Source organism: Symsagittifera roscoffensis, chromosome 2 (assembly GCF_963678635.1).
Source record: "Symsagittifera roscoffensis chromosome 2, txSymRosc1.1, whole genome shotgun sequence".
Lineage (NCBI taxonomy): Eukaryota > Metazoa > Xenacoelomorpha > Acoela > Convolutidae > Symsagittifera > Symsagittifera roscoffensis.
In genome coordinates, this window is record NC_087063.1 from 82,715,237 (window position 1) to 82,859,415 (window position 144,179).

General features: G+C 40.7%; 6 protein-coding genes across 7 annotated transcripts; all 6 read right to left on the reverse strand.

Moving 5' to 3' along the window:
- Positions 1 to 1,169: 1,169 nt before the first annotated feature.
- Positions 1,170 to 4,630, reverse strand: LOC134840641 (zinc finger protein 385B-like). The gene is made up of 2 exons (XM_063856595.1): positions 2,810 to 4,630; positions 1,170 to 2,132 (listed from the first exon to the last, which is right to left on the reverse strand). The coding sequence occupies exons 1-2, from the start codon at positions 4,536 to 4,538 to the stop codon at positions 2,008 to 2,010; spliced, it is 1,854 nt and encodes a 617-aa protein (XP_063712665.1). The 5' UTR covers positions 4,539 to 4,630; the 3' UTR covers positions 1,170 to 2,007.
- Positions 4,631 to 10,272: 5,642 nt separating this feature from the next.
- LOC134840022 (phospholipid-transporting ATPase ABCA1-like) lies at positions 10,273 to 38,435 on the reverse strand. The gene is made up of 7 exons (XM_063855649.1): positions 38,333 to 38,435; positions 33,897 to 33,916; positions 33,181 to 33,451; positions 24,006 to 24,491; positions 15,473 to 20,877; positions 14,185 to 14,381; positions 10,273 to 10,998 (listed from the first exon to the last, which is right to left on the reverse strand). The coding sequence occupies exons 1-7, from the start codon at positions 38,433 to 38,435 to the stop codon at positions 10,494 to 10,496; spliced, it is 6,987 nt and encodes a 2,328-aa protein (XP_063711719.1). The 3' UTR covers positions 10,273 to 10,493.
- Positions 38,343 to 50,042, reverse strand: LOC134840643 (uncharacterized). 2 transcript variants are annotated; one of them, XM_063856597.1, is made up of 4 exons: positions 49,263 to 50,042; positions 48,404 to 48,433; positions 46,704 to 46,917; positions 38,343 to 38,603 (listed from the first exon to the last, which is right to left on the reverse strand). In XM_063856597.1, exons 1-4 carry the CDS (start codon positions 49,947 to 49,949, stop codon positions 38,533 to 38,535), a joined length of 1,002 nt encoding a protein of 333 aa, XP_063712667.1. In that variant the 5' UTR covers positions 49,950 to 50,042; the 3' UTR covers positions 38,343 to 38,532. The 2 variants fall into 2 exon arrangements, with proteins under 2 accessions (XP_063712667.1, XP_063712668.1); XM_063856598.1 differs by lacking the exon at positions 48,404 to 48,433.
- A 6,161-nt stretch (positions 50,043 to 56,203) lies between these two features.
- LOC134840644 (retinoblastoma-binding protein 5-like) lies at positions 56,204 to 66,280 on the reverse strand. Its single transcript, XM_063856599.1, has 7 exons — positions 65,903 to 66,280; positions 65,386 to 65,492; positions 64,214 to 64,509; positions 62,431 to 62,633; positions 59,590 to 59,793; positions 58,951 to 59,100; positions 56,204 to 56,684 (listed from the first exon to the last, which is right to left on the reverse strand). The coding sequence occupies exons 1-7, from the start codon at positions 66,101 to 66,103 to the stop codon at positions 56,310 to 56,312; spliced, it is 1,536 nt and encodes a 511-aa protein (XP_063712669.1). The 5' UTR covers positions 66,104 to 66,280; the 3' UTR covers positions 56,204 to 56,309.
- Positions 66,281 to 66,360: 80 nt separating this feature from the next.
- On the reverse strand, positions 66,361 to 67,724 carry LOC134840645 (uncharacterized). Its single transcript, XM_063856600.1, has 3 exons — positions 67,616 to 67,724; positions 66,954 to 67,217; positions 66,361 to 66,476 (listed from the first exon to the last, which is right to left on the reverse strand). The coding sequence occupies exons 1-3, from the start codon at positions 67,667 to 67,669 to the stop codon at positions 66,462 to 66,464; spliced, it is 333 nt and encodes a 110-aa protein (XP_063712670.1). The 5' UTR covers positions 67,670 to 67,724; the 3' UTR covers positions 66,361 to 66,461.
- Positions 67,725 to 69,005: 1,281 nt separating this feature from the next.
- Positions 69,006 to 70,901, reverse strand: LOC134840647 (uncharacterized). The gene is made up of 4 exons (XM_063856601.1): positions 70,670 to 70,901; positions 70,137 to 70,367; positions 69,823 to 70,059; positions 69,006 to 69,652 (listed from the first exon to the last, which is right to left on the reverse strand). The coding sequence occupies exons 1-4, from the start codon at positions 70,892 to 70,894 to the stop codon at positions 69,398 to 69,400; spliced, it is 948 nt and encodes a 315-aa protein (XP_063712671.1). The 5' UTR covers positions 70,895 to 70,901; the 3' UTR covers positions 69,006 to 69,397.
- Positions 70,902 to 144,179: the final 73,278 nt, after the last annotated feature.

Here is a 144,179-nt window from a genome sequence, read left to right on the forward strand (position 1 = left end):
AGCGGTTAGAAAGCCGAAAAGAGCTCAGCAGAAACCCTTTAGACCGGAAAAAAATCAATAAAATTTAAGACTTATAAAGAGTCCCTTTACTCCTCAAATTTATTAAGCTCCCTGCTCCTAAAAAAACTTTATGTGTAAGCTCCCTGCACACACAAAAAACTTTATTTAATTGCCAAATGAAAAATGAAGCCACTAAGCCGATATAACTGAGGCGAAAATAAGACTAATAAAAAATATTAAGTCCACCTCACCCTCAAAACAAAGATACGCATACAAAGACTTTTTGTCACTCGTCGAAAGAGGCAATATGAGGCCATTAAGCCGATATAACAAACCAAAACTTAACAAGCCGAAAAAAGGAAAAATCTGAAAAAACCTTGCCAAAGGAAAAATTTGATCTATAAGTCGTATTAAGATTTTTTAGCATTAGGTGCAATCCAGAGAGGAGCTCAAAAATTATGTTTTAGTCCTTATAACTACTAAACAAGATATCACTATGCCGATAAAATATCAGCTGAAATCATTTGAGGCAGAAAAGTTTTTCAACAAAAAAAAACAAAAAGAAAACACACGAAGTTCGCGTTAGTAAAAATACTAACAGCAGAAATAAATCAGAACACTTAAAGCAACTACAATGTTAATTATGAACAGCAAAAAATTCTTCGATGAGGCAGGCAAAACATAAGCAGACAAATAATCAGCCGACAATTTTTGTGAAATGGACAATTTCCTGTTTAAAAAACAGGCCCTGATATATTCGAACTCAGGACCTTTGTTTCCAGGCTAAGTGTGCCGGGAACGCTAAGAAATCTGATCAACATTATGAACTGAAATTAAAGTTACCATTTCTACTTTCGACCATTCTGTGAACAACGTTATTTACGGAAAAAATTAAGTCTAGTACCCGATTGCAATACCCTTGCTTATCGCAAAGGTAATCAAAATGAATACTCCTAACGGGCAAATATGGTTTTGGTTAACTTAAAAGTAACCTGATAACAGAAACGCAATTCTCCAAAAAAACTTATCTCCAAATCCGTGGTCTTTTCAGGTAAAACAACATATAATTATTTACATTTCATTAGAAAATTCGATTTTCACTAATTATCATAACTTACTGACCAAAAATGGGATTTATACATAAATTGTAACGAGAAACAATGATTCTAAATCTGTATAACTCACCTTTTTTCAAATAAAGTCTTTGTATATATATCTATCAAATCACTTTTCCAGAAATGAAAATAATTCATGTGCATGGAAAACAGAAGAAAAGTAATAATTTGGATTTTACTTTAAAAAGAATCAATTGAGCAATTTTTCAATATTATCAGTTAAATCAGTTTTTGCGCTCTAACTACGGTTCTAATTACACAAAATGGGTTCCTTGTTTCACCCTTATAATATAAATAACTTGAAAAACAGCTCGTTTTGATAATTTCGGCCACTTTCGTCGGCCACGAAATGATATTCAATATTAATAATTACACCTAATTGAGGCTAATCTACTAAAAACAAGTCTTTTAAAAATTATAACATTTGCAGAACAAATGCACAATTGCGAGATGAAAAGGAATAGAAACGAAATCGTGAAACATGGTAATATTAATATTAAAGCATTGTAACTATTTGTTAAACTATTTTAAGGCACTATTTTTTAAGCTCTGGAAAAAATAGACAGCATCACAATTCGTCAAGTATCAAAATTTGATTTTCTTTAAACTAGTTCGCTCATAGTATTTCTCAGGAAAGAAAGAAAAAAATGTATTTATCCAACAATGCTAGCATCAAAAAAAATGCAGAGAACGTACAAAAAAGCACCTGAAAATTAGACATTTAGCTAAATATGAAAGCCGCAAAAGGCACAAGAGACGTCTAAATTACAGTTAATAGCACACTTTTTAGTTCACTCTGAGAGACTAAAAAGACTTAATTACTTATAATCAGGTTATGTTTTAGTGATACGCCGGCCTTAAAGCCCTAGTGGATTGGACAGCAGTAATTCTATTAGCTCGCAACTAATTCTTGCAGTACGTGATCAGTATATTGGGCCGGCTTAATTTCCCGTGAGCACAAATTACACTGAACCAGATCCACATCCTTGTCTCCACTGGTGTCCATGGCAATGACACCTGGAACATCCAATAATGACCATTAAAAAATAGCAAATTGAAACGTCAAATGGCAAAATTAAGCAAAAAACAAATCAAGGAAAAGTTATAATTTAATTTGCACAGCTAGCATATAAATAGGTGATAAGTTCAAGTTCCCAGTTGGAAAGCGAACTTGTTAAGAATAATTGTGTCGGACAGTAGCGGATTAAGCGGGGGGAGCCGACGCCCCCCCCCCCCCCCCCCCCCTCAGGGATTCGACCCCCTGCCGACCCAAAGGGTCCCCCTTCGTACTATTTTGAGATATCCATTTGTGGCTGACTGACCTTAAATTTTTCTAAAGGCGCCAATCTATACTAATTTTGAGGGGAGAGCGCGCGCCGCAAAAATGCGATTTTTTGGTCAAAATTTTCCAAAAAAAGCCTAAAAACGCCTTTTTTTTCAAAAATTAGCCTGCGGCGCAGAAATTTTTCTCAAATTTGATCTTTATAGTGTTTTGGGAGAGCTGAGATAATCAATTTGGTCGAACTCAAAAAAAAAGGTTTTCTGAAAATCCGCCCCTCCCCCTAGAGAAATTCCTAGATCCGCGCCTGGTGTCGGGGGTTATTTTCATGAAGATAGCAGAAAAAATTAAATTGAATTTTTTTCTTCCTTATTTTAAATTCTATTATTTATTCATTCAAATAGTCATCACTGACCTGGGGCCAATTTCACGTCTACTTTGCTCAACCTGTCCATTCTCTGGTGAACGATCCCTTCTAAATGAAGTCTGAAATTCTGCTGTCCACAAATCATAACTCCCTTACACAACTGACAATCAAACTGCTTCTTCTGATACTGTTTCGATACCGGTTTCACCAACTCTGAAATCTTTTCGACCACATTCTTATGCTGAATTGAGAAAAGATGAGCTTGGTATTCGCTTTCGCTCACAAATACCAGCTGACAGCAGACACATGCAACTTTTTCTTTCTCTGCCTTGGCAACAGATGCCTCGCTTCCACCGACATTCGCAGATCCGTCACTAATTCCGGTGGCTCCCCGCAATTGATTTTCTTTTGATTTTTTAACCTTGGGTTTTGGGTTCCATTTAGCCTTGACACGCTTTACGTGATCTTTTCCTTTCAAATGTCGCTCAAACATTCTGGCCCCGTTGAAACTCTTCGGCCGACAGACGGGGCAAACTATAACTTTCTCGCCACCGTCGCCTTTGAAATCATTTATTTTGCCTTCAATCCGTATATTGTGCTCAACGTCTCCCAGATGCGTTTCGATTTCTGCGCTAGTTTTGAACTCTACGTTACATTTATCACACATGCCAATTGGCTCGCTCGGTTCTTTTCCGAATCTAGACTCGATTCCGTTTGAATTGGCCGCGCCGCTTTGAGCACAAGTTGAACTTTTCTCCGCGCTCGCGGGTCGCATACAGATTTGGCCGGTGGGCAATTTTGGCCCCTTGTAAACTTCAACTTCGTCGTAATTACGCTTCGCTTGTTCCAGATTTCTCAAACTCTTTTTGTGCTTTTTACCATTATCGTGCTGAGAAATATTTTCCGACCCTGTTATATTAACTTTGCACAATTCACAGAATTTAACTACAGGTGCTGTTTTTCCAACCTTTTTCAGGTGGCCTTTGCTTTGCAAATGTAACGACTTGTCACTTTCATCTGGAACTTTAGTCCCGCAGACTTTGCACATAAACATCCATTTGTTGTTTTCATTGTCCGAGTACTGAAGGAAATCGTCAACAGTTTCTGCAATGGTCGAATTTGAAACCGAAATCATTTCTGTATCATTTCCAGTAGTCGCTGACGATTCATAAAGAGTATTCGTTCCTTTTCGCTCCGCTTCCGGTTTTCGCGAATCTTCCATGTTTTGATCAAAATTGCTATCCACAACACTCACCGAAACATTCGTCGATAACTTTTCAGATTCCAAAACTGAGCTACTGGAGTTTCCATCTGTTATTGTTGGGTATTCAGTTTTGCGTGGACTAAACTCGTTCATGAATCTCCAAGATAAGGAGTAAAAATGATCCTTTTCGGCTTCAATGTGATTTCTACTTCGAATATGAGCAAACATACTCTCATTTTGTAGCATCGAATCACACGTCGGACATTTCTGATCCTTTTTTACTTCTTTGGAAGCAGAAAGTTTAGTCCGGATAAACTCCAATGTCAACCTCTCCGTAACATCTTTCTTCAGCTTATCAGGGATCATGAAAGTGACTCCCAAATCGAGTGCTGAACTCAACTTCCAAAGCTGAAAATTGTCGAAAATTTCCAGTAGATTGATATTTGAGTTCGTATCCCACGAAACGCATAACATATGCAGTTCTCCGCATAAGTGCTTCAAAGAGAGTAAATGTTTCGCCATATTCGACGAGGTATGAAATGTTTCTTCGCAAGTTTCGCACTTGTAACTCATCGTTGATCAATCTCAGTCAGTAGATTTTCTTACATCAAATCTAACAAGTCAGAACTCCTTAATCATGTCCGTAGTAATGTCATATTTGTGAAACACAATAACGAAAATATTAACGAGATCAATAATACATAGAAGCGAATCAAAGACGAAGAAAATTTAAAATGAGAAATTCAAAATTGTATGCTTATCAGCAAAAATTATCAGCAAAAAAGTAGGCAAAGCAACAATTTCGTTTCGCTTAAATTTCAATTTCAATTAAAACTTAAATTTGGCTGCTCTGCATTAAATTCCAAAGACTACGAGTACGAGCGATGACACCATTTGTAAATCGCACATAATGACGAAAGTTTCAAAACACCTATTTTGAGATTTATTTTTCAAAATAAGTCGAACATTTACAAATATCGAACGTTTTAACTTTTTTTTTCATTTTCATCAAGAGGGTCTGTGAGTTTGATTAAGTCTTTTCGATGTTTTTTCAGAGTTCAATAATTCTCACATGATATCAAAAAAAAAACGGATTAAAAATCGGCGACCTCCAGCGCTGATAACCTTGCGCCAATCTTCGGCACCAAAAATTACTTTGCAAGTCTTGACGTGCGCCAAAGGTAGATATGCAACCAATACATTAGACATACTATGGACTCAGCAGTTGATATCATTTTATATACCGATTAAATTTTCGTTCATTCTGAGAACAAAATTGTTAACGGGAAAAAGTCTGCCACCCGATAGCAACTAACTTGATTATCGCAAAGGTTCAGATTTCGTCTTTTTTAAGAGAAGACGTGAGGAGAAGATGTTAAGCAATGCCTAAAATGAAAAATGCTTACGCGACGAAAGAAGTCTGCTGGTCGAACTGCACCACATAAAGACTATCGATACAAATAAGGACTCAACTAATCCAATTTTGACTTTAAATTAGCCCCAAAACTCATTTTTTTTCTTCGAAAACCGCTTTAAACTTTTTTATCACACCTCGAATGACACTTTAGAGACTTGAAAAAGATGCAGAGGAATCGCCTAACAGTTCAAGTCAAAGTTCGATAAGCGAGAAAAATCTTAATGAATGTTTGATATTTTATCCCCGAAAGATACTTGTGAACAATTTGTACAACAAATTGAGCAAAAATGAGATTCGCAAATATTTAATTGCAGGAGCGAGATAATTTTGCAAGACTAAAAACTATTGCAATGAAAAACGATGGAAACGTTGGCAAATATTTCATATCACACAAACCCCATGGCATTTAAGAATAAATCTTCAGGGAGCAGCAACAGATTCTAAGCAGCTATATTAAATCGTTATCAATCAATTGAATATAACTCAATCAATAATTAACATGTCAATCAATAATTATTTGCCTATTATACCTGTTGACAATGTCTTGATGAGTACAACAATCACAGCCAAACCAATGAAAAAACAACCAAAAATCTGCTCAACCAAGATGTAAGCCAGAAAAAAGCAAATCACCGTCCGATTTCTCAAAACCAGTGGATTCAAACTGTCACCTCTAAATCTGAGCGCAATCATATAGCACTGACCGCATTTTGAGAACAATTATATTGGTGTCATGTTTTAATTCTGATGACACATTTTAACCCTCGTCAACAAAACAAAGCAAAAATATGATAATTTTTGGCAACCTTTTTTCCAAGTCTTTTCATCAGTCTCAAAAAACTTGAAGATGATTAAAAGTTTTAACGTGAAGTTAAAATTTTTCTCAATATGCGGCGGTTTCAAATCCGAAAAATTGCTCCAAAGCTTCAGAGTCTCAAGCAGAGCGTTAACGCAAATATTCAACACTGCCTAAGCTGAACTTCACACACGCCAGCGATCAAAACCGTAAAAAAGGAATAAAATGCAAGATAGGGCGAAAAAAACTACAAAGAAAACAAGCCTTATACAGAAGAAAAGCTACACTTCTCAAACACAAGCGACAAATGGCTAAGATGCAGCTTGAAAATTAAAAAGAAATAGGTAAAAAAATAAACATAATAATCGAGCATGCAACATAACTGCCCTGCGCAACTATGATACTGCTGCATAAAGGAGTGAAGCATTAGCTAATGATAAAACGGAGCACCCATTGTATTAAACTGTGAAGCAATATCATACTGCTTTTTAAAAACACCAGGCAGAACTTAGTGGTCTTCAATTAGCCGGATACAACTCAAGATGTGGAGTTACAGTAAACCGATTTTTCAGTAAATTACCAGACCAGTAAACCAATTTACGTAATAATTACATCAATTGCCGAATTAAAAATTTATAGAATAAATGTTTCCTCAGCTGAAAAAACTTATTTTAAAACTATGGTGAGCACGAGAAGAGTTATTTCACGCCATTTTTTAAAATTAAATTTTCGTTCTGAGGAAAAAATTTAGCCAAAATCTCAGTTTTTAGCTAATGTGAATACCTAATTGAATCATTAATTTTCGATTTACTGATCTGGTCCGCCCGTTTTCGGTTTACTGTTATATCAATTTACTGACCTACCAACCAAGTTGTTTAAATAATGCAAAAATTGAACAAAACTGTGCCGTGAATTGTGTAATTTTGATTGGAAAAAACTGGTTTCACAACACAAACTTTGCGGTTTCTTTTGTTCATATTGCAAGCGAAAATGACAATTATTAACTAAGTAATTCACAGAAATTTCTTCACTACAAAGTAATAACCTCAACACAGCGACGAAGATCCACTTCGCATACAAAACCAAAAACATAGTAGAAAACACTCATCTTGTGTCACTTTAACTCAGTTTTTTTCTGACTACTTTCGCAAACTTTCCCTCAACACACTTATTTATAGTCAATAAAAACAGTTCTTGTCTGTCATATTGATAGCATTAAATTGCCTGACTCAATTGAATTTGAATTGAATTCCGAGTCGGATATATATCATGCGTCAACTATCTTTGATTAAACAAGCTCAAACCGCAAAAATTTACGACAATCGACGCTGGTGGAACACTTTTGTAATTTCCAGCTCCAGTGCTTGATATCTTTCAGATGGTAAAAGAAAATTTTTGTAACATAGGCGCTACGCGCAATACACCGAAGGCATAGAAACTGAAGCAAAAACCAAACAACTTGAACAACTAATAATTGAAGAATAACAGTTCTAGAACAAAAAATCGTACTAATACATGTATACACCAAAATTTTGCTATATCGAGAAAGAGCCTGAAATAACAGTTCTAGAACTAAAAATCGTACTAACACATGTATAGGTTAAATTTTTGATATATCAACGAAGATCATAAAATAACATTTCTAGAACTAAAAATCGTACTAACACATGTATACACCAAAATTTTACTATATTGACAAAGAGCCTGAAATAACAGTTCGTGAGCTAAAAATCGTACGAACACATGTATACACCAAAACTTTGCTATATTGGCAAAGATCATGAAATAACAGTTCGAGAGCTAAAAATCGTACTAACACATAAATACGTCAAATTTTTGCTATATTGACAAAGATCATGGAATAACAGTTCTAGAGCTAAAAATCGTACTAACACATGTATACACCAAAATTTTGCTATATTGACAAAGATCATGGAATAACAGTTCGAGAACTAAAAATGGTACTAACACATGTATACAATAAAATTTTGATATATTGACAAAGATCATGAAATAACAGTTCGAGAACTAAAAATCGTAATAACACATGTATACACTAAAATTTTGATATATTGACATAGATCATAAAATAACAGTTCGAGAACTAAAAATGGTACTAACACATGTATACGCTAAAATATTGCTATATTGACGAAGAGCCTGAAATAACAATTCTAGAGCTAAAATCGTACTAACACATGTATACACCAAAATTTTCCTATATTGACAAAGAGCCTGAAATATTGACAAAGGACCTGAAATAACAATCGTAGAACTAAATGTCGTACTTACGCATTGTAGATCAATTTCTATAGCTATAATAAAATACAAAAGATTGTGTTTGTATGTGTAGCAAAACGCCTCCTGTTTTACACCTAATACAAGTATACACAGACCAGTTAATTGAAACTACAGTGTACCTATTACAAGTATACACAGATCAGTTAAACTAAAGAAACTGTGTACCTAATACAAGTATACACGATCAGTTGATTGAAACTACAGTGTACCTAATACAAGTATACACAGCAGTTGAAATAGAAAAACTGTGTACCTAATACAAGTATACACAGACCAGTTGATTGAAACTACAGTGTACCTAATACAAGTATACACAGCAGTTGAAAAAAAACTGTGTACCTAATACAAGTATACACAGACCAGTAATACAAATAAATAAATACATACATAAATAAATAAATAAATAAATAAATAAACGCAAAACTGAAATGTACAAATAATTAAATTAACATGAAAAAATATATATCTCATGAACAAATAACCAAACAAACAGACCCATAATATAAATAAATGAAAGTAAATGAATTAAATAAATACACATACATAAATAATAAAAGCAAAACTAAATGAAAGAAAGAATAATTAAATAAATATAGAAATAAATATCAACAAATAAACAAAACACACCTGATAAATAAATAAGCAATAAAAAAATAAATCAATACATAAATAAATAAATAAATAAATACATAAATGAATACATAAATAAATAAATATATAAATAAATAAAAGTAAAAGTGAAATGTACAAATAATTAAATAGACATGAAAAAAAATATATGAACAAATAACCAAACAAACAGACCCATAATATGAATAAATGAAAATAAATAAATGAAATAAATACACATACATAAATAATAAAAGCAAAACTAAATGAAAGAAAGAATAATTAAATAAATATAGAAATAAATATCAACAAATAAACAAAACACACCTGATAAATAAATAAGCAATAAAAAAATAAATCAATACATAAATAAATAAATAAATACATAAATAAATACATAAATAAATAAATAAATAAATAAAAGCAAAAGTGAAATGTACAAATAATTAAATAGACATGAAAAAATATATATGAACAAATAACCAAACAAACAGACCCATAATATAAATAAATGAAAATAAATAAATTAAATAAATACACACGCAGAAATAATAAAAGCAAAACTAAATGAAAGAAAGAATAATTAAATAAATAAACAAAACACGTGATAAAAATAAACAAAAATAAATATGTACATACATAAATTATAAATAAATATAAGCAAACTAAACATAATTAAATAAATAGAAGAACAGATAATTAAATAAATAAAGATGAACAAATAAAGAAACAAACATACGCAATCACGTGACATAGCGCGATATAGTCCAGCCCACATGATAATTGATAACTGTGGACGTTATTTGTCGACACTTGACAACAGACAACATTAATAAAAAAAACCCGTTACACGATACCATAACACCTTGACCAAAGTCTTCGGTGTAATAAAAAACATGACAAAAAAAAACAACACTCCCAACTAAAAGGAAATTCATTCCTGAAAAAAAAAATACTCCCTATAAAAAAAGGAAGTTCATTCCATTCATTAATACAAAAAACGTAAATTTATTCAGCCAAACTGAAGATAAAAGCTACCATGGAAACAAAAAAAGCATTCAAATAGTATGTCCGCAATTAGTAAAAACCGTTTATTCTTTGCTTCTTGATTCAGTAACACTTCAAAATTTGATTGCACCTTCAGCTTGTGTTCAAATGAATGAGTACTAGCAGAGCCTCGGGAAAACATATTTCGATATTGCTGGAATGTAAAATTTTTCAACAATTTGTTATCAATATTTATTTTGAAATATAAGAAAACACTGATTTAGTTCGAAACATGAATTATAAATATGAAAACCCTGAACAAGTACAATCTTTACAATCTTCTGTAAGCACCATGTTTGCAGAATATGAAACAAATCAATTAAGATTGCTATAACTCATACTATAATCAATAACTCTGTTATCTTGAGTCGACCCTTGACCTGGTTTTCCGTTTCGTTGTCTTCTCCTGCACTGGTTCCAGTCCGACAGATGAACTTCTCCGATTCTGGTTCGAGTTTCCGGCTGGAGTTGCGGACTTGTTGTTCTCGACCGAGGCACTTACCGCAAAACTCGACTTGCGATTTCCGACTGTGCTAATACTTCGCTTCTCGGGTTTGACCGAAGTAGGCGCTTCTGACTTAACATTATCAGCCGACATATGGCTAGCTGTATCGGCTCTGCTGCTTCTCGTGTCGTTATGTTTATTCACGTCTAAGCTATCTTTCTTCTGTGTGTTTTTCTTCTCAGTGGTTCTCCTAATTCTAACTCGCCCACTTCTGTTGGATAAATTACTCGACACTCTACTTTTCGTGTCTTCATTTCTGTCTAGCTCTAGCCTCTCTTTCGCTCCTCCTTTTCGGTCTCGTGATTTCGCCGCTTCAACACTTCGCTCTCTTTCTCTGCTGCTTCTTCGTTGCAACGACCTGCTCGCAAACATGTGTTGAAAATTCCTGATTTTACTTTCTTGGTATCAAAGCTCTTGCTCTTGAAATTTGAGATAACATCCACTAGTTTCTCATGTAGATCAAACGCATTTCTTTTTGTATTGCTAAATTTAGGCAAAAACAATGAGCTTAGAAAAGTGTCAATGAACTCAAGAAAACCAAAAAAAACTGATAATTTTTGAAGCATTTAAAAAATGTATATATGGCCTCGAAGCTCTTAGAACTTTATAAATAAAAGGCAATTTCTATTATTAAAGGCAATTTTTTTTTATAAACAAACCCACTTAAAAAATTTGGGCCAATTGATAATGTTTTTTGTATTCTACTGTGAAATCTTATAGCTAAATGCGGCTTTCGAAACTTCCCGTTTTTTCGAGCAAGTTTTTTCGCCGTCGAGCAACACAACGGCGAGCTTCGCACCACTTGCGATGCAACACAAAACAGCACGCAAGCTAGCCAGAAAAAAGACAAAACTAAAAAAAATATCCGAAAACATTGAATGAGTTCTTTTATATTTGTCTCGAATGCGGTTCCGTTTGAGGAAATATACTGAGAAACACAATGGCCAAAGTTGAATGAGTATTGAAGGAAAAACAAATTTTAACAAATGGCAAATAAGCAGAAAAACTTGGGTAGACGGCCGTTGAACCAAAAAGCAAAGTTTTTGATCTAGAAAAAACTCTTAAACTTGAAAAAGGAGAAACAAACGATGAGCTCAAACTCGAAAACAGAGGTGAAGCAGAGCTTCGCACCACTTGCGATAAAAATAAATGAATGACTCTCATTGAAGCCGACAGATCTCGGTATTCCACACTTGATATATTATAAAGCAATTAATAGTGATTTTGAGCGAAAAATTAACCGAAAAAAATAAATCCGATTTGTTAAAGCTTGTTAGTGGCAAGCGTAATAAGTACAGCAGGCTGCGCAACCAAAATAACTAAGGTTTTGAACGAAGTTAATAAACAAACTAGAAAGCCAAAAATTGATATTAAAAAAAAAAGGGTTTTTCCCTTTACTTGCGAGTTAGCTTGGAAAAAAGAAGGTTCGTACTATTACACTATACTCGCAAGTTCGCTAGTGTGGTAACATAAGCCGAAACCATTTAGGCCGAAGAAACAGTAACCCAAAAAAATAAGCCGAAAAGTTTTTTTTTTACAATTTGAAGCGAACAATAGAAAAACTTCAAATAGAACGGCGGTTTAAAACGCAGACAAGCACAAAAACTAACTTTCGGCCAAATATTCTATTAGAATACATCTGCCAACAGCTTCCAAGATGGTTCAACAAACTTTGTTTGATGGCCTGAAAATAACCTATATTCCGATTCGATAATGCTTGTTAATTGCAAGCGTACAGAAATCAAAAATGAATCGCGCTTAATCAAATTTGAGAGATAAAAATCATTACCCTTTCTTAACACAGCCAACAGACAGTTGGAAAAGTGTCAATAAATGGTACAAAATGAAAAAAAAATGGAACGATTCGTGGAACGTTAAATTGGAACGTTAATAGCCCGAAATATACCGCGCGCTAGAAGTCCCAAATTGGCCAAACTGGTCCAATTGGCAGTCTTTAAACTCCCATAACTTGACAAAAAAAGATCACAAAAGAAATATATATTTTTTCAAAATTGAGCTCAAGACAACAATATCTTTCGAGCGCAATAAAAACCCGTCAAAATTGCTAGTTAAAAACTCGAAATTTGTTTGGAGAAAAAACCATCCCGAGCACAAATATTTTGTCACTTTCTTCGAAAGTCGGATTAATAACTTTCCATCAAACACTAGCAGTCAATCAATCAAACACATGAGACATCAAACAGATTTCATACACTCAAGGTCATCCATGAAAACGAATTAATAAAACTTCTATTTAAATAAATGTAAGATGAATGCTCATTAGATTTCAGACAAATAACAGGACTGCTCGTATCAAGATGAAGCCTTGAATGTTCTGACTGCCCTTTAAAGTCTCTGGAGTAGAGTTCACTTTTTAAACCAAATTGGATACTTTTTCAAAAAAAAACATTTTTTTTTCAGATTTATTTTCGTGAAAAACATCCTCTTACATGCAATGTAAAGTATAAAGGAATATAATTAGCATAGAACAAAATTTAAATAGATCAAATAGCATTCCTCATTTCAAATTGGAACGATTCATGATACGGATTAAATCTCCGCTACCGCGGTAATGCCACAAAAAAATTAGCGCGTTAATTATCCCAAATTGACCAGACTGTCAATCTTAAAACCCCATAACTTCCCCATGTGAAATGTCGTTTTAAATTTGGGCACAAGACAGAAATACCTTTCGGCTGATATAAAAAAATTTCGTCAAAAATTGCTAGTTAAAAAGTCAAAATTTGTCTGAAGAAAAAAACCACCGAGCACAAATATTCCGTTACTTTCTTCGAAAATCAGACTGCTCCTTCATTGACTCAGTTAGAAAAAATCAATGAACGCAATTAAACAGAAAAATAACTGACTTGTTCGAAAGTTTCGAATTTCAAAGAAAATAATAGATGTCCTTACAGCTCTTTCAAATTCAAGAAAAATTTATGACTGACACCTTTTTTGATAACATAAACTAAGTTTGAGAAAACTAAATCAATAAAAAAACTTTTGTTAAATCTGAAATTAAAATCCAATTTCGAAATTAGAAATAGAACACGTTTTCTGTGACCTGCGCACTTTTACAAGGAAATCAACTGAACTTAAAAAATGACCAAAGTCAAACCGCGAAAAACCAAATTTGAGCGCGAAAAAGTTTTAAGACTTTTCTTGAAAACAAAATTATCACGAGCTATATAAGAGTCTTCACTACGTTCATTGACTCTTAAAAACACTTTTTAGTTTAAGCTCAACTGACCTGAAAAGTTTGCAGGTTAGTTCAATTAAATTGGGTCTATTGCTTAAACACAAAAGTAAAACGTTAAAATGAGTCACTCTGGTGGATGATAGACAAAACAGGAAGTATTTATGGCCATTTTTATCGAAAATAGAACTTGAGGAAATTGAAGTATAAAACAAGACAATTCTATCGCATGATACCAGAACACATCCTTAAATATATTTCTGGGGACCTAAACTCGACCGTAAAAACCGAAGCAAGGTCACATTTTTCCATTATTTGGCAACCAATCCGGGCAACAACATGACTGACCTGTCGGCTCTTGAATCTGAATTAGTTTTTCTGCTCTGGTTTGATCTGTGATTACTTCTTTTTACTCTGCGTTTCGCAGAGGATCGTTTACTCGAGGCCTTATCTGCTGGTCCAGGCACTTCCAATTCGCTTTTCTTCTTAGGAATAACTTCCTCCCTTTCTTCTGGATAAATTGGATTCCCAGTAACCACAGGTACCTATTAACATAGCCAACAGTGTTGGAAAAGAGTCACTGAAGGCAAGTGCACAGAAAAAAAATACTGACTAGTTTTTTGAAAAGTCTCAGCAGTCGATTTTCTAAAATAGATGCCCTTAAAGCTCTTTTTATTTCTAGAACAAATTATGATTGCCATTTTTTCGATAAAATTAACCCAATTTGAGAAAACTGGATCCATAAGTAAAACTTTCATTTCGCTGGGAAATTCGATAATTAAATTCCACTTTCGAAACTAAAAGTCAATCACGTTTCTCGTGATACTTTCACTTTTTCTGTTCGATAGTGGAGTTTGCCTTCCTTCTAACAAAGGAAAAGAGGTGAACTTCAAAAGAAATCAAAAATCAAGCTGCGAAAAATAGATTTGAGCCTGAACAATTTTTTAATGACTTTTCCTGAAAAAAAATCATCGCGACCTATATAAAATTCTGAATTGCGATCATCGACTCTTAATAAAAGTTCGAAGTCTTTTTATAATGACGCATGCCAGTAGCGGTTTTGTGGGGGGGGGGGGGGGTGGGGGAGGGGGGACGACTCCCCCCCCCCCTCCCAGCAGGGATTCGACCCCCTGCCGTCCCAAAGGGTCCCCCCTTTGTACTGTTTTGAGATATCCATTTTTGGCTGACTGACCTTAAAATGTTTCTAAAGGCGCCAACCTATAATTTAGAGCGGGGAGCGCGCGCCGAAAAAACGCAAGTTTTTGGTCGAAATTTTCCAAAAATTGCCTTAAAACGCTATTTTTGGCCTGTTTTTCAAAATTTTGCCTGCGACTATATATATAGTCTTTGGTGGTTTGGGAGAGCTCAGAAAATCAATTTGGTCGATATAAAAAAAAGGTCGACCAATTTTTTTTTGAAAATCCGCCCCCCCCCTCGAGAAATTCCTAGATCCGCGCCAGACGCGTGCCCTTTTTGATACTTCATAAAGAGTTCTCTCATCGTTTTATTATCTTGTTTCAAATCCTAATCAATAATCATTGATCATTTAAATTCTTTTTGCAAACATGCCATAATAGTTATTAAGAGTTATTCAGTCATGCAAAATTAATGGTGAGGTCAAATTGAAAAAAACTACCTCGTCATCGCCGATATCGATGGAAGTTTCATCTGGCACTGTTTTGGACTTCTCGGTCAGCAAATTGTTCTGATTCTCTTGTGAGCCATTCGAATCCACCACAATTTCAGTCAATCTGAGCTTATCTTTCTCAGGTTCGTCACTTTTTCCCATATCCTTTTCCTTTTCCACATCCTCTTCATTGTTTTTATGGGTGTCCTTCTTTTCATAATCGCCTTTTTCTTTTTTCGAGTTTTCTTTAGTCTCCTTTGGCATAGTTTCGTTCGTTTTTGGTCCAATGTTTCCTTTTTTAGAACCAGAAAAATTCAAATCATTGCTTGTATTCGCATTAACCTCACCCGTCTGATCAAAACTTTCATCATTTTTGGGAATCTCTGCTTCAAATTCTTCGTCGTGTCGATACGGAGCAACTAAAGCATACTTTGCCAGATCTGCGACCGTCGGATCCGAAATATAGAAATCTTTTACCGCCGAGAACACTTCATTTTTGTTTCTCTTCCGTCTCTTCGCCAAATCCAGATTTTCGAATATTTTGATGAATTCAAATTCATCAGTCTTCTCAAGTTTAAACACTAAATACTTCGGATAAAGTTCTAACAGTTTCGAATCGGGAAACAACTTTTCAAACGCTTCGAGAACTTTCACAGTGGCATTTGGTTCATTTTCGAGAAAAAGCGTAACGAGAAAGAAGCTTCCTTCCAACTGTAGCATATGCTGTCGGTTCCCTCTGAACCTAACGCCTTTGTTCGCCAAAACCATAAAAGAATCAATTAAAGGTTTGGACTCACTATTCCCGATATTTTCCATGACTCGAGATGTTATCATTAAAGCTTTTGCTGATTTAATTTGATCCTGCAGCGCATTTTTGATCAATTTTGCGGCCTTGGGCGAGATGTCTGAAAAGGGTTCGTCAATGATGAGAATCTTAGAGTTTCCTATGAGTGCGATCGCAACTGAAACTTTTCTCTGTTCATCTCTCCCCAATCGCCAAATAGTTTGCTTTTCAACCACTTTGAGGTCCAGCGCAATTAGAATCCAGTTCAACATTTTCTTGATGTGTTTCGAAGTGATGCCTCTAATCCTTCCATAGAACACTAATTCCTGTCTAACTGTCAAATCAGGGTGCAAACCTTCGTTGTCCTCAGCGCAGAAACCGACCATCTTTCGGTTTGCATTTTGTCTGTAGAACTTTATAAAATCCTTGCCTGTAATCAAAACTTTCCCACTTGTTACATTAGTTTTTCCGCTTAAAATATGCGCAATTGTACTTTTCCCGGAATCGGAGTCTCCGTAGAGACCTAAACATGTCCACGGAGGAATCGAGAATGTGATGTCACGAATCGTAAAATTGGTCTGTTCCTGCTTTATGCACTTTCCCTTAATACACTTCCTTTTTGGTTCAGTGTACGCTTTGCTCATTTTTTTAACATCCACTACGTTTATGTTGAAAGTTTTCTCTTCTTGAATCGAATCATCAAAAATATCTCTGACTCCAAATTTCATGGCACTCGCTACACTTCGATTTTCACGTTGTCTTTTCAGCTTCGGCACGTACTCAATTATCACCACTATAGCCGAATAGACTACTGCATCAATTAGCAGAAACAGAACAAAGAGTCCAATGCCTCCCATGGCCAACATTGAAACATCTTCATCGTAACGAACTTGTTTGAACTGCACGTAATAAATTTCAAGCAAACCTCCACAGAGACAATACATAGGAGTCATCATAAAGATTGGTTTTATGTACTGAGCCCAATCAGGGGCGTTGGCGTCTAGAAACATTGACAACCCCGTTAGACAAACCCCTTCGACGTAGAAGATAGCACACGTAATTGTCATTGCGATTCCAGGTCGAACAAACAAAGGAGTAAATATATAAACGGCAGGAAAAATAGCGAATCCAAACATAAATAGAAGTAGCAACGCAGCGGGTAAAAAGGTGACCTTCGAGACAATAGCTAAACCGACTATGCAAATGATTGCAGGGATCAAAAAGGCAACATAATGAAATAAATAAGTACTGAACCAGTATACGAACATGTTTAACCCACTTATAAACTGTAAATGTTTGGATCCCGTTACGTTTTCGCAAACCAGCAGGTAGAGAAAATAACTCGGCACTAGACTGAACACAAAAGCTATGAATGATATTAACACTAGAATCGAAAAGTATTCGTATACGAATCGTTCATCTTCGTAATAATAAGGAATCCATGAATGCAAACTAGCTATGATTCCATATTGGTTCGCAGCTTTATCAGATGAGACTTCCTTAATAGCTCGCAAAATGACATTATTGATACTATTTACAGCAATTGGAAGAATTTGAAAGGCTTTGTTTTCCCACCAAATGGTAACTGTATCTTCAGTGAAGTACTGATAATGGTTCGAGTGGTTCATAAAATCACTTGACCAGCCTGAAGCTGTCTTGTTCAAATAGGGCGAAGTTAATAAAAACTTTTGCACAGCTTCGTGAGCTTTTCTCGAACTTTTAATATCGTAATCTTTGTATGGATTCGAGAAAGAATCGTCCAATACAAAACCGAACATCATTTCGAATCGCAAATCCATTCGAGACCTCAACACAAAGTCTGCGATATCGTATTTACCCATATTCAACAACGTATCACCTGTGCTTAGCTCTTTTTCGGTCGGTTTATTTTTCGGCTCTTTGCACTTGGGCGGTGGCCCATCAGCTATTGAACAAATCAAGTCAACGCCTCGTTTTTGACGCGATGCAAATTTACTCATTGGATGCTCATTTTCATCACGCCCAATTGATAGTTTAATTTTTGAAAGGAACGTTGAAAACTTTTCACACATTACAAATTCACGCCTGCGTCTTGAAAACTTTGAGTCTTCATCCGTTTCGTCACAAAAATTAGACGCATCTGATTTTATACCACTTACACATGCAGTTGAAAAATACGGCTTGTCTGTGATTCCTTTCGCTACCTTCCCCATAAAACCCTGTAAATCTTGGATATTTTTTGCGAACAGAACTAAATTGTCGTCTCTATACTGCCAGGGGTATAATTCCAATTCATGATCTTCTGCCCATTCGCCTTCTGTCGTAAATCGAAACAAAAGAACTCCTGTGATCATTAAGCATATCGGTACAATTAGCAGAACTACTAACGCACCAATAGACAAAGTCGAGTAAAGATTCTTCAAGAAAACTGCTGCAAATTGCACTAAATGAAGTTTTGCCGTTTTCATATCAGGAGTATTTGCCTTGTCTACATCCGCCATGTCGAAAGTTCTGTTCATTTCTCTATTATCCGGTTTCGCGTTTAGATCCACCAAGTTTGGCGAACAAGAATTGAGTAACACAAATTCAGTTAGGAGCAAAGTTTCTCTGTTTTTCGTCAAACGGTCTAGCAAATAAGCGAGATCTCTTCCGTGCGCTGAAGCTTTCGACAACCTGTATACAATTTCCATATCTTCGTCTCGCACCATTTTCGAATCTTTGAAGTTTTCGGCCATGAAACGATCGATTCCTCTGAGATAATGCTCATTTGCTATTCTGACATTTGGTGGGTACTTTCGATACAAAATTATTACAGGATCCGAGTTCAAAATCTTCCTGATAAAAGGCGGACTCCCTATACAATTCATTCCACTCGCCGAAACGACCACGATTTTGTAGCTCAGTAAAGCTGCCTCGTTGCAATTACTCGTGGCTATCAACATTGATTTTTTCTCGAGCGAAAACAGAAACGACAAAATTTCTCGTTCACTTTTCAGTGTAACATTTCTTGAAGGCTCATCTATAACTATGATTTCAGGATCACTCAAAACGGACAAAATCAGCGCAACTTTTCGTTTGTCATCATACGTTAAATTTGACAGCCAGGATTCAAGGTGTTTTGATATTTTCAGGCGTTTTAAATGATCTTCACTAGCTTGACGTACTACAACTGGGTCCATATCTTGAAGCGCTCCATAAAACCATAAATTTCGTCTTACTGTCAAATTGTCAAACAGCGGTAAAAACTGAGGGGTGAAACCGACTTTTCGTGATATTATTTTTGGCTCCATTATCTCACCCTTAAAATACACAGATCCCGTTTTGGGCTCAATTAGGCCACAAACTGCCAACAAAGCACTCGATTTCCAAGTTCTCGGGGTGCCCAAGACGCTTGTTACTTGACGACTGTAGCAATGAAAATTGAACAGGTAAGATAGATTCGGTTCCTTTTTCGTATTACTCGGGTACTCAATCCGAACATCAAAGAGTTCTATCGGACGACTCGGATCCGGCTGGTGATCTTGGATTCTAGTTCCTGCTACACTTTTTGCCGCTCCTCGAATCTTGTCGTCTTTTTTCTTTTTACATTTTCTGTGCAATTTACGACAGGAGAAAAAGAATCCAGGTTCCACAAAGTGCGGTCCTGGAAATGCCTGGTTCAGATACATTCCAACTAATATATACAGTATTGCATTTATGTAGAGAAGAAGGATTCCATGTCCAATTGAGAACATGTCTGGAAAAAGTGGGCTCCTGAAAAGATTCACCCATTGGCCCCCGACTCCATAATACTCCCAGAGTACAAAATAGAACACAATGAGTCCCATCGTTATATTGTGGAACAATAAAGAGGCCACAATTTTCATGGCTCCCCCCCAAGATCCCATAGCTAGAGGTACACAAGGTAAATAAGAAAAGAGGAAAAAGAAACAAACTGCTACTAGCGCTAGTTTTGAATCGTAGAAACAAGTCGAGACTGAAAGTGTAAAAGCGAGAGTGGTCAATAAATAAGATGCGAAGACAAAAATAAGTAAGGCGATATCGGTTTTCGATAAGAGAACGCATGTCAGAATCAGAGGTACAAATATAATAATACCCAAAATAAGGAACCCTGAAATCGCCCAAGAAAGCCAACGGACTGCTGTTTTGGCATTGTAAAAACACAAATAAAATTTAATTCCTGATTCTTTTTCGTAGACAATGAAGTAGACAAATAAGGAAACTGTTATAAATAATGACACTACTATTGCTGTGATCAGACTAAAGAATAAATAGTTAACCGAATCTGCAGTTCTTGAACACACTAAATAAATTGGCGTCGGAAACTGTTGCACCAATAAGCCGACTTCTCTGTAATCCGAACCTGATTGCACTTTTATTATCGCTTTTTCCACTAAGTCCATCAAGTAAATTTGACCCGAAGACAACTGCTTTAAATTGCGCTCAGGGTCTGCTGAAGGCGTGTAATTCCAAGGCCACTCGTAAAACAGATAAGTTGGAAAAACGAGATCCAAGCTGAACCTTAACTTATACGAGACGACTTTCGGTAACTTTTTATTCTCCACATTTTTAAAGACGACACCGCCCAAAACTCTCCCTTCTCTCAGATCTTTCTTTCCCTTCTCAACCATCTCTGATTCACTTTTGAATCCTTCAACCAGTTATGTCCATTTGAACAAACAATATAAATTAAATTTTAGTTATTTCAAATATTTTTTAAATGAGGAACACGAGCTAAGAAAACTTAAAATAAGAAAACATATCGATTACACACTTGCGATGAAACACAAACATGAAAAAAACATTAGTCGAAAAAAAATTAGACGTTGAAAAAAACTAAGTGAACCTAAGTTCTCTTTTGTCTCGATAAAAACAACTACGGGTCCAGCTAAAGCTGGAGGTACGTAATTGGTATTGAATGAATTTCGCGCTATACTGATGCGGAACGAAAAATGTGCTATCAAAAATTGGACTTTGCCTGAAACCTTAGTTGTTTCTCTACTGAAATAAGTGAGAAGAGTAAGAAATTTTGAGAATCAATTTTCCCAAGGACATAAATTTCTCATACAAGAAATTAAAGAATCGCCGCTTCTGCAGAAACAATTATCCCAACCCGTTCTTTCAATAGAACTTTTCATCTCAGATTTGATTGTGTAAAATTTCACGCAAAAAAATAGGTTACCAAAAAACGGTCGAAAGTTCTAAAAACCGTTCACCGCTTACCAAAATCCATAACGTTTTTCTGCAAAAAGCAAGTTATGGTCACTTAAGCAGAGAAGATTTCAAAAGCCGGGTTTCTCGATTGAACACAACCTGAGAAGTGGGAAGATAGTTTTCGCGTAAAGTCAATAAGTTAGCAAAAAACTGTCAAAGTTTCAAAACTTTGACTTGTTTGAAGGCCTAAAATTTTTTCTTAAGCAATCTGGACATGGAACATCATAAAGGTAGGCTTTCAACAACCTATTCATTCGATTTATTCTATAATATCAGATTTGTAAATTATGCAGAAACGTTATGCAGAAGAGATTCACGGAATCTGTAATTTCGAGTTAACCCAAAATCTTAGATTTGGGAGGATAGGTTTCAAGAAAAGTCAAAAGCTTTTTAAAAAAAACGTCACAAAAACAAAATTTTACTTTTGCGAGGGCCTAAACTTGTAGAGTCAAAAAATTTCGCCGTAGTCGCATATGCAAATGAGCTTTCCGAAACCCGTTCTAAGAATTGAACCCAAAAATCTCAGGTATGGCAGGGTAGTTTTCGAGAAACTTGAAAACGGTCGGAAAATGTGACTTTTCATAGGGCGATAATTTCTTGTAAACAACTTTTTGTTAGTTTCAGCTAATGCAGAGGAGCTTCCAACTATCTACAATCTAGTTTCTCGCTGAACCCACAAGATCAGATTTGAGAAGTTAGTTTTCGAGAAAAGGTCGAAAGATTGAAAAAAAAATAGTTCATAGCCACTTAAGCAGGGGAGCTTTTCAAAACAGTTCAATTCTTTGAAACCAAAAACTCATATTTGAGAGCGGTAGTTTTTGAGAAAATAAAAAGAAATCAAAAAATTTGACTTAAATATTCTTTCACACTTAATCGAAGGATGTAGACAGATGTCAAGTAAAAAAAGACTGTTAGGGAGTACGCAGGCAGAAAGAGGAGTTGAACAATCAGGAAAAGTTTCTGAGAAGAACTAAAATGTTTGCAATAAGTGAAAAAATTTCCAAAACGAAAAAAAAAATTCAAAAAACCGATTGGAGAAACATACAACCAACTTAAAGAGTGCGGAGAGGAGTGCTAAGATTGAAACGCTTATCTTGTGATTATCTTGAAACGGGCCAAAATTAAGTCATTAAAAATAGGAAAAATATAATGCAAAAATAGGCCGAAATAATCTTGTTAGCGATACGAAAAAACATAGGAAATACGAAGTCAAGATAAATAAAACACAGAGGCCAAGTTGCACCTCGCATACACACGCAAAAATATGACCGATAACGCTACTGTGAAAAACTGAATGAGTAAAACTTTGAGTTCTCAAAATTTCTTAAGTGACGCAGGCCAATTATGACACATTAGCAGTACTAGTCAGTTTGAAAAAAAAGTACCAACTAACATGCCTCAATTTATAGAGCGGTAATAACATGAAAAATTTAATTGTAATGAAACTAAAATGAAAAATTATTTGAATTTGAAACTTTTTTTGTGAAAACCATCCCCCCACATACCGTATTAAGTACAAAGTGATAAATTTCGCTTCTAGTAACAAATAAGTTATGGTTAATAAACTTTCTTCAACCAATTTGGATCGATTTCTATGACAGATTAAATCTCCGCTTATGCGGTAATAGCGCGAAATATATCGCGCGTTATTGTCCAAATTGGCCAAAACTTTTAAGCCCCCATAACTTTACGCAAAATGATCACAGGTAAAATATCTTTCCAACTTTAAGCTCAAGACAACAATACTTTTGAATGATATAAAAAAACCCCATCAAAAATGGCTAATTAAAAAGAAATTAACTGAAAAAAAAACAACCCGAGCACAAATATTCCGTTACTTTCGTTACGAAAGACGGAACAAAAAATATCCTGTGATAAAATCCTTAGCATTGGCTGTACTTATTAGCTGGTTATTGATCAAAATGAAAACTTTCAAAATGGTCACATTTCATCGCAACAATATTTGCGTCGCAAAAAAAAAATTTGCGACTTAGGTTGGAAAAAATATAGTCCAGACTATAACAAAAGCAAAGCGTAGGCGTAAAACAAACACTAAAAACAACATTAAAGAAAACTGCGCGCATAAAACAAAATAATTCCAAGATGTGACATCTAAGCCGACAACATATAAGCATGCAAATAATTGGGCGACAATTTTATTTGAAACAGAATATTGCCCGTTTGAAAAAAAAAACAGGTCATGATCAGATTCGAACGCAGGAGCTTTGCTGTCCCAGGAATATTCGTTAACTCCACGCTAAGTTGGCCGGAAACGCTAAGAAAATTGAACGCATTAAGAAACAAGGTAGCGATGAGTCCAGACGAGTCCTGTGTACAAAGTTGTTTACGGGAAAAAAGCCTAGTACCCGATTGCAATACCCTTGCTTATCGCAAGTGTTAAAACTCAAAATGAAAAAAAAAATTAAATTGCAAAAGTCTGGATAGGCCAATTTACCGTTTCGAAGCACTCATATGTTTTCAAAAAAGAGATGGTGAAACGTAACCATTTTACAGAAAATTTCAATTTGAACATCAATTTTTAATTATTCAAATGGAAATCACTACCTTCAACTCTCGAAGTCACGAAACAAGCAGCTATGCTTTTCAACTTCTCCAAGAGAACTTTCGTACTTATAGCTATAACTCTCCAATTCGAGATAGGTTGATTGCTTAGCATGTTGTATCGATTCGCATTTTTGACTAGAAAACCGGAAAAGGGTTCGGCGACACTTACAAAATGTTCGGCAGTAGCTATCACTTGGTCGTAATTGTCCAGAAATGTCGTAATATCATCAGAAATGTCTTTTATTTTGTCAAAGAACAGTTGGACTTCTTCCATGATTGCATCCGTTCCTTTGTTTTTAGGCGCGTAATATATTTTACCAAACAGAACAGGCTTGTTGTATTTGATCCAACTTTCACCTTCAGCTAGACGCCAAGTATTCAACATTTCTCGACACTTTTCGTCCAGTGTTGTGTCTGTTTTGTAGTAGGAGTAAGATGTATATTGCGAAGGAACTGCTGTGAAGTCTTTGCCACAGAAAAGAGACTCTAAACAAAATCAAATGCTTATAAAATTTCATTGTTTTAAAAAATTCGGACAAAAACCAATACTTTCAACACGTTCAATTCAAAAAGGATTAAGTTTAGACGGTAATATTCAAATTTTGATTGCATCCGGACTTCTGCATTTGGCATCCGGAACTTTTACAGGAAGGCAAAGCTGCAAGCACAAGCAAAATGGAGCTTTAACGTAGCAAGAAACCAAAAGAAAAAATGAGCATTGAAAAATCAGAAACATTGCCCGACTACGGGATTCGAACTGTAAACCGCAGGATTGCGAAGCGAACATCTTCAATAATTAGCTAGCTGCATTATAGAGTTTAGCTGCTCAGGAAAGACAAGTCGCTCTAACAAAAACTTCAGAAGTCCCGGATAATCACATGCTAAACATTAGCACCGAAGTTGAGCATTTATTAATTCAGAAAAAGAGCTCGTACTAATTTATAAACACTTGGCTTTGAAGCATCCAGTTACTTTTCAGTTTTCGAAATTAAGGCGACCGGTTTTCAAAAATCATTCAATGCAAACGCTTGGTGCTAACTCAAGCAATCTGAACTAATGAAACATAGCCAGCAAACTTTTCATTTTATTTTTCAAATTCCGAAGAGAAAACACATCAGATTAACGCTCTTTGAACTTCAAGGATCTTTCAAGATTGAAACTTGTTTCGCTATAACTGACCCAATCAAAGAATATCGGATTTAAAGGAAGCATTTTTATTCCGCTGGGAAATTTAATAATTAAACTCCACTTTCGACACGTTTTTTGACCTCAATTTATTTTCTTAAGTGGAGAGTGTTATTTGCTTTCCTTTTAGCAAATGCGTTGAATTGAAATCAGAAAGATGAGAAACCAAACTCAACTCAATGCATGAAATAAGACAATAATCAGAAATAGTTATCAACAATTGTAAAGATTTCTTTCCGGAAAAAAGTAAGAAAAAACTGCAAAACCTCAATGAGTAACTGAGCCCTATTTTTATTACCCTCCGGTCGAGCTACCACCCAATTAATCTTGAAATTTTTTGCGTGGGGAAAGCAGTGATTCATTTTGCCATCCAATTCTGATGCCATCAATTTTACCGCAGCCGGTCCATTCTTGAGGAGGCGAATGACATTGGGACCCCACCAACCGTCACCGAAGCCAAATTCAAACCCACGACCTTTGTGTTGAAGACCGCGCGTCTTACCCACTCAGCCACGGCTGCTCTGAGCCCTTATTAGCGACACTTACAAAATCAAGAAAGTTTGAATATAATTTTCTCAAATTGGGCTGAATTTAGCCAAAAGAATGGTATGAAGGCAAAAATTAAATTCGTTTATATTATTTAGAACCTATTAACTCACAAAAAAACAGAGCACTAACAGTTTTAATAAGGATAAGCTAGCATCTGAGGATTTGATGCGTAATATGATGGAAATGTTTGCTAAAGAAATGGAATGTCAAAACAAACTCATAGAGCAATTCAGACAAGAGTCTGAAAAAAAACTAGTATCAGCGGAAAGAGATAAATGAACAAAATCCGCCAGAAAAAACAACAACTACGCGCCTAATTAGCAACACGGATTCGTAGAAAATCAGTGCAAATGCCAGTCCAAATGATTTTTCTCGGTGGTATCAGCGTTGGCTTGATTTCTATGTGTGCCAATATTTAGACAAACAAAGTGAAGAAGCAAAAGATGAAACAAGCTTCTGGCTGATCAGAAATTACCCCAGAGGCACTAGTAAGAAGTGCTCGAGCAGAATAAGGTGCAAAACTCACAAAAGAAGATCTCGGAAAATCAGAGACATTTTTCATAATTATAGTGGTTACAAACAGAAACAGAAGAAAGAGATAGCTACCTCACTGAACAATGAACAGGTGCACGTGTTGTGGCAAGAGTTATAAGAGACAATCTACGTTAAACGGTTACAAACATAAACTGAAGAAAAGATAGCTACCTCGGTCAACAAATCATTGAACACATGTCCCACCAAAGACAAGGAATGTATGAAAAGTGAAAAAAAACAATGCACATGTGCACGCGTAGTGGCAAGAGCCATAAGATACAATCTTCGTTAAGTTGGTTAGAAACAGAAACTGAAAAGATAGCTACCTCGATCAACAAATCAATGAACACATATCCCACAAAAGACAAGGAATGTATGAAATGTGAAAAAAGCTCATTTCTAGTCAGAAACTCATTTCCATCTCACAAAAGCAGATCGCGGAAAATCAGAGACATTTTTCATAATTATCGTGGTTACAAACAGAAACAGAAGAAAGACATAACTATCCGAAAGAACAATGAACAGGTGCACGCGCTGTGGCAAGAGCCATAAGAGACAATCTCCGTTAGTGGTTACAAACAGAAACTGAAGAAAAGATAGCTACCTCGGTCAACAAATCAATGATCTCATATCCCACAAAAGACAAGGAATGTATGAATTGTGGGAAAAAGCTCATTTCTAGTCAGAAACTCATTTCAAACTCACAAAAGCAGATCTCGGAAAATCAGAGACATTTTTCATAATTATAGTGGTTACAAACAGAAACAGAAGAAAGACATAACTATCCGAAAGAACAATGAACAGGTGCACGCGCTGTGGCAAGAGCCATAAGAGACAATCTCCGTTAGTGGTTACAAACAGAAACTGAAGAAAAGATAGCTACCTCGGTCAACAAATCAATGAACTCATATCCCACAAAAGACAAGGAATGTATGAATTGTGGGAAAAAGCTCATTTCTAGTCAGAAACTCATTTCAAACTCACAAAAGCAGATCCCGGAAAATCAGAGACATTTTTCATAATTATAGTGGTTACAAACAGAAACAGAAGAAAGAGATAGCTATCCGAAAGAACAATGAAAAGGTGCACGCGCTGTGGCAAGAGCCATAAGAGACAATCTCCGTTAGTGGCTACAAACAGAAACTGAAGAAAAGATAGCTACCTCGGTCAACAAATCATTGAACACATGTCCTATAAAAGACAAGGAATATATGAGTGGGAAAAAGCTCATTTCTAGTCAGTCTGCAAACCGAAAGCAGTAAAGCAGGACAAGTGCACTCTGCCGCCACCAAGTTTAAAGAAACAAAGCTTCTGAAAAGTTCCCATACCTGTTTGCAGATTGTTAACGGGTCCCAAATCCATATTGCTTAGCGTGATGATACCGGAAGCGATGTAGACGTGATTGGCGAGCAAGTGCTCGAGAACAAAAAAATGTTGAAAAGTCAACTTAGAAAGATTTCACTGCGTGTCGAAGCTACCGATAACAGGAGGCTTCATAGTATTGGAAATGCGAATATGACACATAAATTAGGTGGCTTAGAGGTAGCGACCCGATTGATTGTTATTCGGGGGGTTAAAGACGCCTCCTCTCGAAGAAGACTCTTAAAGCACTCAAGCTGCTGCCTGAAAACTGACCTCTCCATGAGCAGAGTCCAGCCTCAATAAATATTCGCAAAACAACTGTTAGCCAGCCTTATTCGGTCTCTCATGTAAAAGAGGACAAGAAGAAACTATTATCGGACTTTGCCGCTCTTTTTGATGACAAAATTTGAATCTGATGGCAACAAAACCGGTTCACATCAATTTCAGGATTATGCAAGGCCCTTTCAAATGAGTGGCTAGAACAATTCATTTTTTCTACCGCGAGCAAATTGAATAAAACCTTGAAAGAATGGTTGAAGAGAAAAGTTATTGAGCCACTGGATGGACCATCCGAATGATATCATCCAATAGTAGTTGTCAGCACAAAAGGACGACAGAACAGCGCATGACAATTAATATGACTTAACAAAACAACCAAATTGAACAAAAGCTGCATCCAACGGAGACGCTGAAAGCGGCCAGCACAAATGTGAATGGTGCTGGATGCTTTTCTACATTCTACGCTACAAAAGGTTAATTGCAAGTTCCCGTGGACGATGAACACAAGCAGTGACCACTTTCATCACATCTTTGGGTCAATATCGGTTTCTAAGCAAAACAATGGGCTATCAATCAGCTGGCGATGAACTCAATTTACGTCTGAAAAATGAATGCGTGGGAGTGAATTCTGCGGTTTGAAGAAGTCGCAGATGATTGCGATGCGTTTATATCGGCAAGGAAGTTTGACTTAGGAAAGCCGGAAGTAAATTTCTTTGGGTTTGGTTTAAATAAAACCGGCGGGACAATTGATTCGGCGAAAACAGGAGCACTCCGGGATACTACGACTTCTTGCAATCGAGAACAGACTTGAGAAGCTTTTTCGACTTCCTGCAAGTTTTCGAACTTTTCAGGAAAAATAGCGAACTTTACCAAAACTTCCTCTGTTAAAGAAAGAAAGAAAGAATTTATTTCTCACTGTTAATAATCAATTTGCATATAAAAAGAATTTAAACATGAAGCACCAGAAACAGTGAGGGGACAGTTAACGAACCCAATTTGGTTACTCAGCACTGCCCGTTTTATCAAATGAAGGACAAATTTGTGATCTTCAAGGACAAGGAAAAATATATAAATCTGAAAACATTAAAGAAGATATTGGAAAAGAAAAATACTCAAATTTGAATAAACATAAAGCAGCAGATTTAAGGCATTGTCTAGACAGATTAATGACATAAGGTCCAAGCTCTGTATCAATATTTAAAGTTAAGAGATACACTAACTTGTACCGTTTTGTCCATATTTAGAGATAATTTATTCAAAAATAACCATTTATTTATAGCTTCTAAGTCTTGATTGAAGCTCTCAACCGAGCAGTTTAGTCCAGTGACGTTTGTGTCGTCGGCAAATAGAAAAACTTCGCTAAATTTACAGACTGTTGAAAGGTCGTTTATATTTATAAGAAACAGCAGAGGCCCCAAAATGGATCCCTGTGGGACACCACATTCAAGATTTCGCCACGTTGATCGCGTTTCCCCAATTTGGACAAGTTGTTTGCGGTGCTTCAAGTAACTTTTAAACCAAAGTAGACTTTTCCCACTGACACCATACATTTCTAACTTATGAAAAAGAATCTCGTGATCCAGTGTGTCAAAAGCTTTTTTCAAATCAAGAAAAACTGTTCTCTTTGGTGATTTAATTTTATCTAAGCGACATTTCTCTGTTACTTCGGCAATAGCATCAATAGTACTGTGTTTTTTTCGGAAACCAAACTGTTTGATGTAAATTAGAGAGTTTGCTTCAAGATAGCTATACACTCGGTTGTACATTGCACGTTCAAATACCTTACTCCAGGTTACAAAAAGTGATATTGGCCGATAGTTACTGACATCCAATTTCGATCCTCCTTTGTATAAAGGATATACTACCGCTTGAGCCAGAGCGGTAGGAAAACACCCTGATTTAAAGGACTCTTATCGTTTTAGAAGGGAATCTGTCCATCGAAAAGCATTCACAATAGTACGCAAAGAGCAGTCAAAGCCTTAAGTCATGGCTTTTTTTTTGATACGAGAAGAAGATTTAAACCGGAAACAGATGCAGCTCGTGTTGGTGGCCTAGAATATGCTACGGCTAAAAACCGTCGGCAACAAACTGTCGACAAGCTTCTTCTTCCAGGTATCTATCAGATCTAGAAACCCGTTATACAATTTTAAAACCGGAGCTTTTAGCGGTCCTTTATGCTACTGCGAAACGTGATTTCTATTTAGCAGGTCGGGATTTCAACCTAGTCGTTGACCATCGGCCGCTCGCCCATTATTTGACAAGTATTGGTTTTCTTAAATGGAAAATCCCCAAACTTTACACTTTCTTTTGGAACTTACTAGCTACATTTTCTCAACTACCAGAAAACTCAACTACCATGCCATCTCTAAAGCTCCACTAGGAAGTTCCGGAAGATGAACACGGCAAACAGGAACATATAATGATTAACCGGCAATGAACCGGTTAATGAACGAAGCTTCTCAGTCGTTGCCCCATTGTCTGCAAGAAAGGGGGACTTCGCGAGGCACTAGTGCGCGATCTCACATACAAACAGCTGCAAAAACAAATCATTGAGGGGTCCCTTTACAAAAAGATGCTGCTTCAACTGAAATCATTCTGGGCAGTCGTCACAATTCCACATCCGTGTACAGGTTGAGTCTCGTTTGTTAATTCTTAATTTTCTGAGAGCCCATGTACTTCAATGTGATGAAAAAACAAAACGGCTAGCACGGAAAAGTGTCTATTGGCCTAATATGTCTAATGATATCGCGAACAAAATTTCTGGATGGGTTCAACGTACCTAAGGAACCCATCATAAAAGTTGCAGTCCCAAGTTACCCTTCCAATCTGTATGTGCAGATTTGTTCAAATGCAATAGAATGAAATATCTGATTATGACAGATAAAATTACATTGGACTTGTATCTCAAAAAACAGGACGCACTATTAGCACCGATGATTTTATCATGGCATTTCTATCTTAGTTTTCTGATGTTGGAGTTCGAATCGTTCTTTGAGATGGATGTCCACAGTTTTCCTCTAGAACACTAAAGTCTCTGCGGCCAATGGCTTATCTAGCAAGAAATTCATCGCTGCACTACCTCAAATTGAACGATTGTGTAGATTTAGCAAAAACGCAATGAAACATCTTAGTAGCACCCGAATGAAACAACGAGTAAGTCCAGCAAAAGTTCTGTTGAGACGAACTCTTAAAAGTTTTGTCTTCACTAATCATCGCTCGTCTCGCGAAGATGTAAAAAGCAGAGCAGAGGAGATAGGTGCGAAAGCCAACTAGTTGCGCGAACGTGCTGAGGCTCATTATAACAAATGTGCGAAAACTTGCCTGTTTTCAAATTTGGAACGCATGTAAACATACAAGATCCTCACAGAAGATTATGAGTTATTGTTGCAATTGGTCGTGCCAAAGATTATTTTGTAAAAACCGAATGTGGGCGATTTTACTAGCGTAACTGATGCAACAAGAACCTTCAACGGGTTTTATAGACAACTCCGATATAAGTCATCCGGTTGCTTCAGAAAAAAAGTTTCCAACCAAATTCAGCTAATAATGAAAATTTGGCTCCAAACAAAAGCAGCTCATTTGAGGGAAATTTGCATTCAGCACGAGCCATGAAAAGCCAGTCTGGTTCAAAGCTCTAAATTCAGGCCAATATCACATAGCGGCCTGACTGTAAGGACGTGGTGAATGAAACCAGGAGTAAGTCAAGCACAAGTTCTGTTTAAGAAGTTCTATTTTAGAAGATTTTTAAAAAGTTTTGTCTTCAATACTCATCGCTCGTTTTGCAAAGATGTAAAAAGCAGAGCATAGATCGATATTAAAGCCAACTTGTTGCGCGAATGAGCAGCGGCTTACTATAACAAATGTGCGAAAATTTGTCTGTGTTCAGAGTTGTATAGCATGTATAAATACAAGATCCTCACAGAAGATAATGAGTTATTGTTGCAATTGGTCGTACCAAAGATTATTTTGTAAAAACCGAATGTGGGCGATTTTACTAGCGTAACTGATGCAACAAGAACCTTCAATGGGTTTTATAGACAACTCCGATATAAGTCATCCGGTTGCTTCAGAAAAAAAGTTTCGAACCAAATTCAGCTAATAATGAAAATTTGGCTCCAAACAAAAGCAGCTCATTTGAGGGAAATTTGCATTCAGCACGAGCCATGAAAAGCCAGTCTGGTTCAAAGCTCTAAATTCAGGCCAATATCACATAGCGGCCTGACTGTAAGGACGTGGTGAATGAAACCAGGAGTAAGTCAAGCACAAGTTCTGTTTAAGAAGTTCTATTTTAGAAGATTTTTAAAAAGTTTTGTCTTCAATACTCATCGCTCGTTTTGCAAAGATGTAAAAAGCAGAGCATAGATCGATATTAAAGCCAACTTGTTGCGCGAATGAGCAGCGGCTTACTATAACAAATGTGCGAAAATTTGTCTATGTTCAGAGTTGTATCGCATGTATAAATACAAGATCCTCACAGAAGATAATGAGTCATTGTTGCAATTGGTCGTGACACAAATTGTTTTCATTCAGATCGTGCTACAGATTGTGATTATACCAAAAGTGCCACCAAACAAGTGAACACTTTTAATGAACACTAATTGCGAGTTAAACTTAAAAAAAAGACTTGCTAACACGCTACGATTCGCAAGTTGGCAAGTGTTATTAAGATTTTAGCAAATTGTGCAGTCCAGTGAGCATAAGAAATAAGTTTCCCTTAAACGACGGAAAACAAGACCGCAAGCTGATAAAGTATGAGCCCAAATCATCTGGGCAGAATAAAACTTTTAAGCAAAAAAACATAAAATATACGGAATTAACAAATTACAAACAGCAGAAGTAAATTAAAATTCTACAAGCAGCTACATTAAATTGCGTTCAACAAAAAAAGCAAAAAACGATGTGGCAACTAAGCCGATAAAAACAAGCAGTCAAATAATAAGACAACAGTTTTGAAACGGAATATTTCGTTGGAAAAAAAAACAGGTCCTGTCAGATTCGAACTTAGGACCTTTACTGTTCCAGGCGTATTCATTGCCTCAAGCTTAAGTAAGAAATAGAGGCAGGGAAACTAAAAATCATTGTGAACTGAACTTAAATTTAACTATTCTAGCTTTAACCATTCTATGAACAAAGTTATTTAGTAAAAAAACCCAGTACCCGATTGCAATACCCTTGCTGATCGCAAAGGTAAATTTCTGTGGACCGTCATATACAAACTTCTGAAACAAAGGGTCAGCATAACTATTGCGTGCACTTACACACTAACCCAGACTGTTCATTGCGGATTCTAGCAGCAGAGAAATCTGGTACAGAGCGCCAAAGAAGTTCGCAGAAGCGTCCAGGTAGTCCAGGGACGTGAACATATTCATCATATCTGTGATCTTGTTCAAACCAGTTGGGTCTGACAGTAAGTCTTTGGCAACTGTTGAGGCTGGTGCTTGAAGAGAGCTCCAAACTCTCTCCTTGCTAGCTCGGCTTTTGTCGTATGTATAGCCCACTAGAAGTCCAACGTCGCAGTAAGACTCCCACAACGAAGCCTAAATAACACGGCGGTTCACTTGCATTTCCTTTTCTGATTAAAAAAAGGATCTTTCTATATCGAGCCATGATAAATATCAGTACTTTATAGTTCAGTATTAGACGTTTCGTCGTACAATAGAATTTAAAATGAATCACATTTAAAAAACAAAATTAATTTATCCAGGAGTATAAATGACACAACAAAATACTGAAGTTAAGAAACCTTGAAAAGGGTAGAAAACGCGACCACTGATTTGCTCTAAGTCTACCCTTAAAACTTCAAAAGAGTTATGGTTTTATCGAACACCAACCATCGACGCGGGATTCCGCGTGTCATCGTGAGAACATCAAGCCTTCACGAATTAAGAAAATCATTTTATACATAGATCCAATTAAAAATGAAAACTAATTTTTTCCATATCCTAGTACACCTTTTCTGCCCGACCCTTTATTTTCTTGTACTCTTGGACCGAGCGCATCCCCTAGAATTCATTATATAACTTTAATACAAAACTTTTTTCAATATATTATTAGTAGCTCATCTAGCATCGAACTTGGAACTTCCAAAAACTAATTTAGATAAGTCTCTAAATGAAATCATTCCAATGACCCTAAAAAATTGAGCTGTTCGTAGATATGAAATTCAAAAACTGTCAAAATTTTGTTCAATTTGAAGATGTCTTCAGAGCTGCTAATCGTTTGAAGAAAAAAAAATCTGAAAAAAGTTTGAGTGAAGTGTAACAACAACATCAACACAAACAGAACCCATTGGAAAATGGGTTTAGCAGTCAACTTTTAGAATAGTAAATCAGTTGACCTCTAGGTACAAAATGACGAACTTTCTAAATTATTTTACAATAACGAGAAATTTAGTAAGCATGATGAATTTGAGTTGGAAAACATCATTGGAATTTACTAGAAAGACCTCACATTTGCAGAACGGTTCAAAATAAAGCGTGCAAACTTCCTTTTCAAACTGATTTTAAGCATTGTTTCTTATATTTATTTGTACAAAGAAGCTTATTTGCATGCATTTAACCAACTTCTTCAAATCTATTAGATCTGACTTTTTATGTATATTTTTTGATTAAAAACAATTGAGCTTCTATTATAATCTAATACAATTTCTTCCGATCGACTTTCATTTGACGGATTTTTTTCTCATGGATGTTGAACAACAAGATGTTTTGGTAGGAACGGCTGTCAGCTCCACTACTGCTCGAGGTTCAAGAGTTGGAAAAAAAAATCAACGGGACGACCGGAACGACCGCGTGCTCAGGAAAGATACTCAAGAAAAGATAGTACTATAAGATTGAATCCTCCTTACGATGCGCGCAATGTGAGAGACGTAACAATGAACACTCTCGTAATTTTCAAGAATTCATTGGGTATAACAATCAAGTATGAAGGTGAAAGCATGCCATGTCCTGCCTGGTGATACAGGTTTTTTTTCCTCCAGCGGCAATATGTAAATTAATCTACTTCGAGGACAAAACGCAAGTCTGGAAAAACAGAAGGGACAAAAAAAGTCAACCCAATAAACCACAAGTTTATTATTTTGAATGAAACATTACCAAAACCATATACAAATATGCTTAGAAAAAACTTCAAACAAGCCAGCACTCCACATCTGTCAACCTCCAGCATTATCCTTGCATCCACAGAAAAATTGTCAACAAAAAACAAATTTGATTAGCTCTTCATTGCTTAATATAAACAAATCCCGAAATTCGTGGGCAATGAGTTGAATATCTGAATTTGAAACTTGATCAAAAAATTTTGGAATTAGGGAATTCTGTCTAAGTATATTAAAAAGCTTAGCTCCTCTGTAACTAATTGAAGCTCTTTGAATTTTGCTTTTGAAATTAAGAATTTTCATTAGATTAAGATTTGACCTTCTGGTCATTTACGACGGTTTATCAAATACAAAAAACTCGTTTAAAAAAGTTTCAGAGTGTAGTCCTGCTATTGATCGCAAAACAAATTTGAGGAGTTCATATACATGCAGCTCGTGAACTGTTAAAAAATTTTCATCATTAAAAACTTTTCGAATGCTTTCATATTTTCTTTTGAAAAAATAAATCGAATAATTTTTTTTGGATCAAAAAAAGGGTTAAAAGGTTTGTGTAGGAAGTGCAACCATACACTTATATTCCATATTGCAAAATGGGCTTAATATTAGAGCCATAATAATCAATCATAACAGTTTTGGGAACATAATGACGCATTTTCAAAACAATGCCACATTGTTTTCTACGCTTGGATCGTATGAAATTATTGTGAGAATTAAATAAAAATTTAGCATCTACATAAACACCAAGATATTTGCATGACCCTTCAATTTTCAAAGGAATGCTATTAATAAACAATTGCTGGTTGGAAGCACTGTTAAGAGATACACTAACTTGTACCGTTTTGTCCATATTTAGAGATAATTTATTCAAAAATAACCATATATTTTTTAGCTTCTAAGTCTTGATTGAAGCTCTCAACCGGGCAGTTAAGTCCAGTGACGTTTGTGTCGTCGGCAAATAGAAAAACTTCGCTAAATTTACAGACTGTTGGAAGGTCGTTTATATATAAAAGAAACAGCAGAGGCCCCAAAATGGATCCCTGTGGGACACCACATTCAAGATTTCGCCACGTTGATCGCGTTTCTCCAACTTGGACAAGTTGTTTGCGGTGCTTCAAGTAACTTTTAAACCAAAGTAGACTTTTCCCACTGACACCATACATTTCTAACTTATGAAAAAGAATCTCGTGATCCAGTGTGTCAAAAGCTTTTTTCAAATCAAGAAAAACTGTTCTCTTTGGTGATTTAATTTTATCTAAGCGACATTTCTCTGTTACTTCGGCAATAGCATCAATAGTACTGTGTTTTTTTCGGAAACCAAACTGTTTGATGTAAATTAGAGAGTTTGCTTCAAGATAGCTATACACTCGGTTGTACATTGCACGTTCAAATACCTTACTCCAGGTTACAAAAAGTGATATTGGCCGATAGTTACTGACATCCAATTTCGATCCTCCTTTGTATAAAGGATATACTACCGCTTGAGCCAGAGCGGTAGGAAAACACCCTGATTTAAAGGACTCTTATCGTTTTAGAAGGGAATCTGTCCATCGAAAAGCATTCACAATAGTACGCAAAGAGCAGTCAAAGCCTTAAGTCATGGCTTTTTTGATACGAGAAGAAGATTTAAACAGGAAACAGATGCAGCTCGTGTTGGTGGCCTAGAATATGCTACAGCTAAAAACCGTCGGCAACAAACTGTCGACAAGCTTCTTCTTCCAGGTATCTATCAGATCCAGAAACCCGTTATGCAATTTTAAAACCGGAGCTTTTAGCGGTCGTTTACGCTACTGCGAAACGTGATTTCTATTTAGCAGGTCGGGATTTCAACCTAGTCGTTGAGCATCGGCCGCTCGCCCATTACTTGACAAGTATTGGCTTTCTTAAATGGAAAATCCCCAAATTTTACGCTTTCTTTTGGAAGTTACTAGCTACATTTTCTCAACTACCAGAAAACAAGGCAAGGAGAACAAAGTTGCTGATGCCATCTCTAAAGCTCCACTAGGAAGTTCCGGAAGATGAACACGGCGAACAGGAACACATGATGATTAACTGGCAATGAACCGGGTAATGAACGAAGCTTCTCAGTCGTTGCCCAATTGTCTGCAAGAAAGGGGGACTTCGCGAGGCACTAGTGCGCGATCTCACATACAAACAGCTGCAAAAACAAATCAAGGAGGGGTTCCCTTTACAAAAAGATGCTGCTTCAACTGAAATCATTCTGAGCCATGAAAAGCCAGTCTGGTTCGAAGCTCTAATTTCAGGCAAATATCACATAGCGGCCCGACTGTAAGGACGTGGTGAATGAAACCAGGAGTAAGTCAAGCACAGTTCTGTTTTAGAAGATTTTTTTAGAAGTTTTGTCTTCACTAATCATCGCTCGTTTTGCAAAGATGTAAAAAGCAGAGCATAGATAGATACTAAAGCCAACTTGTTGCGCGAATGAGCTGCGGCTTACTATAACAAATGTGCGAAAATTTGTGCGTTCAGAGTTGTATCGCATGTATAAATACAAGATCCTCACAGAAGATAATGAGTCATTGTTGCAATTGGTCGTGACAGAAATTGTTTTCATTCAAATCGTGCTACAGATTGTGATTATTCCAAAAGTTCCACCAAACAAGTGAACACTTTTAATGAACACTAATTGCGAGTTAGGCTAAAAACAGACTCGTACTAACACGCTATGATTCGCAAGCTGGCAAGTGTAATTAAGAATTTAGCAAATTGTGCAGTCCAGTAAGCATAAGAAAAATGTTTCCTTTTAAACGGCGGAAAATTAGGCCACCAAGCTGATAAAATATGAGCCCAAATCATCTGGGCAGAAAAAAAATTTTAAGCGAAAAAAAAACATAAAATATACGGAATTAATAAATTACAAACAGCAGAAGTAAATCAAAATTCTACAAGCAACTACACTAAATTACGTTCAGCAAAGAATAAACAATAAAACGATGTGGCAACTAAGCCGATAAAAACAAGCAGTCAAATAGTAGGACAACATTTTTGAAACGGAATATTTCGTTTGAAAAAAAAACAGGTCTTGTCAGATTCGAACTTAGGACCTTTACTGTTCCAGGCGTATTCATTGCCTCAAGCTTAAGTAAAAAATAGAGGCAGGGAAACTAAAAATCATTGTGAACTGAACTTAAATTTAATAAATCTAGTTTTAACCACTCTATGAACAAAGTTATTTAGTAAAAAAAAGTCCAGTACCCGATTGCAACACCCTTGCTGATCGCAGAGGTAAATTTCTGTGGAACATCAGATGCAAACTTCTGGGGCAAAGGGTCAGCATAACTATTGCGTGCACTTACACACTAACCCAGACTGTTCATTGCGGATTCTAGCAGCAGAGAAATCTGGTACAGAGCGCCAAAGAAGTTCGCAGAAGCGTCCAGGTAGTCCAGGGACGTGAACATATTCATCATATCTGTGATCTTGTTCAAACCAGTTGGGTCTGACAGTAAGTCTTTGGCAACTGCTGAGGCTGGTGCTTGAAGAGAGCTCCAAACTCTCTCCTTGCTAGCTCGGCTTTTGTCGTATGTATAGCCCACTAGAAGTCCAACGTCGCAGTAAGACTCCCACAACGAAGCCTAAATAACACGGCGGTTCACTTGCATTTCCTTTTCCGATTAAAAAAACAGGATCTTTCTATATCGAGCCATGATAAGTATCAGTATTTTAAAAATCAGTATAAGACATTTCGACAGTATAATGCAATTTAAAATGATTCACATTTAAAGAACAAATTAATTTATCCAAGAGTATAAATGACACAACAAAATACTGAAGTTAAGGAACCTTGGAAAGGGTAGAAAACGCGACCACTGACCTGCTAAGTCTACCCTTAAAACTTCAAAAGAGTTATGGTTTTATCGAACCCCAGCTATCGACGCGAGAGTCCGCGTGTTATCGTGCGAACATCAAGCCTTCACGAATTAAGAAAACCTTTTTATACATAGATCCAATTAATTGTAATACAAAACTTTTTTCAATATATTATTAGTAGCTCATCTAGCATCGAACTTGGAACTTCCAAAAACTTAGAGCTAATTTAGATAAGCCTCTAAATGAAATCTTTCGAATGACCCTAAAAAATTGAGCTGTTCGTAGATATGAAATTCAAAAACTGTTAAAATTTTGTTCAATTTGAAGTTGTCTTCAGAATTGCTTATAGTTCGAAGAAAAAAAAATTTTTTTTTTTTAAGAATTTTCATCTGGAAAAAGTTTGAGTGAAGTGTAAAACAACATCAACACAAACAGACCCCATTGGAAAATGGGTTTAGCAATCAACTTTTAGAATAGTAAATCAGTTGACCTCTAAGTACAAAATGACGAACTTTCTAATTTATTCTACAATGACGAGAAATTTAGTAAACATGATGAATTTGAGTTTGAAAACATCATTGGAATCTACTAGAAAGACCAAACATTTGCAGAACGGTTCAAAATAAAGCGTGCAAACTTCCTTTTCAAGCTGATTTTAAGCATTGTTTCTTATATTTATTTGTACAAAGAAGCTTATTTGCATGCATTTAACCAACTTCTTCAAATCTATTAGATCTGACTTTTTATGCATATTTTTTGATAAAAAACAATTGAGCTTCTTATATAATCTATTACAATTTCTCCGATCGACTATCATTTGACGGATTTTTTCTCATGTATGTTGAACAACAAGATGTTTTGGTGGGAACGGCTGTCAGCTCCACTCCTGCTCGAGGTTCAAGAGTTGGAAAAAAATCAACGGGACGACCGGAACGACTGCGTGCTCAGGAAAGATACTCAAGAAAAGATAGTATTATAATATTGAATCCGCCTTACGATGCGCGCAATGTGAGAGACGTAACAATGAACACCCTAAAATGTTTCAAGAATTTTTTGGGTATAACAATCAAGTATGAAGGTGAAAGCATGCCATGTCCTGCCTGGTGATACAGGTTTTTTCCTTCCCGGGACAATATGTAAATTATTCTACTTCGAGGACAAAACGCAAGTCTGGAAAAATAGAAGTGACAAAAAAGGTCAACCCAAAAAACCAAACGTATTAAATTGAATGAAACATTGCCAAAAGCTGAAGCGGCGATCAAAGCAACTGCTGTTCGTATGGGGTTGCAGAGGGTGACCAACAATTGCTTTGTGTCAGTTGCAGTTAGTGGTGAAAATGGATCGAAAAAGTATATAAAATTCATTAGCTTGGATGATCTCAAAAAATTAGAACCAAGTGCGATCAAACGAAAAATTGTTGAGGTTACCAACAGCAGCAGAGGTACAAATGATAGAGTCTTACCAGAAGGAAAAAACCGAATGTGAGCAAAAAAATAGACTCATAAACTCTAACCAGTTACACGAACTGAAACTTTTTGTTGAATATTTCATACTTTGTGATAAAACGAAAGATATATTGAGTTGATACTAAAGCGCCGTGCAACTCTGCACTAACTTTACTTGGTTTCATTAATTTTACTGTTGCTTTTGATTTTTTCATTGATCTCTGGAAGAGATTTTTCGGATTTTTTCCCCCCACTTTTTACAATTTGATTTGAAATATTCAAATAAATCAAGTTATGTCAGAAACAACTTACACAAAATTTTGTTTTTTATTGTTTCGTATTGGTAGTCAAAATAAATTTCAGATTGAGATCAGACTGTCAGTTCCGTTTTCCCTGCTTGTGATAACGCAAGCGCTTCAGGTTGGTTGTGATAACGCGAACTCTAAGCCTGGAAAAATGCTAATGGACTGGTTATGCAAGTTAACTTTTGTGTGCTCTGTGACGTCAATTTTTTATCTTGAAATAAATTGAAATTTACCTAATGTTCAATTTTAATTATTTTTTTTTGTAAAACTTGGATATGAATGAGAAACTTTCGAGTCTCTACAGCGAAAAAGTGCAATCGAAAACACGGCAAATCAAGAGATTTCTTTTTTTTCTGAAACAGCAAAATAAGGGATATTGTTTACATACAAGAACAGCGTATGAAACAAAGGGACGAAGTAGGGAAAAACTTTCAGGCAAACTGAGGAACTTGTTTTTTCCTATCTCAGATCAAAAAAGGCACACCAAGCAGTATATCAAGAACACCACTGAGCTGGTTTTTTGCAAAATATTAGATCGTTACCAAAAAACAGACGAATTTCAAGTTAGCCTTACTCAACTAAATTATTTGCCTAGGGTTATATGTAGCACCGAAACCTGGCTTTCACCAAAGCAGATTTCAATATTTAAAAAATTAGGGAGTATCAACCTCTCAATGAAAATTCTCGTAAGCGTAGGGGAGGTGGCGTATGCTTATTATATATAGAATGTGGAAATAATGAAATAATAAAAAGAACAAGCTTTAACAACATTCAATTATTAAGCGTCAAAATTACAAACGAAAAACAAACTAAAAAATACAATCATTACGTGTGTTTTTACTCCTCGAAGCGCGGTAAAAACTCATTCACCCTTTATACTACAAAAAGTTTCGGATTATATTATAGTAGCACCATCTACACATCATTTACTTTGTGAAAACTTTAACATTAACATTTTAAGAAAAAGCAAACGATTCTCTGAACTGATAAGCAAACTAAATGGAAACGATCTTCTCCTACAAAATGGAAAACAAGCAACCAGAGAATCTTAGACCAGTAAAATGTGTATAGAACTGTTTTTTTTTCAGAACACCGGTAACTGATCATTATAGAGTAATTTTAAACGCAACGCCACAAACATGCAAAAACGAATCTTTTATTACCAAAATCCAACCATGGTACAAACTTGAATCGGAATCTTTTCTTTAAGAACTAATTGAGTCTTTACATGAAAATTTATTCGATGTTGAAACAAAAATTAACCAAATTAATTGCGATGAGTTTTTTCATTGTTGAACGAAAAGCTCAGAATTAACACTGAATCATTTTTACTATGAAAAACATCAATCAGAAAAACTTCGAAGCACTGGGTAAGATAATAATTTGCAAAATGCAGTATCGAATAAAAACACCGGTTTAGGAAAACTTTTTTGAAAACTGGAACCACAGAGACCAGAAGTAAATTTGAATCCCAAAGAAAATTGGTTCGTAAAATGCTGAGTCAGAAAAAAAGAGCACTTTATGGAAACAAATTACGATTAGAATCCAATAACAACAGCAGAGAACTTTTCCGTCTTTATGACGCTCTAACATGTGCTACCAAAAACAACGAACAGAAAGAAAAGAACATAAATGTTGAGGAATTTAACGACTTCTTTCCAAAACTTGGAGAAAAAATGGCGAGAAACCTGATAACTTTAAAAGAATCAGGAGTCAGAAAGCAAATTAACTCAATGTTTTTTAGCAGACATCAAGCAAAGTGAAATTTCAAATACAATCGAATTGCTAAAAACGAAGTTTTGTTTGGATATGAAAACTGGAACCACAGAGACCAGAAGTAAATTTGAATCACAAAGTAAATTGGTTCGTAAAATGCTGAGTCAGAAAAAAAGAGATTTTATCAAAACAAATTACGAAGGACTGCTTGAAAAAGATTTGTCTAAATTTGCTCCCAGTTTCGACAGAACTTTTACAAAACTGTTTGGATAGACAAGTTTTTCCAGACAGTTTCAAAATTGCCAAATTTAAACCTCTCCTCAAAGAAGGCAATGATCTAGATCCATCAAACTACAGGCCAATTCTCTTTCAGGAAGTTTCAGGTAAAATTTTTGAGCGGGCCATTTATAACAGAATCAACCAATATCTCACAAAGTATCAATTTTTACATAATTGCCATTTTGGGTTCAGATCAAAAAGGAGTACAATTGATGCTTTGATAACCCTAATAGAAGAAGTGCGTCAAGATTTGAACTCTTAAACCACGAAGACACAGTGTACATTCATTGACCTTAAAAACCTTTGATACAGTTGATCAAATGCTTTTACTTGAGAAATGTGACGCATATGGTTTTCGGGGACCTGTTTTGGATCTTTTGAAATCTTATTTAAAAAACCGACAACAATACGTTGCCACTAAAACCAAACGCTCTCAAAACAAAAATGTGAATTATGGAGTACCACAGGGATCCATTCTAGGCCCGCTTCTTTTCATCATTTATAGAAATGATATTGAGCTAAGTTAAAATTGTGAAAGTAATCTGATTTTATACGCAGACGACACTGTCATAAAAACAACAGCTAGAAACTGTGAGTTATCCGGTAAACACCATGAAGCGTTGGACAAACCAGCAAGTTGGCTTGAAAAAAAAACAAGCTGACCTTAAATGAAGATAAAAACAAAAACAATGATACTATCTAAGGAGAGCAGCGGCAAATCAGATGTAAAAATGAATTGAAAAAATAATGATGCAAAACAATCATTCCGACACTCAGGTGTTCAAATTGACTCGAAGCTTTCCTTTATTGATCATATTACAAAAACTGGAATAAAAATTGTCGAGGTTTTGTGGTATGTAATACAGGTTGAAGAAAAATTTAGTTTAAGATCAACTACTGAAAGCATATAACGCTTATGTAAAACCGATTTTACAGTACGGGGTTTTGGCTTATGCGTTAACAGACAAAACAAAATTAGAAATAATTAAACTTAAAATCGAACGGCTAATAAAATTTTTTTTTTTCAAGAGAAGAAATCAAAGCATCCAAGAAATGAGCCAAAAACGAAAAATATACTTCGTAAAAGAAAGACATATCTATGAATTATTCAAGTTACTATGTAAGTTTTGAGAGAAGAGTGCATATTGGCCATTGTCCAGGAAGCTGTAGCTGAGAAATATTTGAATACAATTTCGAATAAGAGAATTTCAGCTAGGCAGATACCTGTGTATTCAAAGAGTAACCAAAAAACTTCGATAAATGTTAGAATTAGAAAACTTTTCAATTTTGTTCTGAAATATTGTCCAGATTTTGTTACCAGGATTCAGAGCTACACAAATATCAATTACAAATTTTCAATCATGAGTTTTTGAACATTTTTCTTCTAGGAAATTATCAACTGGTTTCTCATTTTTGAGTAGAAATAGTATTTTAAAAAAGAAAATGAACTGTCGAGGGTAGGTGCTGAAATTTCCCCTGCTGAAATTTACCCCTTTTTTGCTTCAAATTTTTATTTCTCACTAAATCATTTTTCTTGATTAACTAACGATGTTAAAAAGCAAAAAAAAATCAGAGCAGGATCAGAGGTGCCTGAAAACGGGCTGCAAAGTTCCACGGCGTTCTCGCAATGAGATTTCACTTGGTTGTAAATGTAGTAAATTTTACAGTGAATGGAATCTACATTGCAAAGAATTTATTATGATTTTTATTATGATTATGATTATTATTATTATTATGATTATTATTATTATTATTATGATTATTATTATTATGATTATTATTATTATGATTATTATTATTATTATTATTATTATGATTCTTATTATTATTATTATTATTATGATTCATAAATCCCATCAGGTCCCATCAGCCGGAGCATCAATAGTACTAAGCTTTGTGAGGAAACCGAAATGTTTACAAAGAAAAAACCTTCCAAAAACAAATAGCTACTTCTGATAAAAAATAATCCACTAAATGAACTTAAATTAAGCAGTCCAGTAGTGCAATAGGACAATTGTTATTTCTGTCAAATTTCAATCCTTCTTCAGAACAAGAATTCATTTTTGATGTTACCAATTTATCAAGGAAAATGTCAATGGTGAACGTATCAATTTTATGAGCATAGCTGCTATTAACAATGCTGAAAGTTTTGAAATTACAACACATATGGAGTCATCCATAGACGATAAATTATCTTCCACGTGTTCAAATGGTGCATAGACATTTGTGTCCTTAACAAAACAGTCCGAAATTATAAAATTGTACCAGAAACTTATGTCCCAGACAAAATTGTCCGAAACTGTTTTGCGAACTTTCTTTGATTTGACCTTGTGATCTTTAATGCTTTGTTCTTTTGAGGTTGTTTGATCGTTCTTTAATTAGATTCTATGCGTACCAATTAGCCATAGAACAGTCAAAGTGAGACAAAACTTTCAGAAAAATAAGTGCCTTCAATTAGAAGAAAAGAAATTACTTTCAGTCGTATAATCGGCCAAGTCAGTACCTATAGTTGTAAAGAATTCAATGAACGGCTTTACTATTTCTGCGTTTGATGGTTCATCGCTGCTTTGACAAGATCTTAACCTTGGAAACATTTTTTTTTACACTATTCTACAACTGAGGTCTCTTACAAATTTGTTTGTCTGCCTCGAGTATCCAATAAAATTTTACAAACTTTTTGAATTATTTTTTGGCAGTTTTATTTTTTTCTACTCTCCTCCATATATTTCTTAACTCGACCAATTTTTTCTTAACTCGTCCTATCATTAAATCATTCTTTTTTGAAGTTAGTCGTTTTGTAAAATATCATTCAAAAATGGTAAGTCACGATATTTTTCTGGAAACTGAGTTAAAGGAATCAGTGAATAAAACGAGCTAACTAGAATGATTGTATCTGATCAACACAACTTTGATCTGCTTTGGACTGCTACGACATGGCGATGGGCTTTCGACTAAAATGAGCTTTTGACTGAAACGAAATGAAAATCGGATCACTATTGATATGTCGTGCTTTTCGACAATAGCATTCATTTGATAGGCTGTATCAATCACTTTATCAACAAGTTGTCTCTTTTGTTGCAGGACTAATTATTCAGCTTCTGATAAACTCTTAAGGTTATATCGCACTTCATGGTTGGTTTAGCTCTTGTTTAATTTCCGACAAAACTTGGGAATTCATTCGGGCAAGAGCTTGTTCAACTGTTTTCTTTTAATCACTATTTCCAGTTCCTTTGATCGACTGTACTATGCTTAGAATCAAGTAGCTAAGTGACTTAGCAATCGATATTCAATGGTTTTTTATATCGAAAGAATAAGAGTCAAGTTCGGTGCAGAGTCGGTAATTGTTTTTCAGGTCGGTAATTGGCGTTTGATCCTCAACTTCAATAGATGGTGTATCAACAGTCTGCTCAGTTATGGTTCTGTTGGCACCATCATTTTCCATTTCCATTCTCTGAAACTGTTTAATAAGTTTATCACAGCAGCAATTAGGCCAAATGTCGAGATTGGAAAATGCTTAACCTTACGTTAAGACAGGATTTAAAAAGAGACAAAAGGACAGAAAACACGACTCAGATTGGTTTACTTGGGACCCGTAGTATCCAACAGACGCTAATTGAGGCAATTGAATGTAGGTTGGGTTTCCATTGCCAGCAATGCACCAGTCCAAGAAGCCTAACCAATTCAGTATCATAGTGAACACGTAGATACTTCAAGCCAGACATTGAATCAGCAAAAAGTGATATTTGGATCAAAAGGAGTAGGCTTTTCTCAAACATTAAAAACATATTCCCCAACAAGTCATCGCGTTCCATGATTTCAATCTTTTCCCTCACCAAACTTAAATCGCTCATGTTTTTTTTTTGCGCTTTCTATTAAAATTTAACTTTCAGCGCATTTAATAAAATAATATGCAGTTCCAAACTGTGTTCAAAAATGGTTTCATAGTCACCTGTGAAAAAGAAAGCTACCAAAATTTCAATTAAAAAAACACTTCGACAACTACAGACCCCATCGCCTGCCTAGCTCCGAAAAGAAACTCCTATACCATCTACTTTAACACAATTTTTAGCAATTCTACTATTTCAGGCAAGATATATGGAGAATAATTACATAGACTCACCATTAGTTGCCAAGTACTGTATTAATTGAGTGACGTTTTTTGCGTCTTTGGATTCAATGAGGAATTTGGACCCACTGAAGTTGGAATCACTGAGTGCCTCAAGCACTCCACGTGGAAGGGACTGCTCCGTCTTCGACATTTCAGAGGTGTTGAAGAAGGCCCCCCGACTGAACAAATCATAGACGCCTGAACCCTTCAGCCATTCGATGTTATCCTGCAGACAAATCATTTTCCCTTTACTTCCAAAGTAGTGTAAACAAAAACAAGCACACCATTTTATTCACAGCAATAGTTTCTCCCCTCAAAACTCCAGTAAATTACACCCAAAAGACCCCTGAAAAGGATTGAAAGTCAAGATTGCAAAATTTTCTTGAAAATACCAAAAGTCAAAGACTCCTCAAAAATGTAAAATTATCTTAAAATCATTAAAATAGACCCAATATATAAAAAAACCACCTACCGCGACAACTCACAACAAAAAAAAATATCAAAATTTAAGGAAGCTACAACTCGCACATTAAAAAAAAGAATTTATGAAAAATCAACGAGACTTAAGACTTATAAAAAGTTAACAAATCCCCCTCGCCCTCAGCACACACAAACAAAAAACATAAATTGCTCGTCAAATGAATCAATATGAGGCCACTAAGCTGATATAATAAAAGCCAAAACCTACTATGACGAAAAAAATAAAATAAAATAACATAGCGAAAAATAGTCAGTTCCCCTCAACCTCAAAACACAGAGGCACGCACAAACTTTTTTCGCTGGTCGACAGACGCAATATGAGGCCATTACGCCGATATAATAGGCCGAAACCAATCTAGTAGAAAAAAAAACAAAAATGCCGAAAAAAGAACTGTCGTCATAAAAAATTGAACTATAGTTTCTAATAAGAATTTAGCAACTTGTGCGATCTAGAGGTGCTCATAAAAACTACGTTTCACTTCAAACAACTCAAAATTAGGTCACCAAGTCAAAAAATTGTGAGCCGAAATCATTTGGACAGAAAAAAAACAAGCAACAAAAAACAATATACAAGTCAAGAAATTACAAACGGCAAAAGTAAATATAAACACTAAGAGCTACTACAATGTAAAATGCACATAGCGAGAAAAAACAATTCACCATATTTTCTGAAACGGAATATTTCCCATTAGAAAAAAAAACAGATCCCGGTCAGATTCAAACCCGGGACCTTTGGCGTACCAGGCAAATTTGTTAGCTCCAGGCTAAGTGGGCCGGAAACGCTCAGAAGGTACCACTAGAGATGAATCCAAAGTACATTATTGATGAGTCCTGTGGAAATAGTTGTTTACGGGAAAAAGTCTAGTAATTGCAATATCATTGCTTATCGCAAGGGTAGCTATAGAATTTCCGTTGAAGGTCGCCGGGCGAAGCTTCGCTGCGATAACCGGCTCTAAATTTCGTATAGAGTCCTACACTCTGTTGAAAAGCTCGCAACACGTTGGCGCGACTGCGGCGGTGAGTATCTTGCGAGTTGTCTTTCAATGCGAGTTGTCACATTACGAAAACATTTTCACTTTTAATTACAAAGTAGTGTGAACATAAATAAACAAGCACACCATTTGGAATCAGTTTTGGTCCTCTTTAGGTGTTAAAATTCAACTATTTTGTATTGGAATATTGAGATTAAAAATGTGAACAGCCAATTGAATAGACCAATAATAGATGAGTACCTGTTGGGGTTCGAGTAATGCCCTCAGTGTCTAAAACAAGATTTCAAATCATTGTTATTTTGACCCTGACTGATAGACTATTATCTAATTCGTACCATAAGTATAACAAGCAGCGGCGGATTTAGGGGGGGGGGGGGGGGCGGACGCCCCCCTTCTCAGGGATTTGACCCCCTACCGACCCAAAGGGTCCCCCCTTTGATACTTTTTCAGAAATCCATTTTTGGCGGACCGACCCTAAAATTTTTCTAAAGGCGTCTTTGGCGCCAATACATACTGTCTTTGAGGGGGAGCGCGCGCCAAAAAAAACGCAATTATTTTGTCAAAATTTTTCAAAAAGTGCCCAAAAACGGCTTTTTTGACTGTTTTTTTCTAAAATTTGCCTGCGGCGGAGAAAAGTTTGCCAAAATAGGGGCAAAACAGTGCTTTGGGAGAGCTCGAAAAATCAATTTGGTCGACCTAAAAAAAAAAAGGTCGTCAAAATTTTGGAAAATTTTTCGAAAATCCGCCCCCCCTCGAGAAAATCCTAGATCCGCCCCTGATAACAAGTATAGCCTTATTTGAGATATTTCCTATACACGACCCCTAATTCATTAATGACGTTTTTGAGCTAGTACGAAAAAAAACACAACGGCGAAATTTAAAAAAGGACTTAAGAACTTCTCAAAAACATTTCTAATTAATTGCGATGCTTCAGCTCCCGAAAGACCACGTTCTAGCTAAGGTAGGAGTAGGACCACCATACTTTTTTTGAAAAAATATTCCGATTTGTTTTTAATCAACGTATGACATTGACTACTCGATTTTGTAAGTGAATAAAAACAATCAGCGAAAAAATTGCAGCAGGACTCGTTACACCAACCTGGCCTTCCTTGACTACTACTTGAGTGAACAACTTCCAAATCTCAGCAAATGGCGCGTCAGTCCCGAAAGGCTCCTTCGGTTGCATATCACACAGATTCTGCCTGGCACACATGAATGAAAAGAGAAACGGCATCAGACCAGCTGAAGGCAACGCTTTCGGCCTAACGAAACAATTCGGCCTAATGATATTGTCGACGTCATCCATTGCTAGATGTATAGCAATTAACAAGACTGCAAATACTATAATCGGCCAAACGATTTGAAACACAAACAGACGTACGTTACTTGTCATTAAGAGAAAGTTCTTCGTAATCAGTACTTTTAATCTGACTTTGAACGGAACTGGAGTCAGTTCTGCCTCGGAGTTCGAAGATCCTGAAGATGTTTTGTGGTCCGGTCGATTTGTAGTTTTTTCGAAATTATTGGCTGGATCATTTAAATTATCTTTCTTATCACTTCGCTTTTTCCCGCCTTTCCTCCTTGGCTTTGGAGACCTGAGGGTGTTTTCTGCCTTTTCAGGTTCATCGTCAATGTTAACTCCGGGCTGCGCTTCGTTTTTTACTTCAGGTTTATCGCCAATTTTAACCACTTTTTCTTCTTTTTTCGCAGGCTCTTCGAAGGAATTGTTTTTGTTTTCTTCATTTTCTAGTTCCTTCGCTGGCTCTTCATTCGCTTCATCAGACATTCATGGATGCGTGTACTCTCACATGAACACATGTACAATTTACAACCGCAGAGAAGCAACTTCCACCTCGAAATACTTCAACTTCGCAAATATTTATCTGAAACGAAAATACTATCTTAACTTATTACCTAATAAGTTTATCTATAGAGAACAGTCACGTTATTGTTCCGACCACCTCCTCTACGGATGACGAGGAACATTGGGTTTCAGCTGTATTTTTTTAACGCAAAATCAGGTACCTCAAAGAACGCTCGTCATCCATAATACAATAAACACTGTCTCAGTGTCGAGACAAACTGGGCAGTATATTTACAATTCTCAGGATGAACACGAAACCATGTTTCAGATCACTTCCCATCTGTTTGAAAAAAAACTTTTTATGATGAATCGACTAGCTTTATTTCCCCCAGATTAAATGAAATCCATTGCTACCCAAAAAACAGGCAGATACTTTGAGATTTACAAAGCTGCACTTGAGTCAAAGCTGCACTTCGCAAGTAGCAGCGAGAAAACAGCGCAGCTCTAAAAATGAAAGTTGAACAAAAAAGGATTGAAACAAGCCTTGAAAAACAAAACTTTTTGCTTTGTGCTTGAATCGAATACGGCCGACCTGTACATTAGGAGTCTCAGTCTCATATCCTAGCTACAGATGCTGGCCAATAGGGAAACACTGGCTACCGAAAAAGCTATTGGTCTCTGTTCTCTACAAATTAGAAATGCTAAACAGAAAAAGTGCCACTAAAAAGAGCACTTTTATTTGCGGGTTGTAATGGAAGAAAGAAGTGAATAGTTAGCTCACTGAGTAAATAGTTAGCTCACTGAGTAAAAAATTTCAAAATTTTTTTGATGAATGTACTTTTTGTTTTGTTTTAGTATTGCCATGGTCGGAATATTCTGCGCTAGCTGCACAGCAACCGGCTTTTACTTTTTTCGGACACACTCAAATATAATCACACAGAGGCGAAAAGGAGCTTCGAACCATTTAAAGATGAATCGCAAAAATAGCATAGTAAGCTAGCCAACAAGAAAACTCGATGAAGGCATTTTTTGAGGAGAAATTTGTTGAAGAAGACAGTTGTCAGCAGTAAATTGGCATTGAAACAATATTTATGAAACATTAACTACGCCAACTAAGATTGGGTTGACGCTTTTTGACCCAAAAATACGATCGATTTGAACAAACAGCTTCAAAACTTCATTCAAAACGGTTTTCAAGTTTCACATAGTGAAATGGTATTATGATGTCTATGAAACTGTGGGAAACAGGGTATATTCGTCAACGTAAGATCGGTGGTTGTTGTTAGTGGTTCTACGTTTGTGTTACCACTAACAACAACCACCGATCTTACGTTGACGAATATACCCTGTTTCCCACACTTTCATGGACATCATAATACCATTTCACTAACCCTCCAGCACAAACATGAATGAAAAATACCCTGTTTCACACACTTTCATGGACATCATAATACCATTTCACTAACCCTCCAGCACAAACATGAATGAAAAATATTATCACAAACAAAGCGATATGAGGTAACTAAGCCGATGTAATATTAGCTGAGCAATTTAAAACGAAAAAAACACGAACAAGGGAAAGGAAATGATAAAAACAAAGTTAGTTTAAAACAAAAAAAAACAAATTTCAATTAAAACGGACTTTAAAAGCAGAGAAAGTCACCAAAAGTGCCGATTGAAGATAAGGCACTATCATATGTAATCCGTCTTTTTTTTGTTCGCACAGAAATTTGACATTAACCAAATCAGTAATAATAACTCAGTTTTTATAGCAATGTTTGGAAAATTTGACTTGAAAAAAAAATTTGATTGAAATTCATTTGCTAAAAGGAAGCCAAATGGAGCACTCGAATAACAAAAATTCGATTGGCGCAAAAAAACCTATTTTACTACTAGTTTCGAAAATGGAAATAAAATTTCCAAATTCCGAGCGGAATCTCGAAAATATCACTTGAGTCAGTTTCCATCATAAAATTAAAGCCTGTTTGCCGTTGAAACTGTTTTTTTTTTCTTCAAAATAAGACATGTATACCAGATCAAGGCCAATCCTTGAATGCTCCGATTGTCCAAAGAATGATCTCAAAAAATTTCGGTGAGTAAAATTTCAACAAATAGGCTGAAATGAGCTTCAAAACTCTTGTTATAATACACGAACTGCATTGCAAGCTAGCAGATAAAAAATAAAACGAAAGCCACTAAATCGGGAATAAATTGAAAAAGTGACAAAATCACAATTACAAAAAATTCAGATTTTTGTCATTAAAAATGTTCTTTTTGAGGAAAACTTGTCAAACAAAACAATTGCCGGCGTGAAACAAGCGCTCAACACCTTTAGCGACAATTAAGCTTTTTAGTAAACTCGCTTTGAGCAGAAAACAAAACTATGGTCATAAAAGAACTTGTGAAGTTTTATCTTTTTCGTGTTTCTGGAGGGGGCGTAACTATATGTTTCTCTTCAAACGACGCAATTTTAGGACACGAAGTGCCAAAAAAACAATATATATCTAAATGAAGATAGTTTGTCTCGATTGGCGATGAACAAAATATACTTCGCACAAAAACATCAAGACAATTAAATATGATACTAGCATCGTATAAAAAGTAACCAAACGTTAAGAAAACCGAAAAACCTAAGCAGAAACTCTGCGTCGAAACAAAATTTCATTAGAACAATCTTACGAACTCAAAAAATCCCACACACACAAAACACAAACGTAGACAAAAAACAATTTTTGCTCATCAAAAGAGGCAACAGGAGGCCACTAAGTCGATATAATATAGGCCGAAATCTATAAAGCCGAAAAACAGAAAAAAAAAAAAAAGCAAAGAAGAATGAAAATCTAACAAATCGCGTCGAGATGAGTCTTGTAGACAAAATTATTTACGCGAAAACAGAAAAGTAATTAGTTACAAAACCCTTGCTAATGACAAAAAAAATCCAACTGATTGATAACGCTTCATTGCAGGCGTAATAAACAATAAAATTTGAAATGCTTGTGTTTCGTACCCCAACAGCCAAAATGAAATGTTCAAATTTGACTCATGTAAGGAATTATTATTTTGAAAGCAGGATAATTCGCCATTCATAAAAAATTCTCGTTACGCTTTGTGGATCATAGCTAAAATCTTGAAAAGAACTTACCAAAAAGATTGCAGGTGAAATATCTTCTCAAATTCGAAATCAGGGAGCCGATATTTTCAATGAAGTGTATTTTTCTTTGTTTTATTTGGATCGCTGAAATTGGACTGAATAAAAACCACCTCACACATATACTAAATCTTTGGATACATGAAATATTTGAAAATTGCAGCAATCCAAAAAAAAAACAGTTTCAACGGCAAACAGGCTACAATTTTCAAAAAGTAATGCAAATATCCGATTTCTACTGTTCGCATAGAAGGTGCCATTGAGGGCAATTATATCATGCCAAAAGGATATAAACCTCTTTAAATTGGGGCCTAGTAAATTAGACGAAAAGCAAATTAGACGTGACCAACAAAAACGAATTTAGACGTCGATGCAAAATTACAAATATGGGAAATTGGACGTAATTGTATTGTTTGTCTGAAATTTTTTTACCGACTAAAATTAACTTTCGTTCAGCTTTCTTAATTGCAAATCAACTTTTTACATGCCGCAATTTTCACATTCCGCATTTTTCACATGCCGCAATTGTATAACTTATGCATTTCAAAAATGTTTTATAATCTTGAAATTAACATTTTATAAACCAATTGAGATAAATTTTTTGATATGCAATGGGATCATATATAATTTTTGTAATTATGGAAACTTGTTTTAAGCAATAAGTTTTGTAAGGCCTTTGCTTTCCGTCTAAAATGCTAGTTTTGCAAAAACAATTTAACGTCTAAATTCGTTTTTGTTGATCACGTCTAATTTCCTAACCCCGCCTTTAAATTAGTTAGAGCCAATTATGGCCGCACAGAGGCGACGCGCCAAAAGCACTCACCGGCAACTTTATACCGAGAATCGGCTATTGGAAACGGCGAATTGACCCATATCTTGTCTTGGAAATTCTTTCATATTATTACGTATCTTATACAGATTCGGATGTCTGACAAATCAGATGCTTGCCCTAGACCCATGTTCCTTCCTTTTTCGAAAGTCGGAAAAAAACAACTGATGCAAACTCTTTTCAAATTTAATACGGCAACAAACCATTCAGTTTCCAAACTTGCAAAGATAAATATATGCAATCAAACATCTAAAATTGACAATTCGGATTCTTTTGAAAGAAATGATAATTAACATGGCAGAAAAGAGGTTTTCATTGCACAAAAACGAATCTGCACTTTGCAAACACATGCGAAAAACAACAAAAACAAAGCTCTAGAGGCAAGAAGGGAAACATGCACGAAAACTTAATTTGGCCTAAAAATCAATCAAATTAAACACAAGAGGCAAAGCGGAGCTTCGCAACACTTGAGATGCAAACAAAACAGAGTGCGCTATAAGATAGTGAACGATAAAAATAGACAAACAAAAAAAATCTGAAAGATTAAGTTGAAAAAACAACTTGAGAAAAAAAAGTTGAACAAATTACAGCTACAAAAACTTCATGTTTCTATCGGATGAAGTTCAAAAACAGCCTTTAAAAAATTGGAAATCAATTACCAAGCGGCAAAAAGCGACAAACCTTCGGTCGAAATATGTTCAACCGTAAACAAAATTGTTGTCATAAAAAACTTTTTAAGTTTTTACGACCAATCCAAACTGAAACACATAAACGCATACTGATATATTTTGCCCTCAAATTATGCAATATTGTTTGACTAAACCAATTTCAAAAACTGTTTCAATATTTTTTAAAAATCAGACTATGGTAAAAACTGTTTTAATTGGAACAAAGCCCAGGTTTTAAAAAAAAAACCAGAAGAACCTTACCAGATAAAAAATGGCGATTCAAAAAAAAACGGAAAATGAACCGACAGAAATTAGGACGAAAACCATGAACCCGAAATTGAAAAATTAATTACAACCCGAAACGTGCTTTAATTAATTACTATTTAAATCATAGTAGTTTTATATTCATTTTCAAGAAAATGAGCACGTCAGAAGGTGATTGAGTCCAGGAGATGAAGGAGTCCTATGAACAGAATTATTGAGAAGAAAAAAGTCTAGTGCCTGATTGCAATACCCTTGCGTATCGCAAGGGTAAAGACAAATACTTAAAATTGTAAGCTGCGCTTCGCGAATACAAGCAACAAAAACAGCTCCTAAAAAGATTCTAAAAAATTTGAATAGAAAAATCAAAAACAAGCTTCTCAAGCAAGGCTCACTTTGCAAACACAAGCGATACAACGGCCAAAGTAGCTCTTAAAAACAAAAAAAACTGAAGTAAAATTAAAATATGAAAAGAAAATTTTCGCTCTTCTTAAGCCGGAATCTCGTACTAATATACTTTGCTTCGCAAGTGTTAACAGTGAACAAAGGTGACCGACCTTTTACCAGTAAATTTAAACAAATTTAATTGACAGCTTTGATGGCGCCGTTTAGTATGGTTAAAGAGGAAGATTCTACGGTTTCTCAGCGAAGTTTTGTTTGTTCTAACTGCATCCTTTTCGAATCTTCCACTAGTTATAGCTTATCTTGACTGAATTATTGCGTTGTGGCCTGGTAAAAAAAACCTAGCCCTGTGAACCAATAAAGTCTTTTTGAAGACGAAATAGCCCATGTAAAACAAGGCCATTCTCAACGTGATTAGCAACAAAAATTACAAAAAGCTAAAAAGTCTAATCATAATTTTAAAAAAAATGAGCACGCCAGCAGAAAGAGATGAGGCACATGGGAAGAGAAAAAGACTGATACCGGATTATGAAACTCTTGCTTTCGTAGTAAATATGGTACACAGAGGTTGTTTCCTTTCGCATCTATATGCAAAAAACAAATCACGTAAAAATCATCTGCTTAAAAATTGTTTTCGAATGTATCAAGCATGAAACATCCGTAACTGATCTCATGACTTTTATACATTGAACACTAATTGAGAATGCAGAGTCATTGCTAATTGCATTTGCTTGCATACAAAAGACAGGCCTCAGAATATACAGGCTGGTATAGCTTATGCGGTTTATAACCTGGCAAAAGATACTTAACAATGAAACCGGAAACTGTTTTCCAAACGAGAATTAGATTTTTAACGATTGACTCAAAAAGTTTTTAGTTTATCTAATCCACTCAGTTTGGCCTCAAAAGTAATTTCCAAAAATTGTCATTTAATATTTCGATTCTAACGAGACAAAAATAAATACCGGTTTACAGATATCAAAACAAAGCAGCACTTTCAATCAATCATTACAGAAACGAGAAAATGCCCAAATTTAGAGCTTTCTTTTCCCTTTTTTCCGGCTGCCCGAGCCAGATTCCCTGCTGCTAGAACTGGCAGTTGTGACTCCGTTGTTAGCGGGGATCGAACCACTGTTCTCTATCGCCTCCAATTCAATATCATAAAATTTAGTCTTTTTTGATTTGGCGTCTAATGCACTTGTATCTTTTGCCTTCTCTTCACTTTGAAGGTGTTTTCTTTTTCGTTGCGTATCGTCTGGGGGAGCATTTTGATCGGAGTTGAATGAAGTTTCTTCTGGGTCTTCGATTTCAGGAGCATTGGGCAGGAATAGGACTCCGTCTAAATCCAGCTCATCTTCGTCGCTGTCCAGAAAAGCCCGGCTGTTTGGAGCAGTTCCAACAATGTCGATCTAAATTAAAAGGCGAATTTCGTTCAAGTTTCCGTCAAGAAATGAACTTCGCTTCACCATGAATAAAAACAACCAAGATATTATACAACGTTTTGAAAAATTCACAACGCAACCGTAAAAATGGCAACTGATACCAATTGATCTTCATCTGATTTAACAGTAGCTTAATGCTAAATTTCATTTCATATCCTAATTTTTTGGTTAAGACAGAGGCGAAGCTGCGCTTCGCAAACACAAGCGAGGAAAATGCAAAAAACAAGAGCTCTGAACAGGCAATCAGGAAAAAATTAAAAATACACCATGAGAAACAAATTTTAGCACTTCAGGTGTATCACGTTCTCACATCTGCTCCACAACCGCTTGTAATTTCACTAATACTAGCCACTAATAAAGCAGCTACAGTTTCTATCAAATTTCAAATGCTACGCAGCAAAAATTTGCCTAAAAAATTGCCTGTTGATTAGGAGTCTCATGAGCTCGGATCTGCACCATGTTCGCATGGAAGTAAACTAGTGGCCCAGCTAATGCTGGATCCACCTGTTTCAATTTTTTTCAATGAGATTCGCACCGCGACCCAGAGATAGGAGTCTCGCATACTAACCACTCAGTCACGGACACTTAATTGGAATCAAAAACAAGCCACAAACGAGCAGAGAACACATACTATGCAATTACCAATTATACAGTGAAAATTCAAAACAAGTGAACTTTTATCGGCTAGTTAGGTTAGAACAAGTATAAGGTTCGTAATAACATCGCAAGTGTAATCAAATAATATTGATACGAAAATGCGTTGTTTTCCAAAAAATGCGCAAAACTAAGATTTACGCAAAACTAAGATTTAATTTTTCGGCATAATTAGGGGATTAGCCACCTTTATCTCAGATTTGGCTAAGCAGTTTTCGAAACAAGTGAAAAAATTCCAAAAAGTTGACCTTACCTAAATGCATAAACTTTTCTCTATTAAAGCATGGGAATAGCGTGGAAGACGTCCAAGACCTTAATTTTAAGATTGAACCCCTGATATCAGATTTAGCTTAAAGTTTTCGAGAACAGTGAGCTTTAAGCACGCGAAATCTAAGCACCATTTTAGTTTGAACACAGACGAACTTGCACTTCGCATACAGAAGCAAAAATATTACCGATAACGCTACTGGGAAAAACTGAATGAATAAAACTTAGAGACCTCATAATTTCTTAAGGGACGCACACCAATTATGACTCATTAGCAGTACCAATCAATTTAAAAAAAATTTACCAACTAACATTCCTCAATTTATAGAGCAGTCTATGGTGCAGTAAGCTATGGTACAGTAAGCTCAATTATGGCAAGTAAGCTTCCTTCAACCAATTTGGAACGATTTCTATGACGGATTAAATCTCCGCTTACGCGTTAATAGCGCGAAACATATCGCGCGTTGATTGTCCCAAAATAGCCATTTTAAAACTCCTATAACTTCACGAAAAATGATCACAGGTGAAATATTTTTCCAAATCTAAGCTCAGGACAACAATGCCTTTTGAATGATATAAAAAAAAATTCCGTCAAAAATGGCTAGTCAAAAAATCGAAATTTGTCTGAAGAACCACACACACTTTACCACACACACTTTACGAACCCCCCCCCCCCGAGCACAAATATTCCATTAATTTCGTTACGAAAGTCGGAAAAATAATATTCTGTGTTAAAATACTTAGCATTGATTGTACCTAATAGCTGGTTATTGATCAAAATTAACACTTTCAAAATGAACACATTTTATCGCAACAATATTTGCGACTTAGGTTGGAAAAAAAGATAGCTCATTCTATAACACAAGCATTGCTGTGTAATTAACTAGTAACCTCAGAATCAATAGGTTAGTTTTTTAAAGCAAAAAGAATAAGTTTACAAAAAACGGGAAAAATTCAAAAATTGGCCATACTTTTTTCAAAACGCAGGGCATAGCCGCTTGCGCAGGGAAAATTGGCATAACTGACTGTATCTATTTCGGTTAAAAGGCAATCACCTTTATTTCTTCAATTTATGCTAAAATTTTATTTCCTAAATGCAATTTAAAAAGACTTATGCTTTCATTAGTTTTTTAATGTCAATTTGAACACGTGAACATATTTGAACACGTGAACAACAACTTTTCGTTCATACAAATTAAGGAACAAACTACTTTCAGACATCTTTCATTCGTAGAATAGAAGAAAATCCAATTTTAGCTGATATCTTAAATCATAAATAATGAGTATTGATGAACTTTGAATGCATCCTCACTTCTTCGTCCTCGTGTGCATGATGGGCGTCTTCGGGGAGAGATCTGTCCTCGTCCTCCAGATCGAACTCGCTCTCCCTTTCCTCATATTCTACATTCTCCTCTAACTCCCTGAAGTCAGGAGCAAATGCACTCCAGTTCTCCACTTGGGCCTAAACAAACACTCATACACATATCTCATTCATAATTATACACTCGGAAAGTTATTAATCGGTTATTTTTTGATAATTTGCACTCGGAAAGTTATTAATCGGTTATTTTTTCATAATTTGCACTCGGAAAGTTATTAATCGGTTATTTTTTCATAATTTGCACTCGGAAAGTTATTAATCGGTTATTTTTTTGATAATATGCACTCGGAAAGTTATTAATCGGTTATTTTTTTGATAATTTGCACTCGGAAAGTTATTAATCGGTTATTTTTTGATAATTTGCACTCGGAAAGTTATTAATCGGTTATTTTTTTGATAATTTGCACTCGGAAAGTTATTAATCGGTTATTTTTTGATAATTTGCACTCGGAAAGTTATTAATCGGTTATTTTTTGATAATTTGCACTCGGAAAGTTATTAATCAGTTTATTTTTTGATAATTTGCAGATTGCACTGTGCCCAATAGTTTCAACCCAATAGCGTGCTTACTTGAGCCCATATGGATACAATGCCAGCGGATATTGAGGCTATTATTGGTCGGATAGGGTGCCAGGCAACATCCAAAACTAGTTCCCCTCTGGCCCCGTACAGCACCTTCACCAGGGACCCCGAACCCGCCTTCTCCCAGATGTAGAGAGCGTGTTGTCTCATAGAAGCCGCCACTATGAACTGCGCGTCGCCACTGAACGCCACCTGCAAATTAACATCACGGGGGCTATTATCATGCGCGAAGGACTGAACGCGCGAAAATTCTCAACCAATCAATGCCATTTAAACTGTAGAAACGCTAATAAATTTTATCGCTTATTTTAATCGAGTTAATGAATAATGAACTCTGTGCTGATTGGCTGACAAGTTTTTCGCGCATTCGATCCTTTGCTTATGAAGTATTGCCGCCAAAACTGCCTTTTTTTAGATTTAGAGATCAAAATCATAAACGAAAACAAATGGATTGAAGAATACGCTGGAAGTTATTGAATGTTTTTATCATGAGATCTAGCAATTTTTTAGAGGTGTTCTACAGTGCCGAAAATTTAAACAAATTTCAACATATTAAGTGAGGCAATCAAAAACTTCACGGCGAACGTTTACAATCTTAAGTGACTTTTGAGCAAGAAATTTTGCAATTTAGACGTTTTGGCGCCAAAGCAATTGTTTCATTTGCAGTTGCAGACATTTTGGCGCCAAAATTGGAGTGATTTTCTTTCTTAATTAGCGTCAATAATTTTGCGCTCTTTCGATAATGCGTTTAAATTATTCTGAAAATTTCCGGTCTTTTTCGGCACTGTTGTACTTCGGCACTGTTGAACGACGCCTTAGAGAAGTAACAGAAGTAATTCGTATTACTTTCGGTGAATGACGAGGAGACGGGTCTGATCCAGACGGGTGCCGAACATCAAGCCGACGGGACTTCAAGCCGAATCGTAAAATTAGGGAATTCAAGCCAAAAATTTTCTCATCAAGTCATGAAATATGATTAATTTGAAAATGTTTTAGAAGAATTATTCAATTTCATGATTTTTCTTCAGTAGTTTTCATGAAATTTCAGCCTCCAAATGATGTTTAGGAAAGTTGAAAAAGAAAATACGGTTAAAAGCAATTTTCTGGTTTATAATTTATGCATTTCAAAAACCGGCTCATATTATTAACGGATGCCAATCTTAAGTGATTTATTGTCATGAATAACGCTTATTCTGGCCTACACTTGCCTAAAAATTTTTACAAGCAACGTTTTACAGATAACAGACACGCTGCGCTTCGCAAACACAAGCGAGGAAAAAGCAAAAAAAATCTCTAAACAAAGTGAAATAAGGAAAAGGTTAAGAAGACACCTTGAGAAAATTTTTTGCAAGTCTTAGGAGCAACACATTCTCACATCTGCTTCATGACCTCTTGTAATTTTACTAACACTAGCCACCAATAATGCAGCTGCAGTTTCTATCAAATTGCCAATGCGATGCAGGAAAAACTCGACCAAAAAAACTAACTATTTCAATGTTCCGGATTTGGATCTCCTACCGGTTGATTAGGATTTCCACTTCCTCGCAATCGCGCCAGTGACGCTTGGAAGAAAAACTAGTTGCCCAGCTTATGCTATATTCACGTATTTCTATATTTTGATCATATTTTGTACTGATACCGAAATGCGTAATTTTGAAATTTTCAAAAATGGACTTAACGCAAAACCCTAGTGATTTTTCTGCTTAATTAGTGGATAAGCTGAATATTTAAAGAAAAAACTACTAATTGATATTTCATCTGAATTCTTACTTTCAGATTTGGCTGGGTAGTTTTCGAAAAAAAAATTGAAAAAGATTCCAAAAAAATTGAAAAGTTGGCTTTTCCTTAATTCACATTTTTTTTCTTTTAAAGCATCTGGGAACAGACTCGTATGCAGGGAAGATTTCCACAGCCTAATTTTTAGATTAAATCCTTAATATCGGCTTTAGCTAGTAGCTTTCGAGATCAGTGGTGAAATATCTTTTTTTTTAAAAAACCGGAAAGAACTTCAAAAAATGGATTTTTCCGATGTCCATTTTGGCTTTTCTACAAAACAATTAAGGCGAAACAGATTACCACAGAAAAATCTAAGCACGGTGTTACTTTGAATGAATTATCAACCTCAGAATCAGCAAGTTAGTTTTTGAAGAAACAAAAGAAGTTTCCAAAAAACGTGCAAAGCTTCAAAAATTGCACAATTTCTAAGGCTATATTATTTCAAAACGCAGGGCATAGCTGCTTGCGCAGGAAAGATTTGCATACGACGTTTTTTCTTCCGGTTGAACTTTTATTCTCCGATTTGGCAGGGTAGTTTTTTTTTAGAAAAGTAAAAAAAATAAAAATTAACCAAAATGTCAAAAAATGGGCTTCTTTGAGGCCATTACATTTTTAATTTTTCTCACAAATTTAGGGAATAGCCGCTTGAGAAGGACAGATCCCAATGATTAGTTCTTTTGTTTAAACGTTCATCTCAGATTTATGCATTTATTATTTGAGAAAATGAACAAAATGAAAATCAAATAAGTGAAAAATCCCCCTATTGAAACTTTCGAAAGACGTAGAACGTGGTGTAAACTGAAAAGAGACTAGCAAAAAAGCAGGCAGATAGAAGAGCAGCCAGTTTTTCTAATGACACCGAATGTTCAATTAATATTTATTACAGCAATTAGTCCTCTTTTCGTTCGATTTGAGGGCAAGCACGTTGTCGAACAATTAATCGTTTCCCGCCAAAAAGTCTTCAATTTGTTTGTTTAGCTCGTTATTAAGTTCATTGTCTAAATCAGACCCGTCTCCTTGTCATTCACCTTGGGGTATTCACCTTCACCTTACTTTCTTCCATGCAGTTCTGTTGACCATGTCCTGTAGCTTCTGTATTGGTTCTGGTTCAGCCCCTCCTGTTGATGATGACGCGGAGGATGAACTGGAGATTCCACATGCGAGCACTTCTTCCAGATTGTAGACTCTGATCACTCTGTCTCCACTGGACACTATGAAGTCACTGCCACTGCGAGCGAACACTATCTGCTTGATTCCTACAACGCACAACTTCATCATCATCATCATCATCATGATTACTATCAGCATGATTATCAATATTACTAGCATTAACCGCACCTTCGGTGCTTAGAATTTTTAACAATCGATAAAAAACCGTTAACATTGGAAATGAATTCTGCATCCTTGAGTGTACTCTGACAGCACCGGGTTACAGGGTTGGTAATAAGTTTTTAAAAAAAAATTTTATTCAGTTTTTTAATTCAAATTTTTAGAAACCATTTCAAAATTAATAAAGAAACATCACATCTCGTAATCTAAAATCAATTGGGCAGAGGTAATTGGACGCAAGATTTGCAACTCCTGAGAGAGCTCTTACAGTACCCAACTACAGCGTTCGGAATTTCAGATTTTGAGAAACTTCAAAATTAAGTTTAAAAAACTTTTTTGAAAAACCAGAAAAAAAACGTCATATCTCGAAAAATAACCGAAGGAATTGAGCAATCACAATTGAATGCATTATTCACAATCACTGACAGTACTCTGACAGCCCCCAACTACAGAGGGTCAGGAACTTTAAAACTTTTTTAAAAAGTTGAATTTGAGTTTTCTGAAATTTTTTTGAAAAAAAAAAAAAAAAAAAAAACGTGATATCTGGAAAACTACAAAGACTTGAGCAGTCATTTTCAGAGGCAAGATTTGCAACCCCTGAGAGTATCCTCACCGTTTCCAACAAAAGGATTTAGATCTTCAAAATTTTTGAATATTTTTTATTATTTAACAAAAAACTTTATATATCTGTTTTTTGAAAAGTTTTGAAAAAATCATAAAAAAATGTCCTATCTCGAAAACTACAAGGATTTGAGACGTGAAATTTGCAGGCAAGATTCGCAACCCCTGAGAGTACACTGACAGCCCTCAATTACAGGGTTGAAAATTTCAAATTTTCAGAAAATCAAAATTAAGTTTTTTATAAATTTTCGAAAAATCTCGAAAATTTATCTCGTAACTAATAGGAATTGATTATACATATATGGAGGCCAGAATCTCAAAAGCTGGGAAAACTCTGACAGCATCCCACTATTGGGTTGCTTATTTCAAAGTTGATGAAATAAACTGGAAATCGAAAAAAAAAATTCTTAACCATTGCAATATACGATATAGATTAAGCGTGCAAAAACGCTTCTCTTAAACATGCAAAAATAATACGTTGAAAAAGCTGAAACATGGCGAGATAATGGAGCCCGCATTTAAATATACAATAGATTATCATTATTATTATCAGGTAAGAACCAACAGAATATTTCTGTCACTCGAATTATGATTCATGAGAAAGATATTCGTTTTCAGTTCACATCATTCAACTATTATTCTGTGATCTGAAGTGACTAAATTCTGCTGCTAAGACAAAAATCATAATTCTGCTGCTGACCAAGATGACGAAAAACAAATTTTATTTCTATGATTATTTCTACAAAGTTTCTTTCGGAAAAAACGGGCCAAAAATCATAATATGCCGCCAACACTTTGATGTCTGACATAATCTGGTAAAATTACTCGTTACAGCAAATAATGACGCTTATGTGAGGTGATGGCGGGGAGAAAAAAGCCAGCGTACCTTGTGACGAACTGGCAGATATTCTGAATGATGCCACCACTTTCAAATCCTCAGTTCTTATAACCAAAACTTTCCCCTTCGAGTTCCCAGTTATAATATGCGCCCCTCTCCTATCGAATATGGCACATACATTAGGTTCTGCTCCTGCTGAAACTGAGTCTGTGTCTAAGGGCAGGGTGGAGTGTTTTCCTGAGACAGACACGAGAACAGCCGAGTGTTTCATTGGACATACCAGGAACTGGTCTGAGTTTCTCGGGTGGAATTGGGTTGTGAGAACTATGGACGGAAATCTGTACCTAAAATGTGCATAATTTTCATCATAAAAGGTAAGAATGTACTTGGTTAATTCCACCCCCCCCCCCCCCCCTATATGCAAGTCTACATTAATATTCAACACAAATTTTATACAAAATGATGCTTTTCAACTTATCTTATGCATATGATAACTACCAAACTGCATAAATTATATTTTCCCTTTTAACTGAAATTTCAGTTTTCAATGATTTTCAATCAATTTGATTTTAGTATTTAGTGTCACTAATTGCGATTAAGACGATTATCTAAGTAGTCTGGGTGGGTTGGTGATTCCGGTAATTAAGCACCTAAGAGTATAGGTATATGAAGTTTCTATATCTACTAGGCTAATAAAAAAACTGCAAATAACATTACATTTTCCCAGTTAAGCCCAACTATTTATCTATTCTCTGCGTTGGTATAAAATAGAATCGAGCTATAAACTAGGTCACACATGAACCAGCGAAAACCGAGCAGTTAAACACATAATACTGATGAAATAATTCTGAAATTTCTATACAAAAATCAACCTAGCTTGGTGAATTTACATATTCTGCTCATTTTCGGCTGGTTTATATATGGGTTATAGTCTTTACACTCATTGAATTGCACAGAACGTATGGAGTCGTAATGCGAAATGTAACAACTCGCAAAAAAAAGACAACGCGCATTAAAAGATAACTCGCAAAAAGGCGGTGAGTATACTGCGAGTTAAAAGATAACTAGCAGTAAACTCACCGCCGCAGTCGCGTCAACGTGTTGCGAGCTTGCCAAAAGAGTATAGGACGTTACACACACAAAAATTAAATCCGATTATGGCTAGTTGTGTTTTGTTGTGAGGTGTCGCGGTACCGTATGGAAATGTGTGGTGTACTTGCTTGTGTTCACACTCAGCAGACAGAACATCATGTATGGCCACATTCATGTCACTTGCAGCAGTCAAGATCTTCTTGCCATCTCTGGACCAGCTGATACTGCTCATAGGCTACACAACAACAACAACAATAACAAACAACTCTGGCTGATTCAGTACAGTTTCATCTAACATACAGATGTAAATGTAACTGAAACAGCTAGAGTTATAGTTCATCCAAAGTAGTTTCGACTCTTAAGAATTACCATCTGTTTCTGCTAAGGTGAATTTTGCAACCGTTCGAAAACTCCCGGGTTTTCTATCAATTTTGTACTCTGGTATTACAATACATTAGGAGAGAAGCTATTTTGCCAAAAAAAATGCACCGCAGCTGAAAATTTCAGAACAAAGCTTAAAATCTCAAGGTTTTTGGCAATTTAATCATGCTTTCATAGCGCAAGTACAGAACCATGATTCTTCGTTTACGTAGACTTTTCGAGGTTATAAATTGAACACAAGCATTCGGTTCAATTTTCACTTACCTGTACATGACTCTGAATGATCTTCGATATTCCCCTGGTTAGGAAGTCCCATATGATGAGTCTCCCGTCATTACAGCCCACAGCGAACAGAGTACCCCACCTATTGAATGCACAGCAGTTTACAAACGCCACACAGTCCAGAGAACCGTCCAGCTCTTCCGGGTAAGTGTGGCCAAACGATTCCAGAAGCTCGATGTTCATTTTTGTTTGCAAATTCTAGCTGTAAATTCTTTTTATTATTTCTTGTGTGCTATTTCAGGCCAGATAAGTCAGCGTCTGTTCAGCGCACGCTCCACTTCAAGAAAATAGGATCTCTTAACGAATATGGAACTTCATTGATTTTTCACCTCACATTTTTACATATTTCAGATCTAAAATTCAATAATCGACGGATTTTTGATCTAACGAAGAAAAGTATTTAACCCAATTTTATTGATTAACAGATGGAAATTAAAAAGTTTAGTTTGTACAAATTAATTTGAAATTAGTTTTTGGTACAATTAGTAAGCTATTCTGTACTACAACAGATGAAATTATCTTTTCTTGGGTCTAACACAGCTCATTCTCCGCCAACCTAAACAACAAAAATAATTCAGTCGAGAAGCGCTGAAAAGAGATCTTAGATGAGCCGATATGATCAGTGATGAAAGAAAGGGTAACTAGCCAGGTCACTTAAAACATGATGAAAACCACTTAGTTAAAAACCACTGTGGCAACAGTCAGTTAACAATAAATTTAAAAAATCATGATGGGTTTTTGAACATTTCATAAGCACAATCCAGATTCAAGGATTTTCTTATCGTGAACCTGCTGCACTATATGAACACTTCTCCTAAATTCACCTTTTAATCGATCACCCCCCCCCCCCCCCTAAAATTGGATAATCGCAAGCGTAAACAGTAAGCGTCAACATGCAAAATGCTGAGCTTTGATAAGCCGATAAAATGTTTTTCACCAAATGAACGATCTCCGCCTTTATTTGTTTTCGGGAGAGATCGTTCAATTTGGTTCAAAAAGTATTTCTAGCTTTGTTTTCAAATAACCAACTCACATTAATGGCTTCCATTTCCCATTCCAACGCCTGTTTCCTTCTAAATCTCTGTGGCAGCCTCGCAAAGTCCATCTTCTCCTGATCTGTACTCGCAAACTGGCTAGCCAACACTTTTCTGTCCAGGGGATTCACACTGGTTGAACTGCTGGGACTAACTAGCTTTGCACTTGTTTTGGCTAAGTTGGACGTTGGACTAGAGGCTACTTTCGCTCGGAGTCTGTCGGGAAAACTAATCAGTGGAGTGCGGAAGCGAGCAAATATAACCTAGGCACATTTGAGCGAAAACTAAGGCAAAATTTAGCAAACTTGTAGTTCCAGATTTGTCTTTGGCGAGCGGTGGTGATGTGGTTACGTCTCCAACTCTCAATCGAAAGGTCGGATGCTCGAGACCCCCCATGATCCGTGCTCGTTGCTTGAGGGTGAGGCAACATTACCCAGCCCAGAAAAAAAGCCGAAACAATTTCATGTAGGTCTTAACCAGGATCACAACAACGGCTCTCCGTCAAGAGCTGAACAGCTCGTATGTTGGATCTTTCCGTTGAGGATAAATCGTCTTAATCTTTTATATACGAATGTGAATCGTATGGTTGTTTTTGAGCTTAACACATCGTGATAAAATACAGATCTTAATATGTTAAATGATTGTAGGTCTGCGGACTCACCTGATATTTCGTGATGAAATTCAGAACATTAGAGGACACGATAACATGTGCCATGCTCACTCACTACTATCTGAAAAAACCACTAACTAACTAATATAGGCGTGCGCAATCAAACTCTTTAAATTAGAACAATCTCAGTTTTGTTCCTGGTGACAAAAACTGAATTTTTCTAGACAGAGGCGAAGCGGCGCTTCACAACACTTGCGATGCAAAAAAAAATCTGATAAACGAAGTTGAAAAAATTACTTGAAAAAACTTCTGCAACCTTAAGTTGAAAAGAATTTTCGACAACAATAACTAGAAAATTGAAAATTAATTACCGAGCAGCAGCACCAAATTTTTGACTGAGCCGATACAACAAACTGACAGCTGTTGAAACATTTAAAAAAGAAAAGAAAAACATGAAAATTAACCCAAAATCAGACTTGGTAAACTTACAAATTACTGCACTTTCAGTAATAGTAAAAAAAAAACTGTTTAAATTGGAACAAAACAAATGCTCTAGAAAAGAACCCAATCAAAAACCTATCAGATAAAAAATGGCGTTCAAAAAAAAACGGAAAAGGAACCGACATAAACTAGGGCGAAAACCGATCCCGAATAAAAAATGGATATATATTTTTTAAATTACAACCTGAAACGGATTTTATATAATTACTACTCAAATTATGGTAGGTTTTTTTGAATGTTCAAGAGATTGAGCATGCAAGAAGATGAAGGAGTCCACGATATGAAATGATAAGTCCTGTTCCTAAAGTTATTTAAGGAAAAAAGTCTAGTACCCGATTGCAATACCCTTGCTTATCGCAAGGGTAATCAGTTGATTCAACTTGAACAAAGAAGTGAAGCCAAGCTTCGCAAAAAAATTGAAAAAAAAGCAAAACAAAATTTAAAATTTGTGTCTGGAATGATAACCAATTTGACGAAAACACAATAGCTAGTGTTAAATTAAAATTCATCGAGCGAATATCAATTACAATGAATATCAATGAAAAATTTTTGATATGATTACAAAGCCGACAAACATAAGCAGAAAAACAAAAGGTTGAACTCTTTTTTTGAAACGCAAGATTTTGTGAGAAAAAAAACATGACCTGGTCAGATTCTAGCCAGACAGAAATTATTCAATTGATTTTGTTTCACAACTTGTTAGCCACGAAAGAAGTGTTTTATTCTAGCCCAATTGAGAATAAAACGGGCGCGAGAGATGTTGAGGTTCCTTGATAAAGCAAAATCTATTTCCTATAGATTTCCAAAAGAAATTGTTTACGGGAGCAAAGTCTAGTTTCCGATTAAAATACACTTACTCTCGCAACAAGTGAAACAAAATTGAGATACTTAATTATTCAGATCGGCAATTTAGTTGTTATAAGCAATCAATGCGGTTCAATTGAAGGCTTGTAATATGGACGGAAAACGAAAACATTCAGACCTGTTTTTCTCAAAAATTTTTCAAAGTATGTTTTTGGCACCAATCCACGACTCGAAAATTCATACGATAACCCACTCAATCAAAAACTAGATTGTTTCAATATATTTGCCATGACGTGAAAAATCCAGCGCTGGGCTATAACTCTTCCAACTCCGGAACAATAACTGTACATTTGGGGAGCACTCAAATCTAACAAACACTTAGCAAAGAATTAAATTCGGGTTCGAACTCTCATACATCAATTTATTGTATTTGCATTTTACATTGCGTTTTCAAGCGTTTTAAATTGAAACCACGATCAAATAGCACACTATTCTCCACAATCTTTAAGTAACAATTATTCGTTCAATCTACATTTTAAAGCGCCCTTTCAATTCATTGCTTGGTATTTTACTGTTCTGTGCTCTTTTGACAGAGTGGAAAACCGATCTAGGCGATCGAAATTCTGCGTCATTGACTACTTCTTGACTATTGGGCACTATGCTTGGTCGTGATTCGAAGCCTTTTCTAAAGGAGTTCTCGCCCGGCCGTTGGCTTCGGAAATTAGTTGGCGCACGAAATTGGTCGACGAAGCTAGAGTTGCTTGCAGGCTTTCTAACAGGAGGCTGTTTAATTAAAAAATACCAAAAATCAACTCTTTTTTGTTAGAATTGTTACCATTTAGGTCAATAACAGTAATGATTACTTAAAACGAATCAACTTTCGTTTTTATTAGGAGCAAATTGAATTTCGAAATAAAAAATGCTTTGTTAACAAGGAAGAAACAGACGGATACCTCTCGGTGATTGGACCCGATTGATGAACCGGTGTTATTTTGGAAATCCAGAAAAACCTTGATCTCTTCTTTCACTTTTTCCTCGTGCCTAGCTTTGAGTATTCTGCCATATTCTTGATTTTCAGTTGGATTTCGGTCGTGCCGGTCTTTTCGGTGGCTTCTATATGCCGCGTCAGAAGCATTTTGATTATATGATTCGAGCTTTTGTCTGTACCGGTTTAATTCAACCTTGCATTCCTAAATATTCTTATTTAAATTTCATTTTTTTGAACTATCTTCTAAAACGGTCAAAACTTCAACTTAAATAATCATACTTGCAATTCTTTCTTCATCTTTGTGATTTCTTTGTCTTTATGTTCAACCTTGCTTTTGAACGAAACTTCTATTTCTGTAATTTTAGCAGACAATTTTTTGTTCAGAATCTTTTCCCTGTGCTCCATTACTTCATTCATATTTTTGATTGTTAATTGGAAGAACTCCAATAAATTTCTGTTCCTTTCATCAGTGGCAGCAAATGACTCGTTTGCAATTTTCTCCCGCCTCTCCTAATTACATCTATTTATCTCAATTCTATAAATTATATCCTATAATAATACTGTTTTCATTTAATACTGTGCCTGTTTAATTGATCTCTTTACAAATTAAGGTTTGTATAGTACTGGGAGGATCATAATAGTTTTTAACAGCCAAATAGTGTATAACACTTAATTTAAATAGGTATGCAACTCAAAAGAGCACCTAAACATCTACGACAGTGGTTCCACGCGTGCACCGGTTGTTCAATAGGTTATACCCACGCTTTAAGACTACCTATGTTTCATATGAATAAGCTAACAATGCTGCTAACTTTTGTGGAAAACATCAATCTGTAATCTGGATTCAGCTTGGCTAACGATTGCACCCGGACACTGCCCTTGTTCTTACAAGATATGCATCCATATTTCATTAGTTTTTCAGAGCACGGCTTGCAGTAAATGTGCAAGCAATTCGTTAAGTTTAACTCTGCCACACTTCTGAAGTCCAACTTAAAGCAGCCTAAACAAATAGCACGCAAAAAATCTATAGCGTCCATATTAGACCTGAAATTGTTCTGTGATTTGAGGAATCAAATACACATCAGGCTTTGCTGTTTCACTTTACAAAAAAAAATAATTTCATAAAACTTTAACTACGATCTCTGCGACAGCTGAGAAACACCAATATAAGAACATACAGAGTTTGGATTGATTATCTCATCATCGGTCATTTTATACAACGCTTTTACTGCCTTTGGGTCAACAAGCATCCGTATTTCTTCAAACGGTACCACGCTTCCTTCCACACTTTGGCGAACACTTTTCATTTTGGATCCATCTTCATCGTCAAGAGTAACAGCTAGTACACTCTTACTTTGATCAGTAATCGATATTGATTTCAGAGCTTCAGATATTTGGTGCTCCGGATGAAGATTAAAAATAATTTCAGTGTTGATATTTTTGGTTTTCATTGTCTGATTTAACTCCTTTAGAAAGGCACTTTCAGCTGCGCAAAATAATTGGGATTGTCCAGTTACAAGAGACGGCCGTATCAGGGCACAATCAAGAGAGCCCATAAAGATAAGCTCGCGAAGTTTTTTCGAATTAGTTACATTGTTGAACAAGGAAACTCTATATATCTTTGAGCAGCATAGGGCGGTATGCGTTTTCTCTAACTCCACCATCGTCTTTCTACAATTCAATGAGTAAATCAAATTTAAACAAAAAAAACGCCGTCACAATTGCCAAATACGAATATTTGAAAAAAAAAACTGTACTGTTAAAGCTGGAAACTATAAGAACATAATGCCTAATCAACCAGAAACTACCTAACTTCACCTAAGAGCTTCTGCAAATGGCTTAAAAGAACTCTTCAATCGTAAAATGATAGTTGATAATTTTAAACAGGCGTGAAACAAACTTATTTATGGTAAACTATTTATTCACAAAGTATATAAACATATGAAAGGGGTTCTGATATTAATGCAAACACATGTGAGATTACAACCCGCCCCAGAATGAAGCAAACCCAACAATCATCAAATTTAGATCCAAAAACGGCAGAAATATTACAATTTTTCCAAAACGGTGCAAAATTTTTTAGGAAATACTAGTTTCGCATTTTTTCTTGGTGCAAACTTTGGCGATTATTTAATTTATTTAACCTATTATGCTGAATATTAAATTCTGGTTGTTTTGTGCAATTTTTCTAATTTCCAAGGCTCAGATGGAAACTAAAGAAAAAACTATTGTTTACTGGGGCTATCTAAGCTGCCAGCAAAAGATATTATCAACGAAATGTGGGATAAATGAGCGGAGAGCTACCACACTGACTCATCTTTTCCTTTTCGCGTTGTTACTGACCCAAAGTGGGGATGTTGAAAAAAACCCTGGTCCTATCGAAACCATTGAAACAGTCTACGGTATCTGCTCAAAAAATTGTGCAAATCTTAAATTTGTTCATTTGAATTTTCAAAGTATTATTAGAAAACGGATGCAATTGAAAAAATTTCTTGATGATATGGGCGAAAACACAATTATAGGAATTTCCGAAACGTGGCTTAAAAAAGAAGATAGTGACAATTTATGGAATTTCCAACCTAGAACGCATGCGATGTTCAGATATGATAGGCAATCAGCGGTAAAAAAGAAAGGCGGTGGCGTTTTGTTATATATACCAGTCAAATTGGCTCCGAAATTGAGGCCTGATCTAAATTTATTTGATAAAGAAAAATATGAGTCAGTGTGGGTTGAGTGCAAATCTACATTTAACATTTCGAGTAAAGAAAAAATGTTAGTTAATTTGTGTTATAACCCAAGCAGATCAAACTTTATTGATTTTTTGGAACAATTAACGCTTAACATAGATAATGCTTTTTCAGTTTCTAATAAAATTACGCTTTTGGGTGATTATAACATAAATTATCTGGATAGCAAAGAAAAAGAAAATTTAGATTCTATAATTATCCCATATGGATTGAAGGTTTTTTGTCCAAACGATGAGACCAGAATTAGTTCCTCAACAAAAACTCATATCGACTACATAATCAGTGACTATGAAACAAACGGCATTGAGTTTTGTTTTGATACACCTTATAAAACCGACCATTTTGCTTCATTTATTTTGACGGATATAAAATGCGGCAAAATTTTACCGAGGATAATTACGACTTTCAATAAGAAAAATTATCAGAAAAATGAATTTTGCAATTCACTCTCCGCTCTTCCTTGGTATCTCTTATATCAATGTACAGACGCACAAAACATGTTCTCGACGATGACTTATTTAATTTCTTGTGCTCTACAGCAACATGCTCCTATCGAAAAAAAGTTTGTTCGTAATTTTAAACCAAAAAACGTGTTGAAAACGGAATGGTTCGATTCAGAATGTCAGCAATTGTTGACTAAGAAACAGAATTCACTCAGATCATATCGCAGTCAAAGCACAAGCGATAATTGGTCAAAGTACCAGTTTTTACGTAATCAAATGAGCAAATTGATTAGAAGTAAACAATTCGATCATTCAAAAAATTGTTTTTCACTTCTCAGCACTATCCAACAAAAATGGAAATATATTAACCAAGTTAGAGGTACATGTTCTGGCAACCATCGAATTACAGTTCTACGAAATTCCTTCAGTGAAATGATAACCCAAGACAAAAAAATTGCCAATCATTTAAATTATATTTTTTTCAAACTTAGGCGAATTTTTCGGCGCTAAAAAGCCTCCGAATTACAACAAATCTGCCTCTGAATCTGCATCTTTTCATTTTCAACACATTACAGTGAAGCAATGCTTTGATATAGTTCGAAAAATCAATGTTGGAAAACCTCTCGGACCTTGTACCGTACCTGCTTGGGCAATCATTGACGGTCAATCAGTTATAGTTCCACATTTAACTTTTGTCAAAAATACTTGCTTAGATGAGAACATTTTCCCGATCGAACTGAAAAAAGCAAACGTAACCCCTTTGTTCAAAAAAGATGACCCAATGGATGCAAAAAATTATCGGCCAATATCAATAACTTGTGCTTTTTCTAAAATTTTTGAAAAAATTTTACATGCCCAAATAACAGAACATCTTGACAAATTTCAAATAATGACACCATTTCAATTCGGATTTCGCAAAAACATTTCAACACAAGATGCTCTTGTTTATGTGACAGAAAGTATTCGAAATCAAATAGATTCAAAAAAAATCGTACATGCAGCTTTATTAGATCTGTCCAAGGCTTTTGATTCTATTTCGCATGAAGTTTTAATTGAAAAAATGCTTTCTCTCGGTTTTTCAAATGGAGCAAATGCTTTAATTGCTAGCTTCCTAAACAAACGTATTCAAAGAGTAAACGTCAATGGAATTTTTTCAGACTGGATTGAAATAAAACGAGGTGTCCCACAAGGAACGGTACTTGGTCCGTTGTTGTTCAATATTTATGTTAATGACATACAAGAGCGATTATATGAGGGTTGTACTTTAGTTCAATATGCTGACGACTGTATGGTTTTTTCCTCTTCTATAATTTCTGAGGATGCTTTGAATCGATTGCAAAAATCACTCAATAATCTAACGGAATTTTTTGCAGAGAACCAATTGAATCTGAATGCATCTAAATCGGAATTTATAACATTTTGTCAAAAAAATGATAGCAAAAATCTGGATACTGATAAACTAGTAATTAGTGGGCATTATGTAGCCAAAAAATCAGAATGCAAATATTTAGGCATAATTCTTGATTCAAGTTTATCTTTTCATGCTCAAATCAAAACAATTCTCCAAAAAATGGCCCAAGGGATTAAAACTATTGATACAATTGGACAACAACTGCCGACATTATCATTAGTTGCCTTGCTTCATTGTCTTGTTTTATCACATTTAGATTATTCAGCAATTTTTTTACAACAAATTAATGCTACTTTGATGCTATCTCTGGAGAAACAGTTGAACTGGGCGCTAAAAAGAACATATTTCAGATCGAATTTTAAATCTTCTTCCCTTCTTCGCATTAGCAAATCGTTCATTGGAATCGAGAAAAGAATTGAGTTAAAGTGTATAACATACTTATACCAATATCTTACAAACAAAAAGAAGGCTTTTGAAAATACACTGAGACTACCGACTGCCAATTATAGGCTCAACGAAAGAACGAAACAAATTATTTTTGACAAACATTGTTCGACTGCTTCTCTACAAAAATCATTTTTTCATTTGACTTCTAAAAAGTGGAATTCACTGCCCATAATTTTGCGCAATTTAGAAAAATCGAAAACAGAATTCAAGAAAAAATTGAAAGAATTTTACGTGAGTGAATTGAGAAACAATCCTATATGTACTAATACAAATACGTGGCGTGATTACCGTTTTTGCTAGTTCTATATTTTTTAATTCAGTTTAATTTTTCACACATTGCTTGAAAGAGAAACTGTATATACTCTGTATATACGTTGTATAATTGGACTATCTGTAAAATTGTTTGTAAAGTTTTATTACCAGCTTGTTCCTAATTCTTAAATCTTTAATTTTCTATAGTATCCGAAACTTCATATACTTTAATCAACCAATTTCCGAACTGTAACCGATTTTGTTTTTTTTTTGTTTTGTTTATTGCTTGTTTTCTGATGTTTTGTTTTTGTTTGATGTAACCAATGAATTTATAACCAATTTTATTATTTACACTTTGCTACACTGATGCCTCGGCTTTTTATTGTATAGTAATTCAAGTGTTCTTTCTTCTTCTTCTTCTATGAGAATTTAAAATTGTCAATTCAAACGCTTTCGCCAATTTTGTGCATCGTCAGGACTATCTTAAAAAGCTTATAGAAAAGGATGAAACAATGTCAGACGTAATGAAAATATCAAATTAACAAAATTCACTATCAAAGTCGAATAACTGTTATTACGTAATAAATTACACCATTAATTTTCAGTTTCTTTAAACTTCTGATTAGTTTTCCTGGAACATGTCAATTTCGTTTTATTTAATTTTATTTAACTTTTTATTTAGCTATGTTCATACATTTCAATGGTAATCAGAAGGTCAAAAGTATCATAGTAACCGAGGTTACAGTCATGAGTCCCTTCATCATGTATTCCAGTCAAAATCCTTGGAAATTTTAGATATGGAAGTGATAATGATAAAAGAAGATGACAAGTGTTTAAGTCCTTTTCAATTAAAACCGATACGGGTTACGTTTCTTCAATAACACGCAACTCGACACGAGATAATATAATATATGTAACATTCGCCCGGAAGATACATATCGACGGAAAACAAAACTAAGTCTTAAGACGACTGGCTAACGTCTAAACAGAGCTTTGCATGCTTTTCACCGTCTCTACCAAGCCAGTACTTTTCGGTGGTCTTTTCCAACATCGGGTCGACAAAAACGTTACTGCTTTCGGCTTCGGTCAAAACACCCAAATTAACTAAATTACATGCAGAAATAGTGAGCTCATGGCTGGGTCTCAGTATCCCCAGACCACGAGGTCACTCCTAAAAACAGGGCTAATACTATTTATTATATTACTATTGTTTTTGTTCAGTAGATAAAAATCATCATCTCCATCGAAGATGGATCAACCTTTTCCCCCAACTCCTAGCTTCTCATCCTTATCAAAATGAATCTAGATGTTAATTAAATTCAAATCAGGACATGACAAGAAGTCAAAAGTCTATATAACAGGCTAAAAGTTTCAGTCCCGAAACCCTTCCGGATTCTTGAATCCACTGAATCAAGCTCGCTAATCTTGACTTCTTCTTAATCCGGAAGGCTGTCCTCCACCCTTCACCGTTGTCTGCAACGGCCTTGCAACTATTGTAGCGACACAATAGTTGCAACTCGCAGTGTTCACTGCTATTCCTGTGTGCCAGTCGGTCATGTCTGGAGGTTTGACCTTGAGAAACACGCAATTTTGGAGTGAAGTTTTAATTTTAAAAATTTCGAAAGGAGCCTGTCATGCTCAGTTTTCTCGAACCAACTGAAAACAAAAAGTGAAAAATCAGAACGTCCGAATTAACAATTGCGGGAAACTATTCAAGAAAAAGGCAGGAAATTGCTATTCGCAATTCCTCGATACGAAATAATAAGAGAGTAGAGCTGTCTTATCCCGAAAACAGGAGAATAGAACACAGACTTGAGAAAGGACGATTATTCGAACGGAACAGAGTGAACGTTCAATGGAAGAGAGGACAACTCGAGTGTCCCGGTGGTTCATACATGTGCCAGTCGGTCATATTTGGAAGTTTGACCTTGAGAGAAGAAAAAAACACTTGATTTTGGAGTGAAATTTAATTTTTCAAAATTTCGAATGGAACCTGTCATGCACGATTTTCTCGCGAGAACTGAAAATCAGAAAAAGAGATCAGAACAATTTCAGAACAATTGAGTAACAATCGCGGGAAAGTTGCTAGAAAAATCGGTGGGAAATTGCTATTCGCAATTTCGAAAGCAATAATAACCTAGAGTAGAGCTGTCCCATCTGAAACAGAGACGAGAGCATTCCCACGAGTTGGATTATTACGATTGGAATACTATTATTGACTGGACCAGAGTGAACCTTCGGTGGAAAGGTGGACAGCTAGAGTGTCCCAATGGTTCACGAGAACTTGCAGTCTAGAGTAAAAACTTGTTCTTGTTGTTAAAACTGACTGACATTAAACTCATTTTAGTTACTTTGTTGACTCTTGAGTTGTTTACCGACTTATTTACTTCCTGGTTCTTGAGCGTGCTACAATGTGAGTACTTAATTTAAATTCCTAGAGTGTGTTTTATAATTGTGATGTTGAGGTAAGGCGAGTTTTAGGTTGATCCATCTGAAATGGATCAAAGTTCCACTGTCTAATAAAAAGTAACTTAACGGATTGTTCCAACCCGGTTTTTAACGGCGTTCATGTATTTTGGGTATCTAGAGACCTAAGTATGGGGACGTTTCTAATTCTAGAGTGGGGGGATATTTTAGTAGTAGCCTTTAAGCTGTAACGGGTCGTAGTCTCATGTCACAAGCGAACCGAACTGGCTCCGACCGTTCTTGAGGTAGAAAAACACAAGAGATAGTGTCCCTGACCCTTGAGCCAGTGGTTATAGGGCCTATTTTTCTTAAGCCTCATGTGTGACTGCAGTAGACGAATGTTACATAGTGTTTTTATGGCGCTCCTGGGTGTTTACGACATCAAGACTACGGAGTCGAACCCACTTGAGACAGCTTCGGGCTGAATGCCCATTCTAGAGTACCGGCGGTACGGTTCGACAGGAACGTGCAAACCTTCCGGTTGTACCGTGATAGCTTTTTAAGAAAACTCGAGAAAATTTCCTGGTACGCTCTCCGAACGAGGCTTAGCTAACCGAGTAAAGGGGGGCAACTAGGGAGACAAAAACACGAGCAAAAAGACAAAAAGCAAAACAAAAACCAAAAAAGAATAGAAAAAGGAACAAAAACCATAAAACGAAAAAAGACAGTGACTTTGACACCAGATTAGTTGGATCAAACCTTTATATTAATTAAATAGTATACCCATACTGTTTTACAAGTTCGATCGTTTCGATCAACCTAGCAATTTAAACCAGTAAACTGAATAAAGTGCCCGAAGTGGGGCGTTGTCAAGGGTTTTCAGATAGCTTGGAACTTAGCTGGACCAATAGGAGACTTGACTGGAAGAGGTGACCAGCCGAGTGGGAAAGTGGTTCAGGAACACTTGAGCTGAACCAATAGGAGACTTGACTGGAAGTGGTGACCAGCCGAGTGGGAAAGTGGTTCAGGGACACTTGAGCTGAACCAATAGGAGACTGGACTGGAACAGGTGACCAGTCGAGTGGGAAAGCAGCCAAGAAGGATTTGGCAATTCTCGAGTTCTCAAGTTGGGCAGAACGGGTATCGTTAGAATCCACATTACATTATAGGAGATAAGTGTAAAATTGGATAAGCGAAATCCCCCAGTTTTGAGGAACGTTTTTACTTGAGCAGGCCTGGAAACAGGTCTACGGTTTTCTCTTGAGAGGTTTAGCACCCGGCGCTTAAAGTAATTTTTAGGCTTAAGAAGGGGGGCTAGAAAGGGGGGAGGTTAGAAGGGGGACTGGTTAAGTTAGAGGTTGGCGGTTGTAAATTGTAAAAAGGGGGAAATTAGAGTAACTAATTAGTCGACATCGTTGACTTAGTTACATTAGAAATCAACACGCGTTGGTAATATTAGGTGGAGATCCAAAATTCAACTCGAGTTAAGACTGGTACGCTGGTTGGTTTGGTAGGGGGGACCGGATATAGACAGCTTTTGTGATACCCCATAAGATCACTAGTGGGGGGAGGAAAACGCGTGGCAATTAGGTACCAGACATTTTTTTTTTTAGACGAAAGGTAGACATTGGTCACCTTTGAATTTCAGGTGGGCTCATTTTTCTGTTTTTATTATTTTTCGTACTTAGATTTTTGTTGCATTTTAGTGAGGATTTGTGTTTGGTTTTATACGAACAGGTGATCACAAGATACCTGCGCACCTACATTGAAATAGAAACAACCAAAAAGAAGAGGGGGGTCAGCATTTGGCTTTTAAGAGAGGGTTTTTGGGAAAATTTTACTAGAGCTTGAGTGGTGGTACAAGGTACGGTGATTCAAGAAGACCCTACAACGAGGAAGACACTCCGTGACGAGTATTGGGACAAGACCGAAGAAGTCTTGGGACAGAGCAGTCTTGGGATAGTGGTCTTGGGACAGGGTCTTGGGACAGTGGTCTTGGGACAGGGTCTTGGGACAGTGGTCTTGGGACAGGGTCTTGGGACAGTGGTCTTGGGACAGTGGTCTTGGGACAGGGTCTTGGGACAGGGTCTTGGGACAGTGGTCTTGGGACAGGGTCTTGGGACAGTGGTCTTGGGACAGTGGTCTTGGGACGGGGTCTTGGGACAGGGTCTTGGGACAGGGTCTTGGGACAGTGGTCTTGGGACAGGGTCTTGGGACAGGGGTCTTGGGACAGGGGTCTTGGGACAGGGTCTTGGGACAGTGGTCTTGGGACAGTGGTCTTGGGACACTAGTCTTGGGACACTAGTCTTGGGACACCAGCCTTGGGACACTGGTCTTGGGACACTACCCTTGGGACACTAGTCTTGGGACAGTAGTCTTGGGACACTAGCCTTGGGACACTAGTCTTGGGACAGTAGTCTTGGGACACTAGCCTTGGGACACTGGTCTTGGGACACTACCCTTGGGACAGTAGTCTTGGGACACTAGCCTTGGGACACTAGTCTTGGGACAGTAGTCTTGGGACACTAGCCTTGGGACACTGGTCTTGGGACACTGCCCTTGGGACACTAGTCTTGGGACAGTAGTCTTGGGACACTAGTCTTGGGACAGTAGTCTTGGAACAGTGGCCTTGGTACAAGGGTCTTAGGACACTAGCGGAGAGTACTGTGATAGTGACGAATAGTCTTGGGACGGTATAAAAATTGAAGTAGAATCACAACAAGGGTGTCTTAAGACAGAATAAGACAAATCGAAATAGGTACGGTTAAGACCAAATTAAGGAAAGTTTTTCGGAGGTTTTAGAAAGAGAATTGGATAAGGTTTTTAACACGTAGTACAGAATTTGTTACCAAAAAAAAAAAAGAAAAAAATAAATTTTTTTTTACCCTTAGAATAGAATCGTGTATATAATAAAATTGTAAATAGGAGCAGTTGTAAATAGAAATAATGAGGCGGAGTAGGGTACCGGTGCTCGAAAAAAGGTCAAGTGGATCAAACACGAAATATAATTCATCGCTGCGCGGAACGACATCAACGGGCCCAAAGATAACGAAGACGAACTTTTCAGTTAACATGGTCAGCACAAGGAGTACAGCGGAGAACAGGGCGAAAGAGGGCACGGAAGGGGAGCGAGTAGAACCCACCATCGAGATTGATCTAGAGACACCCGATCAAAGTGTGGATGAAACAAGGAAGATGGCGACAGAGTCAACTCCAATGCCCAATGCAGAGGAACCGAACCAGAAACCCATAGAGTTCTCACCGATAGATGACGCGGAAGATGCAATAGGCAACACCGAAGAAACGGTGAAAGGAGACTCTCAAGTAAAGAGGACATCTTTTACGGAAAAATTGGGAATAATGTTCGGAATAAAAACAAAAGAAAACGTGACTGAAGAACCAAAAGCAGAAAGAGCACGAACATTTGGGACAGTGAGCACGAAGACCTCAGAAGCCAATCCAAGAGAGGAACAAGCTAAAGCAGAGGCTACGGCCGAAGAGAGACCGACAGCTGACCATGAAGAGACTACCATTGAGCTGGGTGACTTGTTGGCGAAATTAAATCAGATTGACAAAAGACTTAAGCACAGTGAAGAAGACAGAGAGGTGATAAAAAAGGAGATAAGATACAACAAGCACGAGTTTCTAGACAGTTATTTTAACCTAGCTAAGGCAACAGATGAGAGACTCAAAGAAATGTCAGATAAGGTAGAAGCCACCAATGAAGAACGAGAAAAGAACATCAAAACAGACATGCAACAGTTGAAGAACCGATATGATGATGTCAACAGCCAATTAGGGAGCCTGGAAAGGAGAATGGACACAATGAGCAAGAGTCAAGCCGAGAGTTCGTGTGCAATACAGGCGAAGTTGGATGCAATCTTGAGAGGTTCCACTCCACAAGAAAGACCGGCAGCGGATCGTACGCAAAGCACCAGAGTTGACTTTGTAGAACCACAAAGGAACAAACGGCAATCGACACCGTTGCCCTTAACCAGGGATGCGATAAGCATAGCACCAACAGCTGCGAAAACAATAATGAAGAATGGAACGTCGAATACAACGACTGCTCCGGGAGATTCAACAGCTAACAGCAACACAGGACCGGATGCTATGACATGGGCCAGCACTTGGGAGATGATGAACAGGACTCTAGAGGCCTTCGCCACGAGGAACACTGACTCGAGCGACAGGAGAGAGGGAAAATCAAGAAAGACATTCAAGAAGCCAAAAGAATTCAAGGACGACTCCGATGGATGCATTGACACTTGGGTGGAAGTGATGAGATTACATCTAGAACAAGACAACTTGAGTGATGAAAGACAAGCATGTACAGCCATACTGAGCAACTTGGAAGGAACGGCATTAAAATGCGTGGTCGCAAAGAAGGAGGAAGAACGCGACACCGCGGACAAGATCTTCGAGATATTGCTGAATCGATTCGGGTCAGGCATGAAGGGTCACCAAGCGATGATGCGATTTGAAAAGAGAAGGCAGAGGGACGACGAGTCAATAGATCGGTTCCTAGATGACCTCGAGAGCTTGAGAAGGAGGAGTGACCCAGAGGAGTCGACAAATAGACGGAACTTTAGCATTGCCTCGAAGTTCATCGATGGGGTGAAAAGTGATGACTTAAGGACAATGTTAGCAACATACTACACATTGTCGAAGGACAGCGCACCCACCCCAGAAGAAATGAGACAGAAATCAAGAGAATACATGCTGATGAAACCTAAGAAGTACTCATATTCCGAAAACAGGAACACGCAAGGGGGAGGAAGCCAACCCCAGAGGTCATCATGGTACAAACCTAGAGATGATATGGACAAGCGCAGATCATGCGCGAACTGCGGGTCAGCTGATCATCATGTGGCTGACTGCACAACGTACAAACAAGGCATGAAGAGCCTAGGTTATGCACCGGATGAAGAGGATATGAGCCAGATGGAGGAACACGAGTACTATAATGGCTTAATCATCAAGATAGGCGCCAGATGCTTCTTCTGTAACCAGGAGGGGCACTTCAGAATGGATTGTCCCTTGTTCTGGGAAGCGGTCAAGGACCAGAATCACCCCAAACATAAGTTGGCATTAGCGGCGGTGCAGAATCAGCGGAACAGGCAAAACGAGTTTGAATCTAGGAACTTGGGGGCACCAAACACCGAATTGCCGACGAAGACAGTGAAAGCTGTTACACATGTTAGCGGTGCGTTAGAGTCCGCGGCCGGAAGCTCTCTAGAGATAAATTATGAGAAAGCGGCGACGGAAGCAATTGCCAAAGTGAAACAAGATCTGGCTGCGAAAGAAATAGAGCAACGACTAAAGTTGGAGATCGAAAGACAGAATTTTAACGAAGCATTAACCGGATCGAACTCAATACCAGAGGCTAGAACGGGCTCAATGAAGACCGGGAATTGTAACACTGTGAAAATGGTGACAGGTAAACCTTTTGGAATATCGAAAATCGGAGCAAGAATAATGTCGATAATCACAGTGGGCGGACACGAGGTAACCAGAAACTTGAGCGAGCCGAGCGACCAGACGATAATGCACATTGACGTGTATGCAGACTACTTGAGTGGAATAAGTCCACAAACGACTTCTAGAGCGCTCAGGGCACTACTCACGAGAGGGGGCAGCAAATCGGTACGTGTTGATAATAAGTACACTGAAGCTTATGGTCCACACGAGGTCATGCTAAATATAGATGGAATCAACATCTATACCAAGACGATGATAACATGCGACGAAGACCTAATTGGACAAATCTATGTAGGGAAAGAAGAATTGAAAGTAAGATCGATTGGACACTGTGCTATGCTCGAAGAAGATGCAATGCACATCGGGACGGAAGCAGACGTGACAGGGCACGTGCTAGACATAAATGGCAAAAAGACTCAGTTACGTGGATTACTCGACACGGGAGCAGTCTTGAGCGTCATACCAATCGAAACATGGGAAAAGATGGGCTTTGACAAAGGTGACTTGATAGACTCGAGAATACGGCTGTCAGCTGCAAACAAAGGGGCCCTTCGGGTGTTGGGCAGGACGCCGATAATAGCCCTCAATTTGGGGGAACGTAATCTGTGGATGAGCTTCATCGTGGTAGAAAACCTAGATGAATCTGACCAATTCATTTTGGGCAGGGACTTCATCAGGAATTTCGACGTAACGATTGATCTAAATAATGCAATGTTCAGGATACGGAACCCGGATAGGAGGTACGCAATCAAACCGGTAAATTTAATAATGGCGAATGAAAACAAAGCACCGGTATTCTTGAGTAGGAGAGTGAGGTTAAAAGCCAATGAAGCGGCAATCGTAAGCTTGAGGATGAAAAATTATAATGAACTAAGTGACAACAAGCAAGTGTGTATAGTTCCGAATCCCAATAGTCAAAGCGCTGCTGTTTTAGGAAGATCATTTTCGATAACGAAGAGCGGCCTCTGCGTCAGTGTCTTGTTGAATACCCTTGATATACCGATCACGATACAGAGAGGGAGGAAGCTGGGATATGCTTTACCAGTTAAAACTCGATACGAAACAATTGAAAACTCAAAACAAAATGAAGTTGTTGATTGTCCTAATCACAGGGACAAAATTTGTATCTTGAGACGATTGCAGAGAATAAAAGATTCTTCAGGTCTTATCAAATCACTTAAGTCAGAAACGGACGATGGGCTTTCGAGCTGTTCGAACTTTCCAGAGCGACCCACACCAGATGAAATGCAAACTGATAAACCGGTTCTGCCGGAGATTGAACATTTAAGGGGCAAACTGAAAGATGAACAGCTCGAAGCTATCAAGGACGTACTAGAGCGGAACGAGGAGGTTTTTTCAAGGCATAAGGCGGATATCGGGTGTTGCAATTTTGTTGAACATGAAATAGAACTTGAGGAAAACGCGGTACCACACAGGGAGGGGGCGAGGCGCATGACCCCACACAAATCGGACGCGTGTAGAAAAGAAATCGAAACGTTACTAGAATATGACATGATAGAACCATCCAAGTCACCGTGGGCGTGTGGAGTAGTGATGGCCAAAAAGAAAGGCGACCAGTTAAGGTTTTGTTGTGACTTTCGATACCTGAACTCCGTCACGGTGAAGGATGCCTATCCCATACCTAGAATTGATGAGAGCCTCTCGAAGTTAGGTGATGCGAAATTTTTTACGACTCTTGATTTAGGCTCGGCCTTTTGGCAGGTACCATTAAGGAAGCAAGACAGGGACAAGACAGGGTTCGCCTGCGAGTTGGGTCTGTTTCAATGGAAACGGATGCCGTTTGGACTCTGCAATGCAACAGCCACGTTTCAGCGGCTGATGGCACACGCGTTGATAGGCGTGACGAAGAAGTACGGCAACCTGGTAATGTGCTACGTGGACGACGTGGTAATAGCAACGCCAACACTAGAAGACCACATCGAGAGGCTTGACGAGGTGTTCGCGTGCATGAAAAGATCGGGGCTGAAGTGTAAACCATCAAAGTGCGAGATACTCAAGGACTCGATTAAATACTTGGGCAGGATGGTAGATAAACACGGTATCAGACCTGACCCAGACGCCGTGGAAGCAGTCCTAACCTGGAAATCACCGAAGACGGAACACCAGCTGATGAGCTTCCTGGGTTTCGCCAACTATTATAGAGAATTCATCAAGGGCTATGCGGACAAGGTATACCCGATGCAACAATTAATGAGACATAAGGGCAAGAAGTTCACGTGGAACAACGCGGCAGAAGAGTCATTCCAGAGAATAAAGAAAGAGCTGTGTGAGGCACCAGTACTGGGTATGCCGACTGAGAAGGGGATGTACGTGCTAGACACGGATGCGTCAGTAGTCGCTATTTCTGGGATTCTCCATCAAGAACAAGAATGGAATGGGAAGACAGTCTTGAGACCAATAGCATACGGGAGCAAGGTCCTAAGTGACACAGAAATGAAGTACGGAGCACCGAAAGCAGAGATGTTCGCGGTGGTCACCTTTGTCGAAAAATACAGAGCATACTTAGGCAGTGAGCCCTTCAAGCTGCGAGTCGACAACCGAGCACTAAGCTGGCTGAAAACGTACTCAATGGACCAGAGCTATATTGGGAGGTGGATAGTTCGCTTGGATGGATACAACATGATAATTGAGCACAGAACACGAGATAAACATCAAAATGCTGACAGCTTGAGTAAGAAGACGGAGTTCTACGAGAGGCAAGAACAAAGAGAGGCGGACAGACCTGAGATCAAAGACGGCTTCTCCTTTATGGACAAAGAAACGTACGACAGTCTTCCACTCACGAGATGGCTGGACAAATCAGGCAAACCGATTGAAGATCATCCCGAATTGCCGAAAGAGCCTCTTGAAAAGACCATCTTGAAGAAAAGCAGAGGGATTCCGATAGGAATAATGCTCAAGTCCAAGATCGTGAGGGAAACACTCAAGGCAAAAGGTTATGATCTCATCCAGGTAGAGGAGGGAACGGTCCGAATAGATGAAGACTTAATGAGGTTGCTTGAGAAACTATCAGATGACAAGCCCGTGATCCAAGGGAAAGGTCAGGAGGCACCGGAACTAACCATACTTCGGAGAGAAGAAACAGTGAACAATACTGACGTCTCAAAAGGAAGCATCACTGATAGCAAGGAAGTTGTGCGATCACTAGTTGAAAAAATCCCCGAAAAAATTCTGGAGCAGACAAAAGTCAGGGATAAGAAAGTAACATTCAGAGAAGAAGTTGAACACCTGGGACTAGATCAAGAGTCCGGGGAGTGGTCCAGATTCATGGAAGAAGACGAAACCGGAGAAGGGAAATTGTCCGGGGAGCGTGAAGAATGGGATGAAGACTCGGATGAGAGCAGCGAAGACCAAGACAGTCTATGCATGATACTGGCGGAAGAGAAGATAAGACAGCACGACAGGGAATTACAGACGGATCCATCTTCAGGGACGTACAATCTGGAAATACAAGAGGTACGAGGTGGTGAAGAGCTCGAGAAAATAGCAGTTTCAAGAAAACCACTAAGGGAACTATCGTGCAACTCAAACGTCAGAACGAATCTGGTACCAGAAGACGACATGAAAATCGTGAAAAGGATGATATGTGTGAAACTGAGCGATGACATCCACAACCCTGGTGAGATGAATGGACAGATCATGGCGCTAAAGGAGCACGTTAAGGCGAGATACAGGCTGTCTGACCTAATAAGGGCCCAGAAGAATGACAAAATGACAAGTAACCTCTCCAAATGGATCCATTCGGGAGTCAAGGAGAAGGGGGAACTTGAGGAAGACAGCTACAAGATCTTGAGCCAGTTCTACAAAGAAAAGAGAGATTTACTTTATCACACAGCTGAAGGGGTGGTAGCGTGCAAGAGAAGAGATGAGGAAAAAATATTACACAAACACAACCTCATCATACTACCACAATTATACCAAACGGAGGTGCTTTTCAGATCACACGACCAGATGGGCCACCAGGGGATAGATAAAGTACAACAAAGGATACTTCACAGGTTTGATTGGCCGGGAATGAGAAAAGCTTGCGAGAGATGGGTGAATGCCTGCCTAGCATGCCTTCAAGTAAAAGACCCAAGGAAGATGAAGTTTCCCCTCAAGTCTGTCGAGAGTTCGGAATTCAATGAAGTGGTGCAGATAGACCATCAGAAAATCTGCATGACGGAGTCGGGTTATAACCAAATACTAGTTATAATAGATCACTTCACCAAGTTGGCGGAAGTTGTTCCGTGCCAGACAGCCTCGGCAGAGGAGACATGTGATCACCTGATAACGCATTGGATATCGCGGTATGGTTGTCCAATGACATTCCAGTCGGACAACGGCAAGGCTTTTGTGGGGGACTTGACAAAAGAATTGATGAAGAGATCACACATTGCTCAAGCGCACTCGACGACCTATCATCCACAGACCAATGGGTTGGTAGAGAGACAGAACAGGACACTGGTCAACATGCTCAGGGTGTACTGCTCGAGATACATGACGGACTGGGACAAATACCTGCCACAGGTAGTAGGAGCCTATAATAGTACTCAGCACTCAACGACGGGTATCAGTCCTTTCATGATGTTGACAGGCAGGGAAAGGGGAATGCCTATAACATTCTTCTACCCGGATTACGAGGGGAAGAGGACGTCACCTCAAGCATACGTGAAGGAAGCGATCAAAAGACAACAAGAGCTAAACGAGCTATGTCGGAGAAACACGGCGCAAGCGCAAATGAGGCAACGCAAGAAATATGACGAAAAGATACTAAGAGCAAAGCCATACGAAGTGGGCCAATACGTGTGGGTCTTCCAAAATGTCATACCGCCCAAGGGAACAAAGAAACTACTCAAGAAATGGAGAGGACCGTTCATGATTACGGAAGTACATCAACAAGGACGGTTCTATCGCTTGAGTACAGGGCGAGCAGCACATTACGAAAATCTGAAGCCTCACGTCCCGTCCCCGGAGGACTGGTGCCTACCAAAAGACATGGAAGGTCTTGAGTACCTGGTGGTGGAACCAGCGTGCGAAGTGAATGAGAAAGGCACTAGAGAGAAAAATGATGGTAATGAGAACTTGAGTTTGGACGACAACGAAAAGATAGAAGTGGAGTCGGATGCAGGTTCATTTGTAGAAGAAGACTGGAACGACTCGGAGCAAAACGAGGTACCGAAGTGGATGGAGCCGGATCGACCAACACCACCGGAAACCAGGACTGGCAATCGTAAACGAACAGGTATGAGGTACAATAGGTACGGGGATGACTTCTTGATCGATAAGATACAGCCAGACAAGTTGGGCGATGAACTACTAAGTGCAGGCGAACTGGAAGCCGAAGAGGAATGGCAGGTCATTGACGATGGTGGACATTATCCGCAGGATGATTACTCGACGCCAGAATTGGAGACGGATCTCGAGCAGAGTGAAATAGAAAGGAGGGAGAACACGAACTTGAGGATTCTAGAGTGGATGCGTGATGTCAAAGACGAGAGCCGCGAAGGACAAAGCATTCAGCAAATCGATGTATCAGCAGCAAATTACATGAAGACAGAGGACCCTCTTTTCGGATGGACAGCAACAGACAGGCCACTGGACATCCCCAAGGACAATTCAGACCCGACTACATCGACGGGGACGTCGATAAATATTTTTGTCCGGGGAGTGGGGGTAGGACTTACCCACACCGAAAATTTGATGATAAAGAAGCTCAAGGAAGTGAGGGAAACAAGCGGATTGGAACTGGAGGAAGAAGAACCAGAGCCTACCATAGGAAGGAATTTCAAAACGAAATTCGAAATACCCAATGAATACTCAGAGAACATCATGATAACGGATAGCGACTTCATCCTGTCAAACAGGACCAGCGCGATCTGCATCACGGCGGACATGAGTTTCAAATCAAGATTGGAGGCTGACTTCAAAAGAGAGTACCAGAACGTAGAGTTTCTGTTCAGACAGAGGCCAGGACTGGGAGGCATAGCAGCGCTTCCACCGTCAGTGGCACAAGTCCCGGGCAAATACCTCTGCTTCCTAGTAACGAGAGTCAACGACAGAAACACAATTGATCCCGAACATGTGATATTGGCACTGACAAGACTACGTGACTTCATGATTGAAAGAGGAATAGTGGAGGTCTCGATGCCGGTGTACGACCCAAACAGGGGCAAACTGAGCTCGAGGGAATTGTACGCTATCCTACATGTGGTCTTTGCAGAAACAGAGATAATGGTGCATCTTCACAAGAAGTACTACTTGAGCATTGCCTGAGTCGGGTACATGGAGGTATCAGGTCGGATGTGAGGGAGGAGTCTTGAGTTAGGTACTGGGGTGCGGCGCAGGTAAAGGGATCTTAAGATGTGATTGGCATGACAATTGAATTTTAAAAGAAAGAATTGATGGTGCTAAAACATAAAATGAATCTGCATGTTCTTAAGGGAAAATCCAATCGAATTGCTTTAAGTGATATGAGAATGATAAGATTTTAACCATATGGGTAGAAGGGGGGTCTCTAGGTTAGGAACGTGACATGCTAAGTTTTAATGAGCTTTCTGTTTTCAGATCGAGTTTGAAAAACAAAGTTGAAAATCCAACTACACTCAAGCGAGAAACAGAAAGAGAGAATCTTGATTGAACACGCGATAATCCTAATCTACAGCAAGTACTTGCAAGAGAGCATTTATAGAGAATTCTTGAATTGGGTAATACTTGAGTTGGTAAGGTAATTCTTGAGTTGGTAAGGTAATTCTTGAGCTGGTTAACATCTACCTATATACATCCCGAAGTTGCAAAAATGGCAGACCGATTCTGGAACTCCGTGCCCGCGGCTCTGAAGAAGCCCACTCTTGACGAGCTGTACAGACGCTTGAGGGACCTGGACTACACCCAGATAGACGAGAGAATGGCGGTGATGCTGAATGCGATCCTCCAGTTGGAGGACCAGGGTGAGTGCAGGGAGTCTGCGACGGAGGCTGTCTTGATGGTCGGCTACACCACCGAGGGCATATCAAATCGAGAACAGACCAGATGGTTATCTTGGAATGCGGATGGAGGAGTAAGGGGCTTTGACTTGGCAAGAAATCCTGGCCTGAGTAACAACACCGAACACGGCGCAGAAGAGTTTCCGCTACCGACGAGACCAACAGCAAAATCCACAGGCCAGAGCTCGAGTAAGGTGCCGTCGATGTCGCGAGCGCAACAGACGACAGAGGCATATCCGGATCTGGGGGTTCTAAAGAAAGAGCTCGAGAAGGCGCTGAAGGAAAGGAATAAAGCGAACCTCGATCGGGATCAGGCGAAGCTGGACAGGGAGAAGCTTCAGCTGGAGAGAGACCAGGCAGTCGACGAGCGAGATCAGACGTCGAAATTACTTGAGATGCTAAGGGCTGAACATCAGCAGGAGCTGAGGGTGCGGGAGAACGTCGCAAATCGTGATCAACTGAAGTCGGAGTTGGAAAGGATAGAACAGCGACAACGCGAGCTTGACGCACAGAAGGGAGTCAGGTCAAACGAACGAGTGGTGACCAGCTCGAGGCCAGAGTCGCGCATGGAGGTGGATGAAGCCCCCAGGGCTAGAGGACGGTTCAACCTTGACCGCGAGGCCAGAGAACACATGAGCGAAGGGTTAGAGGTCTGGATACCGAATGACGTGACGCCTTCCTTGCGCAACCTAGAGACACAACCTGTACGTCCTCTGATGGATGTGGTGTTACCAGGATATACCCCAACCTCGACCTCGAGTGGCAGTCAGGTGAGTGGCGCCTCATCGCGCCTGAAGGAGCTAGGCGAGAAATTGCAGCAGCAGAGTCGTGAAAGATTGACAAGGCCAGAGCTTCCCCCAACTTGGAGGGAACAGCCGGTCAGGAATGTCGTGATCGCAAGCTATAAGAAGAATACAGAAGGGAACTACCACAGGCACAATCGGCTGGACTGGAGTGCGGAACAGGGAGCCAGGAGGGACTGCTTCCATGACGCAGCCTGGGTGGAGTATCTAGCGCCACCTCGTGTGCCAGAGGGTGCAGTTCACCTAATTATAGGGGATAGCCTGGTGCGGGTGTTGACCCAGATACGGTCCCATTGGCAGACAGGAGTCTTGAGTTTCGCTGGAGCTGCCACGCCACAGATGTTGGCAACCCTGGACATGCTAGGGATGACCTAAGTTTACACAGTGACCCTGATGGTTGGGACCAACGACGTGTCAAGGGGAGAAGCGAGGAAAGTAGCGAGGCTGTGCGACAAGATGAGCTGCCTTCTTGAGGAACTGAGGATCCAGATGGACCCCATCCTGCTGACGGTATGCACGGTCCCCTACAACATGATGTTTGATCAGCACGCCCTAGATATGAACCAGAAGGTGCGGAGCCTGAACAAGATGATCCGAGACATACACCGGAAGAGTGTGCTTCCTCTCAGGCTGTTGGACATAGCAGAACGTATGGAGAAAAAGGGATTCCCTGAAGACACCTCAAAAGATGGAATCCATTTCGATAGGCCAAGGGGAGCGGAGTGGCTGAACGACGTCTTCCAGGAACACATTAACACGCTAGAGGCGGACCTGCTGGAGACAGCCCAATTCACTTTAGGACCACCTCCCAACCCACCATTCCTTGCCTCGAGGGCCTTGGCTGGTCGCTTGGGAGCGAGAGTTGATACTAGAGACAGTTCAAGGAGCAATCAGACCCGATTGCAGAGTGCCACGCCAATGGAGTCGGAGGAGGTAGAGTCATCAACACCTCCGGGCTCGGCGATGTCCTCTGTGGTGGTGGCAGATGGCAGGAGAGAAAAGAAGTCTATGGAGACTGCCCGCTTGAGGTATCCTGAGAAGGTGAAGGAACTGGATCTAGAGAGTTTGGAATGCAGACGAGAGTTGGCGGAAACCCTGGGGATCGAACGAGTGTCGCACGAGGATTTGAATAGACATCATTGCATAGACTGGTTGAAAGCTCACGAAGCGCACTTCTCGAGAGCGAAGTTAATGGAGACCACAGACCTGACTGGAATTCCCACAAAAACGATGATGGGACCCATTAACTACAGGCCTCTCAAACTGTTGGGGGGTCCTGGACTTATAACAGAACCTCCCAAGCACCGAACTGGCATCGCAAGGATCAGGTTGGCAACCCCGGCGCAGTTGAAGGTGGTAGACAAGCTACTCAATCCGGGGGGAATGGAATTGCCTGATGCCGCTTACGAAGGTCCGAAGTTGGCAGAAGATCCCAGGTACGGGAAGCCCTGTGGTGGCACCCAACTGGCCAAAACTCTGGCAGTTTATGATAGAGCAGATCCAGCTGCTGCAAGAGTAGTCATTGTGGCGGGATCGGACTTCGAAGGAACGTCTCCCAAGTTGTTCTGGCCGGAGACTCTGGTATACTCCTTGCCAGGAGCCGAATTGAACCAGATGTTGACTCTAGTGGTGGCAATAAAGTCGGAGATGCCCTGTGAACCTGAGCTGCTAATGTTTGCAGGAATGAATGATCACCTGCACGCGATGGGACTTCTTGAGCAACTGAAGGGCAAGGAGATTCCGACATCAAAGAAGATATGGGAGGCTATTCAGGCGTTATTTGCGGCGATGAATGAGGTACAAGAGAACGTAGCCTCGAGATTTGGGTCCAAGACGAAGGTGGTGTTTACCACATCCCCAGGATACGCAAATATGCCACCCGCCCTACAATTCGTGTACGCGGTCTTGATCCTGATAGCAGAAGGGAGTGAATGGCGGATTCTGATGGCAGCCCCCAATCGAGAGCTGGAGCCATTGAACTTGAGGCTTTACAAATCAGAATTGCCGGCGGCATGGGCTGACATATCTCATGCACTGAGGGGCTTTTACGGACTGGCCGACGTCCTGATTGTATTGGATGAGGTACTCTTGCTAGAGATATCGAACTTTGCTAGACAACTCAAGTTCAGCCCAGTCATCGGGGACGACCACCCGGCGATAAACCAGTTGACGGCCAGCCTGTGGTTCCGGAGTATGGATGTGAAAGTCGCAAATTCCACCAGCAGGACTAGAGGTCCCAGCAACGAGAGAAGAAATGTGGTCGAGACGGAGAAACAGTTAGAATCGATGAAATATCGCTTGACTCAAGAGAATGGCTGGTGGCCATTCCTGACACCAAGGCTGGAGAACGTCACGAATAAGACGAGGGAGGAAGCACCACTCCTCGTGAAACAAATCTGGAGTTTTCTAGAGAAGCAACTGGAGCTAGCTGAAACGAGAGACATGACGGTGGTTAGATTTGTCTCGGCCGCCAATGAAGTGACGATTGGAGGATTTTGGAGAGAGCACGCCAACGGCGAATTGAAGACTAGGAGAGATTACGAGATTCTCAAGTTCTTGAGTCCTTGCTGGGAGAGAGAATTCTTGGCAGGAGTGTTCGGCACCACGGCGACTATCTTCGGAGCCTTCGTACAGGAGATACTGGGCATGTCCATCAGCCTGCTCTTGGCCCTGTATTTGGTTTACCCCAGATACTTGTTCAACATGGGCCCAGCATACATGTTTAGTCGAGGAGTGGAGACACTTCGAGTTGATGGGTATCTGGCACTAGTACTCTTGACCCATGGGGAATTGGTATCGTTTCATCGGTTAATGGAATATGGAGAACCTCTGTCTATGGGGAGAGTCCACACGAGCATTGAAACCAGCTCCTACAAGTGTGCCGCAGGGTTGAAGACACTGCTGGTGCAATACCTCATGATGCAGAATCGATACATGACGGGTGAAAATGAGAACCCAACCTCGAGAGAAGAATGGGAGAAGGCGAACAGAGGGATGCCTCTGTTGACGGACCTGTGCCTGGCAATGAGGTCGGACCCAATGGGGATAATCCGAGGTCTAGAGGAGGTGGTGACCTGCATCTATGGTCCAGCAGTGACGTACGCGTTTCCAGACCCCCTGGTGATAACGTATCGTCACTCGGTGACGCACTTGAGTCTCATCAGCGTACTGGATGGTACAGCGCTGAATTGGTGTCAGCAGAAGGTGCTCAGGGCGCGTATGAGCAACACGGTACTCTTCGGAAAAGTGAAAGATGCCGAGATGATGGTGTGCAACTTCAGGGGACAAATGCAATGTAGAATGGGAGGCAAGCGAGAGGGCCCCATTGAAATGTATCCAAAGTTTTGGAACCTAAACCCATTGACGGCCAACGGACGAGAAGTCTTGAGAATCCCCGCCTGGAAGGAGTGCTTTGCGCTAGTCAAGAGGGAGCTGGAGGCCATAATGGAGAAAGAAATCCTACCAGCCACCATGCCTGAGTTCCCGACAGTCAGGAGGATGACCTTGGGAATGAATAGTCCCTTGGTGGTTCCCTCCATAATGGCGAAGATGATGACGGAGGAAACGCAGAGGCATTTCACGGATGGCTGGGATCCCCTGTTCATCGGCTACACGGCGGCAGTCTACTTCCACACCAGCGAGATGAAGGTAAATTCGTGGACGACGCAAGCGAAAAAGAGTAGAGGTTCGCAGCCCCCTGGATATGAGGTGCGGAAAGTCTTGAGGACTCTTGAGAAGGAAGGACTTGAGAATATGCTACCCATATGGGATGATGGCAGGATGATCGTGATGGAGGGACACGTCGCATTGGTGGACGAAATGAAACTTGCCACGAGAAAATACAAGGCACCCTATGGCTTGGAACAAGTAGAAGTGACACAGGAGGGAACAGAACTAGATGCAGCAGGTCAACTGCATGTAGCCCTGACGGAATATAAAAAGCTGGATCCTACGACACCGTCACCACTGTCTGTAGACACGCCTGGAGACAAGAGGAGTGGACCCGTTGAGGATCGATTCAAAAGAATTCTCGAGAGAAGAAGAAATGAATCAGAGGAAGAGAGTATGGATGAAACTCTCAGTGAAGCTGGAGAAGACATGGAGGTGGGGAATACACCTGAACCAGGGCCATCAGGGGAGGAACTCACCACTCAAGAGCTGTTGAAAGACTTGAGCGAAGAGAATTGGGCAGATACTGCCACACCACCTCTGAACCCGTCCCCGCGGAAGAACCTAGAGTTGCCATTGGCAGGTGAGACCTTCAATATGGGGATGTTACTCTTGAGCTCGGAGGAAAGGGAGAAGAACACGTTCGAAGGGAACAGGGACATATTCTTGGGATCTCTCGAGGATGACGCTTGGCAGGAATTCCTGGGGGAATTCAATCGAGAAGTGGGCAGCGAGACGACGCTGGACAAGTTCAAGAAGGAACTGTGGGACGCAGTAGTGAGATTCGGGGAACCGCTCCTGATAGGAACGGGCCTGGATGAGAAAGCAAGAAAAGAGCTGCTGAACAAGCTAGTGGAGCTGAGGAACGCACGATCGAAGACTAGAAAAGAGAAATGTGAGGACAGCTCTACTCTGAAACAAAAAACTGTGGATAAAATGGTTGATGATATAAAAAGGGATAAGGTTGGGACTAGTAATATGATTAAAAGTACTAATATCCTTAAGGCTCGAGCAGGGGGGAGGCAAGAGTTGGAAGGAGTGGATGGAGAGGTCGAATCAATGATGATAGCCACAACACCCTCGAGCAGAGATGTGAAGACTCGCAAGATGAAGAGAGAAGTGGAAGGATGGGGTAGTCCTTCAGTGGATGCTGTTTCGGAAGGAAACTTGAGAGAGACGGCGCCCATCGTTTTGGCCCGATGCAAGACGGCGGCATACAAGAACAGCTCGGAGCTCAGGAAACCACTTGAAGTAGAAAAGGAAATAGAGGTTTCCACCAGTTCGACGTCAGAAGAAGAATTCAAGCCTCAGAAGGTAAACGTGAAGAGAGGTTCAACGAACGGACAGGTAGGGGAAGTGGAGATCGGCAAAGAATGGATCTCGAAGGCACATCAGGACATGGGCAAACAAGTGACGAGTGATCCATTGGAGAGGAACAAGACGAGGAACACTTCCCGGACGTGGTGGGTGGCCCTCGAAACATTGAAGGAAATGGAGGACTGCTTGAAGAAGTTGGACAGTGGAATAGCTCGCAGGCGACGCAATTGGGCCACCCAGCAAAAAGCCGAGGTTAATAAGATAGAGATGGCAAGTCATCTGAAGAGGTCCTGGCAGAGTTTGTTGAAGGATCATTTTGAAGAGGCGATGAGGACATCCTCATCAGCACCGCCACTAATGGCGAATCCCTTCGTTAGAACTGCGGGACAATTAATGTTCACCTGGAGTCTGGTGGGAATAGAGTTGGAGACATTGACCTCGTATGACAGGCTGAAGTTGGGTAGCAAGAAGCTAGAGGTGTATCAGGCACTGATGCAACACGTGGCCAGGGACAATTCAGGCTTGAGCCTGGCTAGAAGAAAAGATGCCACATGTTTCTTGAGATGGATAATGTCAATGATGTCTGATAGCACCATCCTGGCATGCCACCAGAGAGCAAGTGGAAGTAAAACCATGGAGAAAAGAGTCTCAACGATCATCTTGAACGTATATCAGAGTACAGGAATAGAGAAAGAAGATGGTTCCAGACTATCCTTAGAGAACCATCGAAAGCTGGACGAGGTACGGAGGTTCTCTAATAAGAAGTTCGAGGAAGAACATGATGTTCACCGTAACCTGGCCTCGTCAGAACAGTACTCGAGACTCAGTGAGAAGGGGGAATACCAATATGTGTCTGGAGTGATGGGAATAGCCTACAATCCCTTCTTAGCCTCGGAAGCTGGAGGAGCCCACAGAAACCATGAGGTAGCGGAGCTACTGAAGTTTTGGACAGAAAGAATAATGGAGATAGACGCGGTGGAGAAAGAGGGGCCGAGCCTGGGCCTGATTCTTGAGAAAACACCAGAGGTGATAAGCATACCGCGCTCAAACAAGAGAGTTGAAGTGAACGTGGGCGGTGGAAATGGCTTGTTAACTACGAACTTGGGAGTGATATGGAAGCTACTAAGACCCTCCTGGTGTCCACATCCCCATGCGAGTCTAATCGAGGAAACCACCGAGCGAGTGAGGTTAGCACCAACGGAAGATGAAGATCTGGCGAAGTTGAGTGTGCTACATAAGCTAATCACGCCCCAGATGCAAGAGCCAAGCGAAAGGACGAGCGACCCCGGGTCAGCAAAGAAATTGGAGCCGGGTAGCTGTCTGGATTCGACGTGTGGGAACGGAGAGCACATCTGCGATGGACGGTCATGCGTCAGAATACTGTCGTTTCAAAAAGAAGACCTGGTCACTTGGTTCGAAGACATCACAGAAAGGGAGAAAAGTGAAGTGCAAATAATAGCGGAATGTTACGCGAGAACCACGGTGAATATAGCGACAGCTCTCGGATTCTTCTCGAGAATGTGTGGTCTGCAGGCACTGGAGAGACTGGAATCTGAACATCATTTAGTGACGGCGTTGAGCGTAGAATCATGGCCCGGGGTGTTGCAGGTGACTCAAAAACACATCCGGAGCTGGAAGGTTGGTCTTGAGGCGGAAATGGGATTTCCCATGAGCGAAGCTTATGGCTTGCCATTGAACGCGAAATCGCTGATAGGGTCAATGATGGCCAACTTGTGCGGAAGTCACTACCCGCTACACATGGCGATGGTGGAAGTGTCCAGCCAGAGAATACTGGTGGACAAGGCCTTCTCAGTGCCCAAGTGCGTGAGGTTGGCTCGGATGTCGCATCACTCGCACAAGTTGTTGAGAAAAATCAAAGGGACAGTACCAAAAGAATTGAGAGATGACTTAAGCGAAATCTGGGGAGAAGATCTTCTGAAGTTGGAAAGAGAAAACACAAGCGATCACGAGAGACAAAACGTGATCGGGAAACCTGTGGGAAGTACTCCGAACCTGGAAGACAACGACACGATGCACGAGAAAATGATGGAGCTTGAGCCTCTCTTGGAAGCCTCAGGGGAGCGTAATCTCAGGAGCATTGAGATCTCTCATGGGGAATGCCCATGCCACTGTTTGGCACAAACGGTGTGGTATCCAGATCACAAGAACCTTTGCCTGGTGTGGGATGTGGAAGAGATTCGGTCAATCGGACTACCGGATCACCGGCAGAAGGTGACGCTCTTAGTAGTGAGTACGATGTTAGCTCTGAGATGGATAGAAGAGAATATAACGAAGTATCGGGAGGCGACGACGCCAACGGCTGAGTCAATATACGCGATAGACTACAGCAGGAGACTCGAGTTGTTTGAGACTGCGTGCAAAGTATTCGCCATACCGACGGAAGTCAGGCACGTATGGAGTCGCTTGAGGTACTTTCCATGGTTTCGGGCGACACTGACGTCTTGGTTGTACATGACAACGAAAGATCACATGAGAAAACATCAAAAAGAGTATCGACAGTTCCAGGCCGAGATTGGGCCGGAAGCTTTCAAGAGACCCCTGCTAACCCATCGTAATGCGATCACGACGGGATGGAAAAGAGTGGGGAAGATGTCTAGAGACAATACCAAAGCGAGGGAGTCGATACTAGAGGAAGACCTGGCGAAGAACGTGAGCTTGAGCCTGCACAACTCCTTTTGCTTGAACCGAGAAGCTAGGGTGAAGGCACTACCCAACCAAGCAAAGAGATTGCAGGAGCAGAGAGAATGGATGCGATCCTATGAACAGCTGAAGGCTTGGGAGGAGATTGTGATTAGTTCCGATGATGAAGAGGAACTGTTGAGACAGTTTGCCGCATCTAGCACTTCAGGATGCAGTACCTCCAAGGCGAAGAGCACGAGATGAATGGGCAAATCGGATGGATCTTGAGTCTTGAGAGGGAAGGGGGGCTTGAGCGTGGATCCGAGTGAAACTTGGATTCACGAAAAAGAAATTTTAACAAAGCAAATATTGTTACTAATGTACTATATTTATTATATAAATCGAAATGCTGCATGACAATTTCCTGATTGAATAGGACAAAAGAGATTTTAAAATGATTGGCTTGAAAAGCGAAAATTCAAGGGTGCAGGTGTATGCAGATTTTGGTTGCTGTTTAGCAATAGCGTGAAAATTTTAAATGGCTGTGAATTTTGGGGTGTAGATAAGCTTAAATCTGCTGCAAACTTCTGTAAATGACCACTGGCACTGTATCTTGAGCAACACTCGGTTTTTCTGGGACTCACTGGCAGAAGACAGCGCGCGATGAGGACATCGATCTCGAGTCCGGGGAGTATGTGCCAGTCGGTCATATTTGGAAGTTTGACCTTGAGAGAAGAAAAAAACACTTGATTTTGGAGTGAAATTTAATTTTTCAAAATTTCGAATGGAACCTGTCATGCACGATTTTCTCGCGAGAACTGAAAATCAGAAAAAGAGATCAGAACAATTTCAGAACAATTGAGTAACAATCGCGGGAAAGTTGCTAGAAAAATCGGTGGGAAATTGCTATTCGCAATTTCGAAAGCAATAATAACCTAGAGTAGAGCTGTCCCATCTGAAACAGAGACGAGAGCATTCCCACGAGTTGGATTATTACGATTGGAATACTATTATTGACTGGACCAGAGTGAACCTTCGGTGGAAAGTTGGACAGCTAGAGTGTCCCAATGGTTCACGAGAACTTGCAGTCTAGAGTAAAAACTTGTTCTTGTTGTTAAAACTGACTGACATTAAACTCATTTTAGTTACTTTGTTGACTCTTGAGTTGTTTACCGACTTATTTACTTCCTGGTTCTTGAGCGTGCTACAATGTGAGTACTTAATTTAAATTCCTAGAGTGTGTTTTATAATTGTGATGTTGAGGTAAGGCGAGTTTTAGGTTGATCCATCTGAAATGGATCAAAGTTCCACTGTCTAATAAAAAGTAACTTAACGGATTGTTCCAACCCGGTTTTTAACGGCGTTCATGTATTTTGGGTATCTAGAGACCTAAGTATGGGGACGTTTCTAATTCTAGAGTGGGGGGATATTTTAGTAGTAGCCTTTAAGCTGTAACGGGTCGTAGTCTCATGTCACAAGCGAACCGAACTGGCTCCGACCGTTCTTGAGGTAGAAAAACACAAGAGATAGTGTCCCTGACCCTTGAGCCAGTGGTTATAGGGCCTATTTTTCTTAAGCCTCATGTGTGACTGCAGTAGACGAATGTTACAACAGAAACTTTGATTCTTGAGACAGAACTTACTTCTGTTGTTAAAACTAATTAGCATCAAACTTATTTAGTTATATTATTTGATTGTCGAGCTGCTCATCTTTTAATTACTCCTTATACTCAAGCGCATCGACATGTGAGTTCTCAATTTAAATTTCTCGAGCGTATTTTATGATAGTTATGTTGAGATAAGGCGAGTTTTAGGTTGATCCATCTGAAATGGATCAAAGTTCCACTGTCCAATAAAAAGTAACTAAGCGGATTGTTCCGACCCGGTTTTTAACGGCGTTCATGTATTTTGGGTATTTCGAGACCTAAGTATGGGGACGTTCTTATTTCTAGAGTGGGGGATATTTTGGTAGTAGCCTTTAAGCTGTAACGGGTTGTAGTCTCATGTCACAAGCGAACCGAATTGGCTCCGACTGATTTGAGGCAGAAAAACACAAGAGATAGTGTCCCTGACTCTTGAGCCAATGGTTATAGGGCCTATTTTTCTTGAGCCTCATGTGTGACTACAATAGACGAATGTTACATAGTGTTTTTATGGCGCTCCTGGCTGTTTACGACATCAAGACTACGGAGTCGAACCCACTTGAGACAGCTTCGGGCTGCATACCCATTCTAGAGTACCGGTGGTACGGTTCGACAGGAACGTGCAAACCTTCCGGTTGTACCGTGATAGCTTTTTAAGAAAACTCGAGAAAACTTCCTGATACGCTCTCCGAACGAGGCTTAGCTAACCGAGTAAAGGGGGGCAACTAGGGGGACAAAAACACGAACAAAAAGACAAAAACAAAACAAAAACCATAAAACGAAAAAAGACAGTGACAGGGGCGTTCTCAAGTCGAGCAACGGGTATCGTTAGAATCCACGTTACATTATAGGAAATAAGTGTAAAATTGGATAAGCGGAGTCACATTGTTTTGAGGCAGTTTTTACTCAAGCAGGCCTGGAAACAGGTCTACGGTTTTCTCTCGAGAGGTTTAGCACCCGGCGCTTAAGGGATTTTTCGGCTTAAGAGGGGGGCTAAAGAGGGGGGAGGTTAGTAGGGGGGCTGGTTAGGTTAGAGGTTGACGGTTGTAAATTGTAAAAAGGGGGAAAATTAGAGTAACTAATTAATCGACATCGTTGATTTAGTTACATTAGCCATCAACACGCGTTGGTAATAATAGGTGGATATCCAAAATTTAACTCGAGTTAAGATTGGTACGCTGGTTGGATTGGTAGGGGGGAACGGATATAGACAGTTTTTGTGATACCCCATAAGATCGCTAGTGGGGGGAGGAAAACGCGTGGCAGTTAGGTACCAGACATTTTTTTTTCGACAGAAGGTCGACATTTGTCTCCTTTGAATTTTAGGTGGGTTGATTTCTCTGTTTTATGATTTTTTCTTGTTTAAAAACTTTTTTTTATTTATTGTTGCATTTTGGTGAGGATTTGCGATTGGTTTTTATACGAACAGGTGATCACAAGACACCTGCGCACAGGTTTTGGTTTCAAGTTGCTTGGAACATAGAAAAAGAGGTAATTCAAAAAGGGGGGTTAGCATTTGGCCATTAAGAGAGGGTTTTTGGGAAAATTTTCACTAGAGCTTGAGTGGTGGTACAAGGTACAGTGAATCAAGAAGTCCCTACAACGAAGAAGAAAGAGATCCGATATCCAGACACTCAGTGACGAGTCTTGGGACAGTACCGAAGAAGTCTTGGGACATTACAGTCTGGGGACAGTCTTGGGGCAACACAGTCTTGGGACAGTGCAGCCTTGGGGCAGTCTTGGACCAGAGCAGTCTTGGTACGAAACAGTCTTGGGCCATTGGTCTTGGGACGTTAGTCTTGGGACGTTGGTCTTGGGACATTAGTCTTGGGACGTTGGTCTTGGGCCATTGGTCTTGGGACGTTAGTCTTGGGACATTAGTCTTGGGACATTAGTCTTGGGACGTTGGTCTTGGGCCATTGGTCTTGGGACATTAGTCTTGGGACGTTGGTCTTGGGCCATTGGTCTTGGGACGTAAGTCTTGGAACGTTGGTTTTGGGCCATTGGTCTTGGGACATTAGTCTTGGGCCATTGGTCTTGGGACATTAGTCTTGGGACGTTGGTCTTGGGCCATTGGTCTTGGGACGCTGGTCTTGGGACATTAGTCTTGGGCCATTGGTCTTGGGACGCTAGTCTTGGGACGTTGGTCTTGGGCCATTAGTCTTGGGACATTAGTCTTGGGGAGTTAGTCTTGGGACATTGGTCTCGGGACGTTAGTCTTGGGACGTTGGTCTCGGGACGTTAGTGTTGGGACGTTGGTCTTGGGCCATTGGTCTTGGGACATTAGTCTTGGGACGTTGGTCTTGGGCCATTGGTCTTGGGACGTAAGTCTTGGAACGTTGGTTTTGGGCCATTGGTCTTGGGACGTAAGTCTTGGAACGTTGGTTTTGGGCCATTGGTCTTGGGACATTAGTCTTGGGCCATTGGTCTTGGGACATTAGTCTTGGGACGTTGGTCTTGGGCCATTGGTCTTGGGACGCTAGTCTTGGGCCATTGGTCTTGGGACGCTAGTCTTGGGACGTTGGTCTTGGGCCATTAGTCTTGGGACATTAGTCTTGGGCCATTGGTCTTGGGACGCTAGTCTTGGGACGTTGGTCTTGGGCCATTAGTCTTGGGACATTAGTCTTGGGGAGTTAGTCTTGGGACGTTGGTCTAGGGACGTTGGTCTTGGGACATTGGTCTGAGGATACCAATAAGAAGTACTGGGACAACACTGAATAGTCTTGGGACGGTAGAGAGAAAGTCTTGGAACAGTATTAAGAAGGGGGTACTACAAGAGTACTAAGTGGGGTTGAAGTAACCAATTATAACAACACATTCCCTATCCTAACCTAACACATAAAAGTTTTCAAGAGTTTAAGAAAAATTGTTTTTAGCGAATTGTCAATTTCTTTTTACTTAGAGTTTTAACCTTAGAGTAGAAATTTTGTAGATAATAATACTGTAAATAATAACAATTGTAAATAATGAGGCGGAGCAGGGTACCGGTAGCTGAAAAAAGATCTACCGAAGCAAAGACAAAGTATAATTCGTCGCTACGCAAAACAAAATCAATGTGTCCGAAGATAACAAAGAAGAGCTTTTCAGTTAATATGGTCAGCACAAGGAGTACAACGGAGAACAGAGCAAAAGAGGGTACGGAAGGGGAACGAGTAGAACCCACCATCGAGATTGATCTAGAGACACCTGATCAAAGTGTGGATGAAGCAAGGAAAATGGCGACGGAGTCAACTCCAATGCCCAATGCAGAAGAACCAAACCCGAAACCCATAGAGTTCTCCCCAATAGACAATGTGGAAGATGCAATAGACAACACCGAAGAAACGGTGAAAGAAGACTCTCAAGTAAAAAAGACATCTTTTACAGAAAAGTTGGCAATGATGGTCGGAATAAAAACGAAAGAAAACATGACTGAAGAACCAAAAGCTGAAAGAGCACGAACATTTGGGAAAGAGAGCACGAAGACGACGGAAGCCAATCCAAGAGAGGAACAAACTAAAGCAGAAGCAACAGCCAAAGACAGACCCACGGCTGACCATGAACAGGCTACTCTTGAGCTAGGTGACTTGATGGCAAAACTGAATCAGATCGACAAAAAACTGAAGCACAGCGAAGAGGACAGAGAAGTGATAAGAAAAGAATTAAGATACAACAAACACGAGTATCTGGATAGTTATTTTAACCTGGCTAAGGCAACAGACGAGAGACTCAAGGAGATGACAGATAAGGTAGAAACCACCAATGAAGAACGAGATAGGAACATCAAAAAAGATATGCAACAGTTGAAAAACCGATATGATGATGTCAACAGCCAATTAGGTAGCCTGGAAAAGAGAATGGACACAATGAGCAAAAATCAGGCCGAAAGTTCTAGTGCAATACAGGCAAAATTGGATGCAATCTTGAGAAATTCTACCTCACAAGAAAGACCGGCAGCGGATCGCACGCAAGGCACCAGAGTTGACTTTGTGGAACCACAAAGGAACAAACGGCAATCGACACCGTTGCCCTTAACCCGGGATACGGTGAGCATAGCACCAACAGCTGCTAAAACAATCATGAAGAATGGAACGTCAAGTACAACGACTGGTCCGGGGGACTCAACAGCTAACAGCAACGCAGGTCCGGATGCTATGACATGGGCAAGCACTTGGGAGATGATGAATAGAACTCTAGAGGCCTTCGCCACGAGGAACACTGACTCGAATGATAGAAGAGAGGGAAAATCCAGAAAAACATTCAAAAAGCCAAAAGAATTCAAAGATGACTCTGATGGATGCATTGATACTTGGGTGGAAGTGATGAGATTACACCTAGAACAGGACAACTTGAACGATGAAAGACAAGCATGCACAGCCATACTCAGCAATTTAGAAGGCACGGCATTAAAATGCGTGGTCGCGAAGAAAGAAGAAGAACGCGATACCGCGGACAAAATCTTCGAGATATTGCTGAATCGATTCGGCTCAGGCATGAAGGGTCATCAAGCGATGATGCGATTTGAAAAAAGGAGACAGAGAGATGACGAATCGATAGACAGGTTCCTAGATGATCTCGAGAGCTTGAGAAGAAGGATTGACCCAGAAGAATCTACCAATAGAAGAAACTTCAGCATAGCCTCAAAGTTCATTGATGGGGTAAAGAGTGATGACTTGAGAACGATGTTAGCAACGTATTACACATTGTCGAAAGATAATGCGCCAACTCCAGAAGAGATGAGGCAGAAGTCAAGAGAATACATGCTGATGAAACCCAAGAAATACTCGTACTCAGACAACAGGAACACCCAAGGGGGGAGTCAGCCACAGAGGTCGCCATGGTACAAGCCCAGAGATGACATGGACAAACGCAGGTCGTGTGCTAACTGCGGGTCAGTTGATCATCATGTGGCGGATTGCACGACATACAAACAGGGCATGAAGAGTTTGGGATATGCACCTGATGAGGAAGATATGAGTCAGATGGAAGAACACGAGTTCTATAGCGGCTTGATCACCAAAATAGGTGCAAGATGCTTCTTCTGCAACCAAGAAGGGCACTTCAGGATGGACTGTCCGTTATTTTGGGAAGCGGTCAAGAATCAGAGTCATCCGAAACACAAGTTGGCGCTAGCAGCGGTGCAGAACCAGAGAAACAGACAAGGTGAATTTGAGACGAAGAAACTTGAGGGACCAAATGTAGAGCTACCAACGAAATCAATGAAAACTGTAACACAATGTGGTACTGCAGCAGAGGCCACGGCGAAGAAAGCCCCAGAAATAGATTACGAGAAGGCGGCAGCGGAGGCCATCAACAAAGTGAAGCAAGATCTGGCAGCAAAAGAAATAGAACAACGACTAAAGCAGGAGATCGAAAAGCAGAATTTCAACGAAGCATTAACTGGATCGAAGCCAGCACCAGAGGCTGGATCGGGCTCGACAAAGACTGGAAATTGCAACACTGTAAAGATGGTGACAGGAAGACCATTCGGCATATCAAAAATCGGGGCTAGAATAATGTCGATAATCACAGTGGGCGGCCACGAGGTAACCAGAAACTTGAGCGAACCGAGCGACCAGACAATAATGCACATTGATGTGTACGCAGATTACTTGAGTTTAATAAGCCCACAATCGACTTCTAGAGCATTGAGAGCGCTACTCACGCGAGGGGGTAGCAAGTCGGTACGTGTTGATAACAGATACACAGAAGTTTATGGTCCACATGAGGTGATGTTAAATATAGATGGAATCAACATCTATACCAAAACAATGATAACATGTGATGAAGACCTAATTGGGCAAATCTACGTAGGGAAGGAAGAGTTAAAGGTGAGATCGATTGGACACTGTGCCATGCTTGAAGAAGATGCGATGCACATCGGAACAGAGGCAGATGTGACAGGGCACGTGCTAGACATAAGTGGCAAGAAGACTCAGTTACGTGGGTTACTTGATACGGGAGCGGTCTTGAGTGTCATACCAATCGAAACTTGGGAACGAATGGGCTTCAACAAAGATGACTTGATAGATTCGAGAATACGGTTATCGGCTGCGAACAAAAGGGCCCTGCGCGTGTTGGGCAGAACGCCGATAATAGCGCTCAATCTGGGGGAACGTAACCTGTGGATGAGTTTTCTTGTAGTAGAAAACCTAGATGAGTCTGACCAATTTATTTAAGGCAGAGACTTCATCAGGAACTTTGATGTAGCGATTGATCTAAACAACGCAATGTTCAGGATACGGAACCCGGATAGGAGGTACGCAATCAAACCGGTAAATTTAATAATAGCAAATGAGAGCAAAGCACCGGTGTTCTTGAGTAGGAGGGTGAGGCTAAAGGCGAATGAAGCGGCAATCGTAGGCTTGCGGATGAAAAATTACAATGAATTAAGTGACAATAAGCAAGAGTGTATAGTTCCGAATCCTAATAGTCAAAGTGCTGCTGTTTTAGGAAGATCATTCTCGATAACGAAGAGCGGCCTCTGCGTCAGTGTCTTGTTGAATACCCCTGATATACCGATCACGATACAGAGAGGGAGGAAACTGGGATATGCTTTACCGGTTAAAACTCGATATGAAACAATTGAGAACTCAAAATAGAATGAAGTTGTTGATTGTCCCAATCACAGGGACAAATTTTGTATCTTGAGACGATTGCAGAAAATAAAAGATTCTTCAGGTCTTATTAAATCACTTAAGTCAGAAACGGACGATGGGCTGTCGAGCTGTTCGAACTTTCCAGAGCGACCCACACTAGATGAAATGCAAACTGATAAACCGGTTCTGCCGGTGATTGAACATTTGAGGGGCAAACTGAAAGATGAACAGCTCGAAGCCATCAAGGACGTACTAGAGCGGAACGAAGAAGTTTTTTCGAAGCACAAAGCGGATATCGGGTGTTGTAATTTCGTTGAGCATGAAATATAACTTGAGGAGAACGCGGTACCGCACAGGGAGGGGGCGAGGCGCATGACCCCGCACAAATCGGAGGCGTGTAGAAAAGAGATCGAAACGTTACTAGAGTATGACAAGATAGAACCATCCAAGTCACCGTGGGCGTGTGGAGTAGTGATGGCCAAAAAGAAAGGCGACCAGTTGAGGTTTTGTTGTGACTTTCGATACCTGAACTCCGTCACGGTGAAGGATGCCTATCCCATACCTAGGATTGATGAGAGCCTCTCGAAGTTAGGTGATGCAAAATTTTTTACGACTCTTTATTTAGGCTCGGCCTTTTGGCAGGTACCATTACGGAAGCAGGACAGGGACAAGACAGGGTTCGCCTGCGAGTTGGGTCTGTTTCAGTGGAAACGGATGCCGTTTGGACTTTGCAATGCCACAGCCACGTTTCAGCGATTGATGGCACACGCGCTGATAGGCGTGACAAAGAAGTATGGCAATCTGGTAATGTGCTACGTGGATGACGTGATAATAGCAACGCCAACGCTAGAAGACCACATTGAGAGACTTGACGAGGTGTTCGCGTGCATGAAAAGATCGGGGCTAAATTGTAAACCATCAAAGTGCGAGATACTCAAGGACTCAATAAAATACTTGGGCAGGATGGTAGACAAGCACGGCATCAGACCTGATCCAGACGCCGTGGAAGCAGTCCTAACCTGGAAGTCACCGAAGACGGAACACCAGTTGATGAGCTTCCTGGGCTTCGCTAACTACTACAGAGAGTTCATCAAAGGCTATGCGGACAAGGTGTACCCGATGCAACAATTGATGAGGCACAAGGGCAAGAAGTTCACATGGAACAACGCAGCAGAAGAGTCATTCAAGAAGATAAAGAAAGAGCTATGCGAGGCACCAGTACTAGGGATGCCGACTGAGAAGGGGATGTACGTGCTGGACACGGATGCATCGGTAGTTGCGATTTCAGGAATTCTCCATCAGGAACAAGAATGGAATGGGAAGACAGTCTTGAGACCAATAGCGTACGGGAGCAAAGTCCTAAGTGACACAGAAATGAAGTACGGAGCACCGAAAGCAGAGATGTTCGCAGTGGTCACCTTTGTCGAGAAATACAGGGCATACCTAGGCAGTGAGCCCTTCAAGCTGCGAGTCGACAATCGAGCACTAAGCTGGCTGAAAACGTACTCAATGGACCAAAGTTACATTGGGAGGTGGATAGTTCGCTTGGACGGATACAACATGATAATTGAGCACAGAACACGGGATAAACATCAAAACGCCGACAGCTTGAGTAAGAAGACGGAGTTCTACGAGAGACAAGAACAAAGAGAGGCAGACAGACCTGAAATCAAAGAGGGCTTCTCCTTCATGGACAAGGAAACGTACGACAGTCTTCAACTCACAAGATGGCTGGACAAATCAGGCAAACCGATTGAAGATCATCCCGAATTACCAAAAGAGCCTCTTGAAAAAACCATCTTGAAGAAGAACAGAAGGATCCCGATAGAGGTAATACTCAAGTCGAAGATCGTGAGGGAAACACTTAAGGCAAAAGGCTATGATCTTAACCAAGTAGAAGCAGGAGCTGCACAGATAGATGATGACTTAATGAGGTTGCTCGAGAAACTATCAGATGATAAGCCCGTGATCCAAGAGAAGGGTCAGGAGGGACCGGAACTAACTATACTTCGGAGAAAAGAAACAGCGAACAATACTGACTCCTCAAAAGGAAGCGTCACTGATAGCAAAGATGTCGTGCGATCACTAGTTGACAAAATCCCCGAAAATATTCTGGAGCAGACAAAAGTCAGGAAAAAGAAAGTGACATTCAAAGAAGGAACTGAACACCTGGGACTAGATCAAGAGTCCGGGAGTGGTCCAGGTTCACAGAAGAAGAGGAACCCGGAAAAGGAAAATTGTCCGGGGAGCGTGAAGAATGGGATGAAGACTCGGATGAGAGCAGCGAAGGCCAAGACAGTCTGTGCATGATATTAGCGGAAGAAAAGACAAGGCACCACGACAGGGAGTTACAAACTGAACGAATTTGGTACCAGAAGACGACATGAAAATCGTGAAAAGGATGATATGCGTGAAACTGAGTGACGACATCCACAGCCCTGGTGAGATGAATGGACAGATCATGGCGCTAAAGGAGCATGTCAAGGCGAGATATAGGCTGTCAGACCTAATAAGAGCCCAGAAGAATGACAAAATGACAAGTAACCTCTCCAAATGGATCCAGTCGGGGGTCAAGGAGAAGGGGGAACTTGAGGAAGACAGCTACAAGATCTTGAACCAGTTCTATAAAGAAAAGAAATACTTACTTTATCACACAGCTGATGGGGTGGTAGCGTGCAGGAGGAGAGATGAGGAAAATATATTACACAAACACAACCTCATCATACTACCACAATTGTACCAAACGGAGGTGCTTTTCAGATCACACGACCAGATGGGCCACCAGGGGATAGACAAAGTACAACAAAGGATACTTCACAGGTTTGATTGGCCAGGAATGAGAAAAGCTTGCGAGAGATGGGTGAATGCCTGCCTGGCATGTCTCCAGGTAAAAGACCCAAGGAAGATGAAGTTTCCCCTCAAGTCCGTTGAGAGCTCAGAGTTCAATGAAGTGGTGCAGATAGACCATCAAAAAATCTGCATGACGGAGTCGGGATATAACCAGATACTGGTTATATTAGATCACTTCACAAAGTTGGCGGAAGCGGTCCCGTGCCAAACAGCCTCGGCCGAGGAGACATGTGATCATTTGATAACGCATTGGATATCGCGGTATGGTTGTCCAATGACTTTCCAGTCGGACAACGGCAAAGCTTTTGTAGGGGACTTGACAAAAGAATTGATGAAGAGATCGCACATTGCTCAAGCACACTCGACGACCTATCATCCACAGACCAATGGGTTGGTAGAGAGACAGAACAGGACACTGGTCAACATGTTAAGGGTGTACTGCTCAAGATACATGACGGACTGGGACAAATACCTGCCACAGGTAGTAGGAGCCTACAACAGTACACAGCACTCAACGACGGGCATCAGTCCTTTCATGATGTTGACGGGCAGGGAGAGGGCAATGCCTCTAACATTCTTCTACCCGGAATACGAGGGGAGGAGGACGTCGCCTCAGGCATATGTGAAGGAAGCGATCAAAAGACAACAAGAGCTAAACGAGCTATGCAGGAGGAACACGGCGCAAGCGCAAATGAGACAACGCAAGAAATATGACGAAAAAATATTACAAGCAAAACCATATGAAGTGGGCCATGACGTGTGGGTCTTCCAAAATGTCATACCGCCCAAGGGAACAAAGAAACTACTCAAGAAGTGGAGGGGACCATTCATGATAACGGAAGTACATCAACAAGGACGGTTCTACCGCTTGAGTACTGGGCGAGCAGCACATTACGAAAATCTGAAGCCTCACGTCCCGTCCCCGGAGGACTGGTGCCTACCGAAAGACATGGAGGGTCTCGAGTACCTGGTGGTAGAACCAGCGTGTGAAGTGAATGAAAAGGGCACCAGGGAGAAAAATGATGGCAATGAAAACTTGAGCTTGGACGACAATGAAAAGATAGAGGTGGAGTCTGAAGCAGGATCGTTTGCAGAAGAAGACTGGAACGACCCGGAGCAAGATGAGGTGCCGAAGTGGATGGAGCCAGATCGACCAATATCACCGGGAACCAGAACTGGCAATCGTAAACGGACGGGTATGAGATACAACAGATACGGGGACGACTTCTTGATTGACAAGATACAGCCAGACAAATTGGGCGAGGAATTACTGAGTGCAGGCGAACTGGAAGCCGAAGAGGAATGGCAGGTCAATTGATGATGGTGGGCACTATCCGCAGGAAGATTACTCGACACCAGAAATGGAGACGGACCTCGAACAGAGCGAGATAGAGAGGAGGGAGAACACGAACTTGAGGATACTAGAGTGGATACGCGACGTCAAAGACGAAGGCCATGGAGGACAGAGTGTCCAGCAAGTCGACGTGTCAGCGGAAAAACACAAGAAGTCAGAAGACCCTCTCTTCGGCTGGATGGCGACAGACAGGCCGCTGGACATTCCACCGGACAATTCAGACCCGACAACATCGACGGGGACGTCGATAAATATTTTTGTCCGGGGAGTGGGGGTAGGACTTACCCACACCGAAAATTTGATGATAAAGAAGCTCAAGGAAGTGAGAGAAACAAGCGAATTGGAACTGGAAGAACAAGAGCCAGAGCCTAACATAGGCCGGAATTTCAAAACGAAATTTGAAATACCCAATCAGTACTCGGAAAACATCATGATAACAGATAGTGACTTCATCCTGTCAAACAGAACGAGCGCGATCTGCATCACGGCAGACATGAGTTTCAAATCAAGAATGGAAGCTGACTTCAAGAGAGAATACCAGAACGTAGAGTTTCTATTCAGACAGAGACCAGGACTGGGAGGGATGGCAGCGCTACCACCATCAGTAGCACAAGTCCCGGGGAAATACCTGTGCTTCCTAGTAACGAGGGTCAATGACAGGAACACAATTGATCCCGAACACGTAATGTTGGCACTAAGAAGACTACGAGACTTCATGATTGAAAGAGGGATAACAGAGGTCTCAATGCCGGTGTATGACCCAAACAGGGGCAAACTGAGCCCAAGGGAATTGTACGCTATCATACATGTAGTCTTTGCAGAAACTGAGATAGTGGTGTATCTTCATAAGAAGTACTACTTGAGCATCGCCTGAGTCGGGTACACGGGGGTGTCGAGTCGGGTGTGAGGGAGGAGTCTTGAGCTAGGTACTGGGGTACAAAACAGGTAAGGGATCTTAGGGGTGATTGGCATGACAATTATTATTTTAAATGATTGATGGTGCTAAAACATAAAATGTATCTGCATGTTTTTAGAAAATTTCAATTGAACTATTTTAGTAGGGCGAAAAGGAGAGGGTTTTTAATCATAAAAATAATGGGGTTTTCTGGTTAGAGACACAGCTTGTCGGTCTTAAAAATCGGGTGTTATTTTCAGATTGATTTGTTGAACTCACATTGACTACTCATGTATATTCAATTGAAGGAAGAAAACGATATCTCAAAAAGATAACTCAAGTTGCTCAGGTAAAACTCAAGTTGCTCAGGTAAAACTCAAGTTGCTAATACTCAAGGACTCAATTGAAATCACAGAAATGGCAGATCGATTCTGGAAGTCCATGCCATCGGCTCTGAAAAAACCCACACTTGACGGATTGTACAGGCGGCTGAGGGACCTGGATTATACTCAAGTGGACGAGAGAATGGCAGTGATGCTGAATGCCATCCTCCAATTGGAGGAACAGGGCGAGTGTCGGGAGTCTGCGAAGGAAGCGGTTTTGATGGTAGGCTACACCAATGACGGAGTGTCCAATCAAGAACAAACCAGATGGCTGTCCTGGAACGTGGATGGGGCGATAAGGGGGTTCGATTTGGCGAGGAACCCTGGCCTGAACAACAATACGGAGTATGGCGCGGGGGAATTCCCACTGCCGGTTAGACCATCAGTCAGGTCCACGAGCCAGAGTACGAGTAAAGTACTATCGATGACACGGGCACAGCAGACGAGGGAAGTTTATCCGGACGTCAGTGCCATGAAGAGAAAACTCGAGAGGACCCAGCGGGAAAGGAACAAGGCGAACCTCGGCCGGGATCAAGCGGTGCTGGAGAGGGATCAAGCGCGGAGAGAACTGGACATGATGAGAGCTGAACAGCTACAGGCAGAAAGGGTGCGGGAGAATGCCGCGAATTGTGAGCAATTGAAGCAGGCTCTCGAGAGATATCAGGCAAAACTTGAGAGGATCCAGCGACAACAACGCGAGCTCGATATGCAGAAAGGGGCAAGGCCCAAAGAACGCGTAGTGACTGTCTCAAGGCCAGAGTCACGCATGGAAGTAGATGAAGCTCCTAGGTCGAGGGGACGATTCAACCTCGATCGTGCGGCTCAGGAACATATGAACGAGGGGCTGGAGGTATGGATACCGCCCGAATCAGCTTCCTCCCTTCGTGGTTTGGAGACTCAAGTAATACGACCATTGATGGACGTCGCGTTGCCTGGATATACACCGAGTTCGACCCCGGGTAGTAGTCAGGTGAGTGGCAACTCGTCACGATTGAAAGAGTTGTAGGAGCGGCTACAGCTGAGGAGTCGCGAGAGTCCGGCAAGAGCGGACTTACCCTCGACGTGGGGGGAGCAACCTGTCAGGAGTGTGGTGATCTCGAGCTAAAAGAAGAATACGGAAGGGAGATATCGCAAACACAATCGGATAGACTGGAACGCGGCGCAGAGGGAGAGGAGAGATTGCTTCCACGACGCGACTTGGGTGGAGTACTTCACGCATCCGCGAGTGCCTGAAGGCGTGGTTCACTTGATCATTGGGGACAGCTTGCTGCAGGTGCTGACCCGGATCCAGTCCCATTGGCAAACGGAAATCTTGAGCTTCGCCGGAGCCGCAACGCCGCAGACACTTGAGATGTTAGGGATGGTAAGTGCATACACGGTCACCCTAATGGTCGGGACGAACGACGTGTCCAGGGGGGAAGCAAGGAAGGTGACAAGACTGCACGACAAGATGAGCTGCATTCTCGAGGAAATACGGATCCAAATTGATCCGGCCATTCTCACGGTATGTACCGTTCCCTACAACATGGGAGCGGATCAACATGCAGTGGAGATGAACAACAAAGTGCGAAGCCTGAACGAAACCATCAGGAAGATACATCAAAGGAGTGTCCTTCCCCTTCGGCTACTGGACGTAGCTGAGCAAATGGAGCTATCCTCTTTCCCTGACGACGCATCTGCGGATGGCATTCACCTTGATAGGCCCAGAGTGGTTGAACAACGTCTTCCAAAGACACATATGTGCGCTGGAGGCAGAGTTGCTGGAGACGGCGCAGGTCACGTTCGGACCACCTCCAAACCCACCCTTCTACAACCCGAGGTCTTTGTCCAGTCGCTTAGGCGAGAGAGCCGATTCTAGAGACAGTTCGAGGAACAGCCGGACCAAGTTACCAAGCACCGCGCCCATGGAAGCTGATGAAGCGACATCAGCAACTCCTCAGGGGTCGATAATGTCCTCAGTGGTGGTTGCGGAGAAGAAGAGGGCAGAAAAGCCACTGGAGACCAGCAGGTCGAAATATGAGGAGAAGGTCAAGGAACTGGATCTGGAGGAACTGGAATGTAGGCTGGAGCTAGCGACAACTTTGGGTCTTGAGCAAGTATCACACGAAGACTTGGGGAGACACCAGTGCGTGGACTGGTTGAAGGCTCATGAAACACATTTCTAGAGAGCGAAGTTGATGGAGACGGCGGATCTGACTGGAATTCCCATAAAATCGGTGATGGGACCGATTAATTACAGACCTCTCAAGTCATTGGGGAGCCCGGGACTGGTGGTGGAGCCTCCCAAACACCGAACCAGCATTGCCAGAATTAGAGTGGCCACTCCAGCACAGTTGAGAGTGGTAGACAAACTGATGGACCCGAGAGAAATGGAGTTACCAGACGCCGCATATGAAGGCACAATATTGGCCAATGACCCCCGATACGGGAAACCCTGCGGGCAGACGCAGCTGGCCAAAACCTTGGCAGTTTACGACAGGGCAGACCCAGCTGCAGCAAGGGTGGTTATCGTGGCAGGATCAGATTTTGAAGGAACGTCTCCCAAGTTGTTTTGGCCAGAAACTCTGATATATACCTTGTCGGGAGCGGAGCTGAACCAGATGTTGACCCTGGTGGCAATGAAGTCAGAAATGCCCTGCGAACCTGAGTTACTACTGTTTGCAGGGATGAACGATCATCTGCATGCAACGGGATTTCTTGAGCAGCTCAAGGGTGGTGAGCCTACACCAAAGAGGATCTGGGAGGCCATCCAGACTCTATTCGCGGCTATAAATGAAGTACAAGAGAATGTTGCCTCAAGATTCGGCTCCAAGACAAAAGTGGCGTTCACAACGTCCCCCGGGTATTCGAGCATGCCGCTTGCACTGCAATTTGTGTACGCGATCTTGATCTTGATCGCAGAGGGGAATGGGTGGCGTTTCCTGATGGCAGCTCCCAACCGAGAATTGGAACCGACGAACTTGAGACTGCGCAGATCAGAATTCGCGGCGGCATGGGCGGATGTCTCCCATGCGTTGAGAGGCTTTTACGAGTTAGCCGACATCCTCATCGTATTAGACGAGGTCCTCTTGTTGGAGATATCCAACTTCGCCAGGCAACTCAAGCTCAGCCCGATTATAAGGGACGATCATCCAGTGGTGGCTCACCTGACGGCTAGTCTGTGGTTTCGGGACATGGAGTTGACCATCACGAGCTCAACCAGCAGATCTAGAGGGCCGAACAACGAAAGGAAGAACGTGGCCGCATCGGAGAAGCAACTAGAGTCGATGGTGCATCGGTTGGCACAAGAGGGAGCAAGTGGCCCTTCTTAACACCAAGACTGGAAAACGCCACGGGGAAAACAAGAGAAGATGCGCCGGTTCTGGTGAAGCAGATCTGGGATTTTCTTGAGGAGCAGCTGGGAATAGCTGAGAAGAGGGAGATGACGGTTGGCAGGTTCGTCACAGCAGCCAATGAGGTCACGATTGGAGGGTTCTGGAGGGAGCACGCGAAGGGTGAGCTAAGGACGAGGAGGGATCATGAGATTCTCGAGTTCTTGAGTCCTTGTTGGGGAAAAGAGTTCCTGGCCGGAGTGTACAGTGCGAAGGAGACTATCTTTAAAGCGTTCATACAGGAGGTATTGAATATGCCTATCAGTCTGTTGCTGGCGCTGTACCTGGTTTACCCGAGGTACTTGTTTAATATGGGCCCAGCATACATGTTCAGTCGTGGCGTGGATACCCTCAGGGTAGACGGATACTTGACGTTAGTGCTTCTGACCCACGGTGAATTGGCGTCATTTCACCGACTGATGAGGTATGGGGAGCCCCTGTCGATGGGAAGAACACACTCGAGTATTGAAACCTACTCGTACAAGAGTGCGGCCGGGCTAAAGACGCTGCTAGTGCAGTACCTACTGATGCAAAACAGGCACCTGACTGGTGAAGAAAAGAGCCCGAAGACAAGAGAGGAATGGAGAAGAGTGAATGGAGGCATGCCCCTATTGACGGACCTATGCCTGGCCATGAGATCGGATCCCATGGGGATGATCCGGGGGCTAGGGGAGGTCGTGACCTGTATCTATGGACCGGCCGTCACGTTCGCGATTCCAGATCCTCTGGTGACAGCTTATCGATACTCCGTGACCCACATGAGCCTCATAAGCGTATTAGATGGAACGACACTTAACTGTTGTCAGCAAGAGGTGCTAAGGGCACAAATGAGCAACACGGTACTCTTTGGAAAGGTGAAGGATCCGGAGTTGGTCGTGTACAGTTTCCGAGGACAACTGCAATGCCGGATGGGAGGCAAGCGCGAGGGCCCCATCGAAACTTACCCCAAGTTCTGGAACTTGAATCCCTTGACAGCCAATGGGCGAGAAATCTTGAGAATTCCTGCATGGACGAAAAGCTTCGAGCTAGTGAAAAAGGAACTAGAGGCGATATTGGAGAAGGAAGTCCTGCCAGCGAGCATTCCTGAGTTCCCCATAGTGAGGAGAATGACCCTGGGGATGAACAGTTCCCTGGTTGTCCCGTCCCCTTACGCGAGAACCACAACCGAAGAACAGCAGAAGGAGTTCACCGACGGCTGGGATCCGCTCTTCATCGGCTACACTGCAGCGATTTATTTTCATACCAGCGATGCGAAGATAAATTCATGGACAACACAAGCCAAGAAAATGAGAGGGTCGATGCCCCCAAAATTCGAGGTGCGAGATGCCTTGAGAGTACTTGAGCGGGCAAGTCTAGAGAACCAGCTGCCGGCATGGGACAACGGCAGGATGATAGTGAATGAAGGGCACATCGCACTGAAAGCAGACGATATGCTGTTTGCCACAAGGAGATACCGGGCACCTTACGGACTAGAGCAGGTGGATAGGAGTCAGGAAGGAAAAAAACTGGATGCAGCAGGTCCATTGTACGTGGCACTGACAGAGCACGAGGGGACGAATCCAACGACACCATCACCCCTATCGGTGGACACCCCTGGGGATAAAAGGAGTGGCACCGTGGAAGATCGATTCAGGAGGATTCTTGAAAGAAGAGAAGCAGAGTCGGGAGACGAGAGCATGGAGGAAACTCTCAGTGAGGCAGGAGAGGATATGGAGGTGGGAAACACACCGGAGCAGAAGCCCGCGGAGGAGGAGTTCACTGCGCAGTAACTGTTGAAGGATCTGAGTGAAGAAAACTGGGCAGATACCCCCACGCCACCTCTGACCTCATCCCCCCGCAAGGACCCAGAGTTGTCAATTGACGAGCGAGAATCCCAACATGGGAATGATCTTCTTGAGTGCGGAGAGAAGGGAGAAGAATACCTTCGAGGGAAACAGAGACGCCTTCCTGGGAACTCTGGGCAAAGATGCTTGGCAAGAATTCTTGAGCGATTTCAATCGAGAAGTGGATGAAGACACCACGTTGGACAATTTCAAAGAGGAACTGTGGGACACGGTGGTGAAGTTCGGTGAACCTGTCCTGATGGGGACAGGTTTAGAAGAGAAAGCTAGAGGAGAGCTGCTGAGCAAGATGGTCGAGTTGAGGAAAACATCAAGAAAGACCAGAGAAGACAACTGTAAAGACAGCTCTACTCCGAAACAGAAAACTGACAATAAAATAATTAAATATACAAGGGGGATAAGGTAGGAACTAGTAATATGATTAAAAGTACTAATATCCTTAAGGCTCGAGCAGGGGGAGGCAAGAGTTGGCTGGAGAGAAGGAAGTTGAATCAGTGATGATAACGACGACGCCCCCGAATAAAGAAGTGAGGTCTCGCAAGAGGAAGAGAGACGTGGAGGGATTGGGCAGTCCTTCAGCTGACGCGTTCTCGAAAAGGACTTGAGAGAGACGGCCCCCATGGTTCTGGCACGATGGAAGACGGCAGCCTACAAAAGTAGCTATGAACCGAGGAAACTGCTCGACATAGAAAAAGAAATGGAAAACCCCACCAGCTCAGTGACGGAGGAAGATTTCAAACCTCAGAGAATAAAAATGAAGCGAGGTTCGACGGGCGGGCAGACCTGGGAGGTAGACGTCGGCAAAGAATGGGTCTCAAGTGAACATCAGGCTATTGGGAAACAAGTGACCAGCGATCCTCTTGAGAAGAATAAAACCAGAAATACCTCCCGACCGAGGTGGATAGCCCTTGGGACATTGAAGGAAATGGAAGACTGCTTGAAGAAATTGAACAGTGGAGTAGCCCGCAAACGACACATTTGGGCCACCCAGCAGAAGGCTGAGGTTAACAAGATAGAATTGGCGAACCAGCTGAAGAGATCCTGGCAAAACTTATTGAAGGATCATTTTGAAGAGGCTATGAGGACACCCTCATCGGCACCGCCGCTGATGGCGAATCCCTTTATCAGGACTGCAGGACAACTGATGTTCGCGTGGAGCCTGTTGGGGATAGAGCTGGAGACACTGACTTCGTACGATAAGTTGAAGCTGGGAGGCAAAAATCTAGAGATATATCGAATGCTGATGCAGCACGTCGCCAGGGACAACTCAGGCTTGAGTCTGGCAAGAAGGAAAGATGCAACCTGTTTCTTGAGATGGACGATGTCGATGATGTCTGACAGTACCATCCTAGCATGTCATCAGAGAGCAGTTGGAAGCAAGACGCTGGAAAGGAGAGTCTCCACAGTCATCTTGAATGTGTACCAGAGTACTGGAATAGAGAGGTAGGATGGTTCTAGGCAATCTCTGGAGAGCCATAGGAAGTTAGATGAGATACGAAGGTTCTACAACAAGAAGTTCGAGGAGAAACACGACGTTCACCGCAACCTGGCTTCGTCAGGGGAGTACTTAAAACTCAACAAGAAGGGAGAGTACCAGTATGTTTCTGGAGTGATGGGAATGGCGTACAACCCCTTCTTGGACTTGGAAGCCGGAGGTGCCCACAGAAACTATGAGGTGGCGGAGCTACTGAAGTTCTGGACAGAGAAGATAATGGAGATAGACACTGTGGAGAGAGAGAGACCTAGCCTGGGTCTGATTCTCGAGAGAACGCCGGAAGTGATAAGTGTGCCACGCTCAAGTAAAAGAGTGGAACTAAAAATGGGCAGCGGGAATGGCGTGTTGACCACGAATCTGGGAGTGGTATGGAAATTACTCAGACCCTCCTGGTGTCCACATCCCCATGCGAGCCTGATTGAGGGGGTCACTGAGCGAGTGAGATTGGCACCGACAGAGGATGAGGATTTGGCGACCTTGAGTACAGTACATAGACTGATCCTGCCTCAGATGAAAGAGTCGAGTGAGGTGACGAGTGGAACAGGGTCGGTGAAGAGAATGGAGCCGGGCAGTTGTCTTGATTCGACATGTGGCAACGGCGAGCATACTTGTGATGGACGATCATGCGTCAGGATACAGTCTTTCCAGAAAGAGGACCTCATCACCTGGTTTGAGGATATCACCGAAAGGGAGAAGAGCGAGATACAGATAGTGGCTGAATGTTACGCGAGTAGCACCGTAAACCTAGCGACAGCCTTGGGATTTTTCTCAAGAATGTGTAGTCTCCAGTCACTGGAGAGGCTAGAGTCAGAACACCACCTGGTGATCGCGTTGAGCGTGGAGTCATGGCCCGGAGTGTTACAAGTGAACCAGAAGCACATCAAGAGTTGGAAGATTGGACTCGAGGCGGAGATGGGATTTCCCATGAGCGAAGCCTATGGATTGCCTCTAAATGCGAAATCCTTAGTGGGGTCAGTGTTGGCTAACCTATGTGGAAGCCACTATCCACTACACATGGCGATGGTGGAGGTGTCCAGCCAGAGGGTATTGATAGACAAAGCCTTCTCAGTGCCCAAGTGCGTGAGACTAGCTCGGATGTCGCATCATTCACACAAGCTGTTGAGGAAGATCCGAGGAGCAGTACCGAAGGAACAATGAGACGACTTGAGTGAAATCTGGGGTGAAGAACTCCTAGGCTTGGAGAGCGAAAACACAAGTGATCACTGAAGGCAAAACGTAGTGGGGAAACCCGCAGTAGGTGCTCCAAGCTCGGAAGAAGTCGACGCGATACACGATAAAATGATGGAACTTGAGCCTCTCCTAGAAGCCTCGGGAGAACGCAATCTTAGAAGCATCGACCTCACACATGGGGATTGTCCATGCCACTGCCTGGCGCAGACAGTGTGGTACCCAGACCGCGCCAATCTCTGTCTGATCTGGGACATAGAAGAAATTAAGTCGTTGGGACTACCGGAGCATCGACAAAAGGTGACCATCTTGGTGGTGAGCACGATGCTGGCTCTACGATGGATGGAAGAAAACATAGCGAAGTATAGAGAATCGAGAGCGCCAACAGCTGAGTCGATTCATGCGATAGATTACAGCAGGAGACTTGAGTTGTTCGAGACCGCATGCAAAATATTCGCCATACCAGTGGAGATCAGACATATATGGAGCCACCTGAGATTCTTTCCTTGGTTTCGTGCGACGTTAACATCCTGGTTATATGTGGTGACAAAGGACCACATGAGGAAACATCAAAAGGAATATCGACAATTCCAAGCCGAGATAGGACCAGATGCCTTCAAGAGACCTCTGCTAACCCATCAAAATGCGATCACGACGGGGTGGAAAAGAGTGGGCAGAGTATCCAGAGACAATTCTAGAGCGAGAGAATCGATACTAGAGGAGGACCTGGCGAAGAATGTAAGCATGAGTCTTCACAATTCCTTCTGTTTGAACCGGGAGTCGAAGGTAAAGAGCTTACCAAATCAATCGAAGAGGTTGCAAGAGCAGACGGAGTGGATGTGATCCTATGAACAGCTGAAGGCCTGGGAGGAAATTGTGATCAGCTCCGATGACGAAGAGGCACTGTTGGAACAAATTACAGTGTCAAGAACACCGGTGTCGGGTACCTCGAGGGCGAAGGACACGAGGTGAGCCGGTGGCTCGAAAGAAAAATTCTAGAGTCTTGAGTCTTGAGAGGGAGGGGGCTCGAGGGTGAACTCGGATGAAATCCGGGTTCACGAAAAAGAAATTTTAGACGAATAAGATATTGTTATTAATATGATAGATCTATTATACAAATCAAAATGATGCATGACAATTTCCTGACTGAATAGGACAAAAGAAATTTTAAAATTACCAGCTTAAAAAGCGGGGATTCATGGGTGCAGGTGTGTGCAGATTTTGATTGCTGTTTAGCGATAGTGTGAAAATTTTATATGGTTGTGAATTTTGGAAGGTAGATAAACTTAAGTCCGATGCAAACTTCTGTAAATGACCACTGGCACTGTATCTTGAGCAACACTCGGTTCTCTGGGACTCACTGGCAGATGACAACACGCGATGAGGACATCGATCTCGAGTCCGGGGAGTATGTGCCAGTCGGTCATGTCTGGAGGTTTGACCTTGAGAAACACGTAATTTTGGAGTGAAAATTTATTTTTAAAAATTTCGAAAGGAGCCTATCATGCTCAGTTTTCTCGAACCAACTGAAAACAAAAAGTGAAAAATCAGAACGTCCGAATTAACAATTGCGGGAAACTACTCAAGAAAAAGGCAGGAAATTGCTATTCGCAATTTCTCGATACGAAATAATAAGAGAGTAGAGCTGTCTTATCCCGAAAACAGGAGAATAGAACACAGACTTGAGAAAGGACGATTATTTGAACGGAACAGAGTGAACGTTCAATGGAAGAGAGGACAACTCGAGTGTCCCGATGGTTCATACAGAAACTTTGATTCTTGAGACAGAACTTACTTCTGTTGTTAAAACTAATTAGCATCAAACTTATTTAGTTATATTATTTGATTCTCGAGCTGCTCATCTTTTAATTACTCCTTATACTCAAGCGCATCGACATGTGAGTTCTCAATTTAAATTTCTCGAGCGTATTTTGTGATAGTTATGTTGAGATAAGGCGAGTTTTGGGTTGATCCATCTGAAATGGATCAAAGTTCCACTGTCCAATAAAAAGTAACTAAGCGGATTGTTCCGACCCGGTTTTTAACAGCGTTCATGTATTTTGGGTATTTCGAGACCTAAGTATGGGGACGTTTTTATTTCTAGAGTGGGGGGTATTTTGGTAGTGGCCTTTAAGCTGTAACGGGTTCCAGTCTCATGTCGCAAGCGAACCGAATTGGCTCCGACCGTTCTTGAGGTAGAAAAACACAAGAGATAGTGTCCCTGACTCTTGAGCCAGTGGTTATAGGGCCTAATTTTCTTAAGCCTCATGTGTGACTGCAGTAGACGAATGTTACATAGTGTTTTTATGGCGCTCCTGGGTGTTTACGACATCAAGACTACGGAGTCGAACCCACTTGAGACAGCTTCGGGCTGAATGCCCATTCTAGAGTACCGGCGGTACGGTTCGACAGGAACGTGCAAACCTTCCGGTTGTACCGTGATAGCTTTTTAAGAAAACTCGAGAAAATTTCCTGGTACGCTCTCCGAACGAGGCTTAGCTAACCGAGTAAAGGGGGGCAACTAGGGAGACAAAAACACGAGCAAAAAGACAAAAAGCAAAACAAAAACCAAAAAAGAATAGAAAAAGGAACAAAAACCATAAAACGAAAAAAGACAGTGACTTTGACACCAGATTAGTTGGATCAAACCTTTATATTAATTAAATAGTATACCCATACTGTTTTACAAGTTCGATCGTCCAATAACGTTCTTAATTCTTAATAATCACCAATCCGGAAGGCTCGCTGCTAAAAATTCGAATTCTGCAGAGATTGCATTTTTCACATTCTGGTCGAATGTCACATACTCCCCGGACAGTCCGGTCAATGTCCTCATTGAATCACGCAATGTTCGTAAAATAGATACAGTGTCATCGAACAGAATTTACAAAATGCACGAAATTACTTTTATCCACGTCACATCGACTCACTGCAGAATATAAATGGCATCATACTACATCACTATAGCCTTCAAATTCTTTCATTAATCTGCACATTGAGGATATGACCTAAGATAAAAACATATTTTCTGACTTCCAGTGTCAATGTCCCGATTAAAACTTTTTCTCTTCGATTTAAAAGGTGTTGGCTTGCAGGACAGTCCTGCCAACCAACAAGCTAAAATTATCCTACTATGCTTCTTCCCTTCGGAAATCTTGCTTGTTATTGTCCTGAATATTCAAACTAAGAAACTCTGTGGTTAGAAAGAACAATGAAACAATCTCCCTCTTCGAGAGATTACCCAAGCCTTCCATGCCACCACAAAGTGATCAGTTCTCCTAGCTGATTAAAAACAGTCATGCAGGCTGGAATATTTAAATATACTCCTTCACTTAAGCCTTTCTAAATAAATAGTAAGTGAGTGTCTCTAAAGCCACTTCAACTAAAATCAAAATGCAAATTTATAAATGCAACAATTTCAACACTCAACTTAGTGTTTCAGTTTTCAATTACAACTTGGTTGCTTGGTTTCTCACTTGAGTTTTTCACACACATAAAACAATTCTGAGTTTTAACGTTTCTTTATCACTCCTTTGTTTTCTTCTTTTTTCGTCGTTTAGAAGTTCTAAAACTTCTAAATTCTTCTAATTTCATCTCTTTTTTCATCTTGTTTTTCGGTCACTCGTCAATGCTCCATTTCTTCCTCCTGTGATACCGACTCTGCACTCTCAGTTTCTGTATCTTGTAACACGTCGTTAGCTATCCTGACGCTGCTGGAAGCCGTCCTCCAACACTTCTGCTCTTCTACCCTCTGTTTGCAGCAAGGTAGGGGATCCACGTTAGATTCTCTGTTCCGGCAGAAGCTGTTGTGGAGACACAACGTCACGTTTCTCTCCAAATCTTCTTTCAGCATCTCTGCTTTTTCCTTTCCACTACGTTCACTCGTCCTGGAAATTCTTTTCTCGCTGGCCATACAGCGTTCTCTGCTGTTGTAGGATCTCTGAGTCTAATCAGAAAACCTCTACTGTGTAGATGGTCATTGATGCCAGCAAACACAATCGTAATTGGGTTCATGTCCGTCTGCCTTTGTACTCCTATAGCCAGAGATATCGATTGCAGTAGGTCCAGGTCGACCGCTGCCAACATTATGACGTCCGGCCAAAACAAAGACTTGGAGGTGTACACGAACTCTGAATTCGCTACTACCATAATCTTGGCCTTCCTCATCTCTGCTTTGTCATAGGCGGCGAAGATGGTCTCATCTTTCTTTATCGCTGTCAATCCGCCATATCTCTGGGCATCACCATCTTGGTTCACTAGTTTTGGGTACACTCGTTCCTTCACATGACCAGGTGGTGTCGTCAGCTGCCTGAATATCTTCACGTGTTGTTCAATCGGCGCTCTCGTCGTCAGCAATCTTCCTGGTCTCTCTTCACGATTCCCCTCATCATGGTTCAATCTCACATCTTGCAACGGTCTCGCATTCACTGGTCCCATTGTGTTGTTAGAGGGCAGTCCCTCCAAGTCAGCAAATTTTAAGGCCGTCGTGGAGCTGAAATTTATGCTAGCGGCTATCAACCAGTCTACGCCGGTTATCGAGTACAATCTGTTGACGGATAGCGTCGCTCCATTCAGCATCCTCCTTGCATCTTCGATGAAGCTTACTCTCTGGAGATCCAGCTTCATTAGTTCGTCTTTGTATATATGCCAGGGAGACGGTATGGGTCTTGACCACATCAATGAGCCTCTGCTCGGTCTCTCCTCTCGACTGGTACTTGTCGTCTCCGATCTAGTGTCCGATCTAGATGTGCCTGCTGTCTCTTCGATTGGGTTGACAGGTCCTATTCTTCTCCTAGGATGAATGGTACTCCTCATCGGTGCTTCTCCCAATCGATCCTGTACGTCTGTTCTTTGACCTGGTTCGCTGGAGCTTTGTTGCCTGTAGTTCGTGACGGCCGGGACCGTACCCAAGCGTGTTTCCAGGCTAGGAGGCACAAAGGTGGTAATCACCGCATCACTCACTGTTCCTTCTTCCTTCAGCATTCCTGTGTCAAAGAGTTCTGCTTCCAGCTCGTCCAACCGCTCTTGGAAGACTCGATTCAACCAAGCTTGTCCTTCGATACTGTCGAAGTGGATGCCGTCCGTGGTCAGTCTGGCCTGATCCATGGCTCTCAACTCATGTTCGATGTCCATGAGGATCATTCTTCCGGCGTTTCGACTTGCTAGGTTCCTCAAGATGTTGTTCCACCTGACGACTCCCTCGTTGTGCCTTCTTCCTGAGGCTGTCAGGCTTCTCGTATTCATTGGCACAGTGCAAACGGTCAGTACCGCGCAACTGAATTTCTGCCAGAGGGTCATAAACTAACACACCATCATTGACTCCCATAGTGCTTCCTGCTCATCTGAACCTCTGGAGATGTCATTCGTCCCAACTAAGATCATCACATTGGGAATCCTCCCTGGATTCATCAGTTCCACCATCCGATATGATTGGGCTATCGTTGCGCCTCCAAAGGCCATCACCGTGGTGACCCACGAGGTCCTCAAATTCGACAGCACTCTGACTAAGCTGTCTCCCACTCTGACTAAGCTGTCTGCAGGTGGTTGCTGCAGGTTTACAGCCGGGCTCCAAGTAGTTCGATTGAAGCAGGCCCTCGGATCTGTCTCCGGAACTCCCGTGAAATTGTATTTCAATTGATTATTCTTTTGCACGTCTATTATGCGAGACACTTTCTTCGCTGGCATCTTCCGCACTTTCCTCTCTGGGATTCTCGAGCTCCCCATGAGTGGTGTCACGTCACTTATCCCCTGTCTGATCACAGTCTGGGAGAGTCGTACTCTGCCCGTATCGTCAATCGTTCCATAGGGTGCAGTCACCCCGGAACCTGGCGAATTCTTGTTAGCGACCAGTCGTCCAGCTGTCTCTCTCAGTTTCCTCACTGTCTGTTCTACGACGGGATCACCCAAAGTGTCGCTAGGATCCGGGATCGTTACTCGATTTGTCTCTGCTGGGAGCCGTGTCTCCGTTGTTTGACTCATTTCTCGAGGCGTCAAGAGCTCCATCGGGGACTGCCCACGAGGAATGTCCCTTGCAGGTATCACTTTCTCCACGGCCGTTGTCAGCGCCACCTGCTCCGATCGCTCTTTGTATTCCTGCCTCAAGCGCTCAATCTCTTGACCCTGCTTTTTGTTGCAGTCTTCAAACAACTTTCTCCACATGTCCCGATCTTCCTCCATCTGGAGCATGCTTCTGGTCATCTCGTCCAGCTCCTTCTTTGTACTTTTCAGCTCATCGTTCATCTCGTCCAGATCTTGCATGGTTTGGTTCGTCTGAACCTTCTGTGCTACTTTCGCCCTTTTTGGTGGCACAGCTGCTCTCAGTGGTGAACCAGACGAGGTCGCCTCGCTGTTCATCTCCCGATGCATTCTCGTCAGCCCAGGTTTGGGCTTGGAGGGCATCGGCATCTCACCTGGTTGGTAAGTCCTAGATCTTCCCAATCCAGGCTCATTCGCCAAGTCACTCCCTGAGAGAGCCCCGTTTCTCCACCTCATCACTCTCATGTTCGGGCGGTCTAGTACTCCTCTTTCTCCATATTCTGCCATCAACAGGACTTCCCTGGGGCGGTCCCCACGGTTGTCGTGCCCCAAGATGTTGATCAGGGCGGTCACCAACATGACTACCTCTGGGTCCTCCAGAGCGAAGTCTCGATCGATCAGCCGACGATAGATCGCATCTATCATCGGTCCTACATATGCCTCTGCCAGGTCCATCAATTCATCCAAGTTGAAGTTGTCCATTCTATTCTTTCAAGTTTGATTTGATTCGATTCGATATTTGACTCAAGTGAGTTATTAAATGATCAATCAAGATCTAGAAAAGAAGTCACAAATATCACACTTGTCTGTTTCACCTTAACATATATTGTTAAAATTTGCTTAAAAACAGTTCAGATAAAAAGATATTTATCCTAAAATTTATTAAAATCAATTGGTTTCTAAAATTTTGGAATTCGACCTAAGATTGGACAGTCCAAACATTGGATCTATTCCCAAGATCGTCATTTAGTTGTTCATGGTCACTAACCCCTACTTACCCATGATCTTAATAACCTAACACATAACATAACATAACATAACATAACACACATATCACATATTACATACAACTTAGTCTTTGGCCTAACACCCTCTCGCACATCACTCAGCCTATACTTAAGTAATATTTCTTATGTAGGTATACTTGTATATTCGTATCAGAGAATATCACGTGTACAAGCACGTACAATTCCCGAGGATGCAGTCTTCCTCTGTTTGGATCGTACACTGGAAGCGAGAGCTCCTTCACGTCCATTTCGACAAGGAAGTCCCTCAGCCTCGTCAAGGACAAGACTAGGTTCTCTGGGTCCACGTGCTGCTTCTCCGTCGCCCTCGTTACTAAGAAGCACAAGTATTTTCCCGGTATCTGCGACGCCGCCGGAGGTAAGGCTGCTACGCCCCCTATCCCTGGTCTTTGCTTCCAAAGGAATTCCACGTTTTTGTATTCTCTCTTAAAATCTGCCGCTAACGCTGTCCTAAAACTCTTGTCTGTGGTGATTGCTATCGCACATGTTCTGTTTGTGAGTATGAAATCACTGTCTGTTAGTATTATGTTACTAGAAGATTCATTTGGTAAGTTAAAATATGACTCAACTACCCTGCCTATGTCAGGTTTCTTAGGCTCTTCGCCTGTTTCTGCTTCTAAGTCTCCTGTTTCTCTTGCTATTCTTAATTTTTTTATTATCAAGTTTTCAGTGTGGTTAAGTCCTACCCCCACTCCCCGGACAAAAATATCCATCGACGTCCCCGTCGATCGCATACCGGGTATCAAGTCGAGGTTAGAAGCTGGAATGAGTAGTCGTCCTTCCTGGGCAGCCCAGGAAGGATCATCTCGTTCGGTCTTGATGTATTTCATGCTTTCACGATCTACGTCTTGAATCGTGACGCTGGTCTCCTCTGGATCCGAGGTCGTTTCATTCAGCCACTCTAAGACACGCAGGTTCGTCAAGTCTTGTTCACATGACTGCTGTTGCTCGTCGTCGAATTCTACCTCGGGTTTTGACCAGTCGTCAACCCACTCATCGTCGTGATCATCGACTATGTCAATGTCTTGTGACACAGTTATTTCCTCTAGACCCACTACTTCCTCCACCATCTTCTTCAGATCTATCCTGTCCACTACGAAGTCGTCACCGTAAGGATTGTATTTCTTTCTTGGTCTCATCCCGTCCTTCTGACGAGTCTGTATGGTGAACGGAAGATCCGGTTCCAAGTTCTTGGGAACATCTATCTGTTCGGGATCCTGCCAATCTTCCTCTGCGTAGGGTAAGGTTTCATCGTCCGCTTCGATCTGTTCGTTTGGATCCAGGTCCAGCGGTGTATCCGAACCTTCCTCTACGACTTCGTTTCCATCGTTCTTCTCCCTGGTGCCTTTTTCATTGACCTCACAAGTAGGATTCATCATTAGATAATCCCCTTCTCCCATGTCTGCAGGTATACACCAGTCTTCTGTCGATAGATTGTGTGGATTGATGTTCTCGTAGTGGGCGGCTCGGCCAGTACTCAGTCTATAAAAGCGTCCCTCCTGGTGCACCTCTGTAATCATGAAGGGTCCCCTCCACTTTTTTAGGAGCTTCTTTGTCCCTTTCGGTGGTATAACGTTCTGAAATACCCATACGTAGTCTCCCACCGAGTAAGCCTTTGCACCAGCTGCTTTCTTGTCGAGTTTTTTCCTCTGCCTTGCCTGTGCCTGCTGAGTGTTTCGTCTACACAAATCGCTCAGCTCCTGTTGGCGTCTGATCACATCCTGTGGGGACGTTTTCTTTCCCTCATACTCTGGGTAAAAGAAGGTTAAGGGTAAAGACTTTTCGTGCCCAGTTAGCATCATGTGTGGACTGACTCCAGTGGTGGAGTGTTGCGTGCTATTATATGCTCCCATCACCTGTGGAAGGTATCTGTCCCAATCGGTCATATACCTGGAACAATATACTCTTAGCATCGACACTAACGTCCTATTCTGTCTTTCCACTAAGCCATTCGTTTGAGGGTGGTATGTCGTGGAGTGAGCCTGAGCGACCTGTGAGCGTCTCATTAGCTCTTTCGTAAGCTCTCCTACGAAAGCTGTTCCATTATCCGATTGAAACGTCATCGGACAACCATGTCTCGCTATCCACGTATTGATCAGGTGGTCGCATGTCTCTTCCGCCGAGGCAGTTATGCAGGGCATGGCCTCTGCATACTTCGTAAAATGATCTATCATGACCAGCACCTGATTTTAACCATTGTCTGTCATGCATATCTTTTGGTGATCTATTTGCACCACCTCGTTGAATTCAGACGACTCGATCGATTGTAAAGGAAATCGCAACTTCCTTGGATCCTTGACCTGTTGGCATGACAGACATGCTGTTACCCATTTCTCGCATGCCTTTTTCATCCCAGGCCACTCAAAGCGCTTCAGGATCCTCTGATATACTTTGTCGATCCCCTGATGGCCCATTTGATCATGTGACCTGAATAATAGTTCTGTCTGATAGAGTTGCGGTAACACTTTCGCGTTATACTTGTATAGGACTCTGTCTTCCTCCTTTCTTTTGCAAGCCACAATCCCGTCCTTGTTCAAATATAACCTCCCTTCTTTCTGCATGAAGTATTGTCTCAGGATGCGATAACTATCTTCCTCGAGGTCCCCTTTATCCGGAGAACCATTCTCGATCCACCTTTTCAGGTTGCTTGTCATGCGATCATTTTTCTGCGCTCTTAGAAGGTCCGAGAGTCTGTATCTCGCCTTCAAGTACGTCTTCATGACCCTCATCTGACTATTCAGCTCGTTGGGCTGATGTGTGTCTTCTTCCATCTTAACACACCAAATCTTCGCCAACGGTTGTGTTTCTTGTTCAAACGGCAGAAGATCAGTCCTGATTACCTCTTTCTGCGGCAACAGGCTTATCGAGCGTTTCGATACCGCTATTGTCTCCAAGTCATCCGCTGCGTTGTCAAAGACTCTTTCGCTTGGTATAAGGTAGCGATCGCTGTCAGGATCCTGGTACACCTCTCTGTCCAGGTCCCTTGCCCGAGTTTCCACTAGTAGCGTGTGTATCGCTAGTTCTGACAGTTCTGATCCCGAGCTTGAATCCCTGTCTGAATAGGTGTCCATTCCTGAGCTTCCTGAATTATCCTCCGTCGAAGAGGTTGTGCTGGAGACTGCACGCTCCTCCAGATCATGTCTGTGCTTTCTTTGCATCCATCTGAACTCCCCGGACAAAACCTTGTTCTCTAGGTCCTGTTTCTCATCAGGAATTTTCTCGTTTATCTCAGACTCCCCGGACAAATTTTCTTGTCCCGGGTGTTGATCTTGTGATCGCTGGTTCTTCTCATCATCCTTCTCCCCGGACAAATAGTCTTGCAGCAGATTTTGTTCTATCTCTTCACCCTCTTTATCCCGGTCCACAAAGGTGACGGTTTTCTTTCGCTTGCTGCTCCCCTGTTCTTTCTGTCCGTAAGAAGTACTGGTTAAAATCTCTTGGGGTATTGAGGATACTACTTGCTGAACTATTGTCCTACAATCCCTCTCGTTCTCTTCGTGCTGTCGTCTGAACGGCATGATCTTCACCTTCTCACTGACTGTTAGCGATGCCACTGCTGCTGTCCACTCGGGGTCATCTCTGGTCACTTCTCTTTCTAACAATCCACCCAGCATCCGCATCACTTGCGGTGTGACTTGCAACAACGTTTTATCAAATAATGAGAGGCTGTTTATGTTCATGCGAGAGAGTTCTTGCTGGACCAGGTTTGAGCGCAGCAACAGATCCAAGGGGACCGGGTCCTCCTTGGATAGGATCTTTATCTCGGCTGCTTTCTCCACAGGCAACTCAGGGTGCCCTGGAATTGGATGTCCAGACTTATCCAACCATCTCGTTAAGGGAAGCGCTTCATAAGTTTCTTTGTCCATAAACGAGAATCCCTCCTTTATTTCCGCCTGATTGGCCTGCTTCTGCTCCAATCTTTCATAGAACTCAGTTTTCTTGCTGAGGCTGTCAGCATTCTGGTGTTTATCACGCATCCTATGTTCGATTATCATATGGTAGCCATCCAATCTTACTATCCATCTACCAATATAACTCTGATCCATCGAGTAGGTTTTCAACCAGGATAACGCTCTGTTATCCACGCGTAACTTGAAGGGAGCGCTCCCCAAGTATGAACGGTACTTTTCCACGAAGGTGTCTACTGCAAAATTTCTGCTTTTGGTGCGCCATATTTCATCTCTGTGTCACTCAAGACCTTGCTGCCGTATGCAATGGGACGGAGAACTGTTCTTCCGTTCCATTCTTGCTCTTGATGCAAGATTCCTGAGATGGCCACCACCGATGCGTCTGTGTCGAGAACATCCATGCCCTTTTCTGTAGGCATGCCCAGCACTGGCGCTTCGCACAGTTCTCGCTTTATGTTCTCGAAAGCAACCTGTGCCTCATCGTTCCATTCGAACTTTTTCCCTTTGTTGCGCATCAGCTTCTGCATCGGATACACCTTGTCCGCATATCCTTTTATGAATTCTCGGTAGTAATTGGCAAACCCTAGGAAGCTCAGGAGCTGTGTGTCCGTCCTGGGGCCTTCCATGTCAACACTGCTTCCACTGCTTCCGGGTCCGGCCTCACACCATACCTATCCACCAATCTTCCTAGGTACTTTATCGAATCCCTAAGGATTTCACATTTCGATGGTTTGCACTTTAATCCTGCTCTTTTCATGCATCCAAAGACCTCATCGAGCCTATCAATGTGGTCTTCCAGGGTCGGTGTCGCTATGACTACGTCATCCACGTAACACATCACGAGATTCCCGTGCTTCTTGGTCACTTTCGTCGAAGCCTGAGCCATCAGTCTTTGAAAAGTGGCCGTTGCATTGCACAAGCCGAAGGGCATCCTCTTCCACTGGTACAATCCCAATTCGCACGCGAACCCGGTTTTCTCTCTGTCCTTCTTCCGCAGAGGGACCTGCCAGAAGGCAGAACCTAAGTCCAATGTGGTGAAGAACTTGGCATCACCAAGCTTAGATAGGCTCTCGTCTATTCGCGGTATCGGGTACGCATCTTTTATCGTTACCGCGTTCAAGTAATGAAAGTCGCAACAAAATCTAAGCTGCCCCCTTTCTTTTTCGCCATTACTACCCCGCAAGCCCATGGCAATTTCGAGGGTTCTATCATGTCGTATTCAAGCAACATTTCTATTTCCGCTCGGCACGCTTCCGATTTGTGAGGCATCATTCGTCTTGCGCCTTCTTCTAGTTCGATTTCGTGTTCGACGAAGTTACAGCAACCAATATCCGCCTTATGTTTTGAAAATACGTCTGCGTTCCGATTTAGGAGGTCCCGCAATTTTTCGAAATCTCCCTCACCTATTTTCCCTTTTAAATGTTCTATCTCTGGCAAAACCGGTTTGTCAGATTCTAGTTCATATGACGAGGGGCGTTCCGGAAAATTCGAGCAGCTTGATAAGCCGTCGTCCGTTTCGGATTTCATTGAAAACAATTTATGAATAGATTTTAATTCATTAATCCTCTTTAAAATCTTATCTTTATTGGCGTGATAAGGACAGTCTTTCACACTATATTTCTTCAAGTTTTGTGTCTCCTCATAGTCGGTCCTCATCGGCAAAGCGTAGCCAAGCTTCTTTCAACGCTGGATTGAAACCGTGGTGTCCAGTGTGTTCAACAACACACTGACACACAGTCCGTTTCGCGTTACCGAGAAGCTCAGGCCTAAAATCACCGAACTCTGACTATTTGGATTCGGTACTAAGCAAACCTGTTTACTATCACTTAACGAATTCAAATTTCTCATTCTAAAAATTGCTACCACAGCTTGTCCTGGTTGTAGTTTTACTTTTTTATCCAAAAAAATTGGTACCTTGTTTTCGTCTGTTATTATCCTATTAATTGGTCTCTTAACAAACTTTCGGTCCGGGTTCCTAATCCGTATCAGACCGTTGTTCAAGTCAATCATCACGTCAAAATTCCTGACAAAATCTCTGCCCAAGATGAATTGGTCGGCGTCGTCCAGATTCTCTACCACCAGGAAGCTCATCCAAAGATCCCGTCCTCCCATGTGGAGGACCGTTATTGGTGTTCTTCCGGCTACGTAGATAGCTCCTCGATTGGCTGCGGCCAGTCGGAGATTCGTTGGAATTAGATCTTCCCGCGTGAAGCCCATTCTTTCCCAAGTTTTTATCGGCATCACACTCACTACCGCTCCTGTGTCCAGAAGCCCTGTGACTCCGATTTTTGTTCCGTTGGTGTCGAGCAGATGTGCTGTCACATCTGCTTCATATCCAATGTGTAGCGCGTCTTGTTCCATCATGGCGTCATGGCCTATCCTGCGGACTTTGAGTTCCTCTTCTCCCAAATAGATCTGCCCCATTTGGTCATCATCTGTTGTTACATAAGTCCTGGTGTAGATACTGATCCCATCCACGTTCAGCATTACTTGATACGGCCCATAGACCTCCAGGTAGCGTCCATGAAGTTTCTTCATGCGAGGGCCACCCGTCGTTAATAGTGCTCGCACAGCTCTCGACTCGGTGCGTGGCTCCACCTGCCTCAGATAATCTGCATATGTGTCCAAATGCATCAAAGTGAACTCGGATGGTTCACTCAGATTTCTTATTACCTGGTGTCCAGCCACTGAGATTATCGACTGTATCTTGTTTTCTTGCGGCACCATCCCGAACCTCTTACCGGAGATCATTTTAAGTTTCATGTTTAAACTGCTTGGTGTTTTCGTTTCTTCGAACTCCGTTGCTTCTAAGGTATTCAGTTGCAACTCCGTTCTATTCGTTTTATTCGACTTATTATAGCATCTTGGTTTCTTAAAAAACCTTCTGGACTTTTCACTACGTTCATTGGTTCTAGATAACCTCGTAAGGAATGTTTCCAAAGGCCTGTTCAGAGGTTCAAAGGCTGTGGCCATTGATGTAGCATCTCTTGAATGCCCCGCTTGAGTATCATTGCCCCCTGATAAGGACTCTGGATTTTCCCTCCTGTCCGAATCGCTGGGATTGTTTCTTCCTTGACTCCTATGACTCCTGTTCCTGGAATCACATCACCCAGTCGCATGTGTGCTTTGCGTTGGTCGTTCGTTCGAGGTTTGTCTGTTCCCCGTTGAACTTGCTCTACTGCTCGGGCCCCATGCTCCATTACCCCTTGTGGCATAGCCTGATGAACTGCCCCTGCCTCTAGTGGATCCGTACGTCTTCCTCTTTTGATGTTCATCGAAGTTCACCCTCGGTTCCCTGCTGGGACCTCCCGAGTTCGGTTCTCCTTCTTTTGGTCCACTCTTGTTGCTTAGTAGCCCGTCCAACCTATCCATGATGGCCTGAGTTCGCCTCTCCATCATCGCGTCTATCTTTGTGTCAAGAGTCCCAAGAGACTGCTCTTGCTGAATTCTTAACCTCTCCATGTCGTCTCTTAAGCGTAACTCTCGCTGTTCCGCCTCTCTTGTCATTCGCGACAAGTTCTTCGCCATATGTTCGTCCGTTCTTTCTTTCAAGCGTTTTTCACTCCTGCCAACTTCTTGTCTGTTGCGGTTTATTTCTTCCCGCATACTCTCTCTTTCAATGTGAACTGCCCTTTCTAGTTCACTCATCCTTATTGACATCTGCTCGTTTTGTTCTCCTAAACTGTCCACTATGCTGTTTAAGGCTTCTTCTAGTGCTGCCCCGTTATTCACGAGTGGCGTTACTAGCGGCGGTGCAACCCTGTCGGTCCCAGGTAGCTTCGTGCTGGTCGAGATCCGGGCCTTGACTCTCTGTCTCGACGTCTTTTCATTATCTATTTCAGGATCCGCTAACACGTTGCCTAGCCCTCTGGTTCTAATCTCTCCAGCTTGCAGCTCTGAATTTGTCATAATCGCGAAGTCTCTTGACTGGCCCGGTGTGTTTGCCTCTTTGCTTATCGTTGTCACTACACCAAATTTGTCCATGGTTCCAGTCTCAATTCCGACGTATGCCTCGTTCTCCTGGATCGAACTGTTGAGGCTGACCTGAGATCCAAAGTCCCCTTGCTCCTGTTCATCCTCTTCCTCCTGGGATTCAACTTCGTTTCCTGCGCCTCTCCATCATCGCGTCTATCTTTGTGTCAAGAGTCCCAAGAGACTGCTCTTGCTGAATTCTTAACCTCTCCATGTCGTCTCTTAAGCGTAACTCTCGCTGTTCCGCCTCTCTTGTCATTCGCGACAAGTTCTTCGCCATATGTTCGTCCGTTCTTTCTTTCAAGCGTTTTTCACTCCTGCCAACTTCTTGTCTGTTGCGGTTTATTTCTTCCCGCATACTCTCTCTTTCAATGTGAACTGCCCTTTCTAGTTCACTCATCCTTATTGACATCTGCTCGTTTTGTTCTCCTAAACTGTCCACTATGCTGTTTAAGGCTTCTTCTAGTGCTGCCCCGTTATTCACGAGTGGCGTTACTAGCGGCGGTGCAACCCTGTCGGTCCCAGGTAGCTTCGTGCTGGTCGAGATCCGGGCCTTGACTCTCTGTCTCGACGTCTTTTCATTATCTATTTCAGGATCCGCTAACACGTTGCCTAGCCCTCTGGTTCTAATCTCTCCAGCTTGCAGCTCTGAATTTGTCATAATCGCGAAGTCTCTTGACTGGCCCGGTGTGTTTGCCTCTTTGCTTATCGTTGTCACTACACCAAATTTGTCCATGGTTCCAGTCTCAATTCCGACGTATGCCTCGTTCTCCTGGATCGAACTGTTGAGGCTGACCTGAGATCCAAAGTCCCCTTGCTCCTGTTCATCCTCTTCCTCCTGGGATTCAACTTCGTTTCCTGCGCCTCCTCCCATGGTGAATGGAAAGATGTTTCCGAAGGTGTTCTTCATTCTTTCTGAGAACGATGATGACGTTGTTTGTTTCCCAGTTCCGCCTGCCATCATAGTGTTGTCTGTCGGAGATCTTCTCGTTGCCGCTACTTCAGTTGAGATGTCGGACAGTTCCGACATCTCTTCTCGATCCAGCGTCCCGGTGGAAGTGGCAAAAACATGGCCTTGTTCTACCGGAGTAGATTCACTCGCCAGCCTTCTGCCTCTCCCTTCCAGTCCATTTTCTTCCTGGTTGTCGTTCATGGTATGGTCCGTATTGACCTCCACTTCTAACAGTTATTTTCGCTCTTCTGAGGTCTTCTGACTTCTCGTTTCAACCATTCTGCCTGAAACCGTCTCCCCTTTGTCGGACCGGGATCGCTTGATCCAATCCACAAAAGGATCGGTCATCGTTTTTCTTTGCTTTTCAGGTATGAATTTCCTAGAGCTATTACCTCGTTTTGGTATCCTTGACTTGTCTAGACTCATTCTCTATTTGTCACTTTTTAATGCCTATACACTTAACTCGATTGCTAGAGACCTTATAGTTTTATTAACAATAATAATGACACAACACAATAAATTTCACAAGATTCTATTAAATAGTGACCACGAATCCCTGTATGTTATCAGAGTACAGTTTGTATAAAATTTATTCACACTAACCAATTATCGGTCGTAAGATTTGAAAACTAGCACAATATGATGTTATCAGTCAATTTAAAAGATAGTGTACTCACTACCCAATCAAGCACAGAAAATCAAAAACAAAAAAATATATAATGACAGAATATGAATGTCTCTATGAAAAAAAACGTATGTGTAATGTACTCTTAGTCGGTCGCAGTACAATAGTCGAACCTGTCTTTTAAAGAAAAAGCTTTCCCTGCTCGGTGCTGCACCAAACAGACAAAACTTTGAAGGCAGTAATTTTCTCAAGTGGGCGTCTATTGCACCCACCGAGTACTATGTTACCTATCTGCCTTCGGACTGCCCGAGCTAGACCTACTAAAATCCTCAGGGCAGTCACTTTTCCCAAAAACGTATTATGTTACAATCCACACCAATGAATCACGCTCTTTTTAATTTAGACTTAGTGTCGCGAATATCCGAGTTTGGACCTGTTTTGTTTTGGTCTGGTTGTTATTGAAAGGCAAGTTACCAGTGCAGTCACTGATACCTAGCCTGTGTGCTAATAACCTAATACCTCTCACTTTAGTCTTTCTTTCGCCTACCTAAGTCCTTTAATAAAATAATACCCCTCCGGATTGGCACAAATAGGACCCTTCCGGACTGGCAGAATCTAGACCCCTCCGGATTGGGACCCCTCTGAGGTAGTTAATATAAGACCCCTCCGAATTAGCAACTATAAGACCCCTCCGGATTCGGACCCCTCCTAACTTGAAAAATCTTTGACCCCTCCGGATTGGGAGCCCTCCGGTTTTGTAAAAGTAGCTTTTCGGAGTTTTCCTTCTTTCAACCTATACCCCTCCGGATACGTTCTCCGATGCAATTTTGCTCTTTCAATTAACTAGGAAGGGTATGTGCTACTTTCCTAGACCCTTCCGGATTGAAGTTAAGCCTCTTATTTGACAATTCACACTAACGGTGAAGGGTCTTATCGCTCGCCTAACTTCGGCTCGATTAAGGTTTTGCTGTGCCTTTAGCCTTCCCTTTTCGTCTAGAACAGCCTAAAGTTACTTTATTCAACCGCTATTACCTTTTGGTAGGGGTATTAGGGCTTTTCAAAAAGAAATTTATGAAACGTGAAGGGTCTACCCTTCCTAATTGGTGAATTTGCTAAAAACAATCTCAAAAAATTTTCACGCTTACTTTTCCGAAAAACTTTTGTCTCTATCAGTAAGCTCAGCTAATTTCTGATCTATTGGTACCAAGATCAACTCGATATGCCCAGTAGTTCCAAAGTTATTAACCAAAACGTCTTTCTTCTAAACTCAAAAATTTTCTCTCTTTCCGCCTAACTTTTTCCGCAAATCTGGTCCTTTCGTCCTAAAAATTATTGACCCGAGCTCAGAAGGCGGCCTAAACTCTTCTAGTTCAATGCAAAAGACCCGATCTAAAACGCTTTTGTAGAAGAAATTTGCGAAAAACTATGCTACCTGTACCCCTCCGGATTGATGAATCCACCAAATCAAACACGTTAACTTCGATTTCTCTGCAACCCGGAAGTCTTTCGGGTAGCGGGTTTTAAAACTTGTAGATTCACTAGTGGAAGTTGTCCGAACAACTATTTTTACTGTCGTAACTCAAAAATTTCAAAAAATTTTCTAAATTTATAGTGTTTCGTTTTCTCAAAAATCACGAAATTTCGGTTTTCGGTACCAAAATAGTTCCAACCACTTTCGAACTTAACTTAACCGGTTCTACCTATTGTGGTAGTGCAGTTACGATGTAACACACTAACTTAGCGCTTTTTTCCGCTTCAAAAAATATCGGTATCTCAAAAATTGCGACTTGTGGGGTGATCAAAATATCGCTATTTTGACCCTAAAAACCGGTCTGTTTTCGTTGTTTCTGACTGAAAAACGTTATAAGACTATTAATATAGGCTATATAATTAATAATATTAGTAATACTATACCCCTCCGGGTTTGTTTAATATCCGAATTAAGGTGCTTAACTCGGATAATCGCAGTTCGGTGAAGGGTCACTACAGTGCAGCACTGTCGAGCCCCCCACAGATTACTATCTTAATTTTTGTACCAAAAGGGATACAAAACTTGTTAACGATACCCAACAGTCGATTGTTGTTGTCGTTGAGCCCCTTCTTGTTGCTCCTTGTACTGCTTGCCGGATCAGTCTTCTCCCAAGACCCTTCCGAATTGAGCGCAAATCAGCTGACCCTTCCGGATTGAGCGCAACTTATCATTAACGTGCTTAAATGCTCAAAAAACCCTACAGTACAAGCCTCACAAACGGGCTACAAAACTGATCGTAACAATCCTGACTGATATAAATGCCTGTAACAACAATATATCTATCAACAACAAACGGGGGGGTCGGATCACATCTTGTCTGGAGGGATGATTTCTACTGATTTTTTACTTTTTTACTGTTTTTGGTTTTTTCGGTTATTTCGTATGTTTTTTGTTTTTCTTGGGTACTATACTACTTTTTGTTTGGTTTTATATATATCTTTAAGTGTTTTTGGTCACAAACCTCTCATGGAACGAGGGAATGGCCGATCCCCCCACCCTTCCTGATTCGTGAATTTTCGGTCTTAACTAAGTTAAAAAGCTATTCACGCTAATCCGGAAGGCTTCCGCGTTCCGAACTACCCTTCTGACCCGGCGGTTTAGGCCTATTAAGGGCGTTAATGTGAGCATCCGCTCGGCGCGGAGTGCTCGTTAACGGTTCTGCCAGTCATGATGTTAAAAAAGAATAACACCCAGGAGCGCCATAAAAACATCTATGTAACATTCGCCCGGAAGATACATATCGACGGAAAACAAAACTAAGTCTTAAAACGACTGGCTAACGTCTAAACAGAGCTTTGCATGCTTTTCACCGTCTCTACCAAGCCAGTACTTTTCGGTGGTCTTTTCCAACATCGGGTCGACAAAAACGTTACTGCTTTCGGCTTCGGTCAAAACACCCAAATTAACTAAATTACATGCAGAAATAGTGAGCTCATGGCTGGGTCTCAGTATCCCCAGACCACGAAGTCACTCCTAAAAACAGGGCTACTACTATTTATTATATTACTATTGTTTTTGTTCAGTAGATAAAAATCATCATCTCCATCGAAGATGGATCAACCCTTTCCCCCAACTCCTAGCTTCTCATCCTTATCAAAATGAATCTAGATGTTAATTAAATTCAAATCAGGGCATGACAAGAAGCTAAAAGTCTATATAACAGGCTAAAAGTTTCAGTCCCGAAACTGTTCCGGATTCTTGAATCCACTGAATCAAGCTCGCTAATCTTGACTTCTTCTTAATCCGGAAGGCTGTCCTCCACCCTTCACCGTTGTCTGCAACGGCCTTGCAACTATTGTAGCGACACAATAGTTGCAACTCGGAGTGTTCACTGCTATTCCTGCAATCTGCTATTGTTTCTTCTCACAATTTTTGTACTTATCGTCCGCGCAACTAATGTTGTTGTGTTGTCTTCTAGTTTTTCTGCCAAAATGGCCGTTTCTGACGTTTCTCAGAAATATGACGTCATAATTCGAATTTTTAAAATTTTAAAATACCAGAATATTCTAGCCCTCACCGTTTGGCCAATCGTTCCAATAACGTTCTTAATTCTTAATAATCACCAATCCGGAAGGCTCGCTGCTAAAAATTCGAACTCTGCAGAGATTGCATTTTTCACATTCTGGTCGAATGTCACAATACAAGTGTTACAAGTAAAAAATTTCGTCGAATGTGATTTTTTTATTTATTGTTCCGAGTACGCAAGCGGCGTTCGCAATCTGTATTGCCAGGGAGATTCTCTGTTTTAAAAAGCTGCCTGCTCTGGGTTCCTCAGTGCATATGCTTAGGTTCTTACAAAACTTGCTCAAAAAAACTTCTGTGCTGGGGCCGGCCGCGCCCTGAATTTCAAAAGCTAGCTGTTGAAAAAGATATCCATCATTTACAAGATCTTTATACTTGTCAATTTTTCGCTCTTCCGCTTCAGCGTCAGCCGTACCAGGGTTACAAACAGACCCGGCATTAATCCTATAAGGAGCTAAGAAGTCTACTACCGTTACATCCCACAAGAGCTGCTTACCATCAGCCCATGGAACGAGCGTCAAACCGTCTGGTCGCTTCTGATCGGTCCTGTAGAGGTGTCGTGGTTCTAAAACAGACGGAATGTGAGTAGTTGATAGACTCTGCTTTATAAGGGCATTCAGGTTTGAATGCCTAGAGAATCTCCCTGCACTTTTGAGGCAAGAAAAACCATGCCAACCATCCTCGGTAACGTCTTTTCCGCACACGCATTTATGCCGTTCGCATATTTTTGATCCTAATCGAAGTCCTATCGCAATTTTGAGTTGTTGGTTCGACAGTTTGAACCTTAAATTTTTGCACGGGATGACGTTCAACCATTGGGAGCCAAATCTATCTTGGAACATGTTGAAACTTTTTACGTCCGTTGGTTCGAGTGTTAAAATCCAGTCTGCAATTTCGCTGTCAAAAATTGGCTCTGACCAATTTTTTTGGATTTCATTTTCCGGAGCTATTTCAATTTTTCCATGGTCAAAACACCGTTTAAGCGCATCATCATAGGTTCCATCCACATGCTCCACACCAAAAATTTCGCTCAAGGCATCTTTCGCTCCTTCTGCTGAGGCTAAGAAAGCGGGTAAAGCGAGTAGACGAGCGGAAGAAACGCCCAAGCCACCTTTGGCTGCCGGGAGAACTGCTTGTAAAAACTGGTTATTATCCATTTTCACGTTAGTGACCTTGCATAACGAATTTCTTAGTAATTCATCGTAGCGTTCCAAAAAATCATTTTGCAAAAAACAAGGGCTCGTACGCAAAAAATGTAGGAGTTTTGGCATGCTAAAGCAATTTTTCAGGAGGTAAAAACCATAATGGGCGTCTAGTTTGTCAATGACATCCGAGATTTTTTCAAGCTCCTTAATTTTTTCGTCGAGCAAATCTTTTAGGCAAAGTTTGCCGATTGGAGATCCTAAAATGAGGAGTTCTTCTTTTGTTTTTATTTTTATTTTGGGCATATTTTTCGAAATTGTGTTAAAAATGAATTATACTGTGTACTGGTAGTCGGTCCCAAAAAACAAAGTTCACACTTCTCAGTGTTTAAGCTCAGGCCGTAAATTTGTTCCGATTTCAGAATGTTTTTAAGGTCCCAGAGTACTACCCTATAGTCGTCGGCTAAATTCCCATCATCTAAATACCAGATGTTAATTTTCTACTCCAACTGTTTGACTAGTGTAGGAATTATTTCCGCAAAAAAGGGTGGGGCTTCAGGATCACCTTGCTGAGTTCCGTCTTCTGACATTTTGACAGAGCTTCCGTAAAAAGGTAACTAGGTTTACCATACGCGCAATGGGTGTAATTATACAATTCGGGAAGATTTGAATAAACATGATTCAGCATTGTTTCTCTGTTTAAAGAATTAAAGGCATTCTTAAAATCTAGTTTTAAAAGAAGAGTGCATTTTGGATTGTCGTCGCGTTCAATTAGGTTCAATCACCGAGACCGAAGCCGAAAGCATACATAGACTAAAACTTAAGGGTCAACTCCTAAGCCATTCAACCAGATTTATGAGGAACTTTTTTCAAAAGAAACGATATTACGAATTGTCGAATGTAACAGTCGTCAGCTTACGTCACATGTGAGTTTAAGAGAAATAGGCCCTATAACCATTGGCTCAAAGACACTACCTCTTGTGTGTGATATTCGACCAGAATGAGCGAAAACGCAGATTCGAAATTTTAGCAGCTAACCTTCCGAATTGACGGTTTTAAGAGATTAACAACGTTATTGGGACGATTAGTCAAACTGTGAAGGTCAAGATATTCTGGTAATTTGAAATTTTAAAAATTCGAAGTGATGACGTAACAATTCTGAGAAACGTCAGAAACGGTCATTTTGGAAGAAAACCAGAATAAAATCAGAACAACAAAAGTTGCGATAGCGATAACTACGAGAATTGTGATTGAAAAACAACAACGAATTGCAGAGTTGGCAGAGACCGCTCCGAGTTGCAACTATTGTGTCGCTACAATAGTTGCAAGTCCGTTCACAGCAACGGTGAAGGGTAGAGGACAGCCTTCCGGAAGGAAGATAAGGACATTGTTTCCCCGGATTCAGGAATCCGGAGGGGTCTCGGGAGTTGAACTGAAACTCTTTTATATAAACTTTTGGCTTCCCGGTTATGTCTTGAATTGAATTTAATTAACATTTGAATTCATTTTGCAAGTATGAGAAGCTAGGAGTTGGGGGAAAGGGTTGATCCATCTTCGATGGAGATGATGATTTTTGTCTACTGAACAAAAACAATAGTAATATAATAAGTAGTAGTAGTCCTGATTTTAGGAGTGACCTCGTGGTCTGGGGATACTGAGACCCAGCCATGAGCTCACTATTTCTGCATGTATTTAAGTTATTCCGAGTCTTTTGACCGAAGCCGAAAGCAGTAACATTTTTGTCGATTCTATGTTAGAAAGACCACCAAAAGAACTGGCTTTGGTAGAGACGGTGAAAAGCATGTAGAGCTCTGTTTAGACGTTGGCCAGTCGTCTTAGAACCTAGCTTTATTTTCCGCCGATATGTACTTCCGGGCGAATGTTACATAGATGTTTTTATGGCGCTCCTGGGTGTTATTCTTTTTAACATCATGGCAGAACCGTTAACGAGGAACCGTTAACGGATGCTCACATTAACGCCCTTAATAGACCAAAACCGCCGGGGCGGAAGGGTAGTTCGGAACGTGGAAGCCTTCCGGATTACCGTGAATAGCTTTTGAACCTAGTTAAGACCAAAAATTCACGAACCACGAAGGGTGGGGGGATCGGCCATCCCCTCGTTCCCTGATTGTTCCGTGACCAAAAACACTTAAAAATATATGTAAAACCAAATAAAAAGAAGTATAGTACCCAAGAAAAACAAAAAAAGGGGTTAACAGTGGGAGGAACGTTGCAGACGAGAACCTTCCTGGCACCCTTCGGCTATGAGGAAATCAAAGTGGTCCATGGAGAAGAGGAAGATGAATCTGCTGGCAGATTAATCATACCGACAATTCTGGGGGGGGGGGGGGGGGAAGACTGAGAAGCAAGGACCCTCAAGTTCTAGAGATACGTCAGGAGGAAATGATGGGCAGGGAGGAAGCCGTCGATTGGAAGAGCCTACGCAGGAGGAGCCCGATCAAGCAGAGAAGAAGGATGATAAAGCATCGACAGGAGGAATATCCAGCCTGGATTTCAATTTATTCAGCGTTTTTGAAAACAACGCAGACGCGTTGGAAACGACTGAACCAGCAAACGAAGGTACTTCGACACTAGAGCCTCCGTCGGTTTTTGCGGAAATGAAACGGAATTTGCCGGAGAGCAGCTCTCCGGGAAATTCTAAAGACAATGAACAAAGATTCCTCATGGAATCACCAAGGAGAAGGAAGATAGAAGGCGCTGCCAGAGTACTTTTGTTGGGAACGTTGCCCGAAGAAGAGTGGGAAGTACATCACCGAGACCATGAAAATAGGACGGGATGTAGATTGGAGTGGAGTTCATGGAAGAAGTCTGGACGGTAGTTCAGAGCTACGGGATCCAGTCCATTTTGAAAATAGGTCTCAACCGACCATTGATGCGGGAAGTCCTTGA

Bases quoted from the DNA above. Each gene is read 5' to 3' on its own strand.
- LOC134840641 (XM_063856595.1), bottom strand. From the start codon at position 4,538: ATGAGTTACAAGTGCGAAACTTGCGAAGAAACATTTCATACCTCGTCG. The intron at 2,133-2,809 runs GTCAGTGATGAC...TGGATGTTCCAG, and splicing joins AGACGTGAAATTGGCCCCAG to GTGTCATTGCCATGGACACC.
- LOC134840022 (XM_063855649.1), bottom strand. From the start codon at position 38,435: ATGAATATGTTCACGTCCCTGGACTACCTGGACGCTTCTGCGAACTTC. The intron at 33,917-38,332 runs GTTAGTGTGTAA...AATGAATTCTAG, and splicing joins ATCCGCAATGAACAGTCTGG to GGGATGCGCTCGGTCCAAGA. The intron at 20,878-24,005 runs GTAGTGATTTCC...AACTGGTTGAAG, and splicing joins CGTGACTTCGAGAGTTGAAG to GATTCAAAAGTGAATCAGAG.
- LOC134840643 (XM_063856597.1), bottom strand. From the start codon at position 49,949: ATGTCTGATGAAGCGAATGAAGAGCCAGCGAAGGAACTAGAAAATGAA. The intron at 46,918-48,403 runs GTACTCATCTAT...ATTTGTCTGCAG, and splicing joins CATTACTCGAACCCCAACAG to GATAACATCGAATGGCTGAA. The intron at 38,604-46,703 runs GTGAGTCTATGT...CGTGTTATTTAG, and splicing joins ACAGTACTTGGCAACTAATG to GCTTCGTTGTGGGAGTCTTA.
- LOC134840644 (XM_063856599.1), bottom strand. From the start codon at position 66,103: ATGAACATCGAGCTTCTGGAATCGTTTGGCCACACTTACCCGGAAGAG. The intron at 64,510-65,385 runs GCAAGTACACCA...TGCACATTTTAG, and splicing joins TCTGCTGAGTGTGAACACAA to GTACAGATTTCCGTCCATAG. The intron at 62,634-64,213 runs GTACGCTGGCTT...TGTGCGTTGTAG, and splicing joins ATCTGCCAGTTCGTCACAAG to GAATCAAGCAGATAGTGTTC.
- LOC134840645 (XM_063856600.1), bottom strand. From the start codon at position 67,669: ATGGCACATGTTATCGTGTCCTCTAATGTTCTGAATTTCATCACGAAA. The intron at 67,218-67,615 runs GTGAGTCCGCAG...AAATGTGCCTAG, and splicing joins ATTTCATCACGAAATATCAG to GTTATATTTGCTCGCTTCCG.
- LOC134840647 (XM_063856601.1), bottom strand. From the start codon at position 70,894: ATGGACGCTATAGATTTTTTGCGTGCTATTTGTTTAGGCTGCTTTAAG. The intron at 70,060-70,136 runs GTATGATTATTT...AAGAATATTTAG, and splicing joins AGATGAAGAAAGAATTGCAA to GAATGCAAGGTTGAATTAAA. The intron at 69,653-69,822 runs GTATCCGTCTGT...TTAATTAAACAG, and splicing joins TCGGGTCCAATCACCGAGAG to CCTCCTGTTAGAAAGCCTGC.